Source organism: Pseudophryne corroboree, unplaced genomic scaffold (assembly GCF_028390025.1).
Source record: "Pseudophryne corroboree isolate aPseCor3 unplaced genomic scaffold, aPseCor3.hap2 scaffold_884, whole genome shotgun sequence".
NCBI classification, from domain to species: Eukaryota; Metazoa; Chordata; class Amphibia; order Anura; family Myobatrachidae; genus Pseudophryne; species Pseudophryne corroboree.
The window spans coordinates 98,098-233,448 of NW_026970463.1; the positions used below are offsets into that span (position 1 = coordinate 98,098).

Below are 135,351 nucleotides of genomic sequence, written 5' to 3' on the forward strand. Positions count from 1 at the left end.
TTTCATTCTAGTGTCTTTCGTTTGGGAGAAAAATGTAAAAGTACAATGCAGCTTTTCCTTGCCGATATCTCTCTTTTGCAAAGAGATAGGCATGAGAAAATTCAGGGCTATAAAGTGTATATGAAGCACTAACAGGAGGCTTTAAAATTTTCATTCTAGTGTCTTTCGTTTGGGAGAAAAATGCAAAGGTACAATACAGCTTTTCCTTGCCGATATCTCTCTTTTGCTAAGAGATAGGCATTGGAAAATTCAGGGCTATAACGTGTAGATGAAGCACTAACAGGAGGCTTTAAAATTTTCATTCTAGTGTCCTTCGTTTGGGAGAAAAATGCAAAGGTACAATACAGCTTTTCCTTGCCGATATCTCTCTTTTGCAAAGAGATAGGCATTGGAAAATTCAGGGCTATAACGTGTAGATGAAGCACTAATAGGAGGCTTTAAAATTTTCATTCTAGTGTCCTTCGTTTGGGAGAAAAATGCAAAGGTACAATACAGCTTTTCCTTGCCGATATCTCTCTTTTGCAAAGAGATAGGCATTGGAAAATTCAGGGCTATAACGTGTAGATGAAGCACTAACAGGAGGCTTTAAAATTTTCATTCTAGTGTCTTTCGTTTGGGAGAAAAATGCAAAGGTACAATACAGCTTTTCCTTGCCGATATCTCTCTTTTGCAAAGAGCTAGGCATTGGAAAATTCAGGGCTATAACGTGTAGATGAAGCACTAACAGGAGGCTTTAAAATTTTCATTCTAGTGTCTTTCGTTTGGGAGAAAAATGCAAAGGTACAATACAGTTTTTCCTTGCCGATATCTCTCTTTTGCAAAGAGATAGGCATTGGAAAATTCAGGGCTATAACGTGTAGATGAAGCACTAACAGGAGGCTTTAAAATTTTCATTCTAGTGTCCTTCGTTTGGGAGAAAAATGCAAAGGTACAATACAGCTTTTCCTTGCCAATATCTCTCTTTTGCAAAGAGCTAGGCATTGGAAAATTCAGGGCTATAACGTGTAGATGAAGCACTAACAGGAGGCTTTAAAATTTTCATTCTAGTGTCTTTCGTTTGGGAGAAAAATGCAAAGGTACAATACAGCATTTCCTTGCCGATATCTCTCTTTTGCAAAGAGATAGGCATTGGAAAATTCAGGGCTATTACGTGTAGATGAAGCACTAAAAGGAGGCTTTAAAATTTTCATTCTAGTGTCTTTCGTTTGGGAGAAAAATGTAAAAGTACAATGCAGCTTTTCCTTGCCGATATCTCTCTTTTGCAAAGAGATAGGCATTGGAAAATTCAGGGCTATAACGTGTAGATGAAGCACTAACAGGAGGCTTTAAAATTTTCATTCTAGTGTCTTTCGTTTGGGAGAAAAATGTAAAAGTACAATGCAGCTTTTCCTTGCCGATATCTCTCTTTTGCAAAGAGATAGGCATTGGAAAATTCAGGGCTATAACGTGTATATGAAGCACTAACAGGAGGCTTTAAAATTTTCATTCTAGTGTCTTTCTTTTGGGAGAAAAATGCAAAGGTACAATACAGCTTTTCCTTGCCGATATCTCTCTTTTGCTAAGAGATAGGCATTGGAAAATTCAGGGCTATAACGTGTAGATGAAGCACTAAAAGGAGGCTTTAAAATTTTCATTTTAGTGTCCTTCGTTTGGGAGAAAAATGCAAAGGTACAATACAGCTTTTCCTTGCCGATATCTCTCTTTTGCAAAGAGATAGGCATTGGAAAATTCAGGGCTATAACGTGTAGATGAAGCACTAACAGGAGGCTTTAAAATTTTCATTCTAGTGTCTTTCGTTTGGGAGAAAAATGCAAAGGTACAATACAGCATTTCCTTGCCGATATCTCTCTTTTGCAAAGAGATAGGCATTGGAAAATTCAGGGGTATTACGTGTAGATGAAGCACTAAAAGGAGGCTTTAAAATTTTCATTCTAGTGTCTTTCGTTTGGGAGAAAAATGTAAAAGTACAATGCAGCTTTTCCTTGCCGATATCTCTCTTTTGCAAAGAGATAGGCATTGGAAAATTCAGGGCTATAACGTGTAGATGAAGCACTAACAGGAGGCTTTAAAATTTTCATTCTAGTGTCTTTCGTTTGGGAGAAAAATGTAAAAGTACAATGCAGCTTTTCCTTGCCGATATCTCTCTTTTGCAAAGAGATAGGCATTGGAAAATTCAGGGCTATAACGTGTATATGAAGCACTAACAGGAGGCTTTAAAATTTTCATTCTAGTGTCTTTCGTTTGGGAGAAAAATGCAAAGGTACAATACAGCTTTTCCTTGCCGATATCTCTCTTTTGCAAAGAGATAGGCATTGGAAAATTCAGGGCTATAACGTGTAGATGAAGCACTAACAGGAGGCTTTAAAATTTTCATTCTAGTGTCTTTCGTTTGGGAGAAAAATGCAAAGGTACAATACAGCTTTTCCTTGCCGATATCTCTCTTTTGCAAAGAGCTAGGCATTTGAAAATTCAGGGCTATAACGTGTAGATGAAGCACTAACAGTAGACTTTAAAATTTTCATTCTAGTGTCTTTCGTTTGGGAGAAAAATGCAAAGGTACAATACAGCTTTTCCTTGCCGATATCTCTCTTTTGCTAAGAGATAGGCATTGGAAAATTCAGGGCTATAACGTGTAGATGAAGCACTAAAAGGAGGCTTTAAAATTTTCATTCTAGTGTCCTTCGTTTGGGAGAAAAATGCAAAGGTACAATACAGCTTTTCCTTGCCGATATCTCTCTTTTGCAAAGAGATAGGCATTGGAAAATTCAGGGCTATTACGTGTAGATGAAGCACTAAAAGGAGGCTTTAAAATTTTCATTCTAGTGTCTTTCGTTTGGGAGAAAAATGTAAAAGTACAATGCAGCTTTTCCTTGCCGATATCTCTCTTTTGCAAAGAGATAGGCATTGGAAAATTCAGGGCTATAACGTGTAGATGAAGCACTAACAGGAGGCTTTAAAATTTTCATTCTAGTGTCTTTCGTTTGGGAGAAAAATGTAAAAGTACAATGCAGCTTTTCCTTGCCGATATCTCTCTTTTGCAAAGAGATAGGCATTGGAAAATTCAGGGCTATAACGTGTATATGAAGCACTAACAGGAGGCTTTAAAATTTTCATTCTAGTGTCTTTCGTTTGGGAGAAAAATGCAAAGGTACAATACAGCTTTTCCTTGCCGATATCTCTCTTTTGCTAAGAGATAGGCATTGGAAAATTCAGGGCTATAACGTGTAGATGAAGCACTAAAAGGAGGCTTTAAAATTTTCATTCTAGTGTCCTTCGTTTGGGAGAAAAATGCAAAGGTACAATACAGCTTTTCCTTGCCGATATCTCTCTTTTGCAAAGAGATAGGCATTGGAAAATTCAGGGCTATAACGTGTAGATGAAGCACTAATAGGAGGCTTTAAAATTTTCATTCTAGTGTCCTTCGTTTGGGAGAAAAATGCAAAGGTACAATACAGCTTTTCCTTGCCGATATCTCTCTTTTGCAAAGAGATAGGCATTGGAAAATTCAGGGCTATAACGTGTAGATGAAGCACTAACAGGAGGCTTTAAAATTTTCATTCTAGTGTCTTTCGTTTGGGAGAAAAATGCAAAGGTACAATACAGCTTTTCCTTGCCGATATCTCTCTTTTGCAAAGAGATAGGCATTGGAAAATTCAGGGCTATAACGTGTAGATGAAGCACTAACAGTAGACTTTAAAATTTTCATTCTAGTGTCTTTCGTTTGGGAGAAAAATGCAAAGGTACAATACAGCTTTTCCTTGCCAATATCTCTCTTTTGCAAAGAGCTAGGCATTGGAAAATTCAGGGCTATAACGTGTAGATGAAGCACTAACAGGAGGCTTTAAAATTTTCATTCTAGTGTCTTTCGTTTGGGAGAAAAATGCAAAGGTACAATACAGTTTTCCTTGCCGATATCTCTCTTTTGCAAAGAGATAGGCATTGGAAAATTCAGGGCTATAACGTGTAGATGAAGCACTAACAGGAGGCTTTAAAATTTTCATTCTAGTGTCTTTCGTTTGGGAGAAAAATGCAAAGGTACAATACAGCTTTTCCTTGCCGATATCTCTCTTTTGCAAAGAGATAGGCATTTGAAAATTCAGGGCTATAACGTGTAGATGAAGCACTAACAGAAGGCTTTAAAATTTTCATTCTAGTGTCCTTCGTTTGGGAGAAAAATGCAAAGGTACAATACAGCTTTTCCTTGCCGATATCTCTCTTTTGCAAAGAGATAGGCATTGGAAAATTCAGGGCTATAACGTGTAGATGAAGCACTAATAGGAGGCTTTAAAATTTTCATTCTAGTGTCCTTCGTTTGGGAGAAACATGCAAAGGTACAATACAGCTTTTCCTTGCCGATATCTCTCTTTTGCAAAGAGATAGGCATTGGAAAATTCAGGGCTATAACGTGTAGATGAAGCACTAACAGGAGGCTTTAACATTTTCATTCTAGTGTCTTTCGTTTGGGAGAAAAATGCAAAGGTACAATACAGCTTTTCCTTGCCGATATCTCTCTTTTGCAAAGAGCTAGGCATTGGAAAATTCAGGGCTATAACGTGTAGATGAAGCACTAATAGGAGGCTTTAAAATTTTCATTCTAGTGTCTTTCGTTTGGGAGAAAAATGCAAAAGTACAATGCTGCTTTTCCTTGCCGATATCTCTCTTTTGCAAAGAGATAGGCATTGGAAAATTCAGGGCTATTACGTGTAGATGAAGCACTAACAGGAGGCTTTAAAATTTTCATTCTAGTGTCCTTCGTTTGGGAGAAAAATGCAAAGGTACAATACAGCTTTTCCTTGCCAATATCTCTCTTTTGCAAAGAGCTAGGCATTGGAAAATTCAGGGCTATTACGTGTAGATGAAGCACTAACAGGAGGCTTTAAAATTTTCATTCTAGTGTCTTTCGTTTGGGAGAAAAATGCAAAGGTACAATACAGCATTTCCTTGCCGATATCTCTCTTTTGCAAAGAGATAGGCATTGGAAAATTCAGGGCTATTACGTGTAGATGAAGCACTAAAAGGAGGCTTTAAAATTTTCATTCTAGTGTCTTTCGTTTGGGAGAAAAATGTAAAAGTACAATGCAGCTTTTCCTTGCCGATATCTCTCTTTTGCAAAGCGATAGGCATTGGAAAATTCAGGGCTATAACGTGTAGATGAAGCACTAACAGGAGGCTTTAAAATTTTCATTCTAGTGTCTTTCGTTTGGGAGAAAAATGTAAAAGTACAATGCAGCTTTTCCTTGCCGATATCTCTCTTTTGCAAAGAGATAGGCATGAGAAAATTCAGGGCTATAACGTGTATATGAAGCACTAACAGGAGGCTTTAAAATTTTCTTTCTAGTGTCTTTCGTTTGGGAGAAAAATGCAAAGGTACAATACAGCTTTTCCTTGCCGATATCTCTCTTTTGCTAAGAGATAGGCATTGGAAAATTCAGGGCTATAACGTGTAGATGAAGCACTAACAGGAGGCTTTAAAATTTTCATTCTAGTGTCCTTCGTTTGGGAGAAAAATGCAAAGGTACAATACAGCTTTTCCTTGCCGATATCTCTCTTTTGCAAAGAGATAGGCATTGGAAAATTCAGGGCTATAACGTGTAGATGAAGCACTAATAGGAGGCTTTAAAATTTTCATTCTAGTGTCCTTCGTTTGGGAGAAAAATGCAAAGGTACAATACAGCTTTTCCTTGCCGATATCTCTCTTTTGCAAAGAGATAGGCATTGGAAAATTCAGGGCTATAACGTGTAGATGAAGCACTAACAGGAGGCTTTAAAATTTTCATTCTAGTGTCTTTCGTTTGGGAGAAAAATGCAAAGGTACAATACAGCTTTTCCTTGCCGATATCTCTCTTTTGCAAAGAGCTAGGCATTGGAAAATTCAGGGCTATAACGTGTAGATGAAGCACTAACAGTAGACTTTAAAATTTTCATTCTAGTGTCTTTCGTTTGGGAGAAAAATGCAAAGGTACAATACAGCTTTTCCTTGCCAATATCTCTCTTTTGCAAAGAGCTAGGCATTGGAAAATTCAGGGCTATAACGTGTAGATGAAGCACTAACAGGAGGCTTTAAAATTTTCTTTCTAGTGTCTTTCGTTTGGGAGAAAAATGCAAAGGTACAATACAGTTTTTCCTTGCCGATATCTCTCTTTTGCAAAGAGATAGGCATTGGAAAATTCAAGGGCTATAACGTTTAGATGAAGCACTAACAGGAGGCTTTAAAATTTTCATTCTAGTGTCTTTCGTTTGGGAGAAAAATGCAAAGGTACAATACAGCTTTTCCTTGCCGATATCTCTCTTTTGCAAAGAGATAGGCATTTGAAAATTCAGGGCTATAACGTGTAGATGAAGCACTAACAGGAGGCTTTAAAATTTTCATTCTAGTGTCCTTCGTTTGGGAGAAAAATGCAAAGGTACAATACAGCTTTTCCTTGCCGATATCTCTCTTTTGCAAAGAGATAGGCATTGGAAAATTCAGGGCTATAACGTGTAGATGAAGCACTAATAGGAGGCTTTAAAATTTTCATTCTAGTGTCCTTCGTTTGGGAGAAACATGCAAAGGTACAATACAGCTTTTCCTTGCCGATATCTCTCTTTTGCAAAGAGATAGGCATTGGAAAATTCAGGGCTATAACGTGTAGATGAAGCACTAACAGGAGGCTTTAAAATTTTCATTCTAGTGTCTTTCGTTTGGGAGAAAAATGCAAAGGTACAATACAGCTTTTCCTTGCCGATATCTCTCTTTTGCAAAGAGCTAGGCATTGGAAAATTCAGGGCTATAACGTGTAGATGAAGCACTAATAGGAGGCTTTAAAATTTTCATTCTAGTGTCTTTCGTTTGGGAGAAAAATGCAAAAGTACAATGCTGCTTTTCCTTGCCGATATCTCTCTTTTGCAAAGAGATAGGCATTGGAAAATTCAGGGCTATAACGTGTAGATGAAGCACTAACAGGAGGCTTTAAAATTTTCATTCTAGTGTCCTTCGTTTGGGAGAAAAATGCAAAGGTACATTACAGCTTTTCCTTGCCAATATCTCTCTTTTGCAAAGAGCTAGGCATTGGAAAATTCAGGGCTATAACGTGTAGATGAAGCACCAACAGGAGGCTTTAAAATTTTCATTCTAGTGTCTTTCGTTTGGGAGAAAAATGCAAAGGTACAATACAGCATTTCCTTGCCGATATCTCTCTTTTGCAAAGAGATAGGCATTGGAAAATTCAGGGCTATTACGTGTAGATGAAGCACTAAAAGGAGGCTTTAAAATTTTCATTCTAGTGTCTTTCGTTTGGGAGAAAAATGTAAAAGTACAATGCAGCTTTTCCTTGCCGATATCTCTCTTTTGCAAAGAGATAGGCATTGGAAAATTCAGGGCTATAACGTGTAGATGAAGCACTAACAGGAGGCTTTAAAATTTTCATTCTAGTGTCTTTCGTTTGGGAGAAAAATGTAAAAGTACAATGCAGCTTTTCCTTGCCGATATCTCTCTTTTGCAAAGAGATAGGCATGAGAAAATTCAGGGCTATAAAGTGTATATGAAGCACTAACAGGAGGCTTTAAAATTTTCATTCTAGTGTCTTTCGTTTGGGAGAAAAATGCAAAGGTACAATACAGCTTTTCCTTGCCGATATCTCTCTTTTGCTAAGAGATAGGCATTGGAAAATTCAGGGCTATAACGTGTAGATGAAGCACTAACAGGAGGCTTTAAAATTTTCATTCTAGTGTCCTTCGTTTGGGAGAAAAATGCAAAGGTACAATACAGCTTTTCCTTGCCGATATCTCTCTTTTGCAAAGAGATAGGCATTGGAAAATTCAGGGCTATAACGTGTAGATGAAGCACTAATAGGAGGCTTTAAAATTTTCATTCTAGTGTCCTTCGTTTGGGAGAAAAATGCAAAGGTACAATACAGCTTTTCCTTGCCGATATCTCTCTTTTGCAAAGAGATAGGCATTGGAAAATTCAGGGCTATAACGTGTAGATGAAGCACTAACAGGAGGCTTTAAAATTTTCATTCTAGTGTCTTTCGTTTGGGAGAAAAATGCAAAGGTACAATACAGCTTTTCCTTGCCGATATCTCTCTTTTGCAAAGAGCTAGGCATTGGAAAATTCAGGGCTATAACGTGTAGATGAAGCACTAACAGGAGGCTTTAAAATTTTCATTCTAGTGTCTTTCGTTTGGGAGAAAAATGCAAAGGTACAATACAGTTTTTCCTTGCCGATATCTCTCTTTTGCAAAGAGATAGGCATTGGAAAATTCAGGGCTATAACGTGTAGATGAAGCACTAACAGGAGGCTTTAAAATTTTCATTCTAGTGTCCTTCGTTTGGGAGAAAAATGCAAAGGTACAATACAGCTTTTCCTTGCCAATATCTCTCTTTTGCAAAGAGCTAGGCATTGGAAAATTCAGGGCTATAACGTGTAGATGAAGCACTAACAGGAGGCTTTAAAATTTTCATTCTAGTGTCTTTCGTTTGGGAGAAAAATGCAAAGGTACAATACAGCATTTCCTTGCCGATATCTCTCTTTTGCAAAGAGATAGGCATTGGAAAATTCAGGGCTATTACGTGTAGATGAAGCACTAAAAGGAGGCTTTAAAATTTTCATTCTAGTGTCTTTCGTTTGGGAGAAAAATGTAAAAGTACAATGCAGCTTTTCCTTGCCGATATCTCTCTTTTGCAAAGAGATAGGCATTGGAAAATTCAGGGCTATAACGTGTAGATGAAGCACTAACAGGAGGCTTTAAAATTTTCATTCTAGTGTCTTTCGTTTGGGAGAAAAATGTAAAAGTACAATGCAGCTTTTCCTTGCCGATATCTCTCTTTTGCAAAGAGATAGGCATTGGAAAATTCAGGGCTATAACGTGTATATGAAGCACTAACAGGAGGCTTTAAAATTTTCATTCTAGTGTCTTTCTTTTGGGAGAAAAATGCAAAGGTACAATACAGCTTTTCCTTGCCGATATCTCTCTTTTGCTAAGAGATAGGCATTGGAAAATTCAGGGCTATAACGTGTAGATGAAGCACTAAAAGGAGGCTTTAAAATTTTCATTTTAGTGTCCTTCGTTTGGGAGAAAAATGCAAAGGTACAATACAGCTTTTCCTTGCCGATATCTCTCTTTTGCAAAGAGATAGGCATTGGAAAATTCAGGGCTATAACGTGTAGATGAAGCACTAACAGGAGGCTTTAAAATTTTCATTCTAGTGTCTTTCGTTTGGGAGAAAAATGCAAAGGTACAATACAGCATTTCCTTGCCGATATCTCTCTTTTGCAAAGAGATAGGCATTGGAAAATTCAGGGGTATTACGTGTAGATGAAGCACTAAAAGGAGGCTTTAAAATTTTCATTCTAGTGTCTTTCGTTTGGGAGAAAAATGTAAAAGTACAATGCAGCTTTTCCTTGCCGATATCTCTCTTTTGCAAAGAGATAGGCATTGGAAAATTCAGGGCTATAACGTGTAGATGAAGCACTAACAGGAGGCTTTAAAATTTTCATTCTAGTGTCTTTCGTTTGGGAGAAAAATGTAAAAGTACAATGCAGCTTTTCCTTGCCGATATCTCTCTTTTGCAAAGAGATAGGCATTGGAAAATTCAGGGCTATAACGTGTATATGAAGCACTAACAGGAGGCTTTAAAATTTTCATTCTAGTGTCTTTCGTTTGGGAGAAAAATGCAAAGGTACAATACAGCTTTTCCTTGCCGATATCTCTCTTTTGCAAAGAGATAGGCATTGGAAAATTCAGGGCTATAACGTGTAGATGAAGCACTAACAGGAGGCTTTAAAATTTTCATTCTAGTGTCTTTCGTTTGGGAGAAAAATGCAAAGGTACAATACAGCTTTTCCTTGCCGATATCTCTCTTTTGCAAAGAGCTAGGCATTTGAAAATTCAGGGCTATAACGTGTAGATGAAGCACTAACAGTAGACTTTAAAATTTTCATTCTAGTGTCTTTCGTTTGGGAGAAAAATGCAAAGGTACAATACAGCTTTTCCTTGCCGATATCTCTCTTTTGCTAAGAGATAGGCATTGGAAAATTCAGGGCTATAACGTGTAGATGAAGCACTAAAAGGAGGCTTTAAAATTTTCATTCTAGTGTCCTTCGTTTGGGAGAAAAATGCAAAGGTACAATACAGCTTTTCCTTGCCGATATCTCTCTTTTGCAAAGAGATAGGCATTGGAAAATTCAGGGCTATTACGTGTAGATGAAGCACTAAAAGGAGGCTTTAAAATTTTCATTCTAGTGTCTTTCGTTTGGGAGAAAAATGTAAAAGTACAATGCAGCTTTTCCTTGCCGATATCTCTCTTTTGCAAAGAGATAGGCATTGGAAAATTCAGGGCTATAACGTGTAGATGAAGCACTAACAGGAGGCTTTAAAATTTTCATTCTAGTGTCTTTCGTTTGGGAGAAAAATGTAAAAGTACAATGCAGCTTTTCCTTGCCGATATCTCTCTTTTGCAAAGAGATAGGCATTGGAAAATTCAGGGCTATAACGTGTATATGAAGCACTAACAGGAGGCTTTAAAATTTTCATTCTAGTGTCTTTCGTTTGGGAGAAAAATGCAAAGGTACAATACAGCTTTTCCTTGCCGATATCTCTCTTTTGCTAAGAGATAGGCATTGGAAAATTCAGGGCTATAACGTGTAGATGAAGCACTAAAAGGAGGCTTTAAAATTTTCATTCTAGTGTCCTTCGTTTGGGAGAAAAATGCAAAGGTACAATACAGCTTTTCCTTGCCGATATCTCTCTTTTGCAAAGAGATAGGCATTGGAAAATTCAGGGCTATAACGTGTAGATGAAGCACTAATAGGAGGCTTTAAAATTTTCATTCTAGTGTCCTTCGTTTGGGAGAAAAATGCAAAGGTACAATACAGCTTTTCCTTGCCGATATCTCTCTTTTGCAAAGAGATAGGCATTGGAAAATTCAGGGCTATAACGTGTAGATGAAGCACTAACAGGAGGCTTTAAAATTTTCATTCTAGTGTCTTTCGTTTGGGAGAAAAATGCAAAGGTACAATACAGCTTTTCCTTGCCGATATCTCTCTTTTGCAAAGAGATAGGCATTGGAAAATTCAGGGCTATAACGTGTAGATGAAGCACTAACAGTAGACTTTAAAATTTTCATTCTAGTGTCTTTCGTTTGGGAGAAAAATGCAAAGGTACAATACAGCTTTTCCTTGCCAATATCTCTCTTTTGCAAAGAGCTAGGCATTGGAAAATTCAGGGCTATAACGTGTAGATGAAGCACTAACAGGAGGCTTTAAAATTTTCATTCTAGTGTCTTTCGTTTGGGAGAAAAATGCAAAGGTACAATACAGTTTTCCTTGCCGATATCTCTCTTTTGCAAAGAGATAGGCATTGGAAAATTCAGGGCTATAACGTGTAGATGAAGCACTAACAGGAGGCTTTAAAATTTTCATTCTAGTGTCTTTCGTTTGGGAGAAAAATGCAAAGGTACAATACAGCTTTTCCTTGCCGATATCTCTCTTTTGCAAAGAGATAGGCATTTGAAAATTCAGGGCTATAACGTGTAGATGAAGCACTAACAGAAGGCTTTAAAATTTTCATTCTAGTGTCCTTCGTTTGGGAGAAAAATGCAAAGGTACAATACAGCTTTTCCTTGCCGATATCTCTCTTTTGCAAAGAGATAGGCATTGGAAAATTCAGGGCTATAACGTGTAGATGAAGCACTAATAGGAGGCTTTAAAATTTTCATTCTAGTGTCCTTCGTTTGGGAGAAACATGCAAAGGTACAATACAGCTTTTCCTTGCCGATATCTCTCTTTTGCAAAGAGATAGGCATTGGAAAATTCAGGGCTATAACGTGTAGATGAAGCACTAACAGGAGGCTTTAACATTTTCATTCTAGTGTCTTTCGTTTGGGAGAAAAATGCAAAGGTACAATACAGCTTTTCCTTGCCGATATCTCTCTTTTGCAAAGAGCTAGGCATTGGAAAATTCAGGGCTATAACGTGTAGATGAAGCACTAATAGGAGGCTTTAAAATTTTCATTCTAGTGTCTTTCGTTTGGGAGAAAAATGCAAAAGTACAATGCTGCTTTTCCTTGCCGATATCTCTCTTTTGCAAAGAGATAGGCATTGGAAAATTCAGGGCTATTACGTGTAGATGAAGCACTAACAGGAGGCTTTAAAATTTTCATTCTAGTGTCCTTCGTTTGGGAGAAAAATGCAAAGGTACAATACAGCTTTTCCTTGCCAATATCTCTCTTTTGCAAAGAGCTAGGCATTGGAAAATTCAGGGCTATTACGTGTAGATGAAGCACTAACAGGAGGCTTTAAAATTTTCATTCTAGTGTCTTTCGTTTGGGAGAAAAATGCAAAGGTACAATACAGCATTTCCTTGCCGATATCTCTCTTTTGCAAAGAGATAGGCATTGGAAAATTCAGGGCTATTACGTGTAGATGAAGCACTAAAAGGAGGCTTTAAAATTTTCATTCTAGTGTCTTTCGTTTGGGAGAAAAATGTAAAAGTACAATGCAGCTTTTCCTTGCCGATATCTCTCTTTTGCAAAGCGATAGGCATTGGAAAATTCAGGGCTATAACGTGTAGATGAAGCACTAACAGGAGGCTTTAAAATTTTCATTCTAGTGTCTTTCGTTTGGGAGAAAAATGTAAAAGTACAATGCAGCTTTTCCTTGCCGATATCTCTCTTTTGCAAAGAGATAGGCATGAGAAAATTCAGGGCTATAACGTGTATATGAAGCACTAACAGGAGGCTTTAAAATTTTCTTTCTAGTGTCTTTCGTTTGGGAGAAAAATGCAAAGGTACAATACAGCTTTTCCTTGCCGATATCTCTCTTTTGCTAAGAGATAGGCATTGGAAAATTCAGGGCTATAACGTGTAGATGAAGCACTAACAGGAGGCTTTAAAATTTTCATTCTAGTGTCCTTCGTTTGGGAGAAAAATGCAAAGGTACAATACAGCTTTTCCTTGCCGATATCTCTCTTTTGCAAAGAGATAGGCATTGGAAAATTCAGGGCTATAACGTGTAGATGAAGCACTAATAGGAGGCTTTAAAATTTTCATTCTAGTGTCCTTCGTTTGGGAGAAAAATGCAAAGGTACAATACAGCTTTTCCTTGCCGATATCTCTCTTTTGCAAAGAGATAGGCATTGGAAAATTCAGGGCTATAACGTGTAGATGAAGCACTAACAGGAGGCTTTAAAATTTTCATTCTAGTGTCTTTCGTTTGGGAGAAAAATGCAAAGGTACAATACAGCTTTTCCTTGCCGATATCTCTCTTTTGCAAAGAGCTAGGCATTGGAAAATTCAGGGCTATAACGTGTAGATGAAGCACTAACAGTAGACTTTAAAATTTTCATTCTAGTGTCTTTCGTTTGGGAGAAAAATGCAAAGGTACAATACAGCTTTTCCTTGCCAATATCTCTCTTTTGCAAAGAGCTAGGCATTGGAAAATTCAGGGCTATAACGTGTAGATGAAGCACTAACAGGAGGCTTTAAAATTTTCTTTCTAGTGTCTTTCGTTTGGGAGAAAAATGCAAAGGTACAATACAGTTTTTCCTTGCCGATATCTCTCTTTTGCAAAGAGATAGGCATTGGAAAATTCAAGGGCTATAACGTTTAGATGAAGCACTAACAGGAGGCTTTAAAATTTTCATTCTAGTGTCTTTCGTTTGGGAGAAAAATGCAAAGGTACAATACAGCTTTTCCTTGCCGATATCTCTCTTTTGCAAAGAGATAGGCATTTGAAAATTCAGGGCTATAACGTGTAGATGAAGCACTAACAGGAGGCTTTAAAATTTTCATTCTAGTGTCCTTCGTTTGGGAGAAAAATGCAAAGGTACATTACAGCTTTTCCTTGCCGATATCTCTCTTTTGCAAAGAGATAGGCATTGGAAAATTCAGGGCTATAACGTGTAGATGAAGCACTAACAGGAGGCTTTAAAATTTTCATTCTAGTGTCTTTCGTTTGGGAGAAAAATGCAAAGGTACAATACAGCTTTTCCTTGCCAATATCTCTCTTTTGCAAAGAGCTAGGCATTGGAAAATTCAGGGCTATAACGTGTAGATGAAGCACTAACAGGAGGCGAACATCCCCAAAGGGGAGTTCCTAAGATTAAAGAGGAACTGTTCGGATGAGGCAACCTACCGACACAAAAGTGAGGAGGTAGCGGCCCGTCTCAAGGAACGAGGCTACAGCAATAGATCCATTAAAAAGGCACGGAACTCCCTTTTGAAAACAACTAGGAATTCCCTCATCTTCCAAGAAAAGAAAGTGAAGGATCAAGATGACCTGAGATTTGTGGGAGACTTCTGTCAGGAGTGGAGACAACTTAAAGAAGGTATACAAAAACACTGGCATGTTCTGTTGTCTGACTCAGACCTAGCAACTAGCCTGGGAGACAAGGTCTCGATGAGCTGGAGAAGGTCACCCAACCTAAAGGACTATTGGGTACAAAGTCATTACCAACGACTCCCTTCCGTCTCTCCTTCAGTAAGAGGCACATACCCTTGTGGGACCTGCAGGGCCTGTGACTATATGAAGCCAACACAAGAAATCACAGACAAATTTGGTAACCAACACAGGATCTCCGATTACTTCAACTGCAAAACAACCAATGTGGTGTATTGCCTACAGTGCCTGTGTGGCAAAAGATATGTGGGAATAACCACACGGATGTTTAAACAACGGATTTTGGAACATGCAGGAACAATCCGAAACGTGGATAGGGATATGCAGAACTTCCGACAAATAACCACGGTGGCCAGACATTTTCATCTCCACCATAATGACAACACCCATCGAATGCAAGCTTTTGGCCTGGAAAAGGTCAAACTTGGAATCAGAGGGGGCGATGTAATGCAGGAACTACTCAAAAAGGAGAGCCAGTGGACCTACCTATTGGGAAGTTTAGCTCCATCAGGTCTCAACGAACACATAAACTATACGGTGTTCCTATGATGATTATTTACATGTGATATTGAGACACGCCATTTAGATCTCGATGGCGCCAATGTATGCGCTCTCTCTCTTTCTCTCTTTCCCCTTTCTTAACTCAACCTTTCCTTAGGCTCCAACAAATTCGTGCTACCCCGGCCTGCAAGACCTATTTTCATTACATGCTGTGTATCAGGCCACTTTTCATTAGATGTATCAACATAATAATTGCAATAGCAAATTAAATCACCAGTATATTTCAACAATATACAACTATTACCCCAATTTTTAACCTACTCCCCCCTTGGTGTCCTCCTTGACTCACCGTCCTTTCCCTTTCCTCCCCACTTTTCACCAGTTCTATTATTATCATTATTTTTATTTCTATAATTCTTACACATTCTGTACTCACTAGTATTCTTATTATTTGAATATACACACTCTTTAGACCGTTTTGAACAACAACTAGGTACACTTTTTGACATTACCTATCAAGGTAACATCTTTATCACCCACAAACATTTGTTTTGTGTTTTCTCACATGTGCACTTTTAATTTTGTGTTTAATGTCACTTTTTTCAATTTTGTCACTTTTATTCACATATTTTTCATCTCTGATACCACAACCATCAGGTCACAATTACATCTGCTCGATGATTTTTCGAGCAGACCTACACATAGAACCTAAATTAATCACCTGCAGTCAATTTCTACACAATCAGGTTTCATAACATTCACAATACAGAGCACCAACACTAATGATACACAACAACCAAACAAGCCTCCCCTGCACTGTAGTCACCCATTTCCCATTATTTAACCCTTTTTTTCCCCATTCTGTCATCCCTTCCCCCTCCCCTTCCAATTTTCCCTTCCCTCAATTACACCCCCCTTTTCTCCTCCCCCTTTTGTTTTCACTTCCCTCCCCCCCCCCCTCCCCCTTTCCCCCCTCTTTTTCCCCCCTCCCCCCCCCCTCCCTTTTCCTCCCCCCCCCCTCCCCCGCTTTTTTCCCCCTGGTCCCTCCATACCCATTTCCCCCCCCCCTCCCAAACCCCCGCCCCCCCCACCCCCCTTTTATAAAAAAAAAAATTTTTTATATTTATATTTATCTTTATAATCTCTAATCCTTAATTTTCATGTTTCATTTTTAATTTCTAATTTTATATTTATATTTATTCTTATTTTTACATTCTTTATATTTATTTTTATTTTACAGTTATATTTATTGTCTTATCTATACCTATCTCATACCCATTTACATTTATCATTATTATTACTATTATTTTCAAATTTATACTCATTTTTATTCTTATTTATTATTTTTTATTATTATCATTATTACTTTTATTTATTTTGCATTTTTCTCTCCTCCGTATTTCCCCAAATTTCAACTTCGTATTCATCAGTGCATAATTTTACTCTATACGGACTTTGGCGGGAAAGCCTAAACTTTAAGGTTATATTATCAAAGATGAATATTCGGCGAGGATAATGCACAATATTTCCATCTCCAGAACAAGATTTGTTCCTCTAAATAGAGTTTTATTTATTTATTATTTATCATAACCGTCTATTAATTAGTAAATTACAGTCACTTTTATCTTACTTACGACGATTGGGTCACCAACCTCTGTCACTGGCATATTTTGATTAACAGGTCGGTCATGTTTATATCTATTTTCATTATTTTTTATTATTATTTCCTATTATCCCTATTATGATTATTACTTTTATTTTGATATCACTATTATTATTAGTATTATCACAGGAGATATTTCCTCTTACTAATCAATTAATTTCTGCATTAAGAATGTCATAGCTTAAATCTCCTGAAACATATTGTCGATTCTAATTATGTTAAATGTATGTTTAGAAAACGCACATTGTCTTTAATCTTATTTTTCTGTTGGATTTTCAGCTTATATAACTGTGATTTGATTAACCATTATCCTCCATAAAAAAATTCTGTTTATTAATTAAACCGTTATTCGATATTTTTGATCTAACACACCATACGCTTTGAACATTACTTTAATTGATTCCATTGTGATCCACATATATTAACTTTCATTTATGGAGGTTTAATAGAATAAGCACTGCCTGGTGGATAGAATTGTTTAACAAAAATTATGCCATAATTAGTGGTCTACGTATATTAACTATTACTTATGGAGCTTCAATAGAATAAGCACAGCCAGGTGGATGGAAGCGCTGAACAAACCTATGCCATAATTAGGCAATTAAGAACTCAGGAAAGGGATTGGTTGATGATCCCCTTTTTAAATGCACCATCTGAACACCACCATAGGCTGCCAGGTGAGCAAGCCCAGGTGGTGAAACGTACGTCCAACTAACGGCCTCACGCACGGACTCCTCACTGCAGGAGGAGCCGTGACCAACAGCAGTCATTCAGAACGGCTGAGCGGCAATGATCCATCGAGTTCGGGGAGATCGCGAGTGGTAATGTACAATAACCTACGGGTCAGACTCACTCACCCGACACTCCCCACACACTCTCTCTCTTCCTGTCAACTTTCACTTTCACGGACAGACACCCGGTCTCCGGTGGCGCATCCGGACCCTGCAAGGCAAGTGGCAACAGGGTCCGCCTAACACCACATACGGCTTCTCAGGCTGCCGTCCGCTGCCTTTCTTTCCACGGCACAACCCACGATCCCACTCTCATCTGTCCTCCGCTCCAATGATGAGGTCAGACAGCAGATGGGATCAGTGAACTGGAGTGCCGACTATCCTTTGCCCTCAGAGTTACAGTCTCACACTTGACCAGTTACCTGCAGGTAATTTTGATAAAATAACAAGTACCAACGCATACAAAAACATGGCAATAAACAAGGCGCAATTATTGGGGATATAAACACCTGTGATTTTGTTTTAACTTGTGCCTATTAAGATAATATCAATTGTTACCTAGCAACAGCAATGTTTTTTATTAGGAGCAGGTCTGTTTTGTGCAATCTCATTGCACAATAAATGTTGTTAAATGATGCAGTGTTATTAACACAATTGTGATTTAGTCTATTACTGTGGGCCTTTTTATTTCATTTTCGGACTCTGGCTCAGACCCAAGTGGCGCATTTAGGACCCTGCAAGGCTCATAAGCATCAGGGCCCATCTAACACCACGTTGGGGTCTCTAGCCAGTGTGCCAGTTCTATCTTTTTTCTGTGACACAGTCGACGGTCCTACTCTCATCTTTCCTCCGCTCATGAATGAGGTTAGACAGCAGATGGGACTAGCAGACTAGAGTGTCACTATCTAATTTTCTACTATCCATGCCAGCATAATCTTGTTTTTTCTTTATTTGCATTTGTTACATACCTGACAAACAACACTAATGTGTCAGTTTTTCATTCAAGATACAAATGAATCATTTTGGAGACAGAATGTTGCAGTAAAACCCAATTGTAACTATGTATTCTCTAACAGACATGGATATTATTTTCTCTTTAACATGGAAGAGATGTTAAAACACAGATTTACTCTGTGAAATATGGGGAGAAGCTGATCTCACATACACAGCAGTATTTTTCTGCAAGGTGTAATTAATTATATCACCAATATCATCTCTGCTGCTCACAGGATATTTTTGATAGATTACTATCATTTTTTGTCATTAATTTCTGTGATTACTGCTGTTCATTGGATAAGTTTGATAGATTACTATCATTTTTCTTATCATCCATTGTTGAGCAAAATATACAAATAATTTTAAGATGATGATATTTGCTCTTTTTTGAATTATTCATATTTTTACCACTGTTTAAAAGGGGAATAAGTAATTGATACGTCTAATATACCCCTGTTATTTTATTTTAGTTGAGTATTGGATAAATAAAAGCTAAGTTTTAATTATAGACAGTTTTCATCTTTTTCACATCATTAATCATCAAAAGAGTGCTCCAAATATAGGAATTTCTTCTATTTGGTAAGATGTGGGCTCTTCCACACCCACCAAATCATTCTGTATCTGGTACACTATTCCTGGGAGCACCTCCAACGTCAGAATAGTTGCCCACTTGGGCTTGATATATTTTTTCTGTTTAGTTGGTTGTTTGAGATTTAGTCATTCAATTATAACCAGTCTGGTGCAGGGTAAACCAAGTTTTGCCACAAAAGTCAATACTGACAAAGGCTAATAATCATTCATCTAGAACGTTTCCTAGAAAAACTTTAAAAAGTCAATAATCTGGAGAATTTTTGTAAGAAACACATTGGTACTTTCCCATGATGAGTGAGTGCTTCAGGATTTCTTGCACTTACATGGGCTATTAACCAAAAGGTTGGTGGTTCAATCCCACCCAGGGATGTAATTGACCTTGTCATCAGATTTTGGTGATCTTTAAGTAGACAAGTCAAAATTTCAAACCCCCTCTTATGGTGTAGGGTACCTGGCCTTCTCTGACGTAATCAGAGTTAGATTTAATTAAGTGATTTTATAAAAAACAGCTAGGAAGCACAATTTAGCAGTGGGTTGCAGAGAAAAAAATAACATTTTAAACCTACCGGTAATTTTTTTTTCTCGTAGTCCGTAGAGGATGATGGGGACTCCGTAAGGACCATGGGGGATAGACGGGCTCCGCAGCAGACATGGGCACTTTAAGAAAGACTTTAGATCTGGGTGTGCACTGGCTCCTCCCTCTATGCCCCTCCTCCATACCTCAGTTAGAGAAACTGTGCCCAGAGGAGACGGACAGTACGAGGAAAGGATTTTTGTTAATCCAAGGTCAAGATTCATACCAGCCACACCCATCACACCGTATAACTTGTGATATACTACCCAGTTAACAGTATGAATCAAATCTAACTCTGATTACATCAGAGAAGGCCAGGTACCCTACACCATAGCAGGGGTTTTCGAAATTTTGACTTGTCTACTTAAAGATCAACAAAATCTGATAATAAGTTCAATTACATCCCTGGGTGGGATTGAACCACCAACCTTTTGGTTAATAGCCGTATACACTAACTGATTGCGCCACAGCGAAACTTTGCAAAAGTACATACTGACAAAGGCTAATAAGCATTCATCTAGAACGTTTCCTATAAAAACTTTAAATAGTCAATAATCTGGAGACTTTTTGTAAGATGTTTCTTCCATCAACCAATGAAGAAACACATTGGTACTTTCCCATGATGAGTGAGTGCTTCAGGATCTCTTGCACTTACATGTGCAGCAGAGTACTGTAATGGAAGCATGCTGGGTCCATAACCCAGAGGTAGGCAGATTGAAACTATCCTCTGCTATATGACTTGTCTACTTAAATATTACCAAAATTTGATCACAAGGTCAATTACGTCCCTGGATGGGATTGAACCACCAACCTTTTGATTAATAGCTGAACACACTAACCGATTGCGCCACAGAGACACTTTGCGAAAAGTACATACTGACAAAGACTAATAAGCATTCATCTAGAACGTTTCCTAGAAAAACTTTAAAAAGTCAATAACCTGGAGAGTTTTTGTAAGATGTTTCTTCCAGCAACCAATGAAGAAACACATTGGTACTTTCCCATGATGAGTGAGTGCTTCAGGATCTCTTGCACTTACATGTGCAGCAGAGTACTGCAATGGAAGCATGCTGGGCCCATAACCCAGAGGTAGGCAGATTGATACTATCCTTTGCTATATGCATTTTTTTTGTTCATTAAAGTAATCCAAAACTGGGATTGATATTTTAGCTTTTATTTTTACTTAAAGTACAATAACTTTTACCATTTTAATTTGTTTTAATAGTATATTGACAGTGTTGTTTTCTTTCAAAAATCCAATTAATTTTCTTTACCCGATTATTAAAATGGTAAGTGACAAAAACAAACTACATTGTCACCAGAAGAGCAATACAAAATGTACAAGTGATATATTAAAATCATCTTTCCAGCTTGAATTTCAATGATGCATTGGGGCAACGATTTTGTGAGAAACATCTTCACCCTTAAATAAAGATTTTCTTAATTCCTTACCTGTGTGCTAATTAGATATCACCTTGTTTTCACATTAAACAGACTTCCACATGAGAAAGCAGCAAGGATGCAGTGGCGTTAATGTTTCCTGGTGTCAACCTGTATTATTTCAGTAGATATTGAAATGAGGATGCATCTTGCTGCCTTTCCAATGAAGCAAGTTTAATTTAGTAATAGGTGAAAAACCATCCCTACAAATATGTTAATCAGATACTTGGCTTTGTGGACACTTTTCAGAGAACAAATTAGTTAGCATAAAAATAAAGCCAGAAAATGAAGAGCTGTTTAATCACTCAATTGGATTTTTCTGCCAGCATATTTCTTTTTCTCTGCAACCCACTGCTAAATTGTGCTTCCTAGCTGTTTTTTTTATAAAATCACTGATTCAAATCTAACTCTGATTACATCAGAGTAGGCCAGGTACCCTACACCATAAGAAGGGGGTTTGAAATTTTGACTTGTCTACTTAAAGATCACCAAAATCTGATAACAAGGTCAATTACATCGCTGGGTGGGATTGAACCACCAACTCTTTGATTAATAACCAAACACACTAACCGATTGCGCCACAGAGACACTTTACAAACATACATACTGACAAAGGCTAATAAGCATTCATCTAGAACGTTTCCTAGAAAAACTTTAAAAAGTCAATAATCTGGAGAGTTTTTGTAAGATGTTTCTTCCATCAACCAACGAAGAAACACATTGGTACTTTCCCATGATGAGTGAGTGCTTCAGGATCTCTTGCACTTACATGTGCAGCAGAGTACTGCAATGGAAACATGCTGGGCCCATAACCCAGAGGTAGGCAGATTGAAACTATCCTCTGCTATATGCATTTTTTTTTGTAAATTAAAGTAATCCAAAACTGGGATTGATATTTTTGCTCTTTTATTTTTACTTAAAGTACAATAACTTTTACCATTTTAATTTGTTTTAATAGTATATTGACAGTATTGTTTTCTTTCAAAAATCCACTTAATTTTCTTTACCCTATTATTAAAATGGTAATTGACAAAAACAAACTACATTGTCACCAGAAGAGCAATACAAAATGTACAAGTGATATATTAAAATCATCTTTCCAGCTTGAATTTCAATGATGCATTGGGGCAACGATTTTGTGAGAAACACCTTCACCCTTAAATAAAGATTTTCTTAATTCCTTACCTGTGTGCTAATTAGATATCACCTTGTTTTCACATTAAACAGACTTCCACATGCGAAAGCAGCAAGGATGCAGTGGCGTTAATGTTTCCTGGTGTCAACCTGTATTATTTCAGTAGACATTGAAATGAGGATGCATCTTGCTGCCTTTCCAATGAAGCAAGTTTAATTCAGTAATAGGTGAAAAACCATTCCTACAAAGGTGTTAATCAGAGACTTGGCTTTGTGGACACTTTTCAGAGAGCAAATTTGTTAGCATAAACATAAAATCAGAAAATGAAGAGCTGTTTAAACAGCTACTGCCTGAGGGTCTCTTGACCTGGTGCAATACCTCTGTAGCTTTTTGTTGAGGCGGGACGCCATCATGTCTATCTGGAACAGTCCCCACCGACTTGCAATCTGTGCGAAGACTTCCTGATGGAGTCCCCACTCTCCTGGATGTAGGTCGTGTCTGCTGAGGAAGTCTGCTTCCCAGTTGTCCACTCCCGGAATGAACACTGCTGACAGTGCGCTTACATGATTCTCCACCCAGCGAAGAATTCTGGTGGCTTCCGCCATCGCCACTCTGCTCCTTGTGCCGCCTTGGCGGTTTACATGAACTACTGCGGTGACGTTGTCTGACTGGATCAGAACTGGTTGGTCGCGAAGTAAGGTCTCCGCTTGACATAGGGCGTTGTATATGGCCCTTAGCTCCAGGATGTTGATGTGAAGACAAGTCTCCTGACTTGACCAAAGACCTTGGAAATTTCTTCCCTGTGTGGCTGCTCCCCAACCTCGGAGGCTCGCGTTCGTGGTCACCAGGATCCAGTCCTGAATGCCGAACCTGCGGCCCTCTAGAAGGTGAGCACTCTGCAGCCACCACAGGAGAGATACCCTGGCCCTGGGGGACAGGGTGATCAACTGATGAATCTGTAGATGTGACCCGGACCACTTGTCCAGTAGGTCCCATTGCAAGATCCTCGCATGGAACCTGCCGAAGGGAATGGCCTCGTATGATGCCACCATCATTCCCAGGACTCGAGTGCAGTGATGCACTGACACCTGTTTTGGTTTCAATAGGTTCCTGACCAGAGTCATGAGTTCCTGGGCCTTTTCTATCGGAAGATAAACCCTTTTCTGGTCCGTATCCAGAATAATGCCCAAGCAAAGTCAGACGAGTCGTAGGAACCAACTGCGACTTCGGGATATTGAGAATCCAGCCGTTTTGCTGTAACACCTTCAATGAAAGTTATACGCTGTTCAGCAACTGCTCTCTTGATCTCGCTTTTATGAGGAGATCGTTCAAGTACGGGATAATTGTGACACCTTGCTTTCGCAGGAGCACCATAATTTCTGTCATTACCTTGGTGAAAATTCTCGGAGAAAATTCTGGAGAGACCAAACGGCAACGTCTGAAATTGGTAATGACAATACTGTACCGCAAATCTTAGGTACGCCTGATGAGGTGGATAAATGAGTACATGAAGGTATGCATCCTTTATGTCCAGAGATATCATAAAATCCCCCCCTTCTAGGCTGGCGATGACCGCTCTTAGCGATTCCATCTTGAACTTGAACCTTTTCAAGTATAGGTTCAGGGATTTTAAATTTAATATGGGTCTGACCAAACCGTCCGGTTTTGGGACTACAAACAGGGTCGAATAATTTCCCTTTCCTTGTTGAAGCAGGGGAACCTTGACCACCACCTGTTGAAGATACAATTTGTGAATTGCATTTAACACTATCTCCCTTTCCTGGGGAGAAGATGGTAGGGCCGATTTGAAAAACCGGCGAGGAGGCACCTCTTCGAATTTCAGCTTGTAACCCTGAGAAACAATTTCTATTGCCTAGGGATCCACCTGCGAATGAACCCAGATGTGGCTGAAAACTCGAAGACGTGCCCCCAACTGGGCGGACTCCTTTAGCGGAGCCCCAGCGTCATGCGGTGGATTTTGTAGAGGCCGGGGAGGACTTCTGTTCCTGGGAACTAGCTGTGTTGTGCAGCTTCTTCCCTCTGCCCTTACCTCTGGCAAGAAAGGACGCACCTCGTACTTTCTTGTTTCTCTGTGATCGAAAGGACTGCATTTGATAATGTGGTGCTTTCTTAGGCTGTGAGGGAATATAAGGCAAAAAATTTGATTTACCAGCTGTAGCTGTGGAGACAAGGTCCGAGAGACCTTCCCCAAACAATTCCTCACCCCTGTAAGGTAAAACCTCCATATGCCTTTTTGAGTCGGCATCACCTGTCCATTGCCGGGTCCATAGGACTCGTCTAGCAGAAATCGACATAGCGTTTATTCTAGAACCCAGTAGACTAATGTCACTTTGAGCATCTCTCATATATAGGACAGCATCTTTTATATGCCCTATGGTCAATAACATAGCATCCTTATCTAGGGTCTCAATCTCTGCTGATAAGGTATCTGTCCATGCTGCCACCGCGCTACAACCTCGGCCGACGCAATTGCCGGTCTGAGTAAGGTACCAGAATGTGTGTAAATGGACTTTAGGGTAACCTCCTGCTTGCGGTCAGCAGGGTCCCTGATGGTAGCCGTATCCTGGGATGGCAGCGCTACCTTTTTGGATAAGCGTGTCAATGCTTTATCCACCCTAGGGGAGGATTCCCACCGTATCCTGTCCATTGGCGGGAAAGGATACGCCATAAGAATCCTTTTGGGAATCTGCAGCTTTTTGTCTGGAGATTCCCAAGCTTTTTCACATAATTCGTTCAACTCATGTGAGGGGGGAAAGGTTATCTCAGGTTTCTTTCCCTTATACATGTGTACCCTCGTGTCAGGGACAGGGGACTCTGTGATGTGCAAAACATCTTTTATTGCAATAATCATATATCGAATACATTTAGCCAATTTTGGTTGTAACTTTGCATCATCGTAGTCGACACTGGAGTCAGAATCCGTGTCGGTATCTGTGTCAACTATTTGGGATAGTGGGCGCTTTTGAGACCCCGAAGGTCCCTGCGACATAGGGACAGGCATGGGTTGACTCCCTGACTGTTCCCTAGCTTCAGCTTTGTCTAATCTCTTGTGTAATAAGTTTACATTAGCACTTAAAACATTCCACATATCCATCCAGTCAGGTGTCGGCGTTGTCGATGGAGACACCACATTAATTTGCTCCTGCTCCTCTCTAGGAGAGCCTTCTACCTCAGACATGTCGACACACGTGTACCGACACACCATACACTCACGGAATCCTCTTATCTGAGGACAGTTCCCCAACAAGGCCCTTTGGAGAGACAGAGAGAGAAAGTATGCCAGCACACACCCCAGCGCTATATGACCCAGGAAAAAAACACAATCATTTTATGTTTACCCAGTAGCGCTGTATTTCCATATATATATGCGCCTAATTATGTGCCCTCTCTTCTTTAAGACCCTCTTTCTACCGTGGTATAAGCAGGGGAGAGTCCATGGAGCTTCCCCTCAGCGGTGCTGTGGAGAAAATGGCGCTGGTGAGTGCTGAGGGAGAAGCCCCACCCCCTCAGCGACGGGCTTCTGTCCCGCTCAAATATAGTAAAAAAATGGCGGGGGCTCTTATATATATATACAGTGCCTAGCTGCATATATATTTATTTTGCCAAAGAGAGGTCTATATTGCTGCCCAGGGCGTCCCCCCTGCGCCCTTCACCCTTACACTGACTGCCGTGTGTGAGGTGTATGGGAGCAATGGAGCACAGCTTTACTGCTGTGCGTTACCTCAGTGAAGATCATGAAGTCTTCCGCCGCCTCTGAAGTCTTCTTTTCTTCTCATACTCACCCGGCTTCTATCTTCCGGCTCTGCGAGGGGGACGGCGGCGCGGCTCTGGGACGGACGGCGAGGGTGAGACCTGCGTACCGATCCCTCTGGAGCTAATGCTGTACAGTAGCCTAAGAAGCAGAGCCTATCAACTCACAGAAGTAGGTGTGCATCTCTCCCCTCCGCCCCTCGATGCAGGGAGTCTGTTGCCAGCAGGCTCCCTGAAAATAAAAAAATCTAACAAATATACTTTCTGTCAGGAAACTCAGGAGAGCTCCCTGAAAAGCACCCAGTCTCCTCTGGGCACAGTAGTAAACTGAGGTCTGGAGGAGGGGCATAGAGGGAGGAGCCAGTGCACACCCAGATCTAAAGTCTTTCTTAAAGTGCCCATGTCTCCTGCGGAGCCCGTCTATCCCCCATGGTCCTTACGGAGTCCCCAGCATCCTCTAGGACGTAAGAGAAAAATTATGCTGGCAGAAAAATCCAATTGAGTGATTAAACAGCTCCAGAGCTGCTCTGTAAGGCAAGTAAAAGGGTGTGGGCCCTGCAGCACTACCTGTAGTTTGCATTGTGCATTGGAAGCCTAGTTTGCTGTCTGTTTCCACTTCTTTTTTCTTGAGCCCCTCCCGTCTATACCCTTGTGCACTATCCTGACTTCTCCTCCCGTCTGCTTACTTTGTGCCTTCCAATGCACAATGCAAACTACAGGTAGTGCTGCAGGGCCCACACCCTTTTACTTGCCTTACAGAGCAGCTCTTGAGCTGTTACAGTGCCCAGCTGCTGCAAGAAATCAGCGTGAATGCTTCAGGGGCTGGGGCATGGCCAACATGAGCCCCACACCGAAGGAGGGTGGGGGTGTTTAATGCGAACTAGGGGTCTCGCACAATGCGAACTACAGGTAGTGCTGCAGGGCCCACACCCTTTTACTTGCATTACAGAGCAGCTCTGGAGCTGTTACAGTGCCCAGCTGCTGCAAGAAATCAGCTTGAATCCTTCAGGGGCTGGGGCATAGCCAACATGAGCCCCACACCGACGGAGGGTGGAGGTGTTTAATGCGAACTAGGGGTCATCCAAGTGCCGCAAAAGGCCGCCATGCCCTGCACGCCCCTTTTCTCTTTTCATATGCAGACGAGGGTTGAAGCCAACTTTGACCCACTGCTTGGATGACATCGCCATATGCAAATCCATCTGCTGCAGGCCTTCCCCCAGGAATGCTTGCACTAGTTGTTGCATTTGGTTTGTTGTTTGGGGGTGCTTCAGTATTAGGCAGCCTTCTGCCCTCCCATGTTCATCTGAAAATATGTGTTCTCCCTGCAGTTGTTGTCCCCAGATGAGAGTTCCCTTGTGCTGCCTCAGTTGAATCTCCTTTACTTGACAGAGATGTGCCTGAGCAGCGGCCCTCCCCAGCCCTATCCCAAATCATACTTATTTTGCATAGGAGATACCATGGTCATGAAGACTGTTCTCCCAGGGTGCGGTTCATTCATTGCATTCTGGGTATGCTGACCCCTGTGATTTCCCCAAATGTGGGAAACTCGACTGCATTATTTAATGCGAACTAGGGGTCATCCAAGCACCGCAAAAGGCCGCCATGCCCTGCATACCCCTTTTCTCTTTTCATAAGCAGACGAGGTTTGAAGCCAACCTTGACCCACTGCTTGGATGACATCACTTGCTGCCTTTCCAATGAAGCAAGTTTAATTTAATAATAGGTGAAAAACCATCCCTACAAAGGTGATAATCAGATACTTGGCTTTGTGGACACTTTTCAGAGCACAAATTTGTTAGCATAAAAATAAAGCCAGAAAATGAAGAGCTGTTTAATCACTCAATTGGATTTTTCTGCCAGCATATTTCTTTTTCTCTGCAACCCACTGCTAAATTGTGCTTTGTGGCTGTTTTTTTTATAAAATCACTTAATCAAATCTAACTCTGATTACATCAGAGAAGGCCAGGTACCCTACACCATAAGAGGTGGTTTGAAATTTTTACTTGTCTACTTAAAGATCACCAAAATCTGATAACAAGGTCAATTACGTCCCTAGGTGGGATTGAACCACCAACCTTTTGGTTAACAACTGAACACGCTAACTGTTTGTGCCTCAGAGACACTTTGCGAAAGTACATACTGACAAAGGCTAATAAGCATTCATCTAGAACGTTTCCTAGAAAAACTTTAAAAAGTCAATAATCTGGAGAGTTTTTGTAAGATGTTTCTTCCATCAACCAATGAAGAAACACATTGGTACTTTCCCATGATGAGTGAGTGCTTCAGGATCTCTTGCACTTACATGTGCAGCAGAGTACTGTAATGGAAGCATGCTGGGTCCATAACCCAGAGGTAGGCAGATTGAAACTATCCTCTGCTATATGCATTGTTTTTTGTTAATTAAAGTAATCCAAAACTGGGATTGATATTTTTGCTCTTTTATTTTTACTTAAAGTACAATAACTTTTACCATTTTAATTTGTTTTAATAGTATATTGACAGTATTGTTTTCTTTCAAAAATCCACTTAATTTTCTTTACCCTATTATTAAAATGGTAATTGACAAAAACAAACTACATTGTCACCAGAAGAGCAGTACAAAATATACAAGTGATATATTAAAATCATCTTTCCAGCTTTAATTTCAATGATGCCTTGGTGCAACAATTTTGTGAGAAACATCTTCACCCATAAAGAAAGATTTTCTTAATTCCTTACCTGTGTGCTGATTAGATATCACCTTGTTTTCACATTAAACAGACTTCCCCTTGAGGAAGCAGCAAGGATGCAGTGACGTTTATGTTTCCTGGTGTCAACCTGTATTATTTCAGTAGACATTGAAATGAGGATGCATCTTGCTGCCTTTCCAATGAAGCAAGTTTAATTCAGTAATAGGTGAAAAACCATTCCTACTAAAGGTGTTAATCAGAGACTTGGCTTTGTGGACACTTTTCAGAGAGCAAATTTGTTAGCATAAACATAAAATCAGAAAATGAAGAGCTGTTTAATCACTCAATTGGACTTTTCAGCCAGCATAATTTTTTTTCTCTGCAACCCACTGCTAAATTGTGCTTCCTAGCTGTTTTTTATAAAATCACTTAATCAAATCTAACTCTGATTACATCAGAGAAGGCCGGGTACCCTACACCATAAGAGGGGGTTTGAAATTTTGACTTGTCTACTTAAAGATCACCAAAATCTGATAACAAGGTCAATTACGTCCCTGGGTGGGATTGAATCACCAACCTTTAGGTTAATAGCCATACACACTAACTGATTGCGCCATAGCGACACTTTGCGAAAGTACATACTGACAAAGGCTAATAAGCATTCATCTAGAACGTTTCCTAGAAAAACTTTAAAAAGTCAATAATCTGGAGAATTTTTGTAAGAAACACATTGGTACTTTCCCATGATGAGTGAGTGCTTCAGGATCTCTTGCACTTACATGGGCTATTAACCAAAAGGTTCCCACCCAGTGATGTAATTGACCTTGTGATCAGATTTTGGTGATCTTTAAGTAGACAAGTCAAAATTTCAAACCCCCTCTTATGGTGTAGGGTACCTGGCCTTCTCTGACGTAATCAGAGTTAGATTTAATTAAGGTGCGCAAGGGCATAGAAGGGAGCGGTTTAAGAAAAGAGAAGTGGAAACAGACAGCAAACTAGGCTGGAGAGAGACCTGAGACAAAGAGATCTGAATTATACGAGAGCCGACCAGGGGAAACACAAATTATGCAGTCAAGTTTCCCACATTTGGGGAAATCGCAGGAGCAGCACACCCAGAGTGCAATGGGTGAGCCTTGCCCTGGGAGAAGCACCTTCATGATCATAGTATCTCACCTGGCAGGTAAGTAGGAGTTGGGCTAGTGCTGGGGAGGGTCGCTGCTCGGGTACGCCCCTGTCAAGTGAAGGAGATCCAACTGAGGCAGCACAAGGGAACTCTCGAAAGAAGAACAAGGCTAGAGGAAGATCTGAGACAAAGAAATCTGACTTTTACCAGAGCTGACCAGAGGAAAGCACAAACACAGTCCCCCACTACCACCAGGAAACATTAACGCCACTGCATCCTTGCTGCTTTCTCATGTGGTAGTCTATTTAATGTGAAAACAAGGTGATATCTAATTAGCACACAGAAAAGAAAATTAAGTGAATTTTTGAAAGAAAACAATACTGTCAATATACTATTAAAACAAATTAAAATGGTAAAAGTTATTGTACTTTAAGTAAAAATAAAAGAGCAAAAATGTCAATCCCAGTTTTGGATTACTTTAATTAACAAAAAAAATGCATATAGCAGAGGATAGTTTCAATCTGCCTACCTCTGGGTTATGGACCCAGCATGCTTCCATTACAGTACTCTGCTGCACATGTATGTGCAAGAGATCCTGAAGCACTCACTCATCATGGGAAAGTACCAATGTGTTTCTTCATTGGTTGATGGAAGAAACATCTTACAAAAACTCTCCACATTATTGACTTTTTAAAATGTTTCTAGGAAACGTTCTAGATGAATGCTTATTAGCCTTTTTCAGTATATGCTTTTGCAAAGTGTCGCTGTGGCGCAATCAGTGTGTAAGGCTATTAACCAAAAGGTTGGTGGTTCAATCCCACCCAGGGACGTAATTGACCTTGTTATCAGATTTTGGTGATCTTTATGTAGACAAGTCAAAATTTCAAACCCCCTCTTATGGTGTAGGGTACCTGGCCTTCTCTGATGTAATCAGAGTTAGATTTGATTCAGTGATTTTATAAAAACAGCTAGGAAGCACAATTTAGCAGTGGGTTGCAGAGAAAAAGAAATATGCTGGCAAAAAAATCCAATTGAGTGATTAAACAGCTCTTCATTTTCTGGCTTTATTTTTATGCTAACAAATTTGTTCTCTGAAAAGTGTCCACAAAGCCAAGTCTCTGATTAACACCTTTGTAGGGATGGTTTTTCACCTATTACTAAATTAAACTTGCTTCATTGGAAAGGCAGCAAGATGCATCCTCATTTCAATATCTACAGAAATAATACAGGTTGACACCAGGAAACATTAACGCCACTGCATCCTTGCTGCTTTCTCATGTGGAAGTCTGTTTAATGTGAAAACAAGGTGATATCTAATTAGCACACAGGTAAGGAATTAAGAAAATCTTTATTTAAGGGTGAAGATGTTTCTCACAAAATCGTTGCCCCAATGCATCATTGAAATTCAAGCTGGAACGATGATTTTAATATATCACTTGTACATTTTGTATTGCTCTTCTGGTGACAATGTAGTTTGTTTTTGTCAATTACCATTTTAATAATAGGGTAAAGAAAATTAATTGGATTTTTGAAAGAAAACAATACTGTCAATATACTATTAAAACAAATTAAAATGGTAAAAGTTATTGTACTTTAAGTAAAAATAAAAGAGCAAAAATATCAATCCCAGTTTTGGATTACTTTAATTAACAAAAAAAAATGCATATAGCAAAGGATAGTTTCAATCTGCCTACCTCTGGGTTATGGACCCAGCATGCTTCCATTACAGTACTCTGCTGCACATGTAAGTGCAAGAGGTCCTGAAGCACTCACTTATCATGGGAAAGTACCAATGTGTTTCTTCATTGGTTGATGGAAGAAACATCTTACAAAAACTCTCCACATTATTGACTTTTTAAAATGTTTCTAGGAAACGTTCTAGATATATGCTTATTAGCCTTTGTCAGTATGTACTTTTGCAAAGTGTCGCTGTGGCGCAATCAGTTAGTGTGTATGGTTATTAACCAAAAGGTTGGTGGTTCAATCCCACCCAGGGACGTAATTGACCTTGTTATCAGATTTTGGTGATCTTTAAGTAGACAAGTCAAAATTTCAAACCCCCTTCTTATGGTGTAGGGTACCTGGCCTACTCTGATGTAATCAGAGTTAGATTTGAATAAGTGATTTTATAAAAAAAACAGCTAGGAAGCACAATTTAGCAGTGGGTTGCAGAGAAAAAGAAATATGCTGGCAGAAAAATCCAATTGAGTGATTAAACAGCTCTTCATTTTCTGGCTTTATTTTTATGCTAACGAATTTGTTCTCTGAAAAGTGTCCACAAAGCCAAGTATCTGATTAACATATTTGTAGGGATGGTTTTTCACCTATTACTAAATTAAACTTGCTTCATTGGAAAGGCAGCAAGATGCATCCTCATTTCAATATCTACTGAAATAATACAGGTTGACACCAGGAAACATTAACGCCACTGCATCCTTGCTGCTTTCTCATGTGGAAGTCTGTTTAATGTGAAAACAAGGTGATATCTAATTAGCACACAGGTAAGGAATTAAGAAAATCTTTATTTAAGGGTGAAGATGTTTCTCACAAAATCGTTGCCCCAATGCATCATTGAAATTCAAGCTGGAAAGATGATTTTAATATATCACTTGTACATTTTGTATTGCTCTTCTGGTGACAATGTAGTTTGTTTTTGTCAATTACCATTTTAATAATCGGGTAAAGAAAATTAATTGGATTTTTGAAAGAAAACAATACTGTCAATATACTATTAAAACAAATTAAAATGGTAAAAGTTATTGTACTTTAAGTAAAAATAAAAGCTAAAATATCAATCCCAGTTTTGGATTACTTTAATGAACAAAAAAAAAATGCATATAGCAAAGGATAGTTTCAATCTGCCTACCTCTGGGTTATGGGCCCAGCATGCTTCCATTGCAGTACTCTGCTGCACATGTAAGTGCAAGAGATCCTGAAGCACTCACTCATCATGCGAAAGTACCAATGTGTTTCTTCATTGGTTGCTGGAAGAAACATCTTACAAAAACTCTCCAGATTATTGACTTTTTAAAGTTTTTCTAGGAAACGTTCTAGATGAATGCTTATTAGTCTTTGTCAGTATGTACTTTTCGCAAAGTGTCTCTGTGGCGCAATCGGTTAGTGTGTTCAGCTATTAATCAAAAGGTTGGTGGTTCAATCCCATCCAGGGACGTAATTGACCTTGTGAACAGATTTTGGTAATATTTAAGTAGACAAGTCAAAATTGCAAACCCCCTCTTATGGTGTAGGGTACCTGGCCTTCTCTGATGTAATCAGAGTTAGATTTCATTAAGTGATTTTATAAAAAAACAGCTAGGAAGCACAATTTAGCAGTGGGTTGCAGAGAAAAAGAAAAATGCTGGCAGAAAAATCCAATTGAGTGATTAAACAGCTCTTCATTTTCTGGCTTTATTTTTATGATAACAAATTTGTTCTCTGAAAAGTGTCCACAAAGCCAAGTATCTGATTAACATCTTTGTAGGGATGGTTTTTCACCTATTACTAAATTAAACTTGCTTCATTGGAAAGGCAGCAAGATGCATCCTCATTTCAATATCTACGGAAATAATACAGGTTGACACCAGGAAACATTAACGCCACTGCATCTTTGCTGTTTTCTCATGTGGAAGTCTGTTTAATGTGAAAACAAGGTGATATCTAATTAGCACACAGGTAAGGAATTAAGAACATCTTTATTTAAGGGTGAAGATGTTTCTCACAAAATCGTTGCCCCAATGCATCATTGAAATTCAAGCTGGAAAGATGATTTTAATATATCACTTGTACATTTTGTATTGCTCTTCTGGTGACAATGTAGTTTGTTTTTGTCAATTACCATTTTAATAATCGGGTAAAGAAAATTAATAGGATTTTTGAAAGAAAACAATACTGTCAATATACTATTAAAACAAATTAAAATGGTAAAAGTTATTGTACTTTAAGTAAAAATAAAAGAGCAAAAATATCAATCCCAGTTTTGGATTACTTTAATTAACAAAAAAAATGCATATAGCAGAGGATAGTTTCAATCTGCCTACCTCTGGGTTATGGACCCAGCATGCTTCCATTACAGTACTCTGCTGCACATGTAAGTGCAAGAGATCCTGAAGCACTCACTCATCATGGGAAAGTACCAATGTGTTTCTTCATTGGTTGATGGAAGAAACATCTTACAAAAACTCTCCACATTATTGACTTTTTAAAATGTTTCTAGGAATCGTTCTAGATGAATGCTTATTAGCCTTTGTCAGTATGTTCTTTTGCAAAGTGTCGCTGTGGCGCAATCAGTTAGTGTGTAAGGCTATTAACCAAAAGGTTGGTGATTCAATCCCACCAAGGGACTTAATTGACCTTGTTATCAGATTTTGGTGATCTTTAAGTAGACAAGTCAAAATTTCAAACCCCCTATTATGGTGTAGGGTACCTGGCCTTCTCTAATGTAATCAGAGTTAGATTTGATTCAGTGATTTTATAAAAACAGCTAGGAAGAACAATTTAGCAGTGGGTTGCAGAGAAAAAGAAATATGCTGGCAGAAAAATCCAATTGAGTGATTAAACAGCTCTTCATTTTCTGGCTTTATTTTTATACTAACAAATTTGTTCTCTGAAAAGTGTCCACAAAGCCAAGTCTCTGATTAACACCTTGATAGGGATGGTTTTTCACCTATTACTAAATTAAACTTGCTTCATTGGAAAGGCAGCAAGATGCATCTTCATTTCAATGTCTACTGAAATAATACAGGTTGACACCAGGAAACATTAACGCCACTGCATCCTTGCTGCTTTCGCATGTGGAAGTCTGTTTAATATGAAAACAAGGTGATATCTAATTAGCACACAGGTAAGGAATTAAGAAAATCTTTATTTAAGGGTGAAGATGTTTCTCACAAAATCGTTGCCCCAATGCATCATTGAAATTCAAGCTGGAAAGATGATTTTAATATATCACTTGTACATTTTGTATTGCTCTTCTGGTGACAATGTAGTTTGTTTTTGTCAATTACCATTTTAATAATCGGGTAAAGAAAATTAAGTGGATTTTTGAAAGAAAACAATACTGTCAATATACTATTAAAACAAATTAAAATGGTAAAAGTTATTGTACTTTAAGTAAAAATAAAAGAGCAAAAATATCAATCCCAGTTTTGGATTACTTTAATTAACAAAAAAAAATGCATATAGCAGAGGATAGTTTCAATCTGCCTACCTCTGGGTTATGGACCCAGCATGCTTCCATTACAGTACTCTGCTGCACATGTAAGTGCAAGAGGTCCTGAAGCACTCACTTATCATGGGAAAGTACCAATGTGTTTCTTCATTGGTTGATGGAAGAAACATCTTACAAAAACTCTCCACATTATTGACTTTTTAAAATGTTTCTAGGAATCGTTCTAGATGAATGCTTATTAGCCTTTGTCAGTATGTACTTTTGCAAAGTGTAGCTGTGGCGCAATCAGTTAGTGTGTAAGGCTATTAACCAAAAGGTTGGTTATTCAATCCCACCCAGGGACTTAATTGACCTTGTTATCAGATTTTGGTGATCTTTAAGTAGACAAGTCAAAATTTCAAACCCCCTATTATGGTGTAGGGTACCTGGCCTTCTCTGATGTAATCAGAGTTAGATTTGATTCAGTGATTTTATAAAAACAGCTAGGAAGCACAATTTGGCAGTGGGTTGCAGAGAAAAAGAAATATGCTGGCAGAAAAATCCAATTGAGTGATTAAACAGCTCTTCATTTTCTGGCTTTATTTTTATGCTAACTAATTTGTTCTCTGAAAAGTGTCCACAAAGCCAAGTATCTGATTAACATATTTGTAGGGATGGTTTTTCACCTATTACTAAATTAAACTTGCTTCATTGGAAAGGCAGCAAGATGCATCCTCATTTCAATATCTACTGAAATAATACAGGTTGACACCAGGAAACATTAACGCCACTGCATCCTTGCTGCTTTCTCATGTGGAAGTCTGTTTAATGTGAAAACAAGGTGATATCTAATTAGCACACAGGTAAGGAATTAAGAAAATCTTTATTTAAGGGTGAAGATGTTTCTCACAAAATCGTTGCCCCAATGCATCATTGAAATTCAAGCTGGAAAGATGATTTTAATATATCACTTGTACATTTTGTATTGCTCTTATGGTGACAATGTAGTTTGTTTTTGTCAATTACCATTTTAATAATAGGGTAAAGAAAATTAAGTGGATTTTTGAAAGAAAACAATACTGTCAATATACTATTAAAACAAATTAAAATGGTAAAAGTTATTGTACTTTAAGTAAAAATAAAAGCTAAAATATCAATCCCAGTTTTGGATTACTTTAATGAACAAAAAAAAAATTCATATAGCAAAGGATAGTTTCAATCTGCCTACCTCTGGGTTATGGGCCCAGCATGCTTCCATTGCAGTACTCTGCTGCACATGTAAGTGCAAGAGATCCTGAAGCACTCACTCATCATGCGAAAGTACCAATGTGTTTCTTCATTGGTTGCTGGAAGAAACATCTTACAAAAACTCTCCAGATTATTGACTTTTTAAAGTTTTTCTAGGAAACGTTCTAGATGAATGCTTATTAGTCTTTGTCAGTATGTGCTTTTTGCAAAGTGTCTCTGTGGCGCAATCGGTTAGTGTGTTCAGCTATTTATCAAAAGGTTGGTGGTTCAATCCCACCCAGGGACGTAATTGACCTTGTGATCAGATTTTGGTGATATTTAAGTAGACAAGTCAAAATTGCAAACCCCCTCTTATGGTGTAGGGTACCTGGCCTTCTCTGATGTAATCAGAGTTAGATTTGATTAAGTGATTTTATAAAAAAACAGCTAGGAAGCACAATTTAGCAGTGGGTTGCAGAGAAAAAGAAAAATGCTGGCAGAAAAATCCAATTGAGTGATTAAACAGCTCTTCATTTTCTGGCTTTATTTTTATGATTACAAATTTGTTCTCTGAAAAGTGTCCACAAAGCCAAGTATCTGATTAACATCTTTGTAGGGATGGTTTTTCACCTATTACTAAATTAAACTTGCTTCATTGGAAAGGCAGCAAGATGCATCCTCATTTCAATATCTACGGAAATAATACAGGTTGACACCAGGAAACATTAACGCCACTGCATATTTGCTGTTTTCGCATGTGAAAGTCTGTTTAATGTGAAAACAAGGTGATATCTAATTAGCACACAGGTAAAGAATTAAGAAAATCTTTATTTAAGGGTGAAGGTGTTTCTCACAAAATCGTTGCCCCAATGCATCATTGAAATTCAAGCTGGAAAGATGATTTTAATATATCACTTGTACATTTTGTATTGCTCTTCTGGTGACAATGTAGTTTGTTTTTGTCAATTACCATTTTAATAATAGGGTAAAGAAAATTAAGTGGATTTTTGAAAGAAAACAATACTGTCAATATACTATTAAAACAAATTAAAATGGTAAAAGTTATTGTACTTTAAGTAAAAATAAAAGAGCAAAAATATCAATCCCAGTTTTGGATTACTTTAATTAACAAAAAAAAATGCATATAGCAGAGGATAGTTTCAATCTGCCTACCTCTGGGTTATGGGCCCAGCATTTTTCCATTGCAGTACTCTGCTGCACATGTAAGTGCAAGAGCTCCTGAAGCACTCACTCATCATGGGAAAGTACCAATGTGTTTCTTCGTTGGTTGATGGAAGAAACATCTTACAAAAACTCTCCAGATTATTGACTTTTTAAAGTTTTTCTAGGAAACGTTCTAGATGAATGCTTATTAGCCTTTGTCAGTATGTACGTTTGTAAAGTGTCTCTGTGGCGCAATCTGTTAGTGTGTTTGGTTATTAATCAAAGGGTTGGTGGTTCAATCCCACACAGGGATGTAATTGACCTTGTTATCAGATTTTGGTGATCTTTAAGTAGACAAGTCAAAATTTCAAACCCCCTTCTTATGGTGTAGGGTACCTGGCCTACTCTGATGTAATCAGAGTTAGATTTGAATAAGTGATTTTATAAAAAAAACAGCTAGGAAGCACAATTTAGCAGTGGGTTGCAGAGAAAAAGAAATATGCTGGCAGAAAAATCCAATTGAGTGATTAAACAGCTCTTCATTTTCTGGCTTTATTTTTATGCTAACGAATTTGTTCTCTGAAAAGTGTCCACAAAGCCAAGTATCTGATTAACATATTTGTAGGGATGGTTTTTCACCTATTACTAAATTAAACTTGCTTCATTGGAAAGGCAGCAAGATGCATCCTCATTTCAATATCTACTGAAACAATACAGGTTGACACCAGGAAACATTAACGCCACTGCATCCTTGCTGCTTTCTCATGTGGAAGTCTGTTTAATGTGAAAACAAGGTGATATCTAATTAGCACACAGGTAAGGAATTAAGAAAATCTTTATTTAAGGGTGAAGATGTTTCTCACAAAATCGTTGCCCCAATGCATCATTGAAATTCAAGCTGGAAAGATGATTTTAATATATCCCTTGTACATTTTGTATTGCTCTTCTGGTGACAATGTAGTTTGTTTTTGTCAATTACCATTTTAATAATCGGGTAAAGAAAATTAATTGGATTTTTGAAAGAAAACAATACTGTCAATATACTATTAAAACAAATTAAAATGGTAAAAGTTATTGTACTTTAAGTAAAAATAAAAGCTAAAATATCAATCCCAGTTTTGGATTACTTTAATGAACAAAAAAAAAAATGCATATAGCAAAGGATAGTTTCAATCTGCCTACCTCTGGGTTATGGGCCCAGCATGCTTCCATTGCAGTACTGTGCTGCACATGTAAGTGCAAGAGATCCTGAAGCACTCACTCATCATGCGAAAGTACCAATGTGTTTCTTCATTGGTTGCTGGAAGAAACATCTTACAAAAACTCTCCAGATTATTGACTTTTTAAAGTTTTTCTAGGAAACGTTCTAGATGAATGCTTATTAGTCTTTGTCAGTATGGACTTTTCGCAAAGTGTCTCTGTGGCGCAATCGGTTAGTGTGTTCAGCTATTAATCAAAAGGTTGGTGGTTCAATCCCATCCAGGGACGTAATTGACCTTGTGATCAGATTTTGGTAATATTTAAGTAGACAAGTCAAAATTGCAAACCCCCTCTTATGGTGTAGGGTACCTGGCCTTCTCTGATGTAATCAGAGTTAGATTTGATTAAGTGATTTTATAAAAAAACAGCTAGGAAGCACAATTTAGCAGTGGGTTGCAGAGAAAAAGAAAAATGCTGGCAGAAAAATCCAATTGAGTGATTAAACAGCTCTTCATTTTCTGGCTTTATTTTTATGATAACAAATTTGTTCTCTGAAAAGTGTCCACAAAGCCAAGTATCTGATTAACATCTTTGTAGGGATGGTTTTTCACCTATTACTAAATTAAACTTGCTTCATTGGAAAGGCAGCAAGATGCATCCTCATTTCAATATCTACGGAAATAATACAGGTTGACACCATGAAACATTAACGCCACTGCATCTTTGCTGTTTTCTCATGTGGAAGTCTGTTTAATGTGAAAACAAGGTGATATCTAATTAGCACACAGGTAAGGAATTAAGAACATCTTTATTTAAGGGTGAAGATGTTCTCACAAAATCGTTGCCCCAATGCATCATTGAAATTCAAGCTGGAAAGATGATTTTAATATATCACTTGTACATTTTGTATTGCTCTTCTGGTGACAATGTAGTTTGTTTTTGTCAATTACCATTTTAATAATCGGGTAAAGAAAATTAATAGGATTTTTGAAAGAAAACAATACTGTCAATATACTATTAAAACAAATTAAAATGGTAAAAGTTATTGTACTTTAAGTAAAAATAAAAGAGCAAAAATATCAATCCCAGTTTTGGATTACTTTAATTAACAAAAAAAATGCATATAGCAGAGGATAGTTTCAATCTGCCTACCTCTGGGTTATGGACCCAGCATGCTTCCATTACAGTACTCTGCTGCACATGTAAGTGCAAAAGATCCTGAAGCACTCACTCATCATGGGAAAGTACCAATGTGTTTCTTCATTGGTTGATGGAAGAAACATCTTACAAAAACTCTCCACATTATTGACTTTTTAAAATGTTTCTAGGAATCGTTCTAGATGAATGCTTATTAGCCTTTGTCAGTATGTACTTTTGCAAAGTGTCGCTGTGGCGCAATCAGTTAGTGTGTAAGGCTATTAACCAAAAGGTTGGTGGTTCAATCCCACCCAGGGACTTAATTGACCTTGTTATCAGATTTTGGTGATCTTTAAGTAGACAAGTCAAAATTTCAAACCCCCTGTTATGGTGTAGGGTACCTGGCCTTCTCTGATGTAATCAGAGTTAGATTTGATTCAGTGATTTTATAAAAACAGCTAGGAAGCACAATTTAGCAGTGGGTTGCAGAGAAAAAGAAATATGCTGGCAGAAAAATCCAATTGAGTGATTAAACAGCTCTTCATTTTCTGGCTTTATTTTTATGCTAACAAATTTGTGCTCTGAAAAGTGTCCACAAAGCCAAGTATCTGATTAACACCTTTGTAGGGATGGTTTTTCACCTATTATTAAATTAAACTTGCTTCATTGGAAAGGCAGCAAGTGATGTCATCCAAGCAGTGGGTCAAAGTTGGCTTCAAACCTCGTCTGCTTATGAAAAGAGAAAAGGGGTATGCAGGGCATGGCGGCCTTTTGCGGTGCTTGGATGACCCCTAGTTCGCATTAAATAATGCAGTCGAGTTTCCCACATTTGGGGAAATCACAGGGGTGAGCATACCCAGAATGCAATGAATGAACCGCACCCTGGGAGAACAGTCTTCATGACCATGGTATCTCCTATGCAAAATAAGTATGATTTGGGATAGGGCTGGGGAGGGCCGCTGCTCAGGCACATCTCTGTCAAGTAAAGGAGATTCAACTGAGGCAGCACAAGGGAACTCTCATCTGGGGACAACAACTGCAGGGAGAACACATATTTTCAGATGAACATGGGAGGGCAGAAGGCTGCCTAATACTGAAGCACCCCCAAACAACAAACCAAATGCAACAACTAGTGCAAGCATTCCTGGGGGAAGGCCTGCAGCAGATGGATTTGCATATGGCGATGTCATCCAAGCAGTGGGTCAAAGTTGGCTTCAACCCTCGTCTGCATATGAAAAGAGAAAAGGGGCGTGCAGGGCATGGCGGCCTTTTGCGGCACTTGGATGACCCCTAGTTCGCATTAAACACCTCCACCCTCCGTCGGTGTGGGGCTCATGTTGGCTATGCCCCAGCCCCTGAAGGATTCAAGCTGATTTCTTGCAGCAGCTGGGCACTGTAACAGCTCCAGAGCTGCTCTGTAAGGCAAGTAAAAGGGTGTGGGCCCTGCAGCACTACCTGTAGTTCGCATTGTGCGAGACCCCTAGTTCGCATTAAACACCCCCACCCTCCTTCGGTGTGGGGCTCATGTTGGCCATGCCCCAGCCCCTGAAGCATTCACGCTGATTTCTTGCAGCAGCTGGGCACTGTAACAGCTCAAGAGCTGCTCTATAAGGCAAGTAAAAGGGTGTGGGCCCTGCAGCACTACCTGTAGTTTGCATTGTGCATTGGAAGGCACAAAGTAAGCAGACGGGAGGAGAAGTCAGGATAGTGCACAAGGGTATAGACGGGAGGGGCTCAAGAAAAAAGAAGTGGAAACAGACAGCAAACTAGGCTTCCAATGCACAATGCAAACTACAGGTAGTGCTGCAGGGCCCACACCCTTTTACTTGCCTTACAGAGCAGCTCTGGAGCTGTTTAATCACTCAATTGGATTTTTCTGCCAGCATAATTTTTCTCTTACGTCCTAGAGGATGCTGGGGACTCCGTAAGGATAGACGGGCTCCGCAGGAGACATGGGCACTTTAAGAAAGACTTTAGATCTGGGTGTGCACTGGCTCCTCCCTCTATGCCCCTCCTCCAGACCTCAGTTTACTACTGTGCCCAGAGGAGACTGGGTGCTTTTCAGGGAGCTCTCCTGAGTTTCCTGACAGAAAGTATATTTGTTAGATTTTTTTATTTTCAGGGAGCCTGCTGGCAACAGACTCCCTGCATCGAGGGGCGGAGGGGAGAGATGCACACCTACTTCTGTGAGTTGATAGGCTCTGCTTCTTAGGCTACTGTACAGCATTAGCTCCAGAGGGATCGGTACGCAGGTCTCACCCTCGCCGTCCGTCCCAGAGCCGCGCCGCCGTCCCCCTCGCAGAGCCGGAAGATAGAAGCCGGGTGAGTATGAGAAGAAAAGAAGACTTCAGAGGCGGCGGAAGACTTCATGATCTTCACTGAGGTAACGCACAGCAGTAAAGCTGTGCTCCATTGCTCCAATACACCTCACACACGGCAGTCAGTGTAAGGGTGAAGGGCGCAGGGGGGACGCCCTGGGCAGCAATATAGACCTCTCTTTGGCAAAATAAATATATATGCAGCTAGGCACTGTATATATATATAAGAGCCCCCGCCATTTTTTTACTATATTTGAGCGGGACAGAAGCCCGTCGCTGAGGGGGTGGGGCTTCTCCCTCAGCACTCACCAGCGCCATTTTCTCCACAGCACCGCTGAGGGGAAGCTCCACGGACTCTCCCCTGCTTATACCACGGTAGAAAGAGGGTCTTAAAGAAGAGGGGGGCACATAATTAGGCGCATATATATATGGAAATACAGCGCTACTGGGTAAACATAAAATTATTGTGTTTTTTTCCTGGGTCATATAGCGCTGGGGTGTGTGCTGGCATACTCTCTCTCTCTGTCTCTCCAAAGGGCCTTGTTGGGGAACTGTCCTCAGATAAGAGGATTCCCTGAGTGTATGGTGTGTCGGTACACGTGTGTCGACATGTCTGAGGTAGAAGGCTCTCCTAGAGAGGAGCAGGAGCAAATTAATGTGGTGTCTCCATCGACAACGCCGACACCTGACTGGATGGATATGTGGAATGTTTTAAGTGCTAATGTAAACTTATTACACAAGAGATTAGACAAAGCTGAAGCTAGGGAACAGTCAGGGAGTCAACCCATGCCTGTCCCTATGTCGCAGGGACCTTCGGGGTCTCAAAAGCGCCCACTATCCCAAATAGTTGACACAGATACCGACACAGATTCTGACTCCAGTGTCGACTACGATGATGCAAAGTTACAGCCAAAATTGGCTAAATGTATTCGATATATGATTATTGCAATAAAAGATGTTTTGCACATCACAGAGTCCCCTGTCCCTGACACGAGGGTACACATGTATAAGGGAAAGAAACCTGAGATAACCTTTCCCCCCTCACATGAGTTGAACGAATTATGTGAAAAAGCTTGGGAATCTCCAGACAAAAAGCTGCAGATTCCCAAAAGGATTCTTATGGCGTATCCTTTCCCGCCAATGGACAGGATACGGTGGGAATCCTCCCCTAGGGTGGATAAAGCATTGACACGCTTATCCAAAAAGGTAGCGCTGCCATCCCAGGATACGGCTACCATCAGGGACCCTGCTGACCGCAAGCAGGAGGTTACCCTAAAGTCCATTTACACACATTCTGGTACCTTACTCAGACCGGCAATTGCGTCGGCCGGGGTTGTAGCGCGGTGGCAGCATGGACAGATACCTTATCAGCAGAGATTGAGACCCTAGATAAGGATGCTATGTTATTGACCATAGGGCATATAAAAGATGCTGTCCTATATATGAGAGATGCTCAAAGTGACATTAGTCTACTGGGTTCTAGAATAAACGCTATGTCGATTTCTGCTAGACGAGTCCTATGGACCCGGCAATGGACAGGTGATGCCGACTCAAAAAGGCATATGGAGGTTTTACCTTACAGGGGTGAGGAATTGTTTGGGAAAGGTCTCTCGGACCTAGTCTCCACAGCTACAGCTGGTAAATCAAATTTTTTGCCTTATATTCCCTCACAGCCTAAGAAAGCACCACATTATCAAATGCAGTCCTTTCGATCACAGAGAAACAAGAAAGTACGAGGTGCGTCCTTTCTTGCCAGAGGTAAGGGCAGAGGGAAGAAGCTGCACAACACAGCTAGTTCCCAGGAACAGAAGTCCTCCCCGGCCTCTACAAAATCCACCGCATGACGCTGGGGCTCCGCTAAAGGAGTCCGCCCAGTTGAGGGCACGTCTTCGAGTTTTCAGCCACATCTGGGTTCATTCGCAGGTGGATCCCTAGGCAATAGAAATTGTTTCTCAGGGTTACAAGCTGAAATTCGAAGAGGTGCCTCCTCGCCGGTTTTTCAAATCGGCCCTACCATCTTCTCCCCAGGAAAGGGAGATAGTGTTAAATGCAATTCACAAATTGTATCTTCAACATATGCAGATGAGGGTTCCAGCCAACTTTGGCCCACTGCTTGGATGACATCACCGTATGTAAATCCGTCTTCTGCAGACCTTCTCCCAGGAATGCTTGTACTAGTTGTTGCATTTGGTTTGTTGTTTGGGCGTGCTTCAGTATTAGGCAGCCTTCTGCCCTCCCATGTTCATCTGAAAATATGTGTTCTCCCGGCAGTTGTTGTCCCCAGATGAGAGTTCCCTTGTGCTGCCTCAGTTGAATCTCCTTTACTTGACAGAGATGTGCCTGAGCAGCGGCCCTCCCCAGCCCTATCTCAAATCATACTTATTTTGCATAGGAGATACCATGGTCATAAAGATTGTTCTCCCAGGGTGAGGTTCATTCATTGCATTCTGGGTATGCTGACCCCTGTGATTTCCCCAAATGTGGGAAACTCAACTGCATTATTTGTGGTAGTGGGGCACTGTGTTTGTGTTTTCCTCTTGTCAGCTCTGGTAAAAGTCAGATTTCTTTGTCTCAGATCTTCCTCTAGCCTTGTTCTTCTTTCGAGAGTTCCATTGTGCTGCCTCAGTTTGATCTCCTTCACTTGACAGGGGGGTACCCGAGCAGCGACCCTCCCCAGCTCTAGCCCAACTCCTACATACCTGCCAGGTGAGATACTATGATCATGAAGGTGCTTCTCCCAGGGCAAGGCTCACCCATTGCACTCTGGGTGTGCTGCTCCTGCGATTTCCCCAAATGTGGGAAACTTGACTGCATAATTTGTGTTTCCCCTGGTCGGCTCTCGTATAATTCAGATCTCTTTGTCTCAGGTCTCTCTCCAGCCTAGTTTGCTGTCTGTTTCCACTTCTGTTTTCTTGAGCCGCTCCCTTCTATGCCCTTGCGCACTATCCTGACTTCTCCCGTCTGCTTACTTTGTGCCTTCCAACGCACAATGCGAACTACAGGTAGTGCTGCAGGGCCCACACCCTTTTACTTGCCGTACAGAGCAGCTCTGGAGCTGTTACAGTGCCCAGCTGCTGCAAGAAATCAGCTTGAATGCTTCAGGGGCTGGGGCATAGCCAACATGAGCCCCACACCGAAGGAGGGTGGAGGTATTTAATGCGAACTAGGGGTCATCCAAGCACCGCAAAAGGCCGCCATGCCCTGCATAACCCTTTTCTCTTTTCATATGCAGATGAGGGTTCCAGCCAACTTTGGCCCACTGCTTGGATGACATCACCGTATGCAAATCCGTCTTCTGCAGACCTTCTCCCAGGAATGCTTTTACTAGTTGTTACATTTGGTTTGTTGTTTGGGGGTGCTTCAGTATTAGGCAGCCTTCTGCCCTCCCATGTTCATCTGAAAATATGTGTTCTCCCTGCAGTTGTTGTCCCCAGATGAGAGTTCCCTTGTGCTGCCTCAGTTGAATCTCCTTTACTTGACAGAGATGTGCCTGAGCAGCGGCCCTCCCCAGCCCTATCCCAAATCATACTTATTTTGCATAGGAGTTTCCATGGTCATGAAGATTGTTCTCCCAGGGTGAGGTTCATTCATTGCATTCTGGGTATGCTGACCCCTGTGATTTCCCCAAATGTGGGAAACTCGACTGCATTAATTGTGGTAGTGGGGGACTGTGTTTGTGCTTTCCTCTGGTCAGCTCTGGTAAAAGACAGATTTCTTTGTCTCAGATCTTCCTCTAGCCTTGTTCTTTTTTCGAGAGTTTCCTTGTGCTGCCTCAGTTGGATCTCCTTCACTTGACAGGGGGGTGCCCGAGCAGCGACCCTCCCCATCTCTAGCCCAACTCCTACTTACCTGCCAGGTGAGATACTATGATCATGAAGGTGCTTCTCCCAGGGCAAGGCTCACCCATTGCACTCTGGGTGTGCTGCTCCTACGATTTCCCCAAATGTGGGACACTTGACTGCATAATTTGTGTTTCCTCTAGTCGGCTACTCGTATAATTCAGATCTCTTTGTCTCAGGTCTCTCTCCAGCCTAGTTTGCTGTCTGTTTCCACTTCTCTTTTCTTGAGCCGCTGCCTTCTATGCCCTTGTGCACTCTCCTGACTTCTCCTGTCTGCTTACTTTGTGCCTTCCAACGCACAATGCAAACTACAGGTAGTGCTGCAGGGCCCACACCCTTTTACTTGCCTTTCAGAGCAGCTCTGGAGCTGTTACAGTGCCCAGCTGCTGCAAGAAATCAGCTTGAATGCTTCAGGGGCTGGGGCATAGCCAACATGAGCCCCACACCGACGGAGGGTGGAGGTGTTTAATGCGAACTAAGGGTCATCCAAGCGCCGCAAAAGGCCGCCATGCCCTGCATACCCCTTTTCTCTTTTCATATGCAGATGAGGGTTCCAGCCAACTTTGGCCCACTGCTTGGATGACATCACCGTATGCAAATCCGTCTTCTGCAGACCTTCCCCCAGGAATGCTTGTACTAGTTGTTGCATTTGGTTTGTTGTTTGGGGTGCATTAGGCAGCCTTCTGCTCTCCCATGTTCATCTGAAAATATGTGTTCTCCCTGCAGTTGTTGTCCCTAGATGAGAGTTCCCTTGTGCTGCCTCAGTTGAATCTCCTTTACTTGACAGAGATGTGCCTGAGCAGCGGCCCTCCCCAGCCCTATCCCAAATCATACTTATTTTGCATAGGAGATACCATGGTCATGAAGATTGTTCTCCCAGGGTGAGGTTCATTCATTGCATTCTGGGTATGCTGACCCCTGTGATTTCCCCAAATGTGGGAAACTCGACTGCATTATTTGTGGTAGTGGGGGACTGTGTTTGTGCTTTCCTCTGGTCAGCTCTGGTAAAAGTCAGATTTCTTTGTCTCAGATCTTCCTCTAGCCTTGTTTTTTTTCGAGAGTTTCCTTGTGCTGCCTCAGTTGGATCTCCTTCACTTGACAGGGGGGTATCCGAGCAGCGACCCTCCCCAGCTCAAGCCCAACTCCTACTTACCTGCCAAGTGAGATACTATGATCAGGAAGGTGCTTCTACCAGGGCAAGGCTCACCCATTGCACTCTGGGTGTGCTGCTCCTACGATTTCCCCAAATGTGGGACACTTGACTGCATAATTTGTGTTTCCTCTGGTCGGCTACTCGTATAATTCAGATCTCTTTGTCTCAGGTCTCTCTCCAGCCTAGTTTGCTGTCTGTTTCCACTTCTCTTTTCTTGAGCCCCTGCCTTCTATGCCCTTGTGCACTTTCCTGACTTCTCCTGTCTGCTTACTTTGTGCCTTCCAACGCACAATGCAAACTACAGGTAGTGCTGCAGGGCCAACACCCTTTTACTTGCCTTACAGAGCAGCTCTGGAGCTGTTACAGTGCCCAGCTGCTGCAAGAAATCAGCTTGAATGCTTCAGGGGCTGGGGCATAGCCAACATGAGCAGCAAGATGCAGCACTGGACTATTAGTAATGTACTGTTGTATGCTGAGCACCACAATGCAGCACAAGACAATGAGCAGTGATACTGAGCACTGATGAGGATACTACAGAGAACTGACACTGAGCAGGAGAGACACACTACTAGTATTACTGAGCAGCAATAAGTAACCACTGATACTGGGCACTGATATTGAGATTTCCACTGAGAGAACATAGCCACGTCCTCTCCGCTCTCTCTTCAATGCACGAGTAAAAATGGCGGCAACGCGCAGCTCTTTATATGGAATCCGAATCTCGCGAGAATCCGACAGCGGGATGATGACATTTTCCCTTGTTCAGGTTTTCCGAGTCAGGCGGGAACAACCGAGCCTGCCTCGGACCAGTGTAAACCACGTGGAGTTCGTCGGGAATTCGGTTCTCGGAGAACCGAACCCGCTCCTCTATATATACTATATTACTATGTTACTGTAGTATACAGAACACCACAATGCAATGAGCAGTGATAGTGAGCACTGATGAGGATACTAGAACTGACACTGAGCAGCAAGATGCAGCACTGGACTATTAGTAATGTACTGTAGTATGCTGAGCACCACAATGCAGCACAAGACAATGAGCAGTGATACTGAGCACTGATGAGGATACTACTGAGAACTGACACTGAGCAGGAGAGACACACTACTAGTATTACTGAGCAGCAATAAGTAACCACTGATACTGAGCACTGATATTGAGATTTCCACTGAGAGAACATAGCCACGTCCTCTCCGCTCTCTCTTCAATGCACGAGTAAAAATGGCAGCAACGCGCAGCTCTTTATATGTTACAGTGCCCAGCTGCTGCAAGAAATCAGCTTGAATGCTTCAGGGGATGGGGCATGGCCAACATGAGCCCCACACCAAAGGAGGGTGGGGGTGTTTAATGCAAACTAGGGGTCATCCAAGCACTGCAAAAGGCCGCCATGCCCTGCATGCCCCTTTTCTCTATGGAATCCGAATCAGCATGAATGCTTCAGGGGATGGGGCATGGCCAACATGAGCCCCACACCAAAGGAGGGTGGGGGTGTTTAATGCGAACTAGGGGTCATCCAAGCACTGCAAAAGGCCGCCATGCCCTGCATGCCCCTTTTCTCTTTTTATATGCAGATGAGGGTTCCAGCCAACTTTGGCCCACTGCTTGGATGACATCACCGTATGCAAATCCTTCTGCTGCAGACCTTCCCCCAGGAATGCTTGTACTAGTTGTTGGATATGGTTTGATATTTGATGGTGCTTCAGTATTAGGCAGCCTTCCGCCCTCCCATGTTCATCTGAAAAGATGTGGTCTCCCTGCAGTTGTTGTCCCCAGACGAGAGTTCCCTTGTGCTTCCTCAGTTGAATCTCCTTAACTTGACGGGGGAGGGGCTGCCCGAGCTGCCACCCTCCCCAGCCCTATCCCAACTCATACTTATTTTACATATTAGATCTCTTGATCATGAAGATTGTTCTCACAGGGTGAGGTTCATCCATTATATTTTAAAATAGGAAGGTACAAATTACATATTTGAATTGCATCTATGTGCTGGATTCAAATGTCCCCCCCCCCTTCCTTTCTCAATTGTGCCCGTCAGCAGCTATTCTAAGGTTGCTGCCAATGGGTGTGACACATTCATTTCTTCTGTGGGGTACACTGGACTCCACAAGGATTCACATTGGGGTGTAGAGTAGGATCTTGATCTGAGGCACCAACCGGCTCAAAGCTTTTGACTGTTCCCAAGAAGCTCAGTGCATTCTCCTCTATAACCCCGCTTCCATGAACAGGGAGCTCAGTTTGTAGTTGGTGCCTTCAGTAGCAGGCCAATTAACAGGGGCCTGCCTCAGGCAGCCTATTCTTAGCTATTAATTTTGACAAGAAAAGAAGAACTTGTTTTATGAGAATCTACAAGGGCTGCAGCAGGCTAGGTCTAATAGACATCTTTACTGCAGCTTCATCACTCCCAGCGGCGCTGTATACTCCCGTGCCCTGGTTGCTGGGTCACTGCAGCGGAGGCTCCGGTTTCATCCTAAGGTCAGTCACACACACACCACCCTTCCGGATCACGAGGCCGCTGATGAAGGGGAGCGAGGCCGTAGGGGGTGGGCCGTGTGCGCACTGCGGTGGACACTGATTACTGGGCAGCCGCTCCACTAGCCACCAGGTACAGTTAAGGAGCACAGGTCTGGGGGTTTTTCTCCTATATTAACCCAATTTTGTACTGCCCGCAGCGCATTGTGATAGGTAATAGGGCCTGATTCAGGTTGGATTGCAATCACAATAAGCGATCCAACTGCAAAAATTGCTAAGAGCATACGCATGTGCCTGCATTTTCTGCGGCACCCCGCAGAGAATGTGATCGCCTCTGCCTGTCAATCGGGGCGGGGAAGGGGGGGAGAGGTGGGTCAGCAACACTCCATTTCCAAGTCAGGGATGGAGCGGTGCGGGGGCAAGGCTTCAAAATGGGGTCTGCAACGGAGGAGACACAGGGGGCGTGGTCACAGCGGCTGTATGACATCACATTCAGCCGCTGTGATCACAAAAATGGTGGCGGCTTCCTGCGCGCACATACAGTCTGCACCAGCAGGAGCCTACACCATTTTTTATGATCACGCTGAACTGCAGTGCGACTGCAATTACAGCATGGTCAAGAAGGGAGGCGTCATGCTGGGTGGCCATGCCCTGTCACTATGCAGGAGCCAGCACCTCTCACACACTAGTCCCCGGGTGCAGCCCCCAACCCCCGGGACACCCGGAGCAACAAAATGTAGATTCAGGCCACCAGGCCACGCCCCTACCTATGAAACCATGCCTCCTTTTTACCATTGCGCTGCTTATCTGCGCGCACTGCATTACAATCTCCCTCGCCACCTCTCTGGGTGTCACCAGTGATAGTGACACCTCTGCCATGCTTGTAGCAGCTGGTCCTAAGATCTACGCCTCACACCCTGAGTGTTTGCCCTTGTGACTTGTTGATCATCATAGCGAAGCAGATGCTTACAGAAAACTGCAGGGGCTTAGATTGAAAATAAAAAAAATGATGGGTATAAGGTAGAGAGGAGCGGGTTCGGTTCTCCGAGAACCGAATTCCCCACGAACTCCACGTGGTTTACACTGGTCCGAGGCAGGCTCGGTTGTTCCCGCCTGACTCGGAAAACCTGAACAAGGGAAAATGTCATCATCCCGCTGTCGGATTCTTGCGAGATTCGGATTCCATAGAGAAAAGGGGCATGCAGGGCATGGCGGCCTTTTGCAGTGCTTGGATGACCCCTTGTTCGCATTAAACACCCCCACCCTCCTTTGGTGTGGGGCTCATGTTGGCCATGCCCCATCCCCTGAAGCATTCAAGCTGATTTCTTGCAGCAGCTGGGCACTGTAACAGCTCCAGAGCTGCTCTGTAAGGCAAGTAAAAGGGTGTGGGCCCTGCAGCACCACCTGTAGTTCGCATTGTGCGTTGGAAGGCACAAAGTAAGCAGACGGGAGGAGAAGTCAGGATAGTACACAAGGGCATCCTTTTCTCTTAGTCCGTAGAGGATGCTGGGGTCACATTAAGAACCATGGGGTATAGACGGGATCCGCAAGAGACATGGGCACTTTAAGACTTTCAAAGGGTGTGAACTGGCTCCTCCCTCTATGCCCCTCCTCCAGACTCCAGTTATAGGAACTGTGCCCAGGGAGACGGACATTTCGAGGAAAGGATTTATAGTTAAACTAAGGTGAGCATCTTACCAGCTCACACCTTAAGCATGCCGCAGAACGTGGCATTCAACAGAACACAAGCCAACGGCATGAACAATTGCAGCAAAAAGCTGACCAGAACCGTAACACAACATGTGTATAACCACAAGTAATAACTGCAGACACAGTATGGACTGGGACGGGTGCCCAGCATCCTCTACGTACTAAGAGAAAAGGATTTACCGGTAGGTATTAAAATCCTATTTTCTCATACGACCTAGAGGATGCTGGGGTCACATTAAGAACCATGGGGTTATACCAAAGCTCTTGAACGGGTGGGAGAGTGCGTACGACTCTGCAGCACCGAATGACCCAACTTGAGGTTATCATCAGCCAAGGTATCAAACTTGTAAAACTTAGCAAAAGTGTTTACTAAATAGCTGCTCGGCAAAGTTGCAATGCCGAGACTCCCCGACCAGCTGCCCAGGATGAACCCACCTTTCTAGTAGAATGGGTCTTCACCTAATTCAGTAACGGCAATCCTGCCGTGGAATGAGCATGCTGAATCTTACCACAGATCCAGCGCATAATGGTCTGCATGGAAGCAGGACACCCAATCATGTTGGGAGCATACAGGACAAACAGAGCCTCTGTTTTCCTAATCTGAACCGTTCTGGTGACATAAATTTTCAAAGTTCTGACCACAGCCAGAGACTTTGACTCAACGAAGGTGTCAGTGGCCAAAGGCACCATGTGGAAAGATGAACCACCTTCGGCAGAAATTGTTGACGTGTCCTCAATTCTGCTCTATCTTCATGAAAGATCAAATAAAGGCTCTTGTGATACTGCATGGTTTGTACTGTTTTCCATGTGCTCCCAGATCTTTCAAGCAAGTAGCATGGTCAAGAAAGTTCTGTTTGAAAAGAAACAAACATTTACTGTCATTGTTATGCAAATAAACTTACATTAAAGCTAACAAGAAAGCACACTCGTTCTGTCTTTAAACTGATAAAAGAAACCCCAATAATATGGGGCATGCAAAAATTGAGATAAAACTCAGTTTTGCTCCTCTCCACGGAAATCTTTAATAAAAGGCGAAATATTTGTTAGTTCTGAAGAGAAACCAGAGCATGACCAAGATTCCACCTGTCGCCTTAGTGCCATGCCAGCAGTTCTCATTCAGCTCAAAGTGAGCACCCAATTTGAATGAAAGAAAGCAGATTTCTCACCAGGCTTCCCCTTGCTATAAACATGGTTTGTACTCTTTTCCATGTGCTCCCAGATCTTTCAAACAATTAGTGTGGTCAAGAAAGTTCTGTTTGAAAAGAAACAAACATTTACTGTAATTTCTATGCAAATGAGCTTACATTAAAGCACACTCGTTCTATCTTTAAACCAATAAAATAAAACCCCAATAAGATGGGGCATGCAAAAATTGAGATAAAACTCAGTTTTGCTCCTCTCCACGGAAATCTTTAGTAAAAGGCGAAAGATTTGTTCGTTCTGAAGAGAAACCACAGCATGACCAAGATTCTACCTGTCGCCTGAGTGCCATGCCAGCAGTCCTCATTCAGCTCAAAGTGAGCACCCAATTTGAAAGAAAGAAAGCAGATTTCTCACCAGGCTTCCCCTTGCTATAAACATGGTTTGTACTCTTTTCCATGTGCTCCCAGATCTTTCAAGCAATTAGTATAGTCAAGAAAGTTCTGTTTGAAAAGAAACAAACATTTACTGTCATTTCTACGCAAATGAGCTTACATTAAAGCACACTCGTTCTATCTTTAAACTGATAAAAGAAACCCCAATAAGACGGGGCATGCAAAAATTGAGATAAAACTCAGTTTTGCTCCTCTCCACGGAAATCTTTAGTAAAAGGCGAAAGATTTGTTCGTTCTGAAGAGAAACCAGAGCATGACCAAGATTCCACCTGTCGCCTGAGTGCCATGCCAGCAGTCCTCATTCAGCTCAAAGTGAGCACCCAATTTGAAAGAAAGAAAGCAGATTTCTCACCAGGCTTCCCCTTGCTATAAGCATGGTTTGTACTCTTTTCCATGTGCTCCCAGATCTTTCAAGCAATTAGTATGGTCAAGAAAGTTCTGCTTGAAAAGAAACAGACATTTATTGTCATTGTTATGCAAATATACTTACATTAAAGCTAACAAGAAAGCACACTCGTTCTGTCTTTAATCCGATAAAAGAAACCCCAATAATATGGGACATGCAAAAATTGAGATAAAACTCAGTTTTGCTCCTCTCCACGGAAATCTTTAGTAAAAGGCGAAAGATTTGTTCGTTCTGAAGAGAAACCAGAGCATGACCAAGATTCCACCTGTCGCCTGAGTGCCGTGCCAGCAGTCCTCATTCAGATCAAAGTGAGCGCCCAATTTGAAAGAAAGCAGATTTCTCACCTGTCTTCTCCTTGCTATAAGCATGGTTTGTACTGTATTCCATGTGCTCCCAGATCTTTCAAGCAAGTAGCATGGTCAAGAAAGTTCTGTTTGAAAAGAAACAAACATTTACTGTCATTTCTATGCAAATGAGCTTACATTAAAGCACACTCATTCTATCTTTAAACCGATAAAAGAAACCCCAAAAAGATGGGGCATGCAAAAATTGAGATAAAACTCGGTTTTGCTCCTCTCCACGGAAATCTTTAGTAAAAGGCGAAAGATTTGTTCGTTCTGAAGAGAAACCAGAGCATGACCAAGATTTTTATCTGAAAATATGTGTTCTCCCTGCAGTTGTTGTCCCCAGATGAGAGTTCCCTTGTGCTGCCTCAGTTGAATCTCCTTTACTTGACAGGGGGATGCTCGAGCAGCGACCCTCCCCAGCTCTAGCCCAACTCCTACTTACCTGCCAGGTGAGATACTATGATCATGAAGGTGCTTCTCCCAGGGCAAGGCTCACCCATTGCACTCTGGGTGTGCTGCTTCTGCGATTTCCCCAAATGTGGGAAACTTGACTGCATAATTTGTGTTTCCCCTGGTCGGCTCTCGTATAATTCAGATCTCTTTGTCTCAGGTCTCTCTCCAGCCTAGTTTGCTGTCTGTTTCTACTTCTCTTTTCTTGAGCCGCTCCCTTCTATGCCCTTGCGCACTATCCTGACTTCTCCCGTCTGCTTACTTTGTGCCTTCCAACGCACAATGCAAACTACAGGTAGTGCTGCAGGACCCACACCCTTTTACTTGCCTTACAGAGCGTCTCTGGAGCAGTTACAGTGCCCAGCTGCTGCAAGAAATCAGCTTGAATGCTTCAGGGGCTGGGGAATAGCCAACATGAGCCCCACACCGAAGGAGGGTGGAGGTGTGTAATGCGAACTAGGGGTCATCCAAGCGCCGCAAAAGGCCGCCATGCCCTGCACGCCCCTTGTCTCTTTTCATATGCAGACGAGGGTTGAAGCCAACTTTGACCCACTGTTTGGATGACATCACCATATGCAAATCCATCTGCTGCAGGCCATCCCCCAGGAATGCTTGCACTAGTTGTTGCATTTGGTTTGTTGTTTGGGGGTGCTTCAGTATTAGGCAGCCTTCTGCCCTCCCATGTTCATCTGAAAATATATGTTCTCCCTGCAGTTGTTGTCCCCAGATGAGAGTTCCCTTGTGCTGCCTCAGTTGAATCTCCTTTACTTGACAGAGATGTGCCTGAGCAGCGGCCCTCCCCAGCCCTATCCCAAATCATACTTATTTTGCATAGGCGATACCATGGTCATGAAGATTGTTCTCCCAGGGTGAGGTTCATTCATTGCATTCTGGGTATGCTGACCCCTGTGATTTCCCCAAATGTGGGAAACTCGACTGCATTATTTGTGGTAGTGGGGGACTGTGTTTGTGCTTTCCTCTGGTCAGCTCTGGTAAAAATCAGATTTCTTTATCTCAGATCTTCCTCTAGCCTTGTTCTTCTTTCGAGAGTTCCCTTGTGCTGCCTCAGTTGGATCTCTTTCACTTGACAGGGGGGTGCCCGAGCAGCGACCCTCCCCAGCTCTAGCCCAACTCCTACTTACCTGCCAGGTGAGATACTATGATCATGAAGGTGCTTCTCCCAGGGCAAGGCTCACCCATTGCACTCTGGTTGTGCTGCCCCTGTGATTTCCCCAAATGTGGGAAACTTGACTGCATAATTTGTGTTTCCCTTGGTCGGCTCTCGTATAATTCAGATCTCTTTGTCTCAGGTCTATCTCCAGCCTAGTTTGCTGTCTGTTTCCACTTCTCTTTTCTTGAGCCGCTCCCTTCTATGCCCTTGCACACTATCCTGACTTCTCCCGTCTGCTTACTTCGTGCCTTCCAACGCACAATGCAAACTACAGGTAGTGCTGCAGGGCCCACACCCTTTTACTTGCCTTACAGAGCAGCTCTGGAGCAGTTACAGTGCCCAGCTGCTGCAAGAAATCAGCTTGAATGCTTCAGGGGCTGGGGCATAGCCAACATGAGCCCCACACCGAAGGAGGGTGGAGGTGTGTAATGCTAACTAGGGGTCATCCAAGCGCCGCAAAAGGACGCCATGCCCTGCACGCCCCTTTTCTCTTTTCATATGCAGACGAGGGTTGAAGCCAACTTTGACCCACTGCTTGGATGGCATCACCATATGCAAATCCATCTGCTGCAGGCCTTCCCCCAGGAATGCTTGCACTAGTTGTAGCATTTGGTTTGTTGTTTGGGGGTGCTTCAGTATTAGGCAGCCTTCTGCCCTCCCATGTTCATCTGAAAATATGTGTTCTCCCTGCAGTTGTTGTCCCCAGATGAGAGTTCCCTTGTGCTGCCTCAGTTGAATCTCCTTTACTTGACAGAGATGTGCCTGAGCAGCGGCCCTCCCCAGCCCTATCCCAAATCATACTTATTTTGCATAGGAGAGACCATGGTCTTGAAGATTGTTCTCCCAGGGTGAGGTTCATTCATTGCATTCTGGGTATGCTGACCCCTGTGATTTCCCCAAATGTGGGAAACTCAACTGCATTATTTGTGGTAGTGGGGGACTGTGTTTGTGCTTTCCTCTGGTCAGCTCTGGTAAAAGTCAGATTTCTTTGTTTCAGTTCTTCCTCTAGCCTTGTTCTTCTTTCGAGAGTTCCCTTGTGCTGCCTCAGTTGGATCTCCTTCACTTGACAGGGGGGTGCCCGAGCAGCGACCCTCCCCAGCTCTAGCCCAACTTCTACTTACCTGCCAGGTGAGATACTATAATCATGAAGGTGCTTCTCCCAGGGCAAGGCTCACCCATTGCACTCTGGATTTGCTGCCCCTGCGATTTCCCCAAATGTGGGAAACTTGACTGCATAATTTGTGTTTCCCCTGGTCGGCTCTCGTATAATTCAGATCTCTTTGTCTCAGGTCTCTCTCCAGCCTAGTTTGCTGTCTGTTTCCACTTCTCTTTTCTTAAGCCGCTCCATTCTATGGCCTTGCGCACTATCCTTACTTCTCCCGTCTGCTTACTTTGTGCCTTCCAATGCACAATGCAAACTACAGGTAGTGCTGCAGGGCCTACACCCTTTTACTTGCTTTACAGAGCAGCTCTGGAGCTGTTACAGTGCCCAGCTGCTGCAAGAAATCAGCTTGAATGCTTCAGGGGCTGGGGCATAGCCAACATGAGCCCCACACCGAAGGAGGGTGGAGGTGTTTAATGCGAACTAGGGGTCATCCAAGCGCCGCAAAAGGCAGCCATGCCCTGCACACCCCTTTTTTATTTTCATATGCAGACGAGGGTTGAATCCAACTTTGACCCACTGCTTGGATGACATCACCATATGCAAATCCGTCTGCTGCAGGCCTTCCCCCAGGAATGCTTGCACTAGTAGTTGCATTTGGTTTGTTGTTTGGGGGTGCTTCAGTATTAGGCAGCCTTCTGCCCTCCCATGTTCATCTGAAAATATGTGTTCTCCCTGCAGTTGTTGTCCCCAGATGAGAGTTCCCTTGTGCTGCCTCAGTTGAATCTCCTTTACTTGACAGAGATGTGCCTGAGCAGCGGCCCTCCCCAGCCCTATCCCAAATCATACTTATTTTGCATAGGAGATACCATGGTCATGAAGATTGTTCTCCCAGGGTGAGGTTCATTCATTGCACTCTGGGTATGCTGACCCCTGTGATTTCCCCAAATGTGGGAAACTCGACTGCATTATTTGTGGTAGTGGGGGACTGTGTTTGTGCTTTCCTCTGGTCAGCTCTGGTAAAAGTCAGATTTCTTTGTCTCAGATCTTCCTCTAGCCTTGTTCTTCTTTCGAGAGTTCCCTTGTGCTGCCTCAGTTGGATCTCCTTCACTTGACAGGGGGTGCCCGAGCAGCAATCCTCCACAGCTCTAGCCCAACTCCTACTTACCTGCCAGGTGAGATACTATGATCTTCACTGTTAGGGCAATCAGGATGTGGAATTCCCTGCCAGGGAAGGTGGTAATGGCGGACTCTGTAATTGGATTTAAAAAAGGAATGGATACATTTCTGAATGAAAAAGCTATCCAAGGTTATAATACTTAAAATATCAACATGGTTAATCCGGGGGTAACATGAGTTATAGTAGCTAACTAGTCATAAAACATTATTCAGCAAGTATGTAGAATCATCACAACTTAAAACAGGTTGAACACGATGGGCAATTTGCCTCTATTCAACCTCAAAAACTATGTTACCATATGTTACTATATTACTATGTTACTGTAGTATACAGAACACCACAATGTAATGAGCAGTGATAGTGAGCACTGATGAGGATACTAGAACTGACACTGAGCAGCAAGATGCAGCACTGGACTATTAGTAATGTACTGTAGTATGCTGAGCACCACAATGCAGCACAAGACAATGAGCAGTGATACTGAGCACTGATGAGGATACTACTGAGAACTGACACTGAGCAGGAGAGACACACTACTAGTATTACTGAGCAGCAATAAGTAACCACTGATACTGAGCACTGATATTGAGATTTCCACTGAGAGAACATAGCCACGTCCTCTCCGCTCTCTCTTCAATGCACGAGTAAAAATGGCGGCAACGCGCAGCTCTTTATATGGAATCCGAATCTCGCGAGAATCCGACAGCGGGATGATGACATTTTCCCTTGTTCAGGTTTTCCGAGTCAGGCGGGAACAACCGAGCCTGCCTCGGACCAGTGTAAACCACGTGGAGTTCGTCGGGAATTCGGTTCTCGGAGAACCGAACCCGCTCCTCTATATATACTATATTACTATGTTACTGTAGTATACAGAACACCACAATGCAATGAGCAGTGATAGTGAGCACTGATGAGGATACTAGAACTGACACTGAGCAGCAAGATGCAGCACTGGACTATTAGTAATGTACTGTAGTATGCTGAGCACCACAATGCAGCACAAGACAATGAGCAGTGATACTGAGCACTGATGAGGATACTACTGAGAACTGACACTGAGCAGGAGAGACACACTACTAGTATTACTGAGCAGCAATAAGTAACCACTGATACTGAGCACTGATATTGAGATTTCCACTGAGAGAACATAGCCACGTCCTCTCCGCTCTCTCTTCAATGCACGAGTAAAAATGGCAGCAACGCGCAGCTCTTTATATGGAATCCGAATCTCACGAGAATCTGACAGCGGGATGATGACATTTTCCCTTGTTCAGGTTTTCCGAGTCAGGCAGGAACAACCGAGCCTGCCTCGGACCAATGTAAACTACGTGGAGTTCGTGGGGAATTCGGTTCTCGGAGAACCGAACCCGCTCCTCTCTACCTTATACCCATCAATTGTTTTTATTTTCAATCTAAGCCCCTGCAGTTTTCTGTAAGCATCTGCTTCGCTATGATGATCAACAAGTCACAAGGGCAAACACTCAGGGCTTGAGGCGTAGATCTTAGGACCAGCTGCTACAAGCATGGCAGAGGTGTCACTATCACTGGTGACACCCAGAGAGGTGGCGAGGGAGATTGTAATGCAGTGCGCGCAGATAAACAGCGCAATGGTAAAAAGGAGGCATGGTTTCATAGGTAGGGGCGTGGCCTGGTGGCCTGAATCTACATTTTGTTGCTCCGGGTGTCCCGGGGGTTGGGGGCTGCACCCGGGGACTAGTGTGTGAGCGGTGCTGGCTCCTGCACAGTGACAGGGCATGGCCACCCAGCATGACGCCTCCCTTCTTGACCATGCTGTAATTGCAGTCGCACTGCAGTTCAGCGTGATCATAAAAAATGGTGTAGGCTCCTGCTGGTGCAGACTGTAGAGAAAAGCTGCTGTGACCACGCCCCCTGTGTCTCCTCCGTTGCAGACCCCATTTTGAAGCCTTGCCCCCGGACTAAGAGAAAAGAATGCCCTTGCGCACTATCCTGACTTCTCCTCCCGTCTGCTTAATTTGTGCCTTCCAACGCACAATGCGAACAAGAGGTGGTGCTGCAGGGCCCACACCCTTTTACTTGCCTTACAGAACAGCTCTGGAGCTGTTACAGTGCCCAGCTGCTGCAAGAAATCAGCTTGAATGCATCAGGGGATGGGGCATGGCCAACATGAGCCCCACACCAAAGGAGGGTGGAGGTGTTTAATGCGAACTAGGGGTCATCCAAGCACTGCAAAAGGCCGCCATGCCCTGCATGCCCCTTTTCTCTTTTCATATGCAGATGAGGGTTCCAGTCAACTTTGGCCCACTGCTTGGATTTACATCACCGTATGCAAATCCGTCTGCTGCAGACCTTCCCCCAGGAGTGCTTGTACTAGTTGTTGCATATGGGCCCTCATTCCGAGTCGTTCGCTCTGTAAATTTCATCGCATCGCAGTGAAATTCTGCTTAGTACGCATGCGCAATATTCGCACTGCGACTGCGCCAAGTAATTTTACAATGAAGAAAGTATTTTTACTCACGGCTTTTTCTTCGCTCCGGCGATCGTAATGTGATTGACAGGAAATGGGTGTTACTGGGCGGAAACAGGCCGTTTTATGGGCGTGTGGGAAAAAACGCTACAGTTTCCGGAAAAAACGCAGGAGTGGCCGGAGAAACGGGGGAGTGTCTGGGCGAACTCTGGGAGTGTTTGTGACGTCAAACCAGGAACGACAAGCACTGAACTGATCGCAGATGCCGAGTAAGTCTGAAGCTACTCTGAAACTGCTAAGTAGTTTGTAATCGCAATATTGCGAATACATCGGTCGCAATTTTAAGAAGCTAAGATTCACTCCCAGTAGGCGGCGGCTTAGCGTGTGTAACTCTGCTAAAATCGCCTTGCGAGCGATCAACTCGGAATGAGGGCCATGGTTTGATATTTGATGGTGCTTCAGTATTAGGCTGCCTTCCGCCCTCCCATGTTCATCTGAAAAGATGTGGTCTCCCTGCAGTTGTTGTCCCAAGATGAGAGTTCCCTTGTGCTGCCTCAGTTGAATCTCCTTTACTTGACAGAGATGTGCCTGAGCAGCGGCCCTCACCAGCCCTATCCCAAATCATACTTATTTTGCATAGGAGATACCATGGTCATGAAGATTGTTCTCCCAGGGTGAGGTTCATTCATTGCATTCTGGGTATGCTGACCCCTGTGATTTTCCCAAATGTGGGAAACTCGACTGCATTATTTGTGGTAGTGGGGGACTGTGTTTGTGCTTTCCTCTGGTCAGCTCTGGTAAAAGTCAGATTTCTTTGTCTCAGATCTTCCTCTAGCCTTGTTCTTCTTTCGAGAGTTCCCTGGTGCTGCTTCAGTTGGATCTCCTTCACTTCACAGGGGGGAACCCGAGCAGCGACCCTCCCCAGCTCTAGCCCAACTCCTACTTACCTGCCAGGTGAGATACTATGATCATGAAGGTGCTTCTCCCAGGGCAAGGCTCAACCATTGCACTCTGGGTGTGCTGCTCTTGCGATTTCCCCAAATGTGGGAAACTTGACTGCATAATTTGTGTTTCCCCTCGTCGGCTCTCGTATAATTCAGATCTCTTTGTCTCAGGTCTCTCTCCAGCCTAGTTTGCTGTCTGTTTCCACTTCTCTTTTCTTGAGCCGCTCCCTTCTATGCCCTTGCGCACTATCCTGACTTCTCCCGTCTGCTTACTTCGTGCCTTCCAACGCACAATGCGAACTACAGGTAGTGCTGCAGGGCCCACACCCTTTTACTTGCCTTACAGAGTAGCTCTGGAGCAGTTACAGTGCCCAGCTGCTGCAAGAAATCAGCTTGAATGCTTCAGGGGCTGGGGCATAGCCAACATGAGCCCCACACCGAAGGAGGGAGGAGGTGTGTAATGCAAACTAGGGGTCATCCAAGCGCTGCAAAAGGCCGCCATGCCCTGCACGCCCCTTTTCTCTTTTCATATGCAGACGAGGGTTGAAGCCAACTTTGACCCACTGCTTGGATGACATCACCATATGCAAATCCATCTGCTGCAGGCCTTCCCCCAGGAATGCTTGCACTAGTAGTTGCATTTGGTTTGTTGTTTGGGGGTGCTTCAGTATTAGGCAGCCTTCTGCCCTCACATGTTCATCTGAAAATATGTGTTCTCCCTGCAGTTGTTGTCCCCAGATGAGAGTTCCCTTGTGCTGCCTCAGTTGAATCTCCTTTACTTGACAGAGATGTGCCTGAGAAGCGGCCCTCCCCAGCCCTATCCCAAATCATACTTATTTTGCATAGGCGATACCATGGTCATGAAGATTGTTCTCCCAGGGTGAGGTTCATTCATTGCATTCTGGGTATGCTGACCCCTGTGATTTCCCCAAATGTGGGAAACTCGACTGCATTATTTGTGGTAGTGGGGGACTGTGTTTGTGCTTTCCTCTGGCCAGCTCTGGAAAAAGTCAGATTTCTTTGTCTCAGATCTTCCTCTAGCCTTGTTCTTCTTTCGAGAGTTCCCTTGTGCTGCCTCAGTTGGATCTCTTTCACTTGACAGGGGGGTGCCCGAACAGCGACCCTCCCCAGCTCTAGCCCAACTCCTACTTACCTGCCAGGTGAGATACTATGATCATGAAGGTGCTTCTCCCAGGGCAAGGCTCACCCATTGCACTCTGGGTGTGCTGCCCCTGCGATTTCCCCAAATGTGGGAAACTTGACTGCATAATTTGTGTTTCCCTTGGTCGGCTCTCGTATAATTCAGATCTCTTTGTCTCAGGTCTCTCTCCAGCCTAGTTTGCTGTCTGTTTCCACTTCTCTTTTCTTCAGCCGCTCCCTTCTATACCCTTGTGCACTATCCTGACTTCTCCTCCCGTCTGCTTACTTTGTGCCTTCCAATGCACAATGCAAACTACAGGTAGTGCTGCAGGGCCCACACCCTTTTACTTGCCTTACAGAGCAGCTCTGGAGCTGTTACAGTGCCCAGCTGCTGCAAGAAATCAGCTTGAATGCTTCAGGGGATGGGGCATGGCCAACATGAGCCCCACACCAAAGGAGGGTGGAGGTGTTTAATGCGAACTAGGGGTCATCCAAGCACCGCAAAAGGCCGCCATGCCCTGCACGCCCCTTTTCTCTTTTCATATGCAGATGAGGGTTGAAGCCAACTTTGACCCACTGCTTGGATGACATCACCGTATGCAAATCCGTCTTCTGCAGAACTTCCCCCAGGAATGCTTGCACTAGTTGTTGCATTTGGTTTGTTGTTTGGGGGTGCTTCAGTATTAGGCAGCCTTCTGCCCTCCCATGTTCATCTGAAAATATGTGTTCTCCCTGCAGTTGTTGTCCCCAGATGAGAGTTCCCTTGTGCTGCCTCAGTTAAATCTCCTTTACTTGACAGAGATGTGCATGAGCAGCGGCCCTCCCCAGCCCTATTCCAAATCATACTTATTTTGCATAGGAGATACCATGGTCATGAAGATTTTTCTCCCAGGGTGAGGTTCATTCATTGCATTTTGGGTATGCTGACCCCTGTGATTTCCCCAAATGTGGGAAACTCAGCTGCATTATTTGTGGTAGTGGGGGACTGTGTTTGTGCTTTCCTCTGGTCAGCTCTGGTAAAAGTCAGATTTCTTTGTCTCAGATTTTCCTCTAGCCTTGTTCTTCTTTCGAGAGTTCCCTTGTGCTGCCTTAGTTGGATCTCCTTCACTTTACAGGGGGGTACCCGAGCAGCGACCCTCCCCAGCTCTAGCCCAACTCCTACTTACCTGCCAGGTGAGATACTATGATCATGAAGGTGCTTCTCCCAGGGCAAGGCTAACCCATTGCACTCTGGGTGTGCTGCTCCTGCGATTTCCCCAAATGTGGGAAACTTGACTGTATAATTTGTGTTTCCCCTGGTCGGCTCTCGTATAATTCAGATCTCTTTGTCTCAGGTCTCTCTCCAGCCTAGTTTGCTGTCTGTTTCCACTTCTCTTTTCTTGAGCCGCTCCCTTCTATGCCCTTGCGCACTATCCTGACTTCTCCTCCTGTCTGCTTACTTTGTGCCTTCCAACGCACAATGCGAACTACAGGTAGTGCTGCAGGGCCCAGACCCTTTTACTTGCCTTACAGAGCAGCTCTGGAGCTGTTACAGTGCCCAGCTGCTGCAAGAAATCAGCTTGAATGCTTCAGGGGCTGGGGCATAGCCAACATGAGCCCCACACCAAAGGAGGGTGGAGGTGTTTAATGCAAACTAGGGGTCAGCCAAGCGCCGCAAAAGGCCACCATGCCCTGCACGCCCCTTTTCTCTTTTCATATGCAGACGAGGGTTGAAGCCAACTTTGACCCACTGCTTGGATGACATCACCATATGCAAATCCATCTGCGGCAGGCCTTCCCCCAGGAATGCTTGCACTAGTTGTTGCATTTGGTTTGTTGTTTGGGGGTGCTTCAGTATTAGGCAGTCTTCTGCCCTCCCATGTTCATCTGAAAATATATGTTCTCCCTGCAGTTGTTGTCCCAAGATGAGAGTTCCCTTGTGCTGCCTCAGTTGAATCTCCTTTACTTGACAGAGATGTGCATGAGCAGCGGCCCTCCCCAGCCCTATTCCAAATCATACTTATTTTGCATAGGAGATACCATGGTCATGAAGATTTTTCTCCCAGGGTGAGGTTCATTCATTGCATTTTGGGTATGCTGACCCCTGTGATTTCCCCAAATATGGGAAACTTGACTGCATTATTTGTGGTAGTGGGAGACTGTGTTTGTGCTTTCCTCTGGTCAGCTCTGGTAAAAGTCAGATTTCTTTGTCTCAGATCTTCCTCTAGCCTTGTTCTTCTTTCAAGAGTTCCCTGGTGCTGCCTCAGTTGGATCTCCTTCACTTCACAGGGGGGAACCCGAGCAGCGACCCTCCCCAGCTCTAGCCCAACTCCTACTTACCTGCCAGGTGAGATACTATGATCATGAAGGTGCTTCTCCCAGGGCAAGGCTCAACCATTGCACTCTGGGTGTGCTGCTCCTGCGATTTCCCCAAAATGTGGGAAACTTGACTGCATAATTTGTGTTTCCCCTCGTCGGCTCTTGTATAATTCAGATCTCTTTGTCTCAGGTCTCTCTCCAGCCTAGTTTGCTGTCTGTTTCCACTTCTCTTTTCTTGAGCCGCTCCCTTCTATGCCCTTGCGCACTATCCTGACTTCTCCCGTCTGCTTACTTCGTGCCTTCCAACGCACAATGCGAACTACAGGTAGTGCTGCAGGGTCCACACCCTTTTACTTGCCTTACAGAGTAGCTCTGGAGCAGTTACAGTGCCCAGCTGCTGCAAGAAATCAGCTTGAATGCTTCAGGGGCTGGGGCATAGCCAACATGAGCCCCACACCGAAGGAGGGTGGAGGTGTGTAATGCGAACTAGGGGTCATCCAAGCGCTGCAAAAGGCCGCCATGCCCTGCACGCCCCTTTTCTCTTTTCATATGCAGACGAGGGTTGAAGCCAACTTTGACCCACTGCTTGGATGACATCACCATATGCAAATCCATCTGCTGCAGGCCTTCCCCCAGGAATGCTTGCACTAGTTGTTGCATTTGGTTTGTTGTTTGGGGGTGCTTCAGTATTAGGCAGCCTTCTGCCCTCACATGTTCATCAGAAAATATGTGTTCTCCCTGCAGTTGTTGTCCCCAGATGAGAGTTCCCTTGTGCTGCCTCAGTTGAATCTCCTTTACTTGACAGAGATGTGCCTGAGCAGCGGCCCTCCCCAGCCCTATCCCAAATCATACTTATTTTGCATAGGCGATACCATGGTCATGAAGATTGTTCTCCCAAGGTGAGGTTCATTCATTGCATTCTGGGTATGCTGACCCCTGTGATTTCCCCAAATGTGGGAAACTCGACAGCATTATTTGTGGTAGTGGGGGACTGTGTTTGTGCTTTCCTCTGGTCAGCTCTGGAAAAAGTCAGATTTCTTTGTCTCAGATCTTCCTCTAGCCTTGTTCTTCTTTCGAGAGTTCCCTTGTGCTACCTCAGTTGGATCTCTTTCACTTGACAGGGGGGTGCCCGAACAGCGACCCTCCCCAGCTCTAGCCCAACTCCTACTTACCTGCCAGGTGAGATACTATGATTATGAAGGTGCTTCTCCCAGGGCAAGGCTCACCCATTGCACTCTGGGTGTGCTGCCCCTGCGATTTCCCCAAATGTGGGAAACTTGACTGTATAATTTGTGTTTCCCCTGGTCGGCTCTCGTATAATTCAGATCTCTTTGTCTCAGGTCTCTCTCCAGCCTAGTTTGCTGTCTGTTTCCACTTCTCTTTTCTTGAGCCGCTCCCTTCTATGCCCTTGCGCACTATCCTGACTTCTCCTCCTGTCTGCTTACTTTGTGCCTTCCAACGCACAATGCGATCTACAGGTAGTGCTGCAGGGCCCAGACCCTTTTACTTGCCTTACAGAGCAGCTCTGGAGCTGTTACAGTGCCCAGCTGCTGCAAGAAATCAGCTTGAATGCTTCAGGGGCTGGGGCATAGCCAACATGAGCCCCACACCAAAGGAGGGTGGAGGTGTTTAATGCAAACTAGGGGTCAGCCAAGCGCCGCAAAAGGCCACCATGCCCTGCACGCCCCTTTTCTCTTTTCATATGCAGACGAGGGTTGAAGCCAACTTTGACCCACTGCTTGGATGACATCACCATATGCAAATCCCTCTGCGGCAGGCCTTCCCCCAGGAATGCTTGCACTAGTTGTTGCATTTGGTTTGTTGTTTGGGGGTGCTTCAGTATTAGGCAGCCTTCTGCCCTCCCATGTTCATCTGAAAATATATGTTCTCCCTGCAGTTGTTGTCCCAAGATGAGAGTTCCCTTGTGCTGCCTCAGTTGAATCTCCTTTACTTGACAGAGATGTGCATGAGCAGCGGCCCTCCCCAGCCCTATTCCAAATCATACTTATTTTGCATAGGAGATACCATGGTCATGAAGATTTTTCTCCCAGGGTGAGGTTCATTCATTGCATTTTGGGTATGCTGACCCCTGTGATTTCCCCAAATGTGGGAAACTTGACTGCATTATTTGTGGTAGTGGGAGACTGTGTTTGTGCTTTCCTCTGGTCAGCTCTGGTAAAAGTCAGATTTCTTTGTCTCAGATTTTCCTTTAGCCTTGTTCTTCTTTCGAGAGTTCCCTTGTGCTGCCTCAGTTGGATCTCCTTCACTTTACAGGGGGGTGCCCGAGCAGCGACCCTCCCCAGCTCTAGCCCAACTCCTACTTACCTGCCAGGTGAGATACTATGATCATGAAGGTGCTTCTCCCAGGGCAAGGCTCACCCATTGTACTCTGGGTGTGCTGCTCCTGCGATTTCCCCAAATGTGGGAAACTTGACTGCATAATTTGTGTTTCCACTGGTCGGCTCTCGTATAATTCAGATCTCTTTGTCTCAGGTCTCTCTCCAGCCTAGTTTGCTGTCTGTTTCCACTTCTCTTTTCTTCAGCCGCTCCCTTCTATACCCTTGTGCACTATCCTGACTTCTCCTCCCGTCTGCTTACTTTGTGCCTTCCAATGCACAATGCAAACTACAGGTAGTGCTGCAGGGCCCACACCCTTTTACTTGCCTTACAGAGCAGCTCTGGAGCTGTTGCAGTGCCAAGCTGCTGCAAGAAATCAGCTTGAATGCTTCAGGGGCTGGGGCATAGCCAACATGAGCCCCACACCGAAGGAGGGTGGAGGTGTTTAATGCAAACTAGGGGTCAGACAAGCGCAGCAAAAGGCCACCATGCCCTGCACGCCCCTTTTCTGTTTTCATATGCAGACGAGGGTTGAAGCCAACTTTGACCCACTGCTTGGATGACATCACCATATGCAAATCCATCTGCGGCAGGCCTTCCCCCAGGAATGCTTGCACTAGTTGTTGCATTTGGTTTGTTGTTTGGGGGTGCTTCAGTATTAGGCAGCCTTCTGCCCTCCCATGTTCATCTGAAAATATGTGTTCTCCCTGCAGTTGTTGTCCCTAGATGAGAGTTCCCTTGTGCTGCCTCAGTTGAATCTCCTTAACTTGACAGAGATGTGCCTGAGCAGCGGCCCTCCCCAGCTCTATCCCAAATCATACTTATTTTGCATAGGAGATACCATGGTCATGAAGATTATTCTCCCAGGGTGAGGTTCATTCATTGCATTCTGGGTATGCTGACCCCTGTGATTTCCCCAAATGTGGGAAACTCGACTGCTTTATTTGTGGTAGTGGGGGACTGTGTTTGTGTTTTCCTCTGGTCAGCTCTGGTAAAAGTCAGATTTCTTTGTTTCAGAGCCTTGTTCTTCTTTTGAGAGTTCCCTTGTGCTGCCTCAGTTGGATCTCCTTCACTTGACAGGGGGGTGCCCGAGCAGAGACCCTCCCCAGCTCTAGCCCAACTCCTACTTACCTGCCAGGTGAGATACTATGATCATGAAGGTGCTTCTCCCAGGGCAAGGCTCACCCATTGCACTCTGGGTGTGCTGCCCCTGCGATTTCCCCAAATGTGGGAAACTTGACTGCATAATTTGTGTTTCCCCTGGTCGGCTCTCGTATAATTCAGATCTCTTTGTCTCAGGTCTCTCTCCAGCCTAGTTTGCTGTCTGTTTCCACTTCTCTTTTCTTCAGCCGCTCCCTTCTATGCCCTTGTGCACTATCCTGACTTCCCCGTCTGCTTACTTTGTGCCTTCCAACGCACAATGCAAACTACAGGTAGTGCTGCAGGGCCCACACCCTTTTACTTGCTTTACAGAGCAGCTCTGGAGCTGTTACAGTGCCCAGCTGCTGCAAGAAATCAGCTTGAATGCTTCAGGGGCTGGGGCATAGCCAACATGAGCCCCACACCGAAGGAGGGTGGAGGTGTTTAATGCGAACTAGGGGTCATCCAAGCGCCGCAAAAGGCAGCCATGCCCTGCACACCCCTTTTTTATTTTCATATGCAGACGAGGGTTGAAGCCAACTTTGACCCACTGCTTGGATGACATCACCATATGCAAATCCGTCTGCTGCAGGCCTTCCCCCAGGAATGCTTGCACTAGTAGTTGCATTTGGTTTGTTGTTTGGGGGTGCTTCAGTATTAGGCAGCCTTCTGCCCTCCCATGTTCATCTGAAAATATGTGTTCTCCCTGCAGTTGTTGTCCCCAGATGAGAGTTCCCTTGTGCTGCCTCAGTTGAATCTCCTTTACTTGACAGAGATGTGCCTGAGCAGCGGCCCTCCCCAGCCCTATCCCAAATCATACTTATTTTGCATAGGAGATACCATGGTCATGAAGATTGTTCTCCCAGGGTGAGGTTCATTCATTGCACTCTGGGTATGCTGACCCCTGTGATTTCCCCAAATGTGGGAAACTCGACTGCATTATTTGTGGTAGTGGGGGACTGTGTTTGTGCTTTCCTCTGGTCAGCTCTGGTAAAAGTCAGATTTCTTTGTCTCAGATCTTCCTCTAGCCTTGTTCTTCTTTCGAGAGTTCCCTTGTGCTGCCTCAGTTGGATCTCCTTCACTTGACAGGGGGTGCCCGAGCAGCAATCCTCCACAGCTCTAGCCCAACTCCTACTTACCTGCCAGGTGAGATACTATGATCTTCACTGTTAGGGCAATCAGGATGTGGAATTCCCTGCCAGGGAAGGTGGTAATGGCGGACTCTGTAATTGGATTTAAAAAAGGAATGGATACATTTCTGAATGAAAAAGCTATCCAAGGTTATAATACTTAAAATATCAACATGGTTAATCCGGGGGTAACATGAGTTATAGTAGCTAACTAGTCATAAAACATTATTCAGCAAGTATGTAGAATCATCACAACTTAAAACAGGTTGAACACGTTGGGCAATTTGCCTCTATTCAACCTCAAAAACTATGTTACCATATGTTACTATATTACTATGTTACTGTAGTATACAGAACACCACAATGTAATGAGCAGTGATAGTGAGCACTGATGAGGATACTAGAACTGACACTGAGCAGCAAGATGCAGCACTGGACTATTAGTAATGTACTGTAGTATGCTGAGCACCACAATGCAGCACAAGACAATGAGCAGTGATACTGAGCACTGATGAGGATACTACTGAGAACTGACACTGAGCAGGAGAGACACACTACTAGTATTACTGAGCAGCAATAAGTAACCACTGATACTGAGCACTGATATTGAGATTTCCACTGAGAGAACATAGCCACGTCCTCTCCGCTCTCTCTTCAATGCACGAGTAAAAATGGCGGCAACGCGCAGCTCTTTATATGGAATCCGAATCTCGCGAGAATCCGACAGCGGGATGATGACATTTTCCCTTGTTCAGGTTTTCCGAGTCAGGCAGGAACAACCGAACCTGCCTCGGACCAGTGTAAACCACGTGGAGTTCGTCGGGAATTCGGTTCTCGGAGAACCGAACCCGCTCCTCTATATATACTATATTACTATGTTACTGTAGTATACAGAACACCACAATGCAATGAGCAGTGATAGTGAGCACTGATGAGGATACTAGAACTGACACTGAGCAGCAAGATGCAGCACTGGACTATTAGTAATGTACTGTAGTATGCTGAGCACCACAATGCAGCACAAGACAATGAGCAGTGATACTGAGCACTGATGAGGATACTACTGAGAACTGACACTGAGCAGGAGAGACACACTACTAGTATTACTGAGCAGCAATAAGTAACCACTGATACTGAGCACTGATATTGAGATTTCCACTGAGAGAACATAGCCACGTCCTCTCCGCTCTCTCTTCAATGCACGAGTAAAAATGGCAGCAACGCGCAGCTCTTTATATGGAATCCGAATCTCACGAGAATCTGACAGCGGGATGATGACATTTTCCCTTGTTCAGGTTTTCCGAGTCAGGCAGGAACAACCGAGCCTGCCTCGGACCAATGTAAACCACGTGGAGTTCGTGGGGAATTCGGTTCTCGGAGAACCGAACCCACTCCTCTCTACCTTATACCCATCAATTGTTTTTATTTTCAATCTAAGCCCCTGCAGTTTTCTGTAAGCATCTGCTTCGCTATGATGATCAACAAGTCACAAGGGCAAACACTCAGGGCTTGAGGCGTAGATCTTAGGACCAGCTGCTACAAGCATGGCAGAGGTGTCACTATCACTGGTGACACCCAGAGAGGTGGCAAGGGAGATTGTAATGCAGTGCGCGCAGATAAACAGCGCAATGGTAAAAAGGAGGCATGGTTTCATAGGTAGGGGCGTGGCCTGGTGGCCTGAATCTACATTTTGTTGCTCCGGGTGTCCCGGGGGTTGGGGGCTGCACCCGGGGACTAGTGTGTGAGCGGTGCTGGCTCCTGCACAGTGACAGGGCATGGCCACCCAGCATGACGCCTCCCTTCTTGACCATGCTGTAATTGCAGTCGCACTGCAGTTCAGCGTGATCATAAAAAATGGTGTAGGCTCCTGCTGGTGCAGACTGTAGAGAAAAGCTGCTGTGACCACGCCCCCTGTGTCTCCTCCGTTGCAGACCCCATTTTGAAGCCTTGCCCCCGGACTAAGAGAAAAGAATGCCCTTGCGCACTATCCTGACTTCTCCTCCCGTCTGCTTAATTTGTGCCTTCCAACGCACAATGCGAACAACAGGTGGTGCTGCAGGGCCCACACACTTTTACTTGCCTTACAGAACAGCTCTGGAGCTGTTACAGTGCCCAGCTGCTGCAAGAAATCAGCTTGAATGCATCAGGGGATGGGGCATGGCCAACATGAGCCCCACACCAAAGGAGGGTGGGGGTGTTTAATGCGAACTAGGGGTCATCCAAGCACTGCAAAAGGCCGCCATGCCCTGCATGCCCCTTTTCTCTTTTCATATGCAGATGAGGGTTCCAGTCAACTTTGGCCCACTGCTTGGATTTACATCACCGTATGCAAATCCGTCTGCTGCAGACCTTCCCCCAGGAGTGCTTGTACTAGTTGTTGCATATGGGCCCTCATTCCGAGTCGTTCGCTCTGTAAATTTCATCGCATCGCAGTGAAATTCTGCTTAGTACGCATGCGCAATATTCGCACTGCGACTGCGCCAAGTAATTTTACAATGAAGAAAGTATTTTTACTCACGGATTTTTCTTCGCTCCGGCGATCGTAATGTGATTGACAGGAAATGGGTGTTACTGGGCGGAAACAGGCCGTTTTATGGGCGTGTGGGAAAAAACGCTACAGTTTCCGGAAAAAACGCAGGAGTGGCCGGAGAAACGGGGGAGTGTCTGGGCGAACTCTGGGAGTGTTTGTGACGTCAAACCAGGAACGACAAGCACTGAACTGATCGCAGATGCAGAGTAAGTCTGAAGCTACTCTGAAACTGCTAAGTAGTTTGTAATCGCAATATTGCGAATACATCGGTCGCAATTTTAAGAAGCTAAGATTCACTCCCAGTAGGCGGCGGCTTAGCGTGTGTAACTCTGCTAAAATCGCCTTGCGAGCGATCAACTCGGAATGAGGGCCATGGTTTGATATTTGATGGTGCTTCAGTATTAGGCAGCCTTCCGCCCTCCCATGTTCATCTGAAAAGATGTGGTCTCCCTGCAGTTGTTGTCCCCAGATGAGAGTTCCCTTGTGCTGCCTCAGTTGAATCTCCTTTACTTGACAGAGATGTGCCTGAGCAGCGGCCCTCACCAGCCCTATCCCAAATCATACTTATTTTGCATAGGAGATACCATGGTCATGAAGATTGTTCTCCCAGGGTTAGGTTCATTCATTGCATTCTGGGTATGCTGACCCCTGTGATTTTCCCAAATGTGGGAAACTCGACTGCATTATTTGTGGTAGTGGGGGACTGTGTTTGTGCTTTCCTCTGGTCAGCTCTGGTAAAAGTCAGATTTCTTTGTCTCAGATCTTCCTCTAGCCTTGTTCTCCTTTCGAGAGTTCCCTGGTGCTGCTTCAGTTGGATCTCCTTCACTTCACAGGGGGGAACCCGAGCAGCGACCCTCCCCAGCTCTAGCCCAACTCCTACTTACCTGCCAGGTGAGATACTATGATCATGAAGGTGCTTCTCCCAGGGCAAGGCTCAACCATTGCACTCTGGGTGTGCTGCTCCTGCGATTTCCCCAAATGTGGGAAACTTGACTGCATAATTTGTGTTTCTCCTCGTCGGCTCTCGTATAATTCAGATCTCTTTGTCTCAGGTCTCTCTCCAGCCTAGTTTGCTGTCTGTTTCCACTTCTCTTTTCTTGAGCCGCTCCCTTCTATGCCCTTGCGCACTATCCTGACTTCTCCCGTCTGCTTACTTCGTGCCTTACAACGCACAATGCGAACTACAGGTAGTGCTGCAGGGCCCACACCCTTTTACTTGCCTTACAGAGTAGCTCTGGAGCAGTTACAGTGCCCAGCTGCTGCAAGAAATCAGCTTTAATGCTTCAGGGGCTGGGGCATAGCCAACATGAGCCCCACACCGAAGGAGGGAGGAGGTGTGTAATGCAAACTAGGGGTCATCCAAGCGCTGCAAAAGGCCGCCATGCCCTGCACGCCCCTTTTCTCTTTTCATATGCAGACGAGGGTTGAAGCCAACTTTGACCCACTGCTTGGATGACATCACCATATGCAAATCCATCTGCTGCAGGCCTTCCCCCAGGAATGCTTGCACTAGTTGTTGCATTTGGTTTGTTGTTTGGGGGTGCTTCAGTATTAGGCAGCCTTCTGCCCTCACATGTTCATCTGAAAATATGTGTTCTCCCTGCAGTTGTTGTCCCCAGATGAGAGTTCCCTTGTGCTGCCTCAGTTGAATCTCCTTTACTTGACAGAGATGTGCCTGAGCAGCGGCCCTCCCCAGCCCTATCCCAAATCATACTTATTTTGCATAGGCGATACCATGGTCATGAAGATTGTTCTCCCAGGGTGAGGTTCATTCATTGCATTCTGGGTATGCTGACCCCTGTGATTTCCCCAAATGTGGGAAACTCGACTGCATTATTTGTGGTAGTGGGGGACTGTGTTTGTGCTTTCCTCTGGCCAGCTCTGGAAAAAGTCAGATTTCTTTGTCTCAGATCTTCCTCTAGCCTTGTTCTTCTTTCGAGAGTTCCCTTGTGCTGCCTCAGTTGGATCTCTTTCACTTGACAGGGGGGTGCCCGAACAGCGACCCTCCCCAGCTCTAGCCCAACTCCTACTTACCTGCCAGGTGAGATACTATGATCATGAAGGTGCTTCTCCCAGGGCAAGGCTCACCCATTGCACTCTGGGTGTGCTGCCCCTGCGATTTCCCCAAATGTGGGAAACTTGACTGCATAATTTGTGTTTCCCTTGGTCGGCTCTCGTATAATTCAGATCTCTTTGTCTCAGGTCTCTCTCCAGCCTAGTTTGCTGTCTGTTTCCACTTCTCTTTTCTTCAGCCGCTCCCTTCTATACCCTTGTGCACTATCCTGACTTCTCCTCCCGTCTGCTTACTTTGTGCCTTCCAATGCACAATGCAAACTACAGGTAGTGCTGCAGGGCCCACACCCTTTTACTTGCCTTACAGAGCAGCTCTGGAGCTGTTACAGTGCCCAGCTGCTGCAAGAAATCAGCTTGAATGCTCCAGGGGATGGGGCATGGCCAACATGAGCCCCACACCAAAGGAGGGTGGAGGTGTTTAATGCGAACTAGGGGTCATCCAAGCACCGCAAAAGGCCGCCATGCCCTGCACGCCCCTTTTCTCTTTTCATATGCAGATGAGGGTTGAAGCCAACTTTGACCCACTGCTTGGATGACATCACCGTATGCAAATCCGTCTTCTGCAGAACTTCCCCCAGGAATGCTTGCACTAGTTGTTGCATTTGGTTTGTTGTTTGGGGGTGCTTCAGTATTAGGCAGCCTTCTGCCCTCCCATGTTCATCTGAAAATATGTGTTCTCCCTGCAGTTGTTGTCCCCAGATGAGAGTACCTTGTGCTGCCTCAGTTAAATCTCCTTTACTTGACAGAGATGTGCATGAGCAGCGGCCCTCCCCAGCCCTATTCCAAATCATACTTATTTTGCATAGGAGATACCATGGTCATGAAGATTTTTCTCCCAGGGTGAGGTTCATTCATTGCATTTTGGGTATGCTGACCCCTGTGATTTCCCCAAATGTGGGAAACTCAACTGCATTATTTGTGGTAGTGGGGGACTGTGTTTGTGCTTTCCTCTGGTCAGCTCTGGTAAAAGTCAGATTTCTTTGTCTCAGATTTTCCTCTAGCCTTGTTCTTCTTTCGAGAGTTCCCTTGTGCTGCCTTAATTGGATCTCCTTCACTTTACAGGGGGGTACCCTAGCAGCGACCCTCCCCAGCTCTAGCCCAACTCCTACTTACCTGCCAGGTGAGATACTATGATCATGAAGGTGCTTCTCCCAGGGCAAGGCTAACCCATTGCACTCTGGGTGTGCTGCTCCTGCGATTTCCCCAAATGTGGGAAACTTGACTGTATAATTTGTGTTTCCCCTGGTCGGCTCTCGTATAATTCAGATCTCTTTGTCTCAGGTCTCTCTCCAGCCTAGTTTGCTGTCTGTTTCCACTTCTCTTTTCTTGAGCCGCTTACTTCTATGCCCTTGCGCACTATCCTGACTTCTCCTCCTGTCTGCTTACTTTGTGCCTTCCAACGCACAATGCGAACTACAGGTAGTGCTGCAGGGCCCAGACCCTTTTACTTGCCTTACAGAGCAGCTCTGGAGCTGTTACAGTGCCCAGCTGCTGCAAGAAATCAGCTTGAATGCTTCAGGGGCTGGGGCATAGCCAACATGAGCCCCACACCAAAGGAGGGTGGAGGTGTTTAATGCAAACTAGGGGTCAGCCAAGCGCCGCAAAAGGCCACCATGCCCTGCACGCCCCTTTTCTCTTTTCATATGCAGACGAGGGTTGAAGCCAACTTTGACCCACTGCTTGGATGACATCACCATATGCAAATCCATCTGCGGCAGGCCTTCCCCCAGGAATGCTTGCACTAGTTGTTGCATTTGGTTTGTTGTTTGGGGGTGCTTCAGTATTAGGCAGTCCTCTGCCCTCCCATGTTCATCTGAAAATATATGTTCTCCCTGCAGTTGTTGTCCCAAGATGAGAGTTCCCTTGTGCTGCCTCAGTTGAATCTCCTTTACTTGACAGAGATGTGCATGAGCAGCGGCCCTCCCCAGCCCTATTCCAAATCATACTTATTTTGCATAGGAGATACCATGGTCATGAAGATTTTTCTCCCAGGGTGAGGTTCATTCATTGCATTTTGGGTATGCTGACCCCTGTGATTTCCCCAAATGTGGGAAACTTGACTGCATTATTTGTGGTAGTGGGAGACTGTGTTTGTGCTTTCCTCTGGTCAGCTCTGGTAAAAGTCAGATTTCTTTGTCTCAGATCTTCCTCTAGCCTTGTTCTTCTTTCGAGAGTTCCCTGGTGCTGCCTCAGTTGGATCTCCTTCACTTCACAGGGGGGAACCCGAGCAGCGACCCTCCCCAGCTCTAGCCCAACTCCTACTTACCTGCCAGGTGAGATACTATGATCATGAAGGTGCTTCTCCCAGGGCAAGGCTCAACCATTGCACTCTGGGTGTGCTGCTCCTGCGATTTCCCCAAATGTGGGAAACGTGACTGCATAATTTGTGTTTCCCCTCGTCGGCTCTCGTATAATTCAGATCTCTTTGTCTCAGGTCTCTCTCCAGCCTAGTTTGCTGTCTGTTTCCACTTCTCTTTTCTTGAGCCGCTCCCTTCTATGCCCTTGCGCACTATCCTGACTTCTCCCGTCTGCTTACTTCGTGCCTTCCAACGCACAATGCGAACTACAGGTAGTGCTGCAGGGCCCACACCCTTTTACTTGCCTTACAGAGTAGCTCTGGAGCAGTTACAGTGCCCAGCTGCTGCAAGAAATCAGCTTGAATGCTTCAGGGGCTGGGGCATAGCCAACATGAGCCCCACACCGAAGGAGGGTGGAGGTGTGTAATGCGAACTAGGGGTCATCCAAGCGCTGCAAAAGGCCGCCATGCCCTGCACGCCCCTTTTCTCTTTTCATATGCAGACGAGGGTTGAAGCCAACTTTGACCCACTGCTTGGATGACATCACCATATGCAAATCCATCTGCTGCAGGCCTTCCCCCAGGAATGCTTGCACTAGTTGTTGCATTTGGTTTGTTGTTTGGGGGTGCTTCAGTATTAGGCAGCCTTCTGCCCTCACATGTTCATCTGAAAATATGTGTTCTCCCTGCAGTTGTTGTCCCCAGATGAGAGTTCCCTTGTGCTGCCTCAGTTGAATCTCCTTTACTTGACAGAGATGTGCCTGAGCAGCGGCCCTCCCCAGCCCTATCCCAAATCATACTTATTTTGCATAGGCGATACCATGGTCATGAAGATTGTTCTCCCAAGGTGAGGTTCATTCATTGCATTCTGGGTATGCTGACCCCTGTGATTTCCCCAAATGTGGGAAACTCGACTGCATTATTTGTGGTAGTGGGGGACTGTGTTTGTGCTTTCCTCTGGTCAGCTCTGGAAAAAGTCAGATTTCTTTGTCTCAGATCTTCCTCTAGCCTTGTTCTTCTTTCGAGAGTTCCCTTGTGCTGCCTCAGTTGGATCTCTTTCACTTGACAGGGGGGTGCCCGAACAGCGACCCTCCCCAGCTCTAGCCCAACTCCTACTTACCTGCCAGGTGAGATACTATGATCATGAAGGTGCTTCTCCCAGGGCAAGGCTCACCCATTGCACTCTGGGTGTGCTGCCCCTGCGATTTCCTCAAATGTGGGAAACTTGACTGCATAATTTGTGTTTCCCCTGGTCGGCTCTCGTATAATTCAGATCTCTTTGTCTCAGGTCTCTCTCCAGCCTAGTTTGCTGTCTGTTTCCACTTCTCTTTTCTTGAGCCGCTCCCTTCTATGCCCTTGCGCACTATCCTGACTTCTCCTCCTGTCTGCTTACTTTGTGCCTTCCAACGCACAATGCGATCTACAGGTAGTGCTGCAGGGCCCACACCCTTTTACTTGCCTTACAGAGCAGCTCTGGAGCTGTTACAGTGCCCAGCTGCTGCAAGAAATCAGCTTGAATGCTTCAGGGGCTGGGGCATAGCCAACATGAGCCCCACACCAAAGGAGGGTGGAGGTGTTTAATGCAAACTAGGGGTCAGCCAAGCGCCGCAAAAGGCCACCATGCCCTGCACGCCCCTTTTCTCTTTTCATATGCAGACGAGGGTTGAAGCCAACTTTGACCCACTGCTTGGATGACATCACCATATGCAAATCCATCTGCGGCAGGCCTTCCCCCAGGAATGCTTGCACTAGTTGTTGCATTTGGTTTGTTGTTTGGGGGTGCTTCAGTATTAGGCAGCCTTCTGCCCTCCCATGTTCATCTGAAAATATATGTTCTCCCTGCAGTTGTTGTCCCAAGATGAGAGTTCCCTTGTGCTGCCTCAGTTGAATCTCCTTTACTTGATAGAGATGTGCATGAGCAGCGGCCCTCCCCAGCCCTATTCCAAATCATACTTATTTTGCATAGGAGATACCATGGTCATGAAGATTTTTCTCCCAGGGTGAGGTTCATTCATTGCATTTTGGGTATGCTGACCCCTGTGATTTCCCCAAATGTGGGAAACTTGACTGCATTATTTGTGGTAGTGGGAGACTGTGTTTGTGCTTTCCTCTGGTCAGCTCTGGTAAAAGTCAGATTTCTTTGTCTCAGATTTTCCTTTAGCCTTGTTCTTCTTTCGAGAGTTCCCTTGTGCTGCCTCAGTTGGATCTCCTTCACTTTACAGGGGGGTACCCGAGCAGCGACCCTCCCCAGCTCTAGCCCAACTCCTACTTACCTGCCAGGTGAGATACTATGATCATGAAGGTGCTTCTCCCAGGGCAAGGCTCACCCATTGTACTCTGGGTGTGCTGCTCCTGCGATTTCCCCAAATGTGGGAAACTTGACTGCATAATTTGTGTTTCCCCTGGTCGGCTCTCGTATAATTCAGATCTCTTTGTCTCAGGTCTCTCTCCAGCCTAGTTTGCTGTCTGTTTCCACTTCTCTTTTCTTCAGCCGCTCCCTTCTATACCCTTGTGCACTATCCTGACTTCTCCTCCCGTCTGCTTACTTTGTGCCTTCCAATGCACAATGCAAACTACAGGTAGTGCTGCAGGGCCCACACCCTTTTACTTGCCTTACAGAGCAGCTCTGGAGCTGTTGCAGTGCCAAGCTGCTGCAAGAAATCAGCTTGAATGCTTCAGGGGCTGGGGCATAGCCAACATGAGCCCCACACCGAAGAAGGGTGGAGGTGTTTAATGCAAACTAGGGGTCAGACAAGCGCAGCAAAAGGCCACCATGCCCTGCATGCCCCTTTTCTGTTTTCATATGCAGACGAGGGTTGAAGCCAACTTTGACCCACTGCTTGGATGACATCACCATATGCAAATCCATCTGCGGCAGGCCTTCCCCCAGGAATGCTTGCACTAGTTGTTGCATTTGGTTTGTTGTTTGGGGGTGCTTCAGTATTAGGCAGCCGTCTGCCCTCCCATGTTCATCTGAAAATATGTGTTCTCCCTGCAGTTGTTGTCCCTAGATGAGAGTTCCCTTGTGCTGCCTCAGTTGAATCTCCTTAACTTGACAGAGATGTGCCTGAGCAGCGGCCCTCCCCAGCTCTATCCCAAATCATACTTATTTTGCATAGGAGATACCATGGTCATGAAGATTATTCTCCCAGGGTGAGGTTCATTCATTGCATTCTGGGTATGCTGACCCCTGTGATTTCCCCAAATGTGGGAAACTCGACTGCTTTATTTGTGGTAGTGGGGGACTGTGTTTGTGTTTTCCTCTGGTCAGCTCTGGTAAAAGTCAGATTTCTTTGTTTCAGAGCCTTGTTCTTCTTTTGAGAGTTCCCTTGTGCTGCCTCAGTTGGATCTCCTTCACTTGACAGGGGGGTGCCCGAGCAGAGACCCTCCCCAGCTCTAGCCCAACTCCTACTTACCTGCCAGGTGAGATACTATGATCATGAAGGTGCTTCTCCCAGGGCAAGGCTCACCCATTGCACTCTGGGTGTGCTGCCCCTGCGATTTCCCCAAATGTGGGAAACTTGACTGCATAATTTGTGTTTCCCCTGGTCGGCTCTCGTATAATTCAGATCTCTTTGTCTCAGGTCTCTCTCCAGCCTAGTTTGCTGTCTGTTTCCACTTCTCTTTTCTTCAGCCGCTCCCTTCTATACCCTTGTGCACTATCCTGACTTCTCCTCCCGTCTGCTTACTTTGTGCCTTCCAATGCACAATGCAAACTACAGGTAGTGCTGCAGGGCCCACACCCTTTTACTTGCCTTACAGAGCAGCTCTGGAGCTGTTACAGTGCCCAGCTGCTGCAAGAAATCTGCTTGAATGCTTCAGGGGATGGGGCATGGCCAACATGAGCCCCACACCAAAGGAGGGTGGAGGTGTTTAATGCGAACTAGGGGTCATCCAAGCACCGCAAAAGGCCACCATGCCCTGCACGCCCCTTTTCTCTTTTCATATGCAGATGAGGGTTGAAGCCAACTTTGACCCACTGCTTGTATGACATCACCGTATGCAAATCCGTCTTCTGCAGAACTTCCCCCAGGAATGCTTGCACTAGTTGTTGCATTTGGTTTGTTGTTTGGGGGTGCTTCAGTATTAGGCAGCCTTCTGCCCTCCCATGTTCATCTGAAAATATGTGTTCTCCCTGCAGTTGTTGTCCCCAGATGAGAGTTCCCTTGTGCTGCCTCAGTTGAATCTCCTTTACTTGACAGAGATGTGCATGAGCAGCGGCCCTCCCCAGCCCTATTCCAAATCATACTTATTTTGCATAGGAGATACCATGGTCATGAAGATTGTTCTCCCAGGGTGAGGTTCAATCATTGCATTTTGGGTATGCTGACCCCTGTGATTTCCCCAAATGTGGGAAATTCAACTGCATTATTTGTGGTAGTGGGGGACTGTGTTTGTGCTTTCCTCTGGTCAGCTCTGGTAAAAGTCAGATTTCTTTGTCTCAGATTTTCCTCTTGCCTTGTTCTTCTTTCGAGAGTTCCCTTGTGCTGCCTCAGTTGGATCTCCTTCACTTGACAGGGGGGTACCCGAGCAGCGACCCTCCCCAGCTCTAGCCCAACTCCTACTTACCTGCCAGGTGAGATACTATGATCATGAAGGTGCTTCTCCCAGGGCAAGGCTCACCCATTGCACTCTGGGTGTGCTGCTCCTGCGATTTCCCCAAATGTGGGAAACTTGACTGCATAATTTGTGTTTCCCCTGGTCGGCTCTCGTATAATTCAGATCTCTTTGTCTCAGGTCTCTCTCCAGCCTAGTTTGCTGTCTGTTTCCACTTCTCTTTTCTTCAGCCGCTCCCTTCTATACCCTTGTGCACTATCCTGACTTCTCCTCCCGTCTGCTTACTTTGTGCCTTCCAATGCACAATGCAAACTACAGGTAGTGCTGCAGGGCCCACACCCTTTTACTTGCCTTACAGAGCAGCTCTGGAGCTGTTAAAGTGCCCAGCTGCTGCAAGAAATCAGCTTGAATGCTTCAGGGGCTGGGGCATAGCCAACATGAGCCCCACACCGAAGGAGGGTGGAGGTGTTTAATGCAAACTAGGGGTCGGTCAAGCGCCGCAAAAGGCCACCATGCCCTGCACGCCCCTTTTCTGTTTTCATATGCAGACGAGGGTTGAAGCCAACTTTGACCCACTGCTTGGATGACATCACCATATGCAAATCCATCTGCGGCAGGCCTTCCCCCAGGAATGCTTGCACTAGTTGTTGCATTTGGTTTGTTGTTTGGGGGTGCTTCAGTATTAGTCAGCCTTCTGCTCCACCCTCCTTTGGTGTGGGGCTCATGTTGGCCATGTCCCATCCCCTGAAGCATTCAAGCAGATTTCTTGCAGCAGCTGGGCACTGTAACAGCTCCAGAGCTGCTCTGTAAGGCAAGTAAACGGGTGTGGGCCCTGCAGCACTACCTGTAGTTTGCATTGTGCATTGGAAGGCACAAAGTAAGCAGACGGGAGGAGAAGTCAGGATAGTGCACAAGGGTATAGAAGGGAGCGGCTGAAGAAAAGAGAAGTGGAAACAGACAGCAAACTAGGCTGGAGAGAGATCTGAGACAAAGAGATCTGAATTATACGAGAGCCGACCAGGGGAAACACAAATTATGCAGTCAAGTTTCCCACATTTGGGGAAATCGCAGGGGCTGCACACCCAGAGTGCAATGGGTGAGCCTTGCCCTGGGAGAAGCACCTTCATGATCATAGTATCTCACCTGGCAGGTAAGTAGGAGTTGGGCTAGAGCTGGGGAGGGTCGCTGCTCGGGCACCCCCCTGTTAAGTGAAGGAGATCCTACTGAGGCAGCACAAGGGAACTCTCAAAAGAAGAACAAGGCTAGAGGAAGATCTGAAACAAAGAAATCTGACTTTTACCAGAGCTGACCAGAAGAAAACACAAACACAGTCCCCCACTACCACAAATAAAGCAGTCGAGTTTCCCACATTTGGGGAAATCACAGGGGTCAGCATACCCAAAATGCAATGAATGAACCTCACCTCGACTGCTTTATTTGTGGTAGTGGGGGACTGTGTTTGTGTTTTCTTCTGGTCAGCTCTGGTAAAAGTCAGATTTCTTTGTTTCAGATCTTCCTCTAGCCTTGTTCTTCTTTTGAGAGTTCCCTTGTGCTGCCTCAGTTGGATCTCCTTCACTTAACAGGGGGGTGCCCGAGCAGCGACCCTCCCCAGCTCTAGCCCAACTCATACTTACCTGCCAGGTGAGATACTATGATCATGAAGGTGCTTCTCCCAGGGCAAGGCTCACCCATTGCACTCTGGGTGTGCTGCCCCTGCGATTTCCCCAAATGTGGGAAACTTGACTGCATAATTTGTGTTTCCCCTGGTCGGCTATCGTATAATTCAGATCTCTTTGTCTCAGATCTCTCTCCAGCCTAGTTTGCTGTCTGTTTCCACTTCTCTTTTCTTCAGCCGCTCCCTTCTATACCCTTGTGCACTATCCTGACTTCTCCTCCCGTCTGCTTACTTTGTGCCTTCCAATGCACAATGCAAACTACAGGTAGTGCTGCAGGGCCCACACCCTTTTACTTGCCTTACAGAGCAGCTCTTGAGCTGTTACAGTGCCCAGCTGCTGCAAGAAATCTGCTTGAAAGCTTCAGGGGATGGGGCATGGCCAACATGAGCCCCACACCAAAGCAGGGTGCAGCAGAAGGCTGCCTAATACTGAAGCACCCCCAAACAACAAACCAAATGCAACAACTAGTGCAAGCATTCCTGGGGGAAGGCCTGCCGCAGATGGATTTGCATATGGTGATGTCATCCAAGCAGTGGGTCAAAGTTGGCTTCAACCCTCATCTGCATATGAAAACAGAAAAGGGGCGTGCAGGGCATGGTGGCCTTTTGCGGCGCTTGACTGACCCCTAGTTTGCATTAAACACCTCCACCCTCCTTCGGTGTGGGGCTGATGTTGGCTATGCCCCAGCCCCTGAAGCATTCAAGCTGATTTCTTGCAGCAGCTGGGCACTGTAACAGCTCCAGAGCTGCTCTGTAAGGCAAGTAAAAGGGTGTGGGCCCTGCAGCACTACCTGTAGTTTGCATTGTGCATTGGAAGGCACAAAGTAAGCAGACGGGAGGAGAAGTCAGGATAGTGCACAAGGGTATAGAAGGGAGCGGCTGAAGAAAAGAGAAGTGGAAACAGACAGCAAACTAGGCTGGAGAGAGACCTGAGACAAAGAGATCTGAATTATACGAGAGCCGACGAGGGGAAACACAAATTATGCAGTCAAGTTTCCCACATTTGGGGAAATCGCAGGAGCAGCACACCCAGAGTACAATGGGTGAGCCTTGCCCTGGGAGAAGCACCTTAATGATCATAGTATCTCACCTGGCAGGTAAGTAGGAGTTGGGCTAGAGCTGGGGAGGGTTGCTGCTCGGGTACCCCCCTGTAAAGTGAAGGAGATCCAACAAAGGCAGCACAAGGGAACTCTCGAAAGAAGAACAAGGCTAGAGGAAAATGTGAGACAAAGAAATCTGACTTTTACTAGAGCTGACCAGAGGAAAGCACAAACACAGTCCCCCACTACCACAAATAATGCAGTTGAGTTTCCCACATTTGGGGAAATCACAGGGGTCAGCATACCCAAAATGCAATGAATGAACCTCACCCTGGGAGAAAAATCTTCATGACCATGGTATCTCCTATGCAAAATAAGTATGATTTGGAATAGGGCTGGGGAGGGCCGCTGCTCATGCACATCTCTGTCAAGTAAAGGAGATTCAACTGAGGCAGCACAAGGGAACTCTCATCTGGGGACAACAACTGCAGGGAGAACATATATTTTCAGATGAACATGGGAGGGCAGAAAGCTGCCTAATACTGAAGCACCCCCAAACAACAAACCAAATGCAACAACTAGTGCAAGCATTCCTGGGGGAAGGCCTGCCGCAGATGGATTTGCATATGGTGATGTCATCCAAGCAGTGGGTCAAAGTTGGCTTCAACCCTCGTCTGCATATGAAAAGAGAAAAGGGGCGTGCAGGGCATGGTGGCCTTTTGCGGCACTTGGCTGACCCCTAGTTTGCATTAAACACCTCCACCCTCCTTTGGTGTGGGGCTCATGTTGGCTATGCCCCAGCCCCTGAAGCATTCAAGCTGATTTCTTGCAGCAGCTGGGCACTGTAACAGCTCCAGAGCTGCTCTGTAAGGCAAGTAAAAGGGTGTGGGCCCTGCAGCACTACCTGTAGTTCGCATTGTGCGTTGGAAGGCACAAAGTAAGCAGACAGGAGGAGAAGTCAGGATAGTGCGCAAGGGCATAGAAGGGAGCGGCTCAAGAAAAGAGAAGTGGAAACAGACAGCAAACTAGGCTGGAGAGAGACCTGAGACAAAGAGATCTGAATTATACGAGAGCCGACCAGGGGAAACACAAATTATGCAGTCAAGTTTCCCACATTTGGGGAAATCGCAGGAGCAGCACACCTAGAGTGCAATGGGTGAGCCTTGCCCTGGGAGAAGCACCTTCATGATCATAGTATCTCACCTGGCAGGTAAGTAGGAGTTGGGCTAGAGCTGGGGAGGATCGCTGCTCGGGTACCCCCCTGTAAACTGAAGGAGATCCAACTGAGGCAGCACAAGGGAACTCTCGAAAGAAGAACAAGGCTAGAGGAAAATCTGAGACAAAGAAATCTGACTTTTACCAGAGCTGACCAGAGGAAAGCACAAACACAGTCCCCCACTACCACAAATAATGCAGTCAAGTTTCCCACATTTGGGGAAATCACAGGGGTCAGCATACCCAAAATGCAATGAATGAACCTCACCCTGGGAGAACAATCTTCATGACCATGGTATCTCCTATGCAAAATAAGTATGATTTGGAATAGGGCTGGGGAGGGCCGCTGCTCATGCACATCTCTGTCAAGTAAAGGAGATTCAACTGAGGCAGCACAAGGGAACTCTCATCTTGGGACAACAACTGCAGGGAGAACACATATTTTCAGATGAACATGGGAGGGCAGAAGGCTGCCTAATACTGAAGCACCCCCAAACAACAAACCAAATGCAACAACTAGTGCAAGCATTCCTGGGGGAAGTTCTGCAGAAGACGGATTTGCATACGGTGATGTCATCCAAGCAGTGGGTCAAAGTTGGCTTCAACCCTCATCTGCATATGAAAAGAGAAAAGGAGCGTGCAGGGCATGGCGGCCTTTTGCGGTGCTTGGATGACCCCTAGTTCGCATTAAACACCTCCACCCTCCTTTGGTGTGGGGCTCATGTTGGCCATGCCCCATCCCCTGAAGCATTCAAGCTGATTTCTTGCAGCAGCTGGGCACTGTAACATCTCCAGAGCTGCTCTGTAAGGCAAGTAAAAGGGTGTGGGCCCTGCAGCACTACCTGTAGTTTGCATTGTGCATTGGAAGGCACAAAGTAAGCAGACGGGAGGAGAAGTCAGGATAGTGCACAAGGGTATAGAAGGGAGCGGCTGAAGAAAAGAGAAGTGGAAACAGACAGCAAACTAGGTTGGAGAGAGACCTGAGACAAAGAGATCTGAATTACACGAGAGCCGACCAGGGGAAACACAAATTATGCAGTCAAGTTTCCCACATTTGGGGAAATCGCAGGGGCAGCACACCCAGAGTGCAATGGGTGAGCCTTGCCCTGGGAGAAGCACCTTCATGATCATAGTATCTCACCTGGCAGGTAAGTAGGAGTTGGGCTAGAGCTGGGGAGGGTCTCTGCTTGGGCACCCCCCTGTCAAGTGAAGGAGATCCAACTGAGGCAGCACAAGGGAACTCTCGAAAGAAGAACAAGGCTAGAGGAAGATCTGAACAAAGAAATCTGACTTTTACCAGAGCTGACCAGAGGAAAACACAAACACAGTCCCCCACTACCACAAATAAAGCAGTCGAGTTTCCCACATTTGGGGAAATCACAGGGGTCAGCATACCCATAATGCAATGAATGAACCTCACCCTGGGAGAATAATCTTCATGACCATGGTATCTCCTATGCAAAATAAGTATGATTTGGGATAGAGCTGGGGAGGGCCGCTGCTCAGGCACATCTCTGTCAAGTAAAGGAGATTCAACTGAGGCAGCACAAGGGAACTCTCATCTGGGGACAACAACTGCAGGGAGAACACATATTTTCAGATGAACATGGGAGGGCAGAAGGCTGCCTAATACTGAAGCACCCCCAAACAACAAACCAAATGCAACAACTAGTGCAAGCATTCCTGGGGGAAGTTCTGCAGAAGACGGATTTGCATACGGTGATGTCATCCAAGCAGTGGGTCAAAGTTGGCTTCAACCCTCATCTGCATATGAAAAGAGAAAAGGGGCGTGCAGGGCATGGCGGCCTTTTGCGGTGCTTGGATGACCCCTAGTTCGCATTAAACACCTCCACCCTCCTTTGGTGTGGGGCTCATGTTGGCCATGCCCCATCCCCTGAAGCATTCAAGCTGATTTCTTGCAGCAGCTGGGCACTGTAACAGCTCCAGAGCTGCTCTGTAAGGCAAGTAAAAGGGTGTGGGCCCTGCAGCACTACCTGTAGTTTGCATTGTGCATTGGAAGGCACAAAGTAAGCAGACGGGAGGAGAAGTCAGGATAGTGCACAAGGGTATAGAAGGGAGCGGCTGAAGAAAAGAGAAGTGGAAACAGACAGCAAACTAGGCTGGAGAGAGACCTGAGACAAAGAGATCTGAATTATACGAGAGCCGACCAGGGGAAACACAAATTATGCAGTCAAGTTTCCCACATTTGGGGAAATCACAGGAGCAGCACACCCAGAGTACAATGGGTGAGCCTTGCCCTGGGAGAAGCACCTTCATGATCATAGTATCTCACCTGGCAGGTAAGTAGGAGTTGGGCTAGAGCTGGGGAGGGTCGCTGCTCGGGTACCCCCCTGTAAAGTGAAGGAGATCCAACTGAGGCAGCACAAGGGAACTCTCGAAAAAAGAACAAGGCTAAAGGAAAATCTGAGACAAAGAAATCTGACTTTTACCAGAGCTGACCAGAGGAAAGCACAAACACAGTCTCCCACTACCACAAATAATGCAGTCAAGTTTCCCACATTTGGGGAAATCACAGGGGTCAGCATACCCAAAATGCAATGAATGAACCTCACCCTGGGAGAAAAATCTTCATGACCATGGTATCTCCTATGCAAAATAAGTATGATTTGGAATAGGGCTGGGGAGGGCCGCTGCTCATGCACATCTCTGTCAAGTAAAGGAGATTCAACTGAGGCAGCACAAGGGAACTCTCATCTTGGGACAACAACTGCAGGGAGAACATATATTTTCAGATGAACATGGGAGGGCAGAAGGCTGCCTAATACTGAAGCACCCCCAAACAACAAACCAAATGCAACAACTAGTGCAAGCATTCCTGGGGGAAGGCCTGCCGCAGATGGATTTGCATATGGTGATGTCATCCAAGCAGTGGGTCAAAGTTGGCTTCAACCCTCGTCTGCATATGAAAAGAGAAAAGGGGCGTGCAGGGCATGGTGGCCTTTTGCGGCGCTTGGCTGACCCCTAGTTTGCATTAAACACCTCCACCCTCCTTTGGTGTGGGGCTCATGTTGGCTATGCCCCAGCCCCTGAAGCATTCAAGCTGATTTCTTGCAGCAGCTGGGCACTGTAACAGCTCCAGAGCTGCTCTGTAAGGCAAGTAAAAGGGTGTGGGCCCTGCAGCACTACCTGTAGTTTGCATTGTGCATTGGAAGGCACAAAGTAAGCAGACGGGAGGAGAAGTCAGGATAGTGCACAAGGGTATAGAAGGGAGCGGCTGAAGAAAAGAGAAGTGGAAACAGACAGCAAACTAGGCTGGAGAGAGACCTGAGACAAAGAGATCTGAATTATACGAGAGCCGACGAGGGGAAACACAAATTATGCAGTCAAGTTTCCCACATTTGGGGAAATCGCAGGAGCAGCACACCCAGAGTGCAATGGTTGAGCCTTGCCCTGGGAGAAGCACCTTCATGATCATAGTATCTCACCTGGCAGGTAAGTAGGAGTTGGGCTAGAGCTGGGGAGGGTCGCTGCTCGGGTTCCCCCCTGTGAAGTGAAGGAGATCCAACTGAGGCAGCACCAGGGAACTCTCGAAAGAAGAACAAGGCTAGAGGAAGATCTGAGACAAAGAAATCTGACTTTTACCAGAGCTGACCAGAGGAAAGCACAAACACAGTCCCCCACTACCACAAATAATGCAGTCGAGTTTCCCACATTTGGGAAAATCACAGGGGTCAGCATACCCAGAATGCAATGAATGAACCTCACCCTGGGAGAACAATCTTCATGACCATGGTATCTCCTATGCAAAATAAGTATGATTTGGGATAGGGCTGGTGAGGGCAGCTGCTCAGGCACATCTCTGTCAAGTAAAGGAGATTCAACTGAGGCAGCACAAGTGAACTCTCATCTGGGGACAACAACTGCAGGGAGACCACATCTTTTCAGATGAACATGGGAGGGCGGAAGGCTGCCTAATACTGAAGCACCATCAAATATCAAACCATATGCAACAACTAGTACAAGCACTCCTGGGGGAAGGTCTGCAGCAGACGGATTTGCATACGGTGATGTTATCCAAGCAGTGGGCCAAAGTTGACTGGAACCCTCATCTGCATATGAAAAGAGAAAAGGGGCATGCAGGGCATGGCGGCCTTTTGCAGTGCTTGGATGACCCCTAGTTCGCATTAAACACCTCCCCCCTCCTTTGGTGTGGGGCTCATGTTGGCCATGCCCCATCCCCTGAAGCATTCAAGCTGATTTCTTGCAGCAGCTGGGCACTGTAACAGCTCCAGAGCTGCTCTGTAAGGCAAGTAAAAGGGTGTGGGCCCTGCAGCACTACCTGTAGTTTGCATTGTGCATTGGAAGGCACAAAGTAAGCAGACGGGAGGAGAAGTCAGGATAGTGCACAAGGGTATAGAAGGGAGCGGCTGAAGAAAAGAGAAGTGGAAACAGACAGCAAACTAGGCTGGAGAGAGACCTGAGACAAATAGATCTGAATTATACGAGAGCCGACCAGGGGAAACACAAATTATGCAGTCAAGTTTCCCACATTTGGGGAAATCGCAGGGGCAGCACACCCAGAGTGCAATGGGTGAGCCTTGCCCTGGGAGAAGCACCTTCATGATCATAGTATCTCACCTGGCAGGTAAGTAGGAGTTGGGCTAGAGCTGGGGAGGGTCGCTGCTCGGGTACCCCCCTGTCAAGTGAAGGAGATCCAACTGAGGCAGCACAATGGAACTCTCGAAAGAAGAACAAGGCTAGAGGAAAATCTGAGACAAAGAAATCTGACTTTTACCAGAGCTGACCAGAGGAAAGCACAAACACAGTCCCCCACTACCACAAATAATGCAGTCAAGTTTCCCACATTTGGGGAAATCACAGGGGTCAGCATACCCAAAATGCAATGAATGAACCTCACCCTGGGAGAACAATCTTCATGACCATGGTATCTCCTATGCAAAATAAGTATGATTTGGAATAGGGCTGGGGAGGGCCGCTGCTCATGCACATCTCTGTCAAGTAAAGGAGATTCAACTGAGGCAGCACAAGGGAACTCTCATCTGGGGACAACAACTGCAGGGAGAACACATATTTTCAGATGAACATGGGAGGGCAGAAGGCTGCCTAATACTGAAGCACCCCCAAACAACAAACCAAATGCAACAACTAGTGCAAGCATTCCTGGGGGAAGTTCTGCAGAAGACGGATTTGCATATGGTGATGTCATCCAAGCAGTGGGTCAAAGTTGGCTTCAACCCTCATCTGCATATGAAAAGAGAAAAGGGGCGTGCAGGGCATGGCGGCCTTTTGCAGTGCTTGGATGACCCCTAGTTCGCATTAAACACCCCCACCCTCCTTTGGTGTGGGGCTCATGTTGGCCATGCCCCATCCCCTGAAGCATTCAAGATGATTTCTTGCAGCAGCTGGGCACTGTAACAGCTCCAGAGCTGTTCTGTAAGGCAAGTAAAAGGGTGTGGGCCCTGCAGCACCACCTGTTGTTCGCATTGTGCGTTGGAAGGCACAAATTAAGCAGACGGGAGGAGAAGTCAGGATAGTGCGCAAGGGCATACTTTTCTCTTAGTCCGGGGGCAAGGCTTCAAAATGGGGTCTGCAACGGAGGAGACACAGGGGGCGTGGTCACAGCAGCTTTTCTCTACAGCCTGCACCAGCAGGAGCCTACACCATTTTTTATGATCACGCTGAACTGCAGTGCGACTGCAATTACAGCATGGTCAAGAAGGGAGGCGTCATGCTGGGTGGCCATGCCCTGTCACTGTGCAGGAGCCAGCACAGCTCACACACTAGTCCCCGGGTGCAGCCCCCAACCCCCGGGACACCCGGAGCAACAAAATGTAGATTCAGGCCACCAGGCCACGCCCCTACCTATGAAACCATGCCTCCTTTTTACCATTGCGCTGTTTATCTGCGCGCACTGCATTACAATCTCCCTCGCCACCTTTCTGGGTGTCACCAGTGATAGTGACACCTCTGCCATGCTTGTAGCAGCTGGTCCTAAGATCTACGCCTCAAGCCCTGAGTGTTTGCCCTTGTGACTTGTTGATCATCATAGCGAAGCAGATGCTTACAGAAAACTGCAGGGGCTTAGATTGAAAATAAAAAAATTGATGGGTATAAGGTAGAGAGGAGCGGGTTCGGTTCTCCGAGAACCGAATTCCCCACGAACTCCACGTGGTTTACACTGGTCCGAGGCAGGCTCGGTTGTTCCCGCCTGACTCGGAAAACCTGAACAAGGGAAAATGTCATCATCCCGCTGTCGGATTCTTGCGAGATTCGGATTCCATATAAAGAGCTGCGCGTTGCTGCCATTTTTACTCGTGCATTGAAGAGAGAGCGGAGAGGACGTGGCTATGTTCTCTCAGTGGAAATCTCAATATCAGTGCTCAGTATCAGTGGTTACTTATTGCTGCTCAGTAATACTAGTAGTGTGTCTCTCCTGCTCAGTGTCAGTTCTCAGTAGTATCCTCATCAGTGCTCAGTATCACTGCTCATTGTCTTGTGCTGCATTGTGGTGCTCAGCATACTACAGTACATTACTAATAGTCCAGTGCTGCATCTTGCTGCTCAGTGTCAGTTCTAGTATCCTCATCAGTGCTCACTATCACTGCTCATTGCATTGTGGTGTTCTGTATACTACAGTAACATAGTAATATAGTATATATAGAGGAGCGGGTTCGGTTCTCCGAGAACCGAATTCCCGACGAACTCCACGTGGTTTACACTGGTCCGTGGCAGGCTCGGTTGTTCCCGCCTGACTCGGAAAACCTGAACAAGGGAAAATGTCATCATCCCGCTGTCGGATTCTCGCGAGATTCGGATTCCATATAAAGAGCTGCGCGTTGCCGCCATTTTTACTCGTGCATTGAAGAGAGAGCGGAGAGGACGTGGCTATGTTCTCTCAGTGGAAATCTCAATATCAGTGCCCAGTATCAGTGGTTACTTATTGCTGCTCAGTAATACTAGTAGTGTGTCTCTCCTGCTCAGTGTCAGTTCTCAGTAGTATCCTCATCAGTGCTCAGTATCACTGCTCATTGTCTTGTGCTGCATTGTGGTGCTCAGCATACAACAGTACATTACTAATAGTCCAGTGCTGCATCTTGCTGCTCATGTTGGCTATGCCCCAGCCCCTGAAGCATTCAAGCTGATTTCTTGCAGCAGCTGGGCACTGTAACAGCTCCAGAGCTGCTCTGTAAGGCAAGTAAAAGGGTGTTGGCCCTGCAGCACTACCTGTAGTTTGCATTGTGCGTTGGAAGGCACAAAGTAAGCAGACAGGAGAAGTCAGGAGAGTGCACAAGGGCATAGAAGGCAGGGGCTCAAGAAAAGAGAAGTGGAAACAGACAGCAAACTAGGCTGGAGAGAGACCTGAGACAAAGAGATCTGAATTATAAGAGTAGCCGACCAGAGGAAACACAAATTATGCAGTCAAGTGTCCCACATTTGGGGAAATCGTAGGAGCAGCACACCCAGAGTGCAATGGGTGAGCCTTGCCCTGGTAGAAGCACCTTCCTGATCATAGTATCTCACTTGGCAGGTAAGTAGGAGTTGGGCTTGAGCTGGGGAGGGTCGCTGCTCGGGCACCCCCCTGTCAAGTGAAGGAGATCCAACTGAGGCAGCACAAGGAAACTCTCAAAAAAAGAACAAGGCTAGAGGAAGATCTGAGACAAAGAAATCTGACTTTTACCAGAGCTGACCAGAGGAAAGCACAAACACAGTCCCCCACTACCACAAATAATGCAGTCGAGTTTCCCACATTTGGGGAAATCACAGGGGTCAGCATACCCAGAATGCAATGAATGAACCTCACCCTGGGAGAACAATCTTCATGACCATGGTATCTCCTATGCAAAATAAGTATGATTTGGGATAGGGCTGGGGAGGGCCGCTGCTCAGGCACATCTCTTTCAAGTAAAGGAGATTCAACTGAGGCAGCACAAGGGAACTCTCATCTGGGGACAACAACTGCAGGGAGAACACATATTTTCAGATGAACATGGGAGAGCTGAAGGCTGCCTAATACTGAAGCACCCCAAACAACAAACCAAATGCAACAACTAGTACAAGCATTCCTGGGGGAAGGTCTGCAGAAGACGGATTTGCATACGGTGATGTCATCCAAGCAGTGGGCCAAAGTTGGCTGGAACCCTCATCTGCATATGAAAAGAGAAAAGGGGTATGCAGGGCATGGCGGCCTTTTGCGGCGCTTGGATGACCCTTAGTTCGCATTAAACACCTCCACCCTCCATCGGTGTGGGGCTCATGTTGGCTATGCCCCAGCCCCTGAAGCATTCAAGCTGATTTCTTGCAGCAGCTGGGCACTGTAACAGCTCCAGAGCTGCTCTGAAAGGCAAGTAAAAGGGTGTGGGCCCTGCAGCACTACCTGTAGTTTGCATTGTGCGTTGGAAGGCACAAAGTAAGCAGACAGGAGAAGTCAGGAGAGTGCACAAGGGCATAGAAGGCAGCGGCTCAAGAAAAGAGAAGTGGAAACAGACAGCAAACTAGGCTGGAGAGAGACCTGAGACAAAGAGATCTGAATTATACGAGTAGCCGACTAGAGGAAACACAAATTATGCAGTCAAGTGTCCCACATTTGGGGAAATCGTAGGAGCAGCACACCCAGAGTGCAATGGGTGAGCCTTGCCCTGGGAGAAGCACCTTCCTGATCATAGTATCTCACCTGGCAGGTAAGTAGGAGTTGGGCTAGAGATGGGGAGGGTCGCTGCTCGGGCACCCCCCTGTCAAGTGAAGTTCTGCAGAAGACGGATTTGCATACGGTGATGTCATCCAAGCAGTGGGTCAAAGTTGGCTTCAACCCTCATCTGCATATGAAAAGAGAAAAGGGGCGTGCAGGGCATGGCGGCCTTTTGCGGTGCTTGGATGACCCCTAGTTCGCATTAAACACCTCCACCCTCCTTTGGTGTGGGGCTCATGTTGGCCATGCCCCATCCCCTGAAGATGAACATGGGAGGGCAGAAGGCTGCCTAATACTGAAGCACCCCCAAACAACAAACCAAATGCAACAACTAGTGCAAGCATTCCTGGGGGAAGGCCTGCCGCAGATGGATTTGCATATGGTGATGTCATCCAAGCAGTGGGTCAAAGTTGGCTTCAACCCTCGTCTGCATATGAAAAGAGAAAAGGGGCGTGCAGGGCATGGTGGCCTTTTGCGGCGCTTGGCTGACCCCTAGTTTGCATTAAACACCTCCACCCTCCTTTGGTGTGGGGCTCATGTTGGCTATGCCCCAGCCCCTGAAGCATTCAAGCTGATTTCTTGCAGCAGCTGGGCACTGTAACAGCTCCAGAGCTGCTCTGTAAGGCAAGTAAAAGGGTGTGGGCCCTGCAGCACTACCTGTAGTTTGCATTGTGCATTGGAAGGCACAAAGTAAGCAGACGGGAGGAGAAGTCAGGATAGTGCACAAGGGTATAGAAGGGAGCGGCTGAAGAAAAGAGAAGTGGAAACAGACAGCAAACTAGGCTGGAGAGAGACCTGAGACAAAGAGATCTGAATTATACGAGAGCCGACGAGGGGAAACACAAATTATGCAGTCAAGTTTCCCACATTTGGGGAAATCGCAGGAGCAGCACACCCAGAGTGCAATGGTTGAGCCTTGCCCTGGGAGAAGCACCTTCATGATCATAGTATCTCACCTGGCAGGTAAGTAGGAGTTGGGCTAGAGCTGGGGAGGGTCGCTGCTCGGGTTCCCCCCTGTGAAGTGAAGGAGATCCAACTGAGGCAGCACCAGGGAACTCTCGAAAGAAGAACAAGGCTAGAGGAAGATCTGAGACAAAGAAATCTGACTTTTACCAGAGCTGACCAGAGGAAAGCACAAACACAGTCCCCCACTACCACAAATAATGCAGTCGAGTTTCCCACATTTGGGAAAATCACAGGGGTCAGCATACCCAGAATGCAATGAATGAACCTCACCCTGGGAGAACAATCTTCATGACCATGGTATCTCCTATGCAAAATAAGTATGATTTGGGATAGGGCTGGTGAGGGCAGCTGCTCAGGCACATCTCTGTCAAGTAAAGGAGATTCAACTGAGGCAGCACAAGTGAACTCTCATCTGGGGACAACAACTGCAGGGAGACCACATCTTTTCAGATGAACATGGGAGGGCGGAAGGCTGCCTAATACTGAAGCACCATCAAATATCAAACCATATGCAACAACTAGTACAAGCACTCCTGGGGGAAGGTCTGCAGCAGACGGATTTGCATACGGTGATGTTATCCAAGCAGTGGGCCAAAGTTGACTGGAACCCTCATCTGCATATGAAAAGAGAAAAGGGGCATGCAGGGCATGGCGGCCTTTTGCAGTGCTTGGATGACCCCTAGTTCGCATTAAACACCTCCCCCCTCCTTTGGTGTGGGGCTCATGTTGGCCATGCCCCATCCCCTGAAGCATTCAAGCTGATTTCTTGCAGCAGCTGGGCACTGTAACAGCTCCAGAGCTGCTCTGTAAGGCAAGTAAAAGGGTGTGGGCCCTGCAGCACTACATGTAGTTTGCATTCTAGTGTCTTTCGTTTGGGAGAAAAATGCAAAGGTACAATACAGCTTTTCCTTGCCGATATCTCTCTTTTGCAAAGAGCTAGGCATTGGAAAATTCAGGGCTATACCGTGTAGATGAAGCACTAACAGGAGGCTTTTAAATTTTCATTCTAGTGTCTTTCGTTTGGGAGAAAAATGCAAAGGTACAATACAGCTTTTCCTTGCCAATATCTCTCTTTTGCAAAGAGCTAGGCATTGGAAAATTCAGGGCTATAACGTGTAGATGAAGCACTAACAGGAGGCTTTAAAATTTTCATTCTAGTGTCTTTCGTTTGGGAGAAAAATGCAAAAGTACAATGCAGCTTTTCCTTGCCGATATCTCTCTTTTGCAAAGAGATAGGCATTGGAAAATTCAGGGCTATAACGTGTAGATGAAGCACTAATAGGAGGCTTTAAAATTTTCATTCTAGTGTCTTTCGTTTGGGAGAAAAAAGCAAAGGTACAATACAGCTTTTCCTTGCCGATATCTCTCTTTTGCAAAGAGATAGGCATTGGAAAATTCAGGGCTATAACGTGTAGATGAAGCACTAACAGGAGGCTTTAAAATTTTCATTCTAGTGTCTTTCGTTTGGGAGAAAAATGCAAAGGTACAATACAGCTTTTCCTTGCCGATATCTCTCTTTTGCAAAGAGCTAGGCATTGGAAAATTCAGGGCTATAACGTGTAGATGAAGCACTAACAGTAGGCTTTAAAATTTTCATTCTAGTGTCTTTCGTTTGGGAGAAAAATGCAAAGGTACAATACAGCTTTTCCTTGCCAATATCTCTCTTTTGCAAAGAGCTAGGCATTGGAAAATTCAGGGCTATAACGTGTAGATGAAGCACTAACAGGAGGCTTTAAAATTTTCATTCTAGTGTCTTTCGTTTGGGAGAAAAATGCAAAAGTACAATGCAGCTTTTCCTTGCCGATATCTCTCTTTTGCAAAGAGATAGGCATTGGAAAATGCAGGGCTATAACGTGTAGATGAAGCACTAACAGGAGGCTTTAAAATTTTCATTCTAGTGTCTTTCGTTTGGGAGAAAAATGCAAAGGTACAATACAGCATTTCCTTGCCGATATCTCTCTTTTGCAAAGAGATAGGCATTGGAAAATTCAGGGCTATAACGTGTAGATGAAGCACTAACAGGAGGCTTTAAAATTTTCATTCTAGTGTCTTTCGTTTGGGAGAAAAATGCAAAGGTACAATACAGCTTTTCCTTGCCGATATCTCTCTTTTGCAAAGAGATAGGCATTGGAAAATTCAGGGCTATAACGTGTAGATGAAGCACTAACAGGAGGCTTTAACATTTTCATTCTAGTGTACTTCGTTTGGGAGAAAAATGCAAAGGTACAATACAGCTTTTCCTTACCGATATCTCTCTTTTGCAAAGAGATAGGCATTGGAAAATTCAGGGCTATAACGTGTAGATGAAGCACTAATAGGAGGCTTTAAAATTTTCATTCTAGTGTCCTTCGTTTGGGAGAAAAATGCAAAGGTACAATACAGCTTTTCCTTGCCGATATCTCTCTTTTGCAAAGAGATAGGCATTGGAAAATTCAGGGCTATAACGTGTAGATGAAGCACTAACAGGAGGCTTTAAAATTTTCATTCTAGTGTCTTTCGTTTGGGAGAAAAATGCAAAAGTACAATGCAGCTTTTCCTTGCCGATATCTCTCTTTTGCAAAGAGATAGGCATTGGAAAATGCAGGGCTATAACGTGTAGATGAAGCACTAACAGGAGGCTTTAAAATTTTCATTCTAGTGTCTTTCGTTTGGGAGAAAAATGCAAAGGTACAATACAGCATTTCCTTGCCGATATCTCTCTTTTGCAAAGAGATAGGCATTGGAAAATTCAGGGCTATAACGTGTAGATGAAGCACTAACAGGAGGCTTTAAAATTTTCATTCTAGTGTCTTTCGTTTGGGAGAAAAATGCAAAGGTACAATACAGCTTTTCCTTGCCGATATCTCTCTTTTGCAAAGAGCTAGGCATTGGAAAATTCAGGGCTATACCGCGTACATGAAGCACTAACAGGAGGCTTTTAAATTTTCATTCTAGTGTCTTTCGTTTGGGAGAAAAATGCAAAGGTACAATACAGCTTTTCCTTGCCAATATCTCTCTTTTGCAAAGAGCTAGGCATTGGAAAATTCAGGGCTATAACGTGTAGATGAAGCACTAACAGGAGGCTTTAAAATTTTCATTCTAGTGTCTTTCGTTTGGGAGAAAAATGCAAAAGTACAATGCAGCTTTTCCTTGCCGATATCTCTCTTTTGCAAAGAGATAGGCATTGGAAAATTCAGGGCTATAACGTGTAGATGAAGCACTAATAGGAGGCTTTAAAATTTTCATTCTAGTGTCTTTCGTTTGGGAGAAAAAAGCAAAGGTACAATACAGCTTTTCCTTGCCGATATCTCTCTTTTGCAAAGAGATAGGCATTGGAAAATTCAGGGCTATAACGTGTAGATGAAGCACTAACAGGAGGCTTTAAAATTTTCATTCTAGTGTCTTTCGTTTGGGAGAAAAATGCAAAGGTACAATACAGCTTTTCCTTGCCGATATCTCTCTTTTGCAAAGAGCTAGGCATTGGAAAATTCAGGGCTATAACGTGTAGATGAAGCACTAACAGTAGGCTTTAAAATTTTCATTCTAGTGTCTTTCGTTTGGGAGAAAAATGCAAAGGTACAATACAGCTTTTCCTTGCCGATATCTCTCTTTTGCAAAGAAATAGGCATTGGAAAATTCAGGGCTATAACGTGTAGATGAAGCACTAACAGGAGGCTTTAAAATTTTCATTCTAGTGTCCTTCGTTTGGGAGAAAAATGCAAAGGTACAATACAGCTTTTCCTTGCCGATATCTCTCTTTTGCAAAGAGATAGGCATTGGAAAATTCAGGGCTATATCGTGTAGATGAAGCACTAACAGGAGGCTTTAAAATTTTCATTCTAGTGTCTTTCGTTTGGGAGAAAAATGCAAAGGTACAATACAGCTTTTCCTTGCCAATATCTCTCTTTTGCAAAGAGCTAGGCATTGGAAAATTCAGGGCTATAACGTGTAGATGAAGCACTAACAGGAGGCTTTAAAATTTTCATTCTAGTGTCTTTCGTTTGGGAGAAAAATGCAAAAGTACAATGCAGCTTTTCCTTGCCGATATCTCTCTTTTGCAAAGAGATAGGCATTGGAAAATGCAGGGCTATAACGTGTAGTTGAAGCACTAACAGGAGGCTTTAAAATTTTCATTCTAGTGTCTTTCGTTTGGGAGAAAAATGCAAAGGTACAATACAGCATTTCCTTGCCGATATCTCTCTTTTGCAAAGAGATAGGCATTGGAAAATTCAGGGCTATAACGTGTAGATGAAGCACTAACAGGAGGCTTTAAAATTTTCATTCTAGTGTACTTCGTTTGGGAGAAAAATGCAAAGGTACAATACAGCTTTTCCTTGCCGATATCTCTCTTTTGCAAAGAGATAGGCATTGGAAAATTCAGGGCTATAACGTGTAGATGAAGCACTAACAGGAGGCTTTAAAATTTTCATTCTAGTGTCTTTCGTTTGGGAGAAAAATGCAAAGGTACAATACAGCTTTTCCTTGTCGATATCTCTCTTTTGCAAAGAGCTAGGCATTGGAAAATTCAGGGCTATAACGTGTAGATGAAGCACTAACAGTAGGATTTAAAATTTTCATTCTAGTGTCTTTCGTTTGGGAGAAAAATGCAAAGGTACAATACAGCTTTTCCTTGCCGATATCTCTCTTTTGCAAAGAGATAGGCATTGGAAAATTCAGGGCTATAACGTGTAGATGAAGCACTAACAGGAGGCTTTAAAATTTTCATTCTAGTGTCTTTCGTTTGGGAGAAAAATGCAAAGGTACAATACAGTTTTTCCTTGCCGATATCTCTCTTTTGCAAAGAGATAGGCATTGGAAAATTCAGGGCTATAACGTGTAGATGAAGCACTAATAGGAGGCTTTAACATTTTCATTCTAGTGTCCTTCGTTTGGGAGAAAAATGCAAAGGTACAATACAGCTTTTCCTTGCCGATATCTCTCTTTTGCAAAGAGATAGGCATTGGAAAATTCAGGGCTATAACGTGTAGATGAAGCACTAACAGGAGGCTTTAAAATTTTCATTCTAGTGTCTTTCGTTTGGGAGAAAAATGCAAAGGTACAATACAGCTTTTCCTTGCCGATATCTCTCTTTTGCAAAGAGCTAGGCATTGGAAAATTCAGGGCTATAACGTGTAGTTGAAGCACTAACAGTAGGCTTTAACATTTTCATTCTAGTGTCTTTCGTTTGGGAGAAAAATGCAAAGGCACAATACAGCTTTTCCTTGCCGATATCTCTCTTTTGCAAAGAGATAGGCATTGGAAAATTCAGGGCTATAACGTGTAGATGAAGCACTAACAGGAGGCTTTAAAATTTTCATTCTAGTGTCTTTCGTTTGGGAGAAAAATGCAAAAGTACAATGCAGCTTTTCCTTGCCGATATCTCTCTTTTGCAAAGAGATAGGCATTGGAAAATGCAGGGCTATAACGTGTAGATGAAGCACTAACAGGAGGCTTTAAAATTATCATTCTAGTGTCTTTCGTTTGGGAGAAAAATGCAAAGGTACAATACAGCTTTTCCTTGCCGATATCTCTCTTTTGCAAAGAGCTAGGCATTGGAAAATTCAGGGCTATAACGTGTAGATGAAGCACTAACAGTAGGCTTTAAAATTTTCATTCTAGTGTCTTTCGTTTGGGAGAAAAATGCAAAGGTACAATACAGCTTTTCCTTGCCGATATCTCTCTTTTGCAAAGAGCTAGGCATTGGAAAATTCAGGGCTATAACGTGCAGATGAAGCACTAACAGGAGGATTTAAAATTTTCATTCTAGTATCTTTCGTTTGGGAGAAAAATGCAAAGGTACAATACAGCTTTTCCTTGCCGATATCTCTCTTTTGCAAAGAGATAGGCATTGGAAAATTCAGGGCTATAACGTGTAGATGAAGCACTAACAGGAGGCTTTAAAATTTTCATTTTAGTGTCTTTCGTTTGGGAGAAAAATGCAAAGGTACAATACAGTTTTTCCTTGCCGATATCTCTCTTTTGCAAAGAGATAGGCATTGGAAAATTCAGGGCTATAACGTGTAGATGAAGCACTAATAGGAGGCTTTAAAATTTTCATTCTAGTGTCCTTCGTTTGGGAGAAAAATGCAAAAGTACAATACAGCTTTTCCTTGCTGATATCTCTCTTTTGCAAAGAGATAGGCATTGGAAAATTCAGGGCTATAACGTGTAGATGAAGCACTAACAGGAGGCTTTAAAATTTTCATTCTAGTGTCTTTCGTTTGGGAGAAAAATGCAAAGGTACAATACAGCTTTTCCTTGCCGATATCTCTCTTTTGCAAAGAGCTAGGCATTGGAAAATTCAGGGCTATAACGTGTAGATGAAGCACTAACAGTAGGCTTTAACATTTTCATTCTAGTGTCTTTCGTTTGGGAGAAAAATGCAAAGGTACAATACAGCATTTCCTTGCCGATATCTCTCTTTTGCAAAGAGCTAGGCATTGGAAAATTCAGGGCTATAACGTGTAGATGAAGCACTAACAGTAGGCTTTAAAATTTTCATTCTAGTGTCTTTCGTTTGGGAGAAAAATGCAAAGGTACAATACAGCTTTTCCTTGCCGATATCTCTCTTTTGCAAAGAGATAGGCATTGGAAAATTCAGGGCTATAACGTGTAGATGAAGCACTAACAGGAGGCTTTAAATTTTTCATTCTAGTGTCCTTCGTTTGGGAGAAAAATGCAAAGGTACAATACAGCTTTTCCTTGCCGATATCTCTCTTTTGCAAAGAGATAGGCATTGGAAAATTCAGGGCTATAACGTATAGATGAAGCACTAACAGGAGGCTTTAAAATTTTCATTCTAGTGTCTTTCGTTTGGGAGAAAAATGCAAAAGTACAATGCAGCTTTTCCTTGCCGATATCTCTCTTTTGCAAAGAGATAGGCATTGGAAAATGCAGGGCTATAACGTGTAGATGAAGCACTAACAGGAGGCTTTAAAATTTTCATTCTAGTGTCTTTCGTTTGGGAGAAAAATGCAAAGGTACAATACAGCTTTTCCTTGCCGATATCTCTCTTTTGCAAAGAGATAGGCATTGGAAAATTCAGGGCTATAACGTGTAGATGAAGCACTAACAGGAGGCTTTAACATTTTCATTCTAGTGTACTTCGTTTGGGAGAAAAATGCAAAGGTACAATACAGCTTTTCCTTGCCGATATCTCTCTTTTGCATAGAGATAGGCATTGGAAAATTCAGGGCTATAACGTGTAGATGAAGCACTAATAGGAGGTTTTAAAATTTTCATTCTAGTGTCCTTCGTTTGGGAGAAAAATGCAAAGGTACAATACAGCTTTTCCTTGCCGATATCTCTCTTTTGCAAAGAGATAGGCATTGGAAAATTCAGGGCTATAACGTGTAGATGAAGCACTAACAGGAGGCTTTAAAATTTTCATTCTAGTGTCTTTCGTTTGGGAGAAAAATGCAAAGGTACAATACAGCTTTTCCTTGCCGATATCTCTCTTTTGCAAAGAGCTAGGCATTGGAAAATTCAGGGCTATAACGTGTAGATGAAGCACTAACAGGAGGCTTTAAAATTTTCATTCTAGTGTCTTTCGTTTGGGAGAAAAATGCAAAGGTACAATACAGCTTTTCCTTGCCAATATCTCTCTTTTGCAAAGAGCTAGGCATTGGAAAATTCAGGGCTATAACGTGTAGATGAAGCACTAACAGGAGGCTTTAAAATTTTCATTCTAGTGTCTTTCGTTCGGGAGAAAAATGCAAAGGTACAATACAGTTTTTCCTTGCCGATATCTCTCTTTTGCAAAGAGATAGGCATTGGAAAATTCAGGGCTATAACGTGTAGATGAAGCACTAACAGGAGGCTTTAAAATTTTCATTCTAGTGTCCTTCGTTTGGGAGAAAAATGCAAAGGTACAATACAGCTTTTCCTTGCCAATATCTCTCTTTTGCAAAGAGCTAGGCATTGGAAAATTCAGGGCTATAACGTGTAGATGAAGCACTAAAAGGAGGCTTTAAAATTTTCATTCTAGTGTCTTTCGTTTGGGAGAAAAATGTAAAAGTACAATGCAGCTTTTCCTTGCCGATATCTCTCTTTTGCAAAGAGATAGGCATTGGAAAATTCAGGGCTATAACGTGTAGATGAAGCACTAACAGGAGGCTTTAAAATTTTCATTCTAGTGTCTTTCGTTTGGGAGAAAAATGTAAAAGTACAATGCAGCTTTTCCTTGCCGATATCTCTCTTTTGCAAAGAGATAGGCATTGGAAAATTCAGGGCTATAACGTGTATATGAAGCACTAACAGGAGGCTTTAAAATTTTCATTCTAGTGTCTTTCGTTTGGGAGAAAAATGCAAAGGTACAATACAGCTTTTCCTTGCCGATATCTCTCTTTTGCTAAGAGATAGGCATTGGAAAATTCAGGGCTATAACGTGTAGATGAAGCACTAAAAGGAGGCTTTAAAATTTTCATTCTAGTGTCCTTCGTTTGGGAGAAAAATGCAAAGGTACAATACAGCTTTTCCTTGCCGATATCTCTCTTTTGCAAAGAGATAGGCATTGGAAAATTCAGGGCTATAACGTGTAGATGAAGCACTAATAGGAGGCTTTAAAATTTTCATTCTAGTGTCCTTCGTTTGGGAGAAAAATGCAAAGGTACAATACAGCTTTTCCTTGCCGATATCTCTCTTTTGCAAAGAGATAGGCATTGGAAAATTCAGGGCTATAACGTGTAGATGAAGCACTAACAGGAGGCTTTAAAATTTTCATTCTAGTGTCTTTCGTTTGGGAGAAAAATGCAAAGGTACAATACAGCTTTTCCTTGCCGATATCTCTCTTTTGCAAAGAGCTAGGCATTGGAAAATTCAGGGCTATAACGTGTAGATGAAGCACTAACAGTAGACTTTAAAATTTTCATTCTAGTGTCTTTCGTTTGGGAGAAAAATGCAAAGGTACAATACAGCTTTTCCTTGCCAATATCTCTCTTTTGCAAAGAGCTAGGCATTGGAAAATTCAGGGCTATAACGTGTAGATGAAGCACTAACAGGAGGCTTTAAAATTTTCATTCTAGTGTCTTTCGTTTGGGAGAAAAATGCAAAGGTACAATACAGTTTTTCCTTGCCGATATCTCTCTTTTGCAAAGAGATAGGCATTGGAAAATTCAGGGCTATAACGTGTAGATGAAGCACTAACAGGAGGCTTTAAAATTTTCATTCTAGTGTCCTTCGTTTGGGAGAAAAATGCAAAGGTACAATACAGCTTTTCCTTGCCGATATCTCTCTTTTGCAAAGAGATAGGCATTGGAAAATTCAGGGCTATAACGTGTAGATGAAGCACTAATAGGAGGCTTTAAAATTTTCATTCTAGTGTCCTTCGTTTGGGAGAAACATGCAAAGGTACAATACAGCTTTTCCTTGCCGATATCTCTCTTTTGCAAAGAGATAGGCATTGGAAAATTCAGGGCTATAACGTGTAGATGAAGCACTAACAGGAGGCTTTAAAATTTTCATTCTAGTGTCTTTCGTTTGGGAGAAAAATGCAAAGGTACAATACAGCTTTTCCTTGCCGATATCTCTCTTTTGCAAAGAGCTAGGCATTGGAAAATTCAGGGCTATAACGTGTAGATGAAGCACTAACAGGAGGCTTTAAAATTTTCATTCTAGTGTCCTTCGTTTGGGAGAAAAATGCAAAGGTACAATACAGCTTTTCCTTGCCGATATCTCTCTTTTGCAAAGAGATAGGCATTGGAAAATTCAGGGCTATAACGTGTAGATGAAGCACTAACAGGAGGCTTTAAAATTTTCATTCTAGTGTCTTTCGTTTGGGAGAAAAATGCAAAGGTACAATACAGCTTTTCCTTGCCGATATCTCTCTTTTGCAAAGAGCTAGGCATTGGAAAATTCAGGGCTATTACGTGTAGATGAAGCACTAACAGTAGACTTTAAAATTTTCATTCTAGTGTCTTTCGTTTGGGAGAAAAATGCAAAGGTACAATACAGCTTTTCCTTGCCAATATCTCTCTTTTGCAAAGAGCTAGGCATTGGAAAATTCAGGGCTATAACGTGTAGATGAAGCACTAACAGGAGGCTTTAAAATTTTCATTCTAGTGTCTTTCGTTTGGGAGAAAAATGCAAAGGTACAATACAGTTTTTCCTTGCCGATATCTCTCTTTTGCAAAGAGATAGGCATTGGAAAATTCAGGGCTATAACGTGTAGATGAAGCACTAACAGGAGGCTTTAAAATTTTCATTCTAGTGTCTTTCGTTTGGGAGAAAAATGCAAAGGTACAATACAGCTTTTCCTTGCCGATATCTCTCTTTTGCAAAGAGATAGGCATTTGAAAATTCAGGGCTATAACGTGTAGATGAAGCACTAACAGGAGGCTTTAAAATTTTCATTCTAGTGTCCTTCGTTTGGGAGAAAAATGCAAAGGTACAATACAGCTTTTCCTTGCCGATATCTCTCTTTTGCAAAGAGATAGGCATTGGAAAATTCAGGGCTATAACGTGTAGATGAAGCACTAATAGGAGGCTTTGAAATTTTCATTCTAGTGTCCTTCGTTTGGGAGAAACATGCAAAGGTACAATACAGCTTTTCCTTGCCGATATCTCTCTTTTGCAAAGAGATAGGCATTGGAAAATTCAGGGCTATAACGTGTAGATGAAGCACTAACAGGAGGCTTTAAAATTTTCATTCTAGTGTCTTTCGTTTGGGAGAAAAATGCAAAGGTACAATACAGCTTTTCCTTGCCGATATCTCTCTTTTGCAAAGAGCTAGGCATTGGAAAATTCAGGGCTATAACGTGTAGATGAAGCACTAACAGGAGGCTTTAAAATTTTCATTCTAGTGTCCTTCGTTTGGGAGAAAAATGCAAAGGTACATTACAGCTTTTCCTTGCCAATATCTCTCTTTTGCAAAGAGCTAGGCATTGGAAAATTCAGGGCTATAACGTGTAGATGAAGCACTAACAGGAGGCTTTAAAATTTTCATTCTAGTGTCTTTCGTTTGGGAGAAAAATGCAAAGGTACAATACAGCATTTCCTTGCCGATATCTCTCTTTTGCAAAGAGATAGGCATTGGAAAATTCAGGGCTATTACGTGTAGATGAAGCACTAAAAGGAAGCTTTAAAATTTTCATTCTAGTGTCCTTCGTTTGGGAGAAACATGCAAAGGTACAATACAGCTTTTCCTTGCCAATATCTCTCTTTTGCAAAGAGCTAGGCATTGGAAAATTCAGGGCTATAACGTGTAGATGAAGCACTAATAGGAGGCTTTAAAATTTTCATTCTAGTGTCCTTCGTTTGGGAGAAACATGCAAAGGTACAATACAGCTTTTCCTTGCCGATATCTCTCTTTTGCAAAGAGATAGGCATTGGAAAATTCAGGGCTATAACGTGTAGATGAAGCACTAACAGGAGGCTTTAAAATTTTCATTCTAGTGTCTTTCGTTTGGGAGAAAAATGCAAAGGTACAATACAGCTTTTCCTTGCCGATATCTCTCTTTTGCAAAGAGCTAGGCATTGGAAAATTCAGGGCTATAACGTGTAGATGAAGCACTAATAGGAGGCTTTAAAATTTTCATTCTAGTGTCTTTCGTTTGGGAGAAAAATGCAAAAGTACAATGCTGCTTTTCCTTGCCGATATCTCTCTTTTGCAAAGAGATAGGCATTGGAAAATTCAGGGCTATAACGTGTAGATGAAGCACTAACAGGAGGCTTTAAAATTTTCATTCTAGTGTCCTTCGTTTGGGAGAAAAATGCAAAGGTACATTACAGCTTTTCCTTGCCAATATCTCTCTTTTGCAAAGAGCTAGGCATTGGAAAATTCAGGGCTATAACGTGTAGATGAAGCACTAACAGGAGGCTTTAAAATTTTCATTCTAGTGTCTTTCGTTTGGGAGAAAAATGCAAAGGTACAATACAGCATTTCCTTGCCGATATCTCTCTTTTGCAAAGAGATAGGCATTGGAAAATTCAGGGCTATTACGTGTAGATGAAGCACTAAAAGGAAGCTTTAAAATTTTCATTCTAGTGTCCTTCGTTTGGGAGAAACATGCAAAGGTACAATACAGCTTTTCCTTGCCAATATCTCTCTTTTGCAAAGAGCTAGGCATTGGAAAATTCAGGGCTATAACGTGTAGATGAAGCACTAACAGGAGGCTTTAAAATTTTCATTCTAGTGTCTTTCGTTTGGGAGAAAAATGCAAAGGTACAATACAGTTTTTCCTTGCCGATATCTCTCTTTTGCAAAGAGATAGGCATTGGAAAATTCAGGGCTATAACGTGTAGATGAAGCACTAACAGGAGGCTTTAAAATTTTCATTCTAGTGTCTTTCGTTTGGGAGAAAAATGCAAAGGTACAATACAGCTTTTCCTTGCCGATATCTCTCTTTTGCAAAGAGATAGGCATTTGAAAATTCAGGGCTATAACGTGTAGATGAAGCACTAACAGAAGGCTTTAAAATTTTCATTCTAGTGTCCTTCGTTTGGGAGAAAAATGCAAAGGTACAATACAGCTTTTCCTTGCCGATATCTCTCTTTTGCAAAGAGATAGGCATTGGAAAATTCAGGGCTATAACGTGTAGATGAAGCACTAATAGGAGGCTTTAAAATTTTCATTCTAGTGTCCTTCGTTTGGGAGAAACATGCAAAGGTACAATACAGCTTTTCCTTGCCGATATCTCTCTTTTGCAAAGAGATAGGCATTGGAAAATTCAGGGCTATAACGTGTAGATGAAGCACTAACAGGAGGCTTTAACATTTTCATTCTAGTGTCTTTCGTTTGGGAGAAAAATGCAAAGGTACAATACAGCTTTTCCTTGCCGATATCTCTCTTTTGCAAAGATCTAGGCATTGGAAAATTCAGGGCTATAACGTGTAGATGAAGCACTAATAGGAGGCTTTAAAATTTTCATTCTAGTGTCTTTCGTTTGGGAGAAAAATGCAAAAGTACAATGCTGCTTTTCCTTGCCGATATCTCTCTTTTGCAAAGAGATAGGCATTGGAAAATTCAGGGCTATTACGTGTAGATGAAGCACTAACAGGAGGCTTTAAAATTTTCATTCTAGTGTCCTTCGTTTGGGAGAAAAATGCAAAGGTACAATACAGCTTTTCCTTGCCAATATCTCTCTTTTGCAAAGAGCTAGGCATTGGAAAATTCAGGGCTATTACGTGTAGATGAAGCACTAACAGGAGGCTTTAAAATTTTCATTCTAGTGTCTTTCGTTTGGGAGAAAAATGCAAAGGTACAATACAGCATTTCCTTGCCGATATCTCTCTTTTGCAAAGAGATAGGCATTGGAAAATTCAGGGCTATTACGTGTAGATGAAGCACTAAAAGGAGGCTTTAAAATTTTCATTCTAGTGTCTTTCGTTTGGGAGAAAAATGTAAAAGTACAATGCAGCTTTTCCTTGCCGATATCTCTCTTTTGCAAAGAGATAGGCATGAGAAAATTCAGGGCTATAACGTGTATATGAAGCACTAACAGGAGGCTTTAAAATTTTCATTCTAGTGTCTTTCGTTTGGGAGAAAAATGCAAAGGTACAATACAGCTTTTCCTTGCCGATATCTCTCTTTTGCTAAGAGATAGGCATTGGAAAATTCAGGGCTATAACGTGTAGATGAAGCACTAACAGGAGGCTTTAAAATTTTCATTCTAGTGTCCTTCGTTTGGGAGAAAAATGCAAAGGTACAATACAGCTTTTCCTTGCCGATATCTCTCTTTTGCAAAGAGATAGGCATTGGAAAATTCAGGGCTATAACGTGTAGATGAAGCACTAATAGGAGGCTTTAAAATTTTCATTCTAGTGTCCTTCGTTTGGGAGAAAAATGCAAAGGTACAATACAGCTTTTCCTTGCCGATATCTCTCTTTTGCAAAGAGATAGGCATTGGAAAATTCAGGGCTATAACGTGTAGATGAAGCACTAACAGGAGGCTTTAAAATTTTCATTCTAGTGTCTTTCGTTTGGGAGAAAAATGCAAAGGTACAATACAGCTTTTCCTTGCCGATATCTCTCTTTTGCAAAGAGCTAGGCATTGGAAAATTCAGGGCTATAACGTGTAGATGAAGCACTAACAGTAGACTTTAAAATTTTCATTCTAGTGTCTTTCGTTTGGGAGAAAAATGCAAAGGTACAATACAGCTTTTCCTTGCCAATATCTCTCTTTTGCAAAGAGCTAGGCATTGGAAAATTCAGGGCTATAACGTGTAGATGAAGCACTAACAGGAGGCTTTAAAATTTTCATTCTAGTGTCTTTCGTTTGGGAGAAAAATGCAAAGGTACAATACAGTTTTTCCTTGCCGATATCTCTCTTTTGCAAAGAGATAGGCATTGGAAAATTCAGGGCTATAACGTGTAGATGAAGCACTAACAGGAGGCTTTAACATTTTCATTCTAGTGTCTTTCGTTTGGGAGAAAAATGCAAAGGTACAATACAGCTTTTCCTTGCCGATATCTCTCTTTTGCAAAGAGATAGGCATTGGAAAATTCAGGGCTATAACGTGTAGATGAAGCACTAATAGGAGGCTTTAAAATTTTCATTCTAGTGTCCTTCGTTTGGGAGAAACATGCAAAGGTACAATACAGCTTTTCCTTGCCGATATCTCTCTTTTGCAAAGAGATAGGCATTGGAAAATTCAGGGCTATAACGTGTAGATGAAGCACTAACAGGAGGCTTTAACATTTTCATTCTAGTGTCTTTCGTTTGGGAGAAAAATGCAAAGGTACAATACAGCTTTTCCTTGCCGATATCTCTCTTTTGCAAAGAGCTAGGCATTGGACAATTCAGGGCAATAACGTGTAGATGAAGCACTAATAGGAGGCTTTAAAATTTTCATTCTAGTGTCTTTCGTTTGGGAGAAAAATGCAAAAGTACAATGCTGCTTTTCCTTGCCGATATCTCTCTTTTGCAAAGAGATAGGCATTGGAAAATTCAGGGCTATTACGTGTAGATGAAGCACTAACAGGAGGCTTTAAAATTTTCATTCTAGTGTCTTTCGTTTGGGAGAAAAATGCAAAGGTACAATACAGTTTTTCCTTGCCGATATCTCTCTTTTGCAAAGAGATAGGCATTGGAAAATTCAGGGCTATAACGTTTAGATGAAGCACTAACAGGATGCTTTAAAATTTTCATTCTAGTGTCTTTCGTTTGGGAGAAAAATGCAAAGGTACAATACAGCTTTTCCTTGCCGATATCTCTCTTTTGCAAAGAGATAGGCATTTGAAAATTCAGGGCTATAACGTGTAGATGAAGCACTAACAGGAGGCTTTAAAATTTTCATTCTAGTGTCCTTCGTTTGGGAGAAAAATGCAAAGGTACATTACAGCTTTTCCTTGCCGATATCTCTCTTTTGCAAAGAGCTAGGCATTGGAAAATTCAGGGCTATAACGTGTAGATGAAGCACTAACAGGAGGCTTTAAAATTTTCATTCTAGTGTCTTTCGTTTGGGAGAAAAATGCAAAGGTACAATACAGTTTTTCCTTGCCGATATCTCTCTTTTGCAAAGAGATAGGCATTGGAAAATTCAGGGCTATTACGTGTAGATGAAGCACTAAAAGGAGGCTTTAAAATTTTCATTCTAGTGTCTTTCGTTTGGGAGAAAAATGTAAAAGTACAATGCAGCTTTTCCTTGCCGATATCTCTCTTTTGCAAAGAGATAGGCATTGGAAAATTCAGGGCTATAACGTGTAGATGAAGCACTAACAGGAGGCTTTAAAATTTTCATTCTAGTGTCTTTCGTTTGGGAGAAAAATGCAAAGGTACAATACAGTTTTTCCTTGCCGATATCTCTCTTTTGCAAAGAGATAGGCATTGGAAAATTCAGGGCTATAACGTGTAGATGAAGCACTAACAGGAGGCTTTAAAATTTTCATTCTAGTGTCTTTCGTTTGGGAGAAAAATGTAAAAGTACAATGCAGCTTTTCCTTGCCGATATCTCTCTTTTGCAAAGAGATAGGCATGAGAAAATTCAGGGCTATAACGTGTATATGAAGCACTAACAGGAGGCTTTAAAATTTTCATTCTAGTGTCTTTCGTTTGGGAGAAAAATGCAAAGGTACAATACAGCTTTTCCTTGCCGATATCTCTCTTTTGCTAAGAGATAGGCATTGGAAAATTCAGGGCTATAACGTGTAGATGAAGCACTAACAGGAGGCTTTAAAATTTTCATTCTAGTGTCCTTCGTTTGGGAGAAAAATGCAAAGGTACAATACAGCTTTTCCTTGCCGATATCTCTCTTTTGCAAAGAGATAGGCATTGGAAAATTCAGGGCTATAACGTGTAGATGAAGCACTAATAGGAGGCTTTAAAATTTTCATTCTAGTGTCCTTCGTTTGGGAGAAAAATGCAAAGGTACAATACAGCTTTTCCTTGCCGATATCTCTCTTTTGCAAAGAGATAGGCATTGGAAAATTCAGGGCTATAACGTGTAGATGAAGCACTAACAGGAGGCTTTAAAATTTTCATTCTAGTGTCTTTCGTTTGGGAGAAAAATGCAAAGGTACAATACAGCTTTTCCTTGCCGATATCTCTCTTTTGCAAAGAGCTAGGCATTGGAAAATTCAGGGCTATAACGTGTAGATGAAGCACTAACAGTAGACTTTAAAATTTTCATTCTAGTGTCTTTCGTTTGGGAGAAAAATGCAAAGGTACAATACAGTTTTTCCTTGCCGATATCTCTCTTTTGCAAAGAGATAGGCATTGGAAAATTCAGGGCTATAACGTGTAGATGAAGCACTAACAGGAGGCTTTAACATTTTCATTCTAGTGTCTTTCGTTTGGGAGAAAAATGCAAAGGTACAATACAGCTTTTCCTTGCCGATATCTCTCTTTTGCAAAGATCTAGGCATTGGAAAATTCAGGGCTATAACGTGTAGATGAAGCACTAATAGGAGGCTTTAAAATTTTCATTCTAGTGTCTTTCGTTTGGGAGAAAAATGCAAAAGTACAATGCTGCTTTTCCTTGCCGATATCTCTCTTTTGCAAAGAGATAGGCATTGGAAAATTCAGGGCTATTACGTGTAGATGAAGCACTAACAGGAGGCTTTAAAATTTTCATTCTAGTGTCCTTCGTTTGGGAGAAAAATGCAAAGGTACAATACAGCTTTTCCTTGCCAATATCTCTCTTTTGCAAAGAGCTAGGCATTGGAAAATTCAGGGCTATTACGTGTAGATGAAGCACTAACAGGAGGCTTTCAAATTTTCATTCTAGTGTCTTTCGTTTGGGAGAAAAATGCAAAGGTACAATACAGCATTTCCTTGCCGATATCTCTCTTTTGCAAAGAGATAGGCATTGGAAAATTCAGGGCTATAACGTGTAGATGAAGCACTAACAGGAGGCTTTAAAATTTTCATTCTAGTGTCTTTCGTTTGGGAGAAAAATGCAAAGGTACAATACAGTTTTTCCTTGCCGATATCTCTCTTTTGCAAAGAGATAGGCATTGGAAAATTCAGGGCTATAACGTGTAGATGAAGCACTAACAGGAGGCTTTAAAATTTTCATTCTAGTGTCTTTCGTTTGGGAGAAAAATGTAAAAGTACAATGCAGCTTTTCCTTGCCGATATCTCTCTTTTGCAAAGAGATAGGCATGAGAAAATTCAGGGCTATAACGTGTATATGAAGCACTAACAGGAGGCTTTAAAATTTTCATTCTAGTGTCTTTCGTTTGGGAGAAAAATGCAAAGGTACAATACAGCTTTTCCTTGCCGATATCTCTCTTTTGCTAAGAGATAGGCATTGGAAAATTCAGGGCTATAACGTGTAGATGAAGCACTAACAGGAGGCTTTAAAATTTTCATTCTAGTGTCCTTCGTTTGGGAGAAAAATGCAAAGGTACAATACAGCTTTTCCTTGCCGATATCTCTCTTTTGCAAAGAGATAGGCATTGGAAAATTCAGGGCTATAACGTGTAGATGAAGCACTAATAGGAGGCTTTAAAATTTTCATTCTAGTGTCCTTCGTTTGGGAGAAAAATGCAAAGGTACAATACAGCTTTTCCTTGCCGATATCTCTCTTTTGCAAAGAGATAGGCATTGGAAAATTCAGGGCTATAACGTGTAGATGAAGCACTAACAGGAGGCTTTAAAATTTTCATTCTAGTGTCTTTCGTTTGGGAGAAAAATGCAAAGGTACAATACAGCTTTTCCTTGCCGATATCTCTCTTTTGCAAAGAGCTAGGCATTGGAAAATTCAGGGCTATAACGTGTAGATGAAGCACTAACAGTAGACTTTAAAATTTTCATTCTAGTGTCTTTCGTTTGGGAGAAAAATGCAAAGGTACAATACAGTTTTTCCTTGCCGATATCTCTCTTTTGCAAAGAGATAGGCATTGGAAAATTCAGGGCTATAACGTGTAGATGAAGCACTAACAGGAGGCTTTAACATTTTCATTCTAGTGTCTTTCGTTTGGGAGAAAAATGCAAAGGTACAATACAGCTTTTCCTTGCCGATATCTCTCTTTTGCAAAGATCTAGGCATTGGAAAATTCAGGGCTATAACGTGTAGATGAAGCACTAATAGGAGGCTTTAAAATTTTCATTCTAGTGTCTTTCGTTTGGGAGAAAAATGCAAAAGTACAATGCTGCTTTTCCTTGCCGATATCTCTCTTTTGCAAAGAGATAGGCATTGGAAAATTCAGGGCTATTACGTGTAGATGAAGCACTAACAGGAGGCTTTAAAATTTTCATTCTAGTGTCCTTCGTTTGGGAGAAAAATGCAAAGGTACAATACAGCTTTTCCTTGCCAATATCTCTCTTTTGCAAAGAGCTAGGCATTGGAAAATTCAGGGCTATTACGTGTAGATGAAGCACTAACAGGAGGCTTTAAAATTTTCATTCTAGTGTCTTTCGTTTGGGAGAAAAATGCAAAGGTACAATACAGCATTTCCTTGCCGATATCTCTCTTTTGCAAAGAGATAGGCATTGGAAAATTCAGGGCTATTACGTGTAGATGAAGCACTAAAAGGAGGCTTTAAAATTTTCATTCTAGTGTCTTTCGTTTGGGAGAAAAATGTAAAAGTACAATGCAGCTTTTCCTTGCCGATATCTCTCTTTTGCAAAGAGATAGGCATGAGAAAATTCAGGGCTATAACGTGTATATGAAGCACTAACAGGAGGCTTTAAAATTTTCATTCTAGTGTCTTTCGTTTGGGAGAAAAATGCAAAGGTACAATACAGCTTTTCCTTGCCGATATCTCTCTTTTGCTAAGAGATAGGCATTGGAAAATTCAGGGCTATAACGTGTAGATGAAGCACTAACAGGAGGCTTTAAAATTTTCATTCTAGTGTCCTTCGTTTGGGAGAAAAATGCAAAGGTACAATACAGCTTTTCCTTGCCGATATCTCTCTTTTGCAAAGAGATAGGCATTGGAAAATTCAGGGCTATAACGTGTAGATGAAGCACTAATAGGAGGCTTTAAAATTTTCATTCTAGTGTCCTTCGTTTGGGAGAAAAATGCAAAGGTACAATACAGCTTTTCCTTGCCGATATCTCTCTTTTGCAAAGAGATAGGCATTGGAAAATTCAGGGCTATAACGTGTAGATGAAGCACTAACAGGAGGCTTTAAAATTTTCATTCTAGTGTCTTTCGTTTGGGAGAAAAATGCAAAGGTACAATACAGCTTTTCCTTGCCGATATCTCTCTTTTGCAAAGAGCTAGGCATTGGAAAATTCAGGGCTATAACGTGTAGATGAAGCACTAACAGTAGACTTTAAAATTTTCATTCTAGTGTCTTTCGTTTGGGAGAAAAATGCAAAGGTACAATACAGCTTTTCCTTGCCAATATCTCTCTTTTGCAAAGAGCTAGGCATTGGAAAATTCAGGGCTATAACGTGTAGATGAAGCACTAACAGGAGGCTTTAAAATTTTCATTCTAGTGTCTTTCGTTTGGGAGAAAAATGCAAAGGTACAATACAGTTTTTCCTTGCCGATATCTCTCTTTTGCAAAGAGATAGGCATTGGAAAATTCAGGGCTATAACGTGTAGATGAAGCACTAACAGGAGGCTTTAACATTTTCATTCTAGTGTCTTTCGTTTGGGAGAAAAATGCAAAGGTACAATACAGCTTTTCCTTGCCGATATCTCTCTTTTGCAAAGAGATAGGCATTGGAAAATTCAGGGCTATAACGTGTAGATGAAGCACTAATAGGAGGCTTTAAAATTTTCATTCTAGTGTCCTTCGTTTGGGAGAAACATGCAAAGGTACAATACAGCTTTTCCTTGCCGATATCTCTCTTTTGCAAAGAGATAGGCATTGGAAAATTCAGGGCTATAACGTGTAGATGAAGCACTAACAGGAGGCTTTAACATTTTCATTCTAGTGTCTTTCGTTTGGGAGAAAAATGCAAAGGTACAATACAGCTTTTCCTTGCCGATATCTCTCTTTTGCAAAGAGCTAGGCATTGGACAATTCAGGGCAATAACGTGTAGATGAAGCACTAATAGGAGGCTTTAAAATTTTCATTCTAGTGTCTTTCGTTTGGGAGAAAAATGCAAAAGTACAATGCTGCTTTTCCTTGCCGATATCTCTCTTTTGCAAAGAGATAGGCATTGGAAAATTCAGGGCTATTACGTGTAGATGAAGCACTAACAGGAGGCTTTAAAATTTTCATTCTAGTGTCTTTCGTTTGGGAGAAAAATGCAAAGGTACAATACAGTTTTTCCTTGCCGATATCTCTCTTTTGCAAAGAGATAGGCATTGGAAAATTCAGGGCTATAACGTTTAGATGAAGCACTAACAGGATGCTTTAAAATTTTCATTCTAGTGTCTTTCGTTTGGGAGAAAAATGCAAAGGTACAATACAGCTTTTCCTTGCCGATATCTCTCTTTTGCAAAGAGATAGGCATTTGAAAATTCAGGGCTATAACGTGTAGATGAAGCACTAACAGGAGGCTTTAAAATTTTCATTCTAGTGTCCTTCGTTTGGGAGAAAAATGCAAAGGTACATTACAGCTTTTCCTTGCCGATATCTCTCTTTTGCAAAGAGCTAGGCATTGGAAAATTCAGGGCTATAACGTGTAGATGAAGCACTAACAGGAGGCTTTAAAATTTTCATTCTAGTGTCTTTCGTTTGGGAGAAAAATGCAAAGGTACAATACAGTTTTTCCTTGCCGATATCTCTCTTTTGCAAAGAGATAGGCATTGGAAAATTCAGGGCTATTACGTGTAGATGAAGCACTAAAAGGAGGCTTTAAAATTTTCATTCTAGTGTCTTTCGTTTGGGAGAAAAATGTAAAAGTACAATGCAGCTTTTCCTTGCCGATATCTCTCTTTTGCAAAGAGATAGGCATTGGAAAATTCAGGGCTATAACGTGTAGATGAAGCACTAACAGGAGGCTTTAAAATTTTCATTCTAGTGTCTTTCGTTTGGGAGAAAAATGCAAAGGTACAATACAGTTTTTCCTTGCCGATATCTCTCTTTTGCAAAGAGATAGGCATTGGAAAATTCAGGGCTATAACGTGTAGATGAAGCACTAACAGGAGGCTTTAAAATTTTCATTCTAGTGTCTTTCGTTTGGGAGAAAAATGTAAAAGTACAATGCAGCTTTTCCTTGCCGATATCTCTCTTTTGCAAAGAGATAGGCATGAGAAAATTCAGGGCTATAACGTGTATATGAAGCACTAACAGGAGGCTTTAAAATTTTCATTCTAGTGTCTTTCGTTTGGGAGAAAAATGCAAAGGTACAATACAGCTTTTCCTTGCCGATATCTCTCTTTTGCTAAGAGATAGGCATTGGAAAATTCAGGGCTATAACGTGTAGATGAAGCACTAACAGGAGGCTTTAAAATTTTCATTCTAGTGTCCTTCGTTTGGGAGAAAAATGCAAAGGTACAATACAGCTTTTCCTTGCCGATATCTCTCTTTTGCAAAGAGATAGGCATTGGAAAATTCAGGGCTATAACGTGTAGATGAAGCACTAATAGGAGGCTTTAAAATTTTCATTCTAGTGTCCTTCGTTTGGGAGAAAAATGCAAAGGTACAATACAGCTTTTCCTTGCCGATATCTCTCTTTTGCAAAGAGATAGGCATTGGAAAATTCAGGGCTATAACGTGTAGATGAAGCACTAACAGGAGGCTTTAAAATTTTCATTCTAGTGTCTTTCGTTTGGGAGAAAAATGCAAAGGTACAATACAGCTTTTCCTTGCCGATATCTCTCTTTTGCAAAGAGCTAGGCATTGGAAAATTCAGGGCTATAACGTGTAGATGAAGCACTAACAGTAGACTTTAAAATTTTCATTCTAGTGTCTTTCGTTTGGGAGAAAAATGCAAAGGTACAATACAGTTTTTCCTTGCCGATATCTCTCTTTTGCAAAGAGATAGGCATTGGAAAATTCAGGGCTATAACGTTTAGATCAAGCACTAACAGGAGGCTTTAAAATTTTCATTCTAGTGTCTTTCGTTTGGGAGAAAAATGCAAAGGTACAATACAGCTTTTCCTTGCCGATATCTCTCTTTTGCAAAGAGATAGGCATTTGAAAATTCAGGGCTATAACGTGTAGATGAAGCACTAACAGGAGGCTTTAAAATTTTCATTCTAGTGTCCTTCGTTTGGGAGAAAAATGCAAAGGTACATTACAGCTTTTCCTTGCCGATATCTCTCTTTTGCAAAGAGATAGGCATTGGAAAATTCAGGGCTATAACGTGTAGATGAAGCACTAACAGGAGGCTTTAAAATTTTCATTCTAGTGTCTTTCGTTTGGGAGAAAAATGCAAAGGTACAATACAGCTTTTCCTTGCCAATATCTCTCTTTTGCAAAGAGCTAGGCATTGGAAAATTCAGGGCTATAACGTGTAGATGAAGCACTAACAGGAGGCTTTAAAATTTTCATTCTAGTGTCTTTCGTTTGGGAGAAAAATGCAAAGGTACAATACAGCATTTCCTTGCCGATATCTCTCTTTTGCAAAGAGATAGGCATTGGAAAATTCAGGGCTATTACGTGTAGATGAAGCACTAAAAGGAGGCTTTAAAATTTTCATTCTAGTGTCTTTCGTTTGGGAGAAAAATGTAAAAGTACAATGCAGCTTTTCCTTGCCGATATCTCTCTTTTGCAAAGAGATAGGCATTGGAAAATTCAGGGCTATAACGTGTAGATGAAGCACTAACAGGAGGCTTTAAAATTTTCATTCTAGTGTCTTTCGTTTGGGAGAAAAATGCAAAGGTACAATACAGTTTTTCCTTGCCGATATCTCTCTTTTGCAAAGAGATAGGCATTGGAAAATTCAGGGCTATAACGTGTAGATGAAGCACTAATAGGAGGCTTTAAAATTTTCATTCTAGTGTCCTTCGTTTGGGAGAAAAATGCAAAGGTACAATACAGCTTTTCCTTGCCGATATCTCTCTTTTGCAAAAAGATAGGCATTGGAAAATTCAGGGCTATAACGTGTAGATGAAGCACTAACAGGAGGCTTTAAAATTTTCATTCTAGTGTCTTTCGTTTGGGAGAAAAATGCAAAGGTACAATACAGCTTTTCCTTGCCGATATCTCTCTTTTGCAAAGAGATAGGCATTGGAAAATTCAGGGCTATAACGTGTAGATGAAGCACTAACAGGAGGCTTTAAAATTTTCATTCTAGTGTCTTTCGTTTGGGAGAAAAATGCAAAGGTACAATACAGCATTTCCTTGCCGATATCTCTCTTTTGCAAAGAGATAGGCATTGGAAAATTCAGGGCTATTACGTGTAGATGAAGCACTAAAAGGAGGCTTTAAAATTTTCATTCTAGTGTCTTTCGTTTGGGAGAAAAATTTAAAAGTACAATGCAGCTTTTCCTTGCCGATATCTCTCTTTTGCAAAGAGATAGGCATTGGAAAATTCAGGGCTATAACGTGTAGATGAAGCACTAACAGGAGGCTTTAAAATTTTCATTCTAGTGTCTTTCGTTTGGGAGAAAAATGCAAAGGTACAATACAATTTTTCCTTGCCGATATCTCTCTTTTGCAAAGAGATAGGCATTGGAAAATTCAGGGCTATAACGTGTAGATGAAGCACTAACAGGAGGCTTTAAAATTTTCATTCTAGTGTCTTTCGTTTGGGAGAAAAATGCAAAGGTACAATACAGCTTTTCCTTGCCGATATCTCTCTTTTGCAAAGAGATAGGCATGAGAAAATTCAGGGCTATAACGTGTATATGAAGCACTAACAGGAGGCTTTAAAATTTTCATTCTAGTGTCTTTCGTTTGGGAGAAAAATGCAAAGGTACAATACAGCTTTTCCTTGCCGATATCTCTCTTTTGCTAAGAGAGGCATTGGAAAATTCAGGGCTATAACGTGTAGATGAAGCACTAACAGGAGGCTTTAAAATTTTCATTCTAGTGTCCTTCGTTTGTGAGAGATTAATGCAAAGGTACAATACAGCTTTTCCTTGCCGATATCTCTCTTTTGCAAAGAGATAGGCATTGGAAAATTCAGGGCTATAACGTGTAGATGAAGCACTAATAGGAGGCTTTAAAATTTTCATTCTAGTGTCCTTCGTTTGGGAGAAAAATGCAAAGGTACAATACAGCTTTTCCTTGCCGATATCTCTCTTTTGCAAAGAGATAGGCATTGGAAAATTCAGGGCTATAACGTGTAGATGAAGCACTAACAGGAGGCTTTAAAATTTTCATTCTAGTGTCTTTCGTTTGGGAGAAAAATGCAAAGGTACAATACAGCTTTTCCTTGCCGATATCTCTCTTTTGCAAAGAGCTAGGCATTGGAAAATTCAGGGCTATAACGTGTAGATGAAGCACTAACAGTAGACTTTAAAATTTTCATTCTAGTGTCTTTCGTTTGGGAGAAAAATGCAAAGGTACAATACAGCTTTTCCTTGCCAATATCTCTCTTTTGCAAAGAGCTAGGCATTGGAAAATTCAGGGCTATAACGTGTAGATGAAGCACTAACAGGAGGCTTTAAAATTTTCATTCTAGTGTCTTTCGTTTGGGAGAAAAATGCAAAGGTACAATACAGTTTTTCCTTGCCGATATCTCTCTTTTGCAAAGAGATAGGCATTGGAAAATTCAGGGCTATAACGTTTAGATGAAGCACTAACAGGAGGCTTTAAAATTTTCATTCTAGTGTCTTTCGTTTGGGAGAAAAATGCAAAGGTACAATACAGCTTTTCCTTGCCGATATCTCTCTTTTGCAAAGAGATAGGCATTTGAAAATTCAGGGCTATAACGTGTAGATGAAGCACTAACAGGAGGCTTTAAAATTTTCATTCTAGTGTCCTTCGTTTGGGAGAAAAATGCAAAGGTACATTACAGCTTTTCCTTGCCGATATCTCTCTTTTGCAAAGAGATAGGCATTGGAAAATTCAGGGCTATAACGTGTAGATGAAGCACTAACAGGAGGCTTTAAAATTTTCATTCTAGTGTCTTTCGTTTGGGAGAAAAATGCAAAGGTACAATACAGCTTTTCCTTGCCAATATCTCTCTTTTGCAAAGAGCTAGGCATTGGAAAATTCAGGGCTATAACGTGTAGATGAAGCACTAACAGGAGGCTTTAAAATTTTCATTCTAGTGTCTTTCGTTTGGGAGAAAAATGCAAAGGTACAACACAGCATTTCCTTGCCGATATCTCTCTTTTGCAAAGAGATAGGCATTGGAAAATTCAGGGCTATTACGTGTAGATGAAGCACTAAAAGGAGGCTTTAAAATTTTCATTCTAGTGTCTTTCGTTTGGGAGAAAAATGTAAAAGTACAATGCAGCTTTTCCTTGCCGATATCTCTCTTTTGCAAAGAGATAGGCATTGGAAAATTCAGGGCTATAACGTGTAGATGAAGCACTAACAGGAGGCTTTAACATTTTCATTCTAGTGTCTTTCGTTTGGGAGAAAAATGCAAAGGTACAATACAGTTTTTCCTTGCCGATATCTCTCTTTTGCAAAGAGATAGGCATTGGAAAATTCAGGGCTATAACGTGTAGATGAAGCACTAATAGGAGGCTTTAAAATTTTCATTCTAGTGTCCTTCGTTTGGGAGAAAAATGCAAAGGTACAATACAGCTTTTCCTTGCCGATATCTCTCTTTTGCAAAAAGATAGGCATTGGAAAATTCAGGGCTATAACGTGTAGATGAAGCACTAACAGGAGGCTTTAAAATTTTCATTCTAGTGTCTTTCGTTTGGGAGAAAAATGCAAAGGTACAATACAGCTTTTCCTTGCCGATATCTCTCTTTTGCAAAGAGATAGGCATTGGAAAATTCAGGGCTATAACGTGTAGATGAAGCACTAACAGGAGGCTTTAAAATTTTCATTCTAGTGTCTTTCGTTTGGGAGAAAAATGCAAAGGTACAATACAGCTTTTCCTTGCCGATATCTCTCTTTTGCAAAGAGATAGGCATTGGAAAATTCAGGGCTATAACGTGTAGATGAAGCACTAACAGGAGGCTTTAAAATTTTCATTCTAGTGTCTTTCGTTTGGGAGAAAAATGCAAAAGTACAATGCTGCTTTTCCTTGCCGATATCTCTCTTTTGCAAAGAGATAGGCATTGGAAAATGCAGGGCTATAACATGTAGATGAAGCACTAACAGGAGGCTTTAAAATTTTCATTCTAGTGTCTTTCGTTTGGGAGAAAAATGCAAAAGTACAATGCTGCTTTTCCTTGCCGATATCTCTCTTTTGCAAAGAGATAGGCATTGGAAAATGCAGGGCTATAACGTGCAGATGAAGCACTAACAGGAGGCTTTAAAATTTTCATTCTAGTGTCTTTCGTTTGGGAGAAAAATGCAAAGGTACAATACAGCTTTTCCTTGCCAATATCTCTCTTTTGCAAAGAGCTAGGCATTGGAAAATGCAGGGCTATAACGTGTAGATGAAGCACTAACAGGAGGCTTTACAATTTTCATTCTAGTGTCTTTCGTTTGGGAGAAAAATGCAAAGGTACAATGCTGCTTTTCCTTGCCGATATCTCTCTTTTGCAAAGAGATAGGCATTGGAAAATGCAGGGCTATAACGTGTAGATGAAGCACTAACAGGAGGCTTTTAAATTTTCATTCTAGTGTCCTTCGTTTGGGAGAAAAATGCAAAGGTACAATACAGTTTTTCCTTGCCGATATCTCTCTTTTGAAAAGAGATAGGCATTGGAAAATTCAGGGCTATAACGTGTAGATGAAGCACTAACAGGAGGCTTTAAAATTTTCATTCTAGTGTCTTTCGTTTGGGAGAAAAATGCAAAGGTACAATACAGCTTTTCCTTGCCAATATCTCTCTTTTGCAAAGAGCTAGGCATTGGAAAATTCAGGGCTATAACGTGTAGATGAAGCACTAACAGGAGGCTTTAAAATTTTCATTCTAGTGTCTTTCGTTTGGGAGAAAAATGCAAAAGTACAATGCAGCTTTTCCTTGCCGATATCTCTCTTTTGCAAAGAGATAGGCATTGGAAAATGCAGGGCTATAACGTGTAGATGAAGCACTAACAGTAGGCTTTAAAAATTTCATTCTAGTGTCTTTCGTTTGGGAGAAAAATGCAAAGGTACAATACAGCTTTTCCTTGCCGATATCTCTCTTTTGCAAAGAGATAGGCATTGGAAAATTCAGGGCTATAACGAGTAGATGAAGCACTAACAGGAGGCTTTAAAATTTTCATTCTAGTGTCTTTCGTTTGGGAGAAAAATGCAAAGGTACAATACAGTTTTTCCTTGCCGATATCTCTCTTTTGCAAAGAGATAGGCATTGGAAAATTCAGGGCTATAACGTGTAGATGAAGCACTAATAGGAGGCTTTAAAAATTTCATTCTAGTGTCCTTCGTTTGGGAGAAAAATGCAAAGGTACAATACAGCTTTTCCTTGCCGATATCTCTCTTTTGCAAAGAGATTGGCATTGGAAAATTCAGGGCTATAACGTGTAGATGAAGCACTAACAGGAGGCTTTAAAATTTTCATTCTAGTGTCTTTCGTTTGGGAGAAAAATGCAAAGGTACAATACAGCTTTTCCTTGCCGATATCTCTCTTTTGCAAAGAGATAGGCATTGGAAAATTCAGGGCTATAACGTGTAGATGAAGCACTAACAGGAGGCTTTAAAATTTTCATTCTAGTGTCTTTCGTTTGGGAGAAAAATGCAAAGGTACAATACAGCTTTTCCTTGCCGATATCTCTCTTTTGCAAAGAGATAGGCATTGGAAAATTCAGGGCTATAACGTGTAGATGAAGCACTAACAGGAGGCTTTAAAATTTTCATTCTAGTGTCTTTCGTTTGGGAGAAAAATGCAAAGGTACAATACAGCATTTCCTTGCCGATATCTCTCTTTTACAAAGAGATAGGCATTGGAAAATTCAGGGCTATTACGTGTAGATGAAGCACTAAAAGGAGGCTTTAAAATTTTCATTCTAGTGTCTTTCGTTTGGGAGAAAAATGTAAAAGTACAATGCAGCTTTTCCTTGCCGATATCTCTCTTTTGCAAAGAGATAGGCATTGGAAAATTCAGGGCTATAACGTGTAGATGAAGCACTAACAGGAGGCTTTAAAATTTTCATTCTAGTGTCTTTCGTTTGGGAGAAAAATGTAAAAGTACAATGCAGCTTTTCCTTGCCGATATCTCTCTTTTGCAAAGAGATAGGCATTGGAAAATTCAGGGCTATAACGTGTATATGAAGCACTAACAGGAAGCTTTAAAATTTTCATTCTAGTGTCTTTCGTTTGGGAGAAAAATGCAAAGGTACAATACAGCTTTTCCTTGCCGATATCTCTCTTTTGCAAAGAGATAGGCATTGGAAAATTCAGGGCTATAACGTGTATATGAAGCACTAACAGGAGGCTTTAAAATTTTCATTCTAGTGTCTTTCGTTTGGGAGAAAAATGCAAAGGTACAATACAGCTTTTCCTTGCCGATATCTCTCTTTTGCAAAGAGATAGGCATTGGAAAATTCAGGGCTATAACGTGTAGATGAAGCACTAACAGGAGGCTTTAAAATTTTCATTCTAGTGTCTTTCGTTTGGGAGAAAAATGCAAAGGTACAATACAGCTTTTCCTTGCCGATATCTCTCTTTTGCAAAGAGCTAGGCATTTGAAAATTCAGGGCTATAACGTGTAGATGAAGCACTAACAGTAGACTTTAAAATTTTCATTCTAGTGTCTTTCGTTTGGGAGAAAAATGCAAAGGTACAATACAGCTTTTCCTTGCCGATATCTCTCTTTTGCTAAGAGATAGGCATTGGAAAATTCAGGGCTATAACGTGTAGATGAAGCACTAAAAGGAGGCTTTAACATTTTCATTCTAGTGTCCTTCGTTTGGGAGAAAAATGCAAAGGTACAATACAGCTTTTCCTTGCCGATATCTCTCTTTTGCAAAGAGATAGGCATTGGAAAATTCAGGGCTATAACGTGTAGATGAAGCACTAACAGGAGGCTTTAAAATTTTCATTCTAGTGTCTTTCGTTTGGGAGAAAAATGCAAAGGTACAATACAGCATTTCCTTGCCGATATCTCTCTTTTGCTAAGAGATAGGCATTGGAAAATTCAGGGCTATAACGTGTAGATGAAGCACTAACAGGAGGCTTTAAAATTTTCATTCTACTGTCCTTCGTTTGGGAGAAAAATGCAAAGGTACAATACAGCTTTTCCTTGCCAATATCTCTCTGTTGCAAAGAGCTAGGCATTGGAAAATTCAGGGCTATAACGTGTAGATGAAGCACTAACAGGAGGCTTTAAAATTTTCATTCTAGTGTCTTTCGTTTGGGAGAAAAATGCAAAGGTACAATACAGCATTTCCTTGCCGATATCTCTCTTTTGCAAAGAGATAGGCATTGGAAAATTCAGGGCTATTACGTGTAGATGAAGCACTAAAAGGAGGCTTTAAAATTTTCATTCTAGTGTCTTTCGTTTGGGAGAAAAATGTAAAAGTACAATGCAGCTTTTCCTTGCCGATATCTCTATTTTGCAAAGAGATAGGCATTGGAAAATTCAGGGCTATAACGTGTAGATGAAGCACTAACAGGAGGCTTTAAAATTTTCATTCTAGTGTCTTTCGTTTGGGAGAAAAATGTAAAAGTACAATGCAGCTTTTCCTTGCCGATATCTCTCTTTTGCAAAGAGATAGGCATTGGAAAATTCAGGGCTATAACGTGTATATGAAGCACTAACAGGAGGCTTTAAAATTTTCATTCTAGTGTCTTTCGTTTGGGAGAAAAATGCAAAGGTACAATACAGCTTTTCCTTGCCGATATCTCTCTTTTGCTAAGAGATAGGCATTGGAAAATTCAGGGCTATAACGTGTAGATGAAGCACTAAAAGGAGGCTTTAAAATTTTCATTCTAGTGTCCTTCGTTTGGGAGAAAAATGCAAAGGTACAATACAGCTTTTCCTTGCCGATATCTCTCTTTTGCAAAGAGATAGGCATTGGAAAATTCAGGGCTATAACGTGTAGATGAAGCACTAACAGGAGGCTTTAAAATTTTCATTCTAGTGTCTTTCGTTTGGGAGAAAAATGCAAAGGTACAATACAGCTTTTCCTTGCCGATATCTCTCTTTTGCAAAGAGCTAGGCATTGGAAAATTCAGGGCTATAACGTGTAGATGAAGCACTAACAGTAGACTTTAAAATTTTCATTCTAGTGTCTTTTGTTTGGGAGAAAAATGCAAAGGTACAATACAGCTTTTCCTTGCCAATATCTCTCTTTTGCAAAGAGCTAGGCATTGGAAAATTCAGGGCTATAACGTGTAGATGAAGCACTAACAGGAGGCTTTAAAATTTTCATTCTAGTGTCTTTCGTTTGGGAGAAAAATGCAAAGGTACAATACAGTTTTTCCTTGCCGATATCTCTCTTTTGCAAAGAGATAGGCATTGGAAAATTCAGGGCTATAACGTGTAGATGAAGCACTAACAGGAGGCTTTAAAATTTTCATTCTAGTGTCTTTCGTTTGGGAGAAAAATGCAAAAGTACAATGCTGCTTTTCCTTGCCGATATCTCTCTTTTGCAAAGAGATAGGCATTGGAAAATGCAGGGCTATAACGTGTATATGAAGCACTAACAGGAGGCTTTAAAATTTTCATTCTAGTGTCTTTCGTTTGGGAGAAAAATGCAAAGGTACAATACAGCTTTTCCTTGCCGATATCTCTCTTTTGCTAAGAGATAGGCATTGGAAAATTCAGGGCTATAACGTGTAGATGAAGCACTAAAAGGAGGCTTTAAAATTTTCATTCTAGTGTCCTTCGTTTGGGAGAAAAATGCAAAGGTACAATACAGCTTTTCCTTGCCGATATCTCTCTTTTGCAAAGAGATAGGCATTGGAAAATTCAGGGCTATAACGTGTAGATGAAGCACTAACAGGAGGCTTTAAAATTTTCATTCTAGTGTCTTTCGTTTGGGAGAAAAATGCAAAGGTACAATACAGCATTTCCTTGCCGATATCTCTCTTTTGCAAAGAGATAGGCATTGGAAAATTCAGGGGTATTACGTGTAGATGAAGCACTAAAAGGAGGCTTTAAAATTTTCATTCTAGTGTCTTTCGTTTGGGAGAAAAATGTAAAAGTACAATGCAGCTTTTCCTTGCCGATATCTCTCTTTTGCAAAGAGATAGGCATTGGAAAATTCAGGGCTATAACGTGTAGATGAAGCACTAACAGGAGGCTTTAAAATTTTCATTCTAGTGTCTTTCGTTTGGGAGAAAAATGTAAAAGTACAATGCAGCTTTTCCTTGCCGATATCTCTCTTTTGCAAAGAGATAGGCATTGGAAAATTCAGGGCTATAACGTGTAGATGAAGCACTAACAGGAGGCTTTAAAATTTTCATTCTAGTGTCTTTCGTTTGGGAGAAAAATGCAAAGGTACAATACAGCTTTTCCTTGCCGATATCTCTCTTTTGCAAAGAGCTAGGCATTTGAAAATTCAGGGCTATAACGTGTAGATGAAGCACTAACAGTAGACTTTAAAATTTTCATTCTAGTGTCTTTCGTTTGGGAGAAAAATGCAAAGGTACAATACAGCTTTTCCTTGCCGATATCTCTCTTTTGCTAAGAGATAGGCATTGGAAAATTCAGGGCTATAACGTGTAGATGAAGCACTAAAAGGAGGCTTTAAAATTTTCATTCTAGTGTCCTTCGTTTGGGAGAAAAATGCAAAGGTACAATACAGCTTTTCCTTGCCGATATCTCTCTTTTGCAAAGAGATAGGCATTGGAAAATTCAGGGCTATAACGTGTAGATGAAGCACTAACAGGAGGCTTTAAAATTTTCATTCTAGTGTCCTTCGTTTGGGAGAAAAATGCAAAGGTACAATACAGCTTTTCCTTGCCAATATCTCTCTGTTGCAAAGAGCTAGGCATTGGAAAATTCAGGGCTATAACGTGTAGATGAAGCACTAACAGGAGGCTTTAAAATTTTCATTCTAGTGTCTTTCGTTTGGGAGAAAAATGCAAAGGTACAATACAGCATTTCCTTGCCGATATCTCTCTTTTGCAAAGAGATAGGCATTGGAAAATTCAGGGCTATTACGTGTAGATGAAGCACTAAAAGGAGGCTTTAAAATTTTCATTCTAGTGTCTTTCGTTTGGGAGAAAAATGTAAAAGTACAATGCAGCTTTTCCTTGCCGATATCTCTCTTTTGCAAAGAGATAGGCATTGGAAAATTCAGGGCTATAACGTGTAGATGAAGCACTAACAGGAGGCTTTAAAATTTTCATTCTAGTGTCTTTCGTTTGGGAGAAAAATGCAAAAGTACAATGCTGCTTTTCCTTGCCGATATCTCTCTTTTGCAAAGAGATAGGCATTGGAAAATGCAGGGCTATAACATGTAGATGAAGCACTAACAGGAGGCTTTAAAATTTTCATTCTAGTGTCTTTCGTTTGGGAGAAAAATGCAAAAGTACAATGCTGCTTTTCCTTGCCGATATCTCTCTTTTGCAAAGAGATAGGCATTGGAAAATGCAGGGCTATAACGTGCAGATGAAGCACTAACAGGAGGCTTTAAAATTTTCATTCTAGTGTCTTTCGTTTGGGAGAAAAATGCAAAGGTACAATACAGCTTTTCCTTGCCAATATCTCTCTTTTGCAAAGAGCTAGGCATTGGAAAATGCAGGGCTATAACGTGTAGATGAAGCACTAACAGGAGGCTTTACAATTTTCATTCTAGTGTCTTTCGTTTGGGAGAAAAATGCAAAGGTACAATGCTGCTTTTCCTTGCCGATATCTCTCTTTTGCAAAGAGATAGGCATTGGAAAATGCAGGGCTATAACGTGTAGATGAAGCACTAACAGGAGGCTTTTAAATTTTCATTCTAGTGTCCTTCGTTTGGGAGAAAAATGCAAAGGTACAATACAGTTTTTCCTTGCCGATATCTCTCTTTTGAAAAGAGATAGGCATTGGAAAATTCAGGGCTATAACGTGTAGATGAAGCACTAACAGGAGGCTTTAAAATTTTCATTCTAGTGTCTTTCGTTTGGGAGAAAAATGCAAAGGTACAATACAGCTTTTCCTTGCCAATATCTCTCTTTTGCAAAGAGCTAGGCATTGGAAAATTCAGGGCTATAACGTGTAGATGAAGCACTAACAGGAGGCTTTAAAATTTTCATTCTAGTGTCTTTCGTTTGGGAGAAAAATGCAAAAGTACAATGCAGCTTTTCCTTGCCGATATCTCTCTTTTGCAAAGAGATAGGCATTGGAAAATGCAGGGCTATAACGTGTAGATGAAGCACTAACAGTAGGCTTTAAAAATTTCATTCTAGTGTCTTTCGTTTGGGAGAAAAATGCAAAGGTACAATACAGCTTTTCCTTGCCGATATCTCTCTTTTGCAAAGAGATAGGCATTGGAAAATTCAGGGCTATAACGAGTAGATGAAGCACTAACAGGAGGCTTTAAAATTTTCATTCTAGTGTCTTTCGTTTGGGAGAAAAATGCAAAGGTACAATACAGTTTTTCCTTGCCGATATCTCTCTTTTGCAAAGAGATAGGCATTGGAAAATTCAGGGCTATAACGTGTAGATGAAGCACTAATAGGAGGCTTTAAAAATTTCATTCTAGTGTCCTTCGTTTGGGAGAAAAATGCAAAGGTACAATACAGCTTTTCCTTGCCGATATCTCTCTTTTGCAAAGAGATTGGCATTGGAAAATTCAGGGCTATAACGTGTAGATGAAGCACTAACAGGAGGCTTTAAAATTTTCATTCTAGTGTCTTTCGTTTGGGAGAAAAATGCAAAGGTACAATACAGCTTTTCCTTGCCGATATCTCTCTTTTGCAAAGAGATAGGCATTGGAAAATTCAGGGCTATAACGTGTAGATGAAGCACTAACAGGAGGCTTTAAAATTTTCATTCTAGTGTCTTTCGTTTGGGAGAAAAATGCAAAGGTACAATACAGCTTTTCCTTGCCGATATCTCTCTTTTGCAAAGAGATAGGCATTGGAAAATTCAGGGCTATAACGTGTAGATGAAGCACTAACAGGAGGCTTTAAAATTTTCATTCTAGTGTCTTTCGTTTGGGAGAAAAATGCAAAGGTACAATACAGCATTTCCTTGCCGATATCTCTCTTTTACAAAGAGATAGGCATTGGAAAATTCAGGGCTATTACGTGTAGATGAAGCACTAAAAGGAGGCTTTAAAATTTTCATTCTAGTGTCTTTCGTTTGGGAGAAAAATGTAAAAGTACAATGCAGCTTTTCCTTGCCGATATCTCTCTTTTGCAAAGAGATAGGCATTGGAAAATTCAGGGCTATAACGTGTAGATGAAGCACTAACAGGAGGCTTTAAAATTTTCATTCTAGTGTCTTTCGTTTGGGAGAAAAATGTAAAAGTACAATGCAGCTTTTCCTTGCCGATATCTCTCTTTTGCAAAGAGATAGGCATTGGAAAATTCAGGGCTATAACGTGTATATGAAGCACTAACAGGAAGCTTTAAAATTTTCATTCTAGTGTCTTTCGTTTGGGAGAAAAATGCAAAGGTACAATACAGCTTTTCCTTGCCGATATCTCTCTTTTGATAAGAGATAGGCATTGGAAAATTCAGGGCTATAACGTGTAGATGAAGCACTAAAAGGAGGCTTTAAAATTTTCATTCTAGTGTCCTTCGTTTGGGAGAAAAATGCAAAGGTACAATACAGCTTTTCCTTGCCGATATCTCTCTTTTGCAAAGAGATAGGCATTGGAAAATTCAGGGCTATAACGTGTAGATGAAGCACTAACAGGAGGCTTTAAAATTTTCATTCTAGTGTCTTTCGTTTGGGAGAAAAATGCAAAGGTACAATACAGCATTTCCTTGCCGATATCTCTCTTTTGCAAAGAGATAGGCATTGGAAAATTCAGGGGTATTACGTGTAGATGAAGCACTAAAAGGAGGCTTTAAAATTTTCATTCTAGTGTCTTTCGTTTGGGAGAAAAATGTAAAAGTACAATGCAGCTTTTCCTTGCCGATATCTCTCTTTTGCAAAGAGATAGGCATTGGAAAATTCAGGGCTATAACGTGTAGATGCAGCACTAACAGGAGGCTTTAAAATTTTCATTCTAGTGTCTTTCGTTTGGGAGAAAAATGTAAAAGTACAATGCAGCTTTTCCTTGCCGATATCTCTCTTTTGCAAAGAGATAGGCATTGGAAAATTCAGGGCTATAACGTGTATATGAAGCACTAACAGGAGGCTTTAAAATTTTCATTCTAGTGTCTTTCGTTTGGGAGAAAAATGCAAAGGTACAATACAGCTTTTCCTTGCCGATATCTCTCTTTTGCAAAGAGATAGGCATTGGAAAATTCAGGGCTATAACGTGTAGATGAAGCACTAACAGGAGGCTTTAAAATTTTCATTCTAGTGTCTTTCGTTTGGGAGAAAAATGCAAAGGTACAATACAGCTTTTCCTTGCCGATATCTCTCTTTTGCAAAGAGCTAGGCATTTGAAAATTCAGGGCTATAACGTGTAGATGAAGCACTAACAGTAGACTTTAAAATTTTCATTCTAGTGTCTTTCGTTTGGGAGAAAAATGCAAAGGTACAATACAGCTTTTCCTTGCCGATATCTCTCTTTTGCTAAGAGATAGGCATTGGAAAATTCAGGGCTATAACGTGTAGATGAAGCACTAAAAGGAGGCTTTAACATTTTCATTCTAGTGTCCTTCGTTTGGGAGAAAAATGCAAAGGTACAATACAGCTTTTCCTTGCCGATATCTCTCTTTTGCAAAGAGATAGGCATTGGAAAATTCAGGGCTATAACGTGTAGATGAAGCACTAACAGGAGGCTTTAAAATTTTCATTCTAGTGTCTTTCGTTTGGGAGAAAAATGCAAAGGTACAATACAGCATTTCCTTGCCGATATCTCTCTTTTGCTAAGAGATAGGCATTGGAAAATTCAGGGCTATAACGTGTAGATGAAGCACTAACAGGAGGCTTTAAAATTTTCATTCTAGTGTCCTTCGTTTGGGAGAAAAATGCAAAGGTACAATACAGCTTTTCCTTGCCAATATCTCTCTGTTGCAAAGAGCTAGGCATTGGAAAATTCAGGGCTATAACGTGTAGATGAAGCACTAACAGGAGGCTTTAAAATTTTCATTCTAGTGTCTTTCGTTTGGGAGAAAAATGCAAAGGTACAATACAGCATTTCCTTGCCGATATCTCTCTTTTGCAAAGAGATAGGCATTGGAAAATTCAGGGCTATTACGTGTAGATGAAGCACTAAAAGGAGGCTTTAAAATTTTCATTCTAGTGTCTTTCGTTTGGGAGAAAAATGTAAAAGTACAATGCAGCTTTTCCTTGCCGATATCTCTATTTTGCAAAGAGATAGGCATTGGAAAATTCAGGGCTATAACGTGTAGATGAAGCACTAACAGGAGGCTTTAAAATTTTCATTCTAGTGTCTTTCGTTTGGGAGAAAAATGTAAAAGTACAATGCAGCTTTTCCTTGCCGATATCTCTCTTTTGCAAAGAGATAGGCATTGGAAAATTCAGGGCTATAACGTGTATATGAAGCACTAACAGGAGGCTTTAAAATTTTCATTCTAGTGTCTTTCGTTTGGGAGAAAAATGCAAAGGTACAATACAGCTTTTCCTTGCCGATATCTCTCTTTTGCTAAGAGATAGGCATTGGAAAATTCAGGGCTATAACGTGTAGATGAAGCACTAAAAGGAGGCTTTAAAATTTTCATTCTAGTGTCCTTCGTTTGGGAGAAAAATGCAAAGGTACAATACAGCTTTTCCTTGCCGATATCTCTCTTTTGCAAAGAGATAGGCATTGGAAAATTCAGGGCTATAACGTGTAGATGAAGCACTAACAGGAGGCTTTAAAATTTTCATTCTAGTGTCTTTCGTTTGGGAGAAAAATGCAAAGGTACAATACAGCTTTTCCTTGCCGATATCTCTCTTTTGCAAAGAGCTAGGCATTGGAAAATTCAGGGCTATAACGTGTAGATGAAGCACTAACAGTAGACTTTAAAATTTTCATTCTAGTGTCTTTCGTTTGGGAGAAAAATGCAAAGGTACAATACAGCTTTTCCTTGCCAATATCTCTCTTTTGCAAAGAGCTAGGCATTGGAAATTTCAGGGCTATAACGTGTAGATGAAGCACTAACAGGAGGCTTTAAAATTTTCATTCTAGTGTCTTTCGTTTGGGAGAAAAATGCAAAGGTACAATACAGTTTTTCCTTGCCGATATCTCTCTTTTGCAAAGAGATAGGCATTGGAAAATTCAGGGCTATAACGTGTAGATGAAGCACTAACAGGAGGCTTTAAAATTTTCATTCTAGTGTCTTTCGTTTGGGAGAAAAATGCAAAAGTACAATGCTGCTTTTCCTTGCCGATATCTCTCTTTTGCAAAGAGATAGGCATTGGAAAATGCAGGGCTATAACGTGTATATGAAGCACTAACAGGAGGCTTTAAAATTTTCATTCTAGTGTCTTTCGTTTGGGAGAAAAATGCAAAGGTACAATACAGCTTTTCCTTGCCGATATCTCTCTTTTGCTAAGAGATAGGCATTGGAAAATTCAGGGCTATAACGTGTAGATGAAGCACTAAAAGGAGGCTTTAAAATTTTCATTCTAGTGTCCTTCGTTTGGGAGAAAAATGCAAAGGTACAATACAGCTTTTCCTTGCCGATATCTCTCTTATGCAAAGAGATAGGCATTGGAAAATTCAGGGCTATAACGTGTAGATGAAGCACTAACAGGAGGCTTTAAAATTTTCATTCTAGTGTCTTTCGTCTGGGAGAAAAATGCAAAGGTACAATACAGCATTTCCTTGCCGATATCTCTCTTTTGCAAAGAGATAGGCATTGGAAAATTCAGGGGTATTACGTGTAGATGAAGCACTAAAAGGAGGCTTTAAAATTTTCATTCTAGTGTCTTTCGTTTGGGAGAAAAATGTAAAAGTACAATGCAGCTTTTCCTTGCCGATATCTCTCTTTTGCAAAGAGATAGGCATTGGAAAATTCAGGGCTATAACGTGTAGATGAAGCACTAACAGGAGGCTTTAAAATTTTCATTCTAGTGTCTTTCGTTTGGGAGAAAAATGTAAAAGTACAATGCAGCTTTTCCTTGCCGATATCTCTCTTTTGCAAAGAGATAGGCATTGGAAAATTCAGGGCTATAACGTGTAGATGAAGCACTAACAGGAGGCTTTAAAATTTTCATTCTAGTGTCTTTCGTTTGGGAGAAAAATGCAAAGGTACAATACAGCTTTTCCTTGCCGATATCTCTCTTTTGCAAAGAGCTAGGCATTTGAAAATTCAGGGCTATAACGTGTAGATGAAGCACTAACAGTAGACTTTAAAATTTTCATTCTAGTGTCTTTCGTTTGGGAGAAAAATGCAAAGGTACAATACAGCTTTTCCTTGCCGATATCTCTCTTTTGCTAAGAGATAGGCATTGGAAAATTCAGGGCTATAACGTGTAGATGAAGCACTAAAAGGAGGCTTTAAAATTTTCATTCTAGTGTCCTTCGTTTGGGAGAAAAATGCAAAGGTACAATACAGCTTTTCCTTGCCGATATCTCTCTTTTGCAAAGAGATAGGCATTGGAAAATTCAGGGCTATAACGTGTAGATGAAGCACTAACAGGAGGCTTTAAAATTTTCATTCTAGTGTCTTTCGTTTGGGAGAAAAATGCAAAGGTACAATACAGCATTTCCTTGCCGATATCTCTCTTTTGCTAAGAGATAGGCATTGGAAAATTCAGGGCTATAACGTGTAGATGAAGCACTAACAGGAGGCTTTAAAATTTTCATTCTAGTGTCCTTCGTTTGGGAGAAAAATGCAAAGGTACAATACAGCTTTTCCTTGCCGATATCTCTCTTTTGCAAAGAGCTAGGCATTTGAAAATTCAGGGCTATAACGTGTAGATGAAGCACTAACAGTAGACTTTAAAATTTTCATTCTAGTGTCTTTCGTTTGGGAGAAAAATGCAAAGGTACAATACAGCTTTTCCTTGCCGATATCTCTCTTTTGCTAAGAGATAGGCATTGGAAAATTCAGGGCTATAACGTGTAGATGAAGCACTAAAAGGAGGCTTTAAAATTTTCATTCTAGTGTCCTTCGTTTGGGAGAAAAATGCAAAGGTACAATACAGCTTTTCCTTGCCGATATCTCTCTTTTGCAAAGAGATAGGCATTGGAAAATTCAGGGCTATAACGTGTAGATGAAGCACTAACAGGAGGCTTTAAAATTTTCATTCTAGTGTCCTTCGTTTGGGAGAAAAATGCAAAGGTACAATACAGCTTTTCCTTGCCAATATCTCTCTGTTGCAAAGAGCTAGGCATTGGAAAATTCAGGGCTATAACGTGTAGATGAAGCACTAACAGGAGGCTTTAAAATTTTCATTCTAGTGTCTTTCGTTTGGGAGAAAAATGCAAAGGTACAATACAGCATTTCCTTGCCGATATCTCTCTTTTGCAAAGAGATAGGCATTGGAAAATTCAGGGCTATTACGTGTAGATGAAGCACTAAAAGGAGGCTTTAAAATTTTCATTCTAGTGTCTTTCGTTTGGGAGAAAAATGTAAAAGTACAATGCAGCTTTTCCTTGCCGATATCTCTCTTTTGCAAAGAGATAGGCATTGGAAAATTCAGGGCTATAACGTGTAGATGAAGCACTAACAGGAGGCTTTAAAATTTTCATTCTAGTGTCTTTCGTTTGGGAGAAAAATGCAAAAGTACAATGCTGCTTTTCCTTGCCGATATCTCTCTTTTGCAAAGAGATAGGCATTGGAAAATGCAGGGCTATAACATGTAGATGAAGCACTAACAGGAGGCTTTAAAATTTTCATTCTAGTGTCTTTCGTTTGGGAGAAAAATGCAAAAGTACAATGCTGCTTTTCCTTGCCGATATCTCTCTTTTGCAAAGAGATAGGCATTGGAAAATGCAGGGCTATAACGTGCAGATGAAGCACTAACAGGAGGCTTTAAAATTTTCATTCTAGTGTCTTTCGTTTGGGAGAAAAATGCAAAGGTACAATACAGCTTTTCCTTGCCAATATCTCTCTTTTGCAAAGAGCTAGGCATTGGAAAATGCAGGGCTATAACGTGTAGATGAAGCACTAACAGGAGGCTTTACAATTTTCATTCTAGTGTCTTTCGTTTGGGAGAAAAATGCAAAGGTACAATGCTGCTTTTCCTTGCCGATATCTCTCTTTTGCAAAGAGATAGGCATTGGAAAATGCAGGGCTATAACGTGTAGATGAAGCACTAACAGGAGGCTTTTAAATTTTCATTCTAGTGTCCTTCGTTTGGGAGAAAAATGCAAAGGTACAATACAGTTTTTCCTTGCCGATATCTCTCTTTTGAAAAGAGATAGGCATTGGAAAATTCAGGGCTATAACGTGTAGATGAAGCACTAACAGGAGGCTTTAAAATTTTCATTCTAGTGTCTTTCGTTTGGGAGAAAAATGCAAAGGTACAATACAGCTTTTCCTTGCCAATATCTCTCTTTTGCAAAGAGCTAGGCATTGGAAAATTCAGGGCTATAACGTGTAGATGAAGCACTAACAGGAGGCTTTAAAATTTTCATTCTAGTGTCTTTCGTTTGGGAGAAAAATGCAAAAGTACAATGCAGCTTTTCCTTGCCGATATCTCTCTTTTGCAAAGAGATAGGCATTGGAAAATGCAGGGCTATAACGTGTAGATGAAGCACTAACAGTAGGCTTTAAAAATTTCATTCTAGTGTCTTTCGTTTGGGAGAAAAATGCAAAGGTACAATACAGCTTTTCCTTGCCGATATCTCTCTTTTGCAAAGAGATAGGCATTGGAAAATTCAGGGCTATAACGAGTAGATGAAGCACTAACAGGAGGCTTTAAAATTTTCATTCTAGTGTCTTTCGTTTGGGAGAAAAATGCAAAGGTACAATACAGTTTTTCCTTGCCGATATCTCTCTTTTGCAAAGAGATAGGCATTGGAAAATTCAGGGCTATAACGTGTAGATGAAGCACTAATAGGAGGCTTTAAAAATTTCATTCTAGTGTCCTTCGTTTGGGAGAAAAATGCAAAGGTACAATACAGCTTTTCCTTGCCGATATCTCTCTTTTGCAAAGAGATTGGCATTGGAAAATTCAGGGCTATAACGTGTAGATGAAGCACTAACAGGAGGCTTTAAAATTTTCATTCTAGTGTCTTTCGTTTGGGAGAAAAATGCAAAGGTACAATACAGCTTTTCCTTGCCGATATCTCTCTTTTGCAAAGAGATAGGCATTGGAAAATTCAGGGCTATAACGTGTAGATGAAGCACTAACAGGAGGCTTTAAAATTTTCATTCTAGTGTCTTTCGTTTGGGAGAAAAATGCAAAGGTACAATACAGCTTTTCCTTGCCGATATCTCTCTTTTGCAAAGAGATAGGCATTGGAAAATTCAGGGCTATAACGTGTAGATGAAGCACTAACAGGAGGCTTTAAAATTTTCATTCTAG

The 135,351-nt window shown here is 42.7% G+C and overlaps 61 non-coding genes and 9 pseudogenes across 61 annotated transcripts; 45 read left to right on the forward strand and 25 right to left on the reverse strand.

Annotated features, from left to right (window-relative positions):
• The first annotated feature begins 27,211 nt into the window (after positions 1–27,211).
• LOC135043932 (U1 spliceosomal RNA) lies at positions 27,212–27,390 on the forward strand (annotated as a pseudogene).
• Positions 27,391–29,473: 2,083 nt separating this feature from the next.
• On the reverse strand, positions 29,474–29,636 carry LOC135043882 (U1 spliceosomal RNA). The gene has a single exon (XR_010236670.1). It is a non-coding gene; the product is annotated as a U1 spliceosomal RNA (small nuclear RNA).
• A 10,562-nt stretch (positions 29,637–40,198) lies between these two features.
• Positions 40,199–40,377, reverse strand: LOC135043935 (U1 spliceosomal RNA; annotated as a pseudogene).
• A 3,761-nt stretch (positions 40,378–44,138) lies between these two features.
• LOC135043976 (U1 spliceosomal RNA) lies at positions 44,139–44,302 on the forward strand. Its single transcript, XR_010236745.1, has one exon. It is a non-coding gene; the product is annotated as a U1 spliceosomal RNA (small nuclear RNA).
• A 152-nt stretch (positions 44,303–44,454) lies between these two features.
• On the forward strand, positions 44,455–44,617 carry LOC135043899 (U1 spliceosomal RNA). Its single transcript, XR_010236686.1, has one exon. It is a non-coding gene; the product is annotated as a U1 spliceosomal RNA (small nuclear RNA).
• Positions 44,618–45,288: 671 nt separating this feature from the next.
• LOC135043979 (U1 spliceosomal RNA) lies at positions 45,289–45,452 on the forward strand. Its single transcript, XR_010236748.1, has one exon. It is a non-coding gene; the product is annotated as a U1 spliceosomal RNA (small nuclear RNA).
• A 152-nt stretch (positions 45,453–45,604) lies between these two features.
• LOC135043901 (U1 spliceosomal RNA) lies at positions 45,605–45,768 on the forward strand. The gene has a single exon (XR_010236688.1). It is a non-coding gene; the product is annotated as a U1 spliceosomal RNA (small nuclear RNA).
• Positions 45,769–46,432: 664 nt separating this feature from the next.
• LOC135043876 (U1 spliceosomal RNA) lies at positions 46,433–46,596 on the forward strand. The gene has a single exon (XR_010236665.1). It is a non-coding gene; the product is annotated as a U1 spliceosomal RNA (small nuclear RNA).
• A 151-nt stretch (positions 46,597–46,747) lies between these two features.
• Positions 46,748–46,911, forward strand: LOC135043930 (U1 spliceosomal RNA). The gene has a single exon (XR_010236705.1). It is a non-coding gene; the product is annotated as a U1 spliceosomal RNA (small nuclear RNA).
• Positions 46,912–51,888: 4,977 nt separating this feature from the next.
• On the reverse strand, positions 51,889–52,004 carry LOC135043949 (U5 spliceosomal RNA). The gene has a single exon (XR_010236720.1). It is a non-coding gene; the product is annotated as a U5 spliceosomal RNA (small nuclear RNA).
• Positions 52,005–52,279: 275 nt separating this feature from the next.
• Positions 52,280–52,395, reverse strand: LOC135043944 (U5 spliceosomal RNA). The gene has a single exon (XR_010236715.1). It is a non-coding gene; the product is annotated as a U5 spliceosomal RNA (small nuclear RNA).
• A 274-nt stretch (positions 52,396–52,669) lies between these two features.
• On the reverse strand, positions 52,670–52,785 carry LOC135043941 (U5 spliceosomal RNA). Its single transcript, XR_010236712.1, has one exon. It is a non-coding gene; the product is annotated as a U5 spliceosomal RNA (small nuclear RNA).
• Positions 52,786–53,071: 286 nt separating this feature from the next.
• LOC135043942 (U5 spliceosomal RNA) lies at positions 53,072–53,187 on the reverse strand. The gene has a single exon (XR_010236713.1). It is a non-coding gene; the product is annotated as a U5 spliceosomal RNA (small nuclear RNA).
• Positions 53,188–53,457: 270 nt separating this feature from the next.
• Positions 53,458–53,573, reverse strand: LOC135043940 (U5 spliceosomal RNA). The gene has a single exon (XR_010236711.1). It is a non-coding gene; the product is annotated as a U5 spliceosomal RNA (small nuclear RNA).
• A 144-nt stretch (positions 53,574–53,717) lies between these two features.
• Positions 53,718–53,880, forward strand: LOC135043896 (U1 spliceosomal RNA). Its single transcript, XR_010236684.1, has one exon. It is a non-coding gene; the product is annotated as a U1 spliceosomal RNA (small nuclear RNA).
• Positions 53,881–54,551: 671 nt separating this feature from the next.
• Positions 54,552–54,715, forward strand: LOC135043973 (U1 spliceosomal RNA). The gene has a single exon (XR_010236742.1). It is a non-coding gene; the product is annotated as a U1 spliceosomal RNA (small nuclear RNA).
• Positions 54,716–54,867: 152 nt separating this feature from the next.
• Positions 54,868–55,030, forward strand: LOC135043917 (U1 spliceosomal RNA). Its single transcript, XR_010236697.1, has one exon. It is a non-coding gene; the product is annotated as a U1 spliceosomal RNA (small nuclear RNA).
• Positions 55,031–55,701: 671 nt separating this feature from the next.
• LOC135043959 (U1 spliceosomal RNA) lies at positions 55,702–55,865 on the forward strand. Its single transcript, XR_010236729.1, has one exon. It is a non-coding gene; the product is annotated as a U1 spliceosomal RNA (small nuclear RNA).
• Positions 55,866–56,017: 152 nt separating this feature from the next.
• On the forward strand, positions 56,018–56,180 carry LOC135043925 (U1 spliceosomal RNA). The gene has a single exon (XR_010236702.1). It is a non-coding gene; the product is annotated as a U1 spliceosomal RNA (small nuclear RNA).
• A 671-nt stretch (positions 56,181–56,851) lies between these two features.
• LOC135043858 (U1 spliceosomal RNA) lies at positions 56,852–57,015 on the forward strand. Its single transcript, XR_010236645.1, has one exon. It is a non-coding gene; the product is annotated as a U1 spliceosomal RNA (small nuclear RNA).
• A 3,240-nt stretch (positions 57,016–60,255) lies between these two features.
• Positions 60,256–60,419, forward strand: LOC135043946 (U1 spliceosomal RNA). Its single transcript, XR_010236717.1, has one exon. It is a non-coding gene; the product is annotated as a U1 spliceosomal RNA (small nuclear RNA).
• Positions 60,420–60,571: 152 nt separating this feature from the next.
• On the forward strand, positions 60,572–60,707 carry LOC135043924 (U1 spliceosomal RNA; annotated as a pseudogene).
• Positions 60,708–61,405: 698 nt separating this feature from the next.
• On the forward strand, positions 61,406–61,569 carry LOC135043974 (U1 spliceosomal RNA). The gene has a single exon (XR_010236743.1). It is a non-coding gene; the product is annotated as a U1 spliceosomal RNA (small nuclear RNA).
• Positions 61,570–61,721: 152 nt separating this feature from the next.
• LOC135043884 (U1 spliceosomal RNA) lies at positions 61,722–61,884 on the forward strand. Its single transcript, XR_010236672.1, has one exon. It is a non-coding gene; the product is annotated as a U1 spliceosomal RNA (small nuclear RNA).
• A 674-nt stretch (positions 61,885–62,558) lies between these two features.
• On the forward strand, positions 62,559–62,722 carry LOC135043960 (U1 spliceosomal RNA). The gene has a single exon (XR_010236730.1). It is a non-coding gene; the product is annotated as a U1 spliceosomal RNA (small nuclear RNA).
• A 152-nt stretch (positions 62,723–62,874) lies between these two features.
• Positions 62,875–63,037, forward strand: LOC135043902 (U1 spliceosomal RNA). The gene has a single exon (XR_010236689.1). It is a non-coding gene; the product is annotated as a U1 spliceosomal RNA (small nuclear RNA).
• Positions 63,038–63,711: 674 nt separating this feature from the next.
• LOC135043860 (U1 spliceosomal RNA) lies at positions 63,712–63,875 on the forward strand. Its single transcript, XR_010236648.1, has one exon. It is a non-coding gene; the product is annotated as a U1 spliceosomal RNA (small nuclear RNA).
• A 152-nt stretch (positions 63,876–64,027) lies between these two features.
• Positions 64,028–64,164, forward strand: LOC135043921 (U1 spliceosomal RNA; annotated as a pseudogene).
• Positions 64,165–64,862: 698 nt separating this feature from the next.
• On the forward strand, positions 64,863–65,026 carry LOC135043861 (U1 spliceosomal RNA). The gene has a single exon (XR_010236649.1). It is a non-coding gene; the product is annotated as a U1 spliceosomal RNA (small nuclear RNA).
• A 152-nt stretch (positions 65,027–65,178) lies between these two features.
• Positions 65,179–65,341, forward strand: LOC135043898 (U1 spliceosomal RNA). Its single transcript, XR_010236685.1, has one exon. It is a non-coding gene; the product is annotated as a U1 spliceosomal RNA (small nuclear RNA).
• A 674-nt stretch (positions 65,342–66,015) lies between these two features.
• Positions 66,016–66,179, forward strand: LOC135043992 (U1 spliceosomal RNA). Its single transcript, XR_010236761.1, has one exon. It is a non-coding gene; the product is annotated as a U1 spliceosomal RNA (small nuclear RNA).
• A 152-nt stretch (positions 66,180–66,331) lies between these two features.
• Positions 66,332–66,494, forward strand: LOC135043889 (U1 spliceosomal RNA). Its single transcript, XR_010236677.1, has one exon. It is a non-coding gene; the product is annotated as a U1 spliceosomal RNA (small nuclear RNA).
• A 674-nt stretch (positions 66,495–67,168) lies between these two features.
• Positions 67,169–67,332, forward strand: LOC135043981 (U1 spliceosomal RNA). The gene has a single exon (XR_010236750.1). It is a non-coding gene; the product is annotated as a U1 spliceosomal RNA (small nuclear RNA).
• A 142-nt stretch (positions 67,333–67,474) lies between these two features.
• LOC135043874 (U1 spliceosomal RNA) lies at positions 67,475–67,637 on the forward strand. Its single transcript, XR_010236662.1, has one exon. It is a non-coding gene; the product is annotated as a U1 spliceosomal RNA (small nuclear RNA).
• Positions 67,638–68,307: 670 nt separating this feature from the next.
• On the forward strand, positions 68,308–68,471 carry LOC135043954 (U1 spliceosomal RNA). Its single transcript, XR_010236725.1, has one exon. It is a non-coding gene; the product is annotated as a U1 spliceosomal RNA (small nuclear RNA).
• A 3,240-nt stretch (positions 68,472–71,711) lies between these two features.
• LOC135043970 (U1 spliceosomal RNA) lies at positions 71,712–71,875 on the forward strand. The gene has a single exon (XR_010236740.1). It is a non-coding gene; the product is annotated as a U1 spliceosomal RNA (small nuclear RNA).
• A 152-nt stretch (positions 71,876–72,027) lies between these two features.
• On the forward strand, positions 72,028–72,173 carry LOC135043905 (U1 spliceosomal RNA; annotated as a pseudogene).
• A 688-nt stretch (positions 72,174–72,861) lies between these two features.
• Positions 72,862–73,025, forward strand: LOC135043975 (U1 spliceosomal RNA). Its single transcript, XR_010236744.1, has one exon. It is a non-coding gene; the product is annotated as a U1 spliceosomal RNA (small nuclear RNA).
• Positions 73,026–73,177: 152 nt separating this feature from the next.
• On the forward strand, positions 73,178–73,340 carry LOC135043885 (U1 spliceosomal RNA). Its single transcript, XR_010236673.1, has one exon. It is a non-coding gene; the product is annotated as a U1 spliceosomal RNA (small nuclear RNA).
• A 673-nt stretch (positions 73,341–74,013) lies between these two features.
• On the forward strand, positions 74,014–74,177 carry LOC135043957 (U1 spliceosomal RNA). Its single transcript, XR_010236727.1, has one exon. It is a non-coding gene; the product is annotated as a U1 spliceosomal RNA (small nuclear RNA).
• A 152-nt stretch (positions 74,178–74,329) lies between these two features.
• Positions 74,330–74,492, forward strand: LOC135043903 (U1 spliceosomal RNA). The gene has a single exon (XR_010236690.1). It is a non-coding gene; the product is annotated as a U1 spliceosomal RNA (small nuclear RNA).
• Positions 74,493–75,166: 674 nt separating this feature from the next.
• LOC135043993 (U1 spliceosomal RNA) lies at positions 75,167–75,330 on the forward strand. The gene has a single exon (XR_010236762.1). It is a non-coding gene; the product is annotated as a U1 spliceosomal RNA (small nuclear RNA).
• A 152-nt stretch (positions 75,331–75,482) lies between these two features.
• LOC135043927 (U1 spliceosomal RNA) lies at positions 75,483–75,618 on the forward strand (annotated as a pseudogene).
• A 698-nt stretch (positions 75,619–76,316) lies between these two features.
• Positions 76,317–76,480, forward strand: LOC135043988 (U1 spliceosomal RNA). The gene has a single exon (XR_010236757.1). It is a non-coding gene; the product is annotated as a U1 spliceosomal RNA (small nuclear RNA).
• A 152-nt stretch (positions 76,481–76,632) lies between these two features.
• On the forward strand, positions 76,633–76,795 carry LOC135043890 (U1 spliceosomal RNA). The gene has a single exon (XR_010236678.1). It is a non-coding gene; the product is annotated as a U1 spliceosomal RNA (small nuclear RNA).
• Positions 76,796–77,469: 674 nt separating this feature from the next.
• Positions 77,470–77,633, forward strand: LOC135043994 (U1 spliceosomal RNA). The gene has a single exon (XR_010236763.1). It is a non-coding gene; the product is annotated as a U1 spliceosomal RNA (small nuclear RNA).
• Positions 77,634–77,785: 152 nt separating this feature from the next.
• LOC135043893 (U1 spliceosomal RNA) lies at positions 77,786–77,948 on the forward strand. Its single transcript, XR_010236681.1, has one exon. It is a non-coding gene; the product is annotated as a U1 spliceosomal RNA (small nuclear RNA).
• A 674-nt stretch (positions 77,949–78,622) lies between these two features.
• LOC135043982 (U1 spliceosomal RNA) lies at positions 78,623–78,786 on the forward strand. Its single transcript, XR_010236751.1, has one exon. It is a non-coding gene; the product is annotated as a U1 spliceosomal RNA (small nuclear RNA).
• Positions 78,787–78,928: 142 nt separating this feature from the next.
• On the forward strand, positions 78,929–79,091 carry LOC135043875 (U1 spliceosomal RNA). Its single transcript, XR_010236664.1, has one exon. It is a non-coding gene; the product is annotated as a U1 spliceosomal RNA (small nuclear RNA).
• A 674-nt stretch (positions 79,092–79,765) lies between these two features.
• On the forward strand, positions 79,766–79,929 carry LOC135043956 (U1 spliceosomal RNA). Its single transcript, XR_010236726.1, has one exon. It is a non-coding gene; the product is annotated as a U1 spliceosomal RNA (small nuclear RNA).
• A 152-nt stretch (positions 79,930–80,081) lies between these two features.
• On the forward strand, positions 80,082–80,244 carry LOC135043883 (U1 spliceosomal RNA). The gene has a single exon (XR_010236671.1). It is a non-coding gene; the product is annotated as a U1 spliceosomal RNA (small nuclear RNA).
• An 828-nt stretch (positions 80,245–81,072) lies between these two features.
• On the reverse strand, positions 81,073–81,235 carry LOC135043887 (U1 spliceosomal RNA). Its single transcript, XR_010236675.1, has one exon. It is a non-coding gene; the product is annotated as a U1 spliceosomal RNA (small nuclear RNA).
• A 468-nt stretch (positions 81,236–81,703) lies between these two features.
• LOC135043869 (U1 spliceosomal RNA) lies at positions 81,704–81,866 on the forward strand. The gene has a single exon (XR_010236656.1). It is a non-coding gene; the product is annotated as a U1 spliceosomal RNA (small nuclear RNA).
• Positions 81,867–82,721: 855 nt separating this feature from the next.
• Positions 82,722–82,857, reverse strand: LOC135043916 (U1 spliceosomal RNA; annotated as a pseudogene).
• Positions 82,858–83,009: 152 nt separating this feature from the next.
• Positions 83,010–83,173, reverse strand: LOC135043958 (U1 spliceosomal RNA). The gene has a single exon (XR_010236728.1). It is a non-coding gene; the product is annotated as a U1 spliceosomal RNA (small nuclear RNA).
• Positions 83,174–83,847: 674 nt separating this feature from the next.
• LOC135043920 (U1 spliceosomal RNA) lies at positions 83,848–84,010 on the reverse strand. Its single transcript, XR_010236700.1, has one exon. It is a non-coding gene; the product is annotated as a U1 spliceosomal RNA (small nuclear RNA).
• Positions 84,011–84,162: 152 nt separating this feature from the next.
• On the reverse strand, positions 84,163–84,326 carry LOC135043965 (U1 spliceosomal RNA). The gene has a single exon (XR_010236735.1). It is a non-coding gene; the product is annotated as a U1 spliceosomal RNA (small nuclear RNA).
• Positions 84,327–85,000: 674 nt separating this feature from the next.
• LOC135043867 (U1 spliceosomal RNA) lies at positions 85,001–85,163 on the reverse strand. The gene has a single exon (XR_010236654.1). It is a non-coding gene; the product is annotated as a U1 spliceosomal RNA (small nuclear RNA).
• Positions 85,164–85,314: 151 nt separating this feature from the next.
• LOC135043986 (U1 spliceosomal RNA) lies at positions 85,315–85,478 on the reverse strand. The gene has a single exon (XR_010236755.1). It is a non-coding gene; the product is annotated as a U1 spliceosomal RNA (small nuclear RNA).
• Positions 85,479–86,152: 674 nt separating this feature from the next.
• On the reverse strand, positions 86,153–86,315 carry LOC135043906 (U1 spliceosomal RNA). The gene has a single exon (XR_010236691.1). It is a non-coding gene; the product is annotated as a U1 spliceosomal RNA (small nuclear RNA).
• A 152-nt stretch (positions 86,316–86,467) lies between these two features.
• Positions 86,468–86,631, reverse strand: LOC135043859 (U1 spliceosomal RNA). Its single transcript, XR_010236647.1, has one exon. It is a non-coding gene; the product is annotated as a U1 spliceosomal RNA (small nuclear RNA).
• Positions 86,632–87,332: 701 nt separating this feature from the next.
• On the reverse strand, positions 87,333–87,468 carry LOC135043913 (U1 spliceosomal RNA; annotated as a pseudogene).
• A 152-nt stretch (positions 87,469–87,620) lies between these two features.
• On the reverse strand, positions 87,621–87,784 carry LOC135043952 (U1 spliceosomal RNA). Its single transcript, XR_010236723.1, has one exon. It is a non-coding gene; the product is annotated as a U1 spliceosomal RNA (small nuclear RNA).
• A 674-nt stretch (positions 87,785–88,458) lies between these two features.
• On the reverse strand, positions 88,459–88,621 carry LOC135043879 (U1 spliceosomal RNA). Its single transcript, XR_010236668.1, has one exon. It is a non-coding gene; the product is annotated as a U1 spliceosomal RNA (small nuclear RNA).
• Positions 88,622–88,773: 152 nt separating this feature from the next.
• Positions 88,774–88,937, reverse strand: LOC135043967 (U1 spliceosomal RNA). Its single transcript, XR_010236737.1, has one exon. It is a non-coding gene; the product is annotated as a U1 spliceosomal RNA (small nuclear RNA).
• A 2,424-nt stretch (positions 88,938–91,361) lies between these two features.
• LOC135043933 (U1 spliceosomal RNA) lies at positions 91,362–91,525 on the reverse strand. Its single transcript, XR_010236707.1, has one exon. It is a non-coding gene; the product is annotated as a U1 spliceosomal RNA (small nuclear RNA).
• A 152-nt stretch (positions 91,526–91,677) lies between these two features.
• LOC135043888 (U1 spliceosomal RNA) lies at positions 91,678–91,841 on the reverse strand. Its single transcript, XR_010236676.1, has one exon. It is a non-coding gene; the product is annotated as a U1 spliceosomal RNA (small nuclear RNA).
• Positions 91,842–92,511: 670 nt separating this feature from the next.
• LOC135043910 (U1 spliceosomal RNA) lies at positions 92,512–92,675 on the reverse strand. Its single transcript, XR_010236695.1, has one exon. It is a non-coding gene; the product is annotated as a U1 spliceosomal RNA (small nuclear RNA).
• Positions 92,676–93,510: 835 nt separating this feature from the next.
• LOC135043914 (U1 spliceosomal RNA) lies at positions 93,511–93,646 on the reverse strand (annotated as a pseudogene).
• A 152-nt stretch (positions 93,647–93,798) lies between these two features.
• On the reverse strand, positions 93,799–93,962 carry LOC135043953 (U1 spliceosomal RNA). The gene has a single exon (XR_010236724.1). It is a non-coding gene; the product is annotated as a U1 spliceosomal RNA (small nuclear RNA).
• Between the last annotated feature and the right edge of the window lie 41,389 nt (positions 93,963–135,351).